General features: G+C 37.6%; 13 protein-coding genes and 2 pseudogenes across 24 annotated transcripts; 7 read left to right on the top strand and 8 right to left on the bottom strand.

Annotated features, from left to right (window-relative positions):
* The first annotated feature begins 71 nt into the window (after positions 1 to 71).
* Positions 72 to 4,528, top strand: LOC135622325 (uncharacterized). 5 transcript variants are annotated; one of them, XM_065124083.1, is made up of 3 exons: positions 72 to 1,502; positions 3,808 to 3,902; positions 4,236 to 4,528. In XM_065124083.1, the coding sequence occupies exon 1, from the start codon at positions 94 to 96 to the stop codon at positions 1,363 to 1,365; it is 1,272 nt and encodes a 423-aa protein (XP_064980155.1). In that variant the 5' UTR covers positions 72 to 93; the 3' UTR covers positions 1,366 to 1,502; positions 3,808 to 3,902; positions 4,236 to 4,528. The 5 variants fall into 5 exon arrangements, with proteins under 5 accessions (XP_064980155.1, XP_064980153.1, XP_064980156.1 ...); XM_065124081.1 differs by having other exon boundaries at positions 72 to 1,551; XM_065124084.1 differs by lacking the exon at positions 3,808 to 3,902.
* A 3,149-nt stretch (positions 4,529 to 7,677) lies between these two features.
* LOC135622324 (protein FAR1-RELATED SEQUENCE 6-like) lies at positions 7,678 to 14,210 on the bottom strand. 6 transcript variants are annotated; one of them, XM_065124075.1, is made up of 5 exons: positions 13,895 to 14,210; positions 8,622 to 11,114; positions 8,436 to 8,546; positions 8,290 to 8,353; positions 7,678 to 8,142 (listed from the first exon to the last, which is right to left on the bottom strand). In XM_065124075.1, exons 1-5 carry the CDS (start codon positions 14,009 to 14,011, stop codon positions 8,075 to 8,077), a joined length of 2,853 nt encoding a protein of 950 aa, XP_064980147.1. In that variant the 5' UTR covers positions 14,012 to 14,210; the 3' UTR covers positions 7,678 to 8,074. The 6 variants fall into 6 exon arrangements, 4 of the variants coding, with proteins under 4 accessions (XP_064980147.1, XP_064980148.1, XP_064980149.1 ...); XM_065124076.1 differs by having other exon boundaries at positions 8,436 to 8,540; XM_065124077.1 differs by having other exon boundaries at positions 7,678 to 8,150; positions 13,895 to 14,209.
* Positions 14,211 to 15,865: 1,655 nt separating this feature from the next.
* On the bottom strand, positions 15,866 to 27,521 carry LOC135586614 (coilin-like; annotated as a pseudogene).
* A 1,148-nt stretch (positions 27,522 to 28,669) lies between these two features.
* Positions 28,670 to 33,049, bottom strand: LOC135621909 (cytochrome b5-like). Its single transcript, XM_065123534.1, has 3 exons — positions 32,872 to 33,049; positions 29,217 to 29,283; positions 28,670 to 29,127 (listed from the first exon to the last, which is right to left on the bottom strand). The coding sequence occupies exons 1-3, from the start codon at positions 32,956 to 32,958 to the stop codon at positions 28,877 to 28,879; spliced, it is 405 nt and encodes a 134-aa protein (XP_064979606.1). The 5' UTR covers positions 32,959 to 33,049; the 3' UTR covers positions 28,670 to 28,876.
* A 1,085-nt stretch (positions 33,050 to 34,134) lies between these two features.
* LOC135621887 (high-affinity nitrate transporter-activating protein 2.1-like) lies at positions 34,135 to 34,997 on the top strand. Its single transcript, XM_065123509.1, has 2 exons — positions 34,135 to 34,310; positions 34,391 to 34,997. The coding sequence occupies exons 1-2, from the start codon at positions 34,187 to 34,189 to the stop codon at positions 34,861 to 34,863; spliced, it is 597 nt and encodes a 198-aa protein (XP_064979581.1). The 5' UTR covers positions 34,135 to 34,186; the 3' UTR covers positions 34,864 to 34,997.
* Positions 34,998 to 37,183: 2,186 nt separating this feature from the next.
* On the bottom strand, positions 37,184 to 38,523 carry LOC135622322 (elongation factor Tu, chloroplastic-like; annotated as a pseudogene).
* Positions 38,524 to 38,646: 123 nt separating this feature from the next.
* LOC135622323 (uncharacterized) lies at positions 38,647 to 39,434 on the top strand. Its single transcript, XM_065124074.1, has one exon. The coding sequence runs from the start codon at positions 38,676 to 38,678 to the stop codon at positions 39,276 to 39,278; it is 603 nt and encodes a 200-aa protein (XP_064980146.1). The 5' UTR covers positions 38,647 to 38,675; the 3' UTR covers positions 39,279 to 39,434.
* Positions 39,435 to 43,889: 4,455 nt separating this feature from the next.
* Positions 43,890 to 48,122, bottom strand: LOC135622321 (GDSL esterase/lipase ACHE-like). Its single transcript, XM_065124072.1, has 5 exons — positions 47,761 to 48,122; positions 45,027 to 45,236; positions 44,768 to 44,934; positions 44,397 to 44,667; positions 43,890 to 44,307 (listed from the first exon to the last, which is right to left on the bottom strand). The coding sequence occupies exons 1-5, from the start codon at positions 47,990 to 47,992 to the stop codon at positions 44,042 to 44,044; spliced, it is 1,146 nt and encodes a 381-aa protein (XP_064980144.1). The 5' UTR covers positions 47,993 to 48,122; the 3' UTR covers positions 43,890 to 44,041.
* A 5,374-nt stretch (positions 48,123 to 53,496) lies between these two features.
* Positions 53,497 to 53,976, top strand: LOC135623965 (uncharacterized). The gene has a single exon (XM_065127436.1). It carries the CDS (start codon positions 53,497 to 53,499, stop codon positions 53,974 to 53,976), a length of 480 nt encoding a protein of 159 aa, XP_064983508.1.
* A 1,406-nt stretch (positions 53,977 to 55,382) lies between these two features.
* Positions 55,383 to 61,365, top strand: LOC135622320 (SUPPRESSOR OF GAMMA RESPONSE 1-like). Its single transcript, XM_065124071.1, has 6 exons — positions 55,383 to 55,504; positions 57,637 to 57,775; positions 59,633 to 59,819; positions 59,886 to 60,340; positions 60,654 to 60,974; positions 61,047 to 61,365. Exons 1-6 carry the CDS (start codon positions 55,497 to 55,499, stop codon positions 61,098 to 61,100), a joined length of 1,164 nt encoding a protein of 387 aa, XP_064980143.1. The 5' UTR covers positions 55,383 to 55,496; the 3' UTR covers positions 61,101 to 61,365.
* Positions 61,366 to 63,924: 2,559 nt separating this feature from the next.
* On the bottom strand, positions 63,925 to 65,178 carry LOC135622225 (ethylene-responsive transcription factor ESR2-like). The gene has a single exon (XM_065123871.1). It carries the CDS (start codon positions 65,155 to 65,157, stop codon positions 64,069 to 64,071), a length of 1,089 nt encoding a protein of 362 aa, XP_064979943.1. The 5' UTR covers positions 65,158 to 65,178; the 3' UTR covers positions 63,925 to 64,068.
* A 3,846-nt stretch (positions 65,179 to 69,024) lies between these two features.
* On the bottom strand, positions 69,025 to 75,482 carry LOC103996722 (serine/threonine-protein kinase STY13). The gene is made up of 6 exons (XM_009417693.3): positions 74,820 to 75,482; positions 74,596 to 74,728; positions 74,316 to 74,511; positions 70,031 to 70,155; positions 69,785 to 69,943; positions 69,025 to 69,699 (listed from the first exon to the last, which is right to left on the bottom strand). The coding sequence occupies exons 1-6, from the start codon at positions 74,948 to 74,950 to the stop codon at positions 69,388 to 69,390; spliced, it is 1,056 nt and encodes a 351-aa protein (XP_009415968.2). The 5' UTR covers positions 74,951 to 75,482; the 3' UTR covers positions 69,025 to 69,387.
* A 12,492-nt stretch (positions 75,483 to 87,974) lies between these two features.
* LOC103996721 (protein NBR1 homolog) lies at positions 87,975 to 94,471 on the top strand. Its single transcript, XM_009417692.3, has 7 exons — positions 87,975 to 88,269; positions 91,385 to 92,658; positions 92,757 to 92,877; positions 92,956 to 93,201; positions 93,299 to 93,448; positions 93,525 to 94,103; positions 94,198 to 94,471. The coding sequence occupies exons 1-7, from the start codon at positions 88,231 to 88,233 to the stop codon at positions 94,294 to 94,296; spliced, it is 2,508 nt and encodes an 835-aa protein (XP_009415967.2). The 5' UTR covers positions 87,975 to 88,230; the 3' UTR covers positions 94,297 to 94,471.
* A 938-nt stretch (positions 94,472 to 95,409) lies between these two features.
* Positions 95,410 to 106,923, top strand: LOC135622318 (F-box/WD-40 repeat-containing protein At3g52030-like). 2 transcript variants are annotated; one of them, XM_065124070.1, is made up of 9 exons: positions 95,410 to 95,734; positions 96,981 to 97,181; positions 99,774 to 99,828; positions 100,836 to 100,934; positions 102,497 to 102,600; positions 103,601 to 103,690; positions 103,950 to 104,092; positions 105,932 to 105,956; positions 106,249 to 106,923. In XM_065124070.1, the coding sequence occupies exons 1-9, from the start codon at positions 95,541 to 95,543 to the stop codon at positions 106,616 to 106,618; spliced, it is 1,281 nt and encodes a 426-aa protein (XP_064980142.1). In that variant the 5' UTR covers positions 95,410 to 95,540; the 3' UTR covers positions 106,619 to 106,923. The 2 variants fall into 2 exon arrangements, with proteins under 2 accessions (XP_064980142.1, XP_064980141.1); XM_065124069.1 differs by having other exon boundaries at positions 95,412 to 95,734; positions 105,872 to 105,956.
* A 1,061-nt stretch (positions 106,924 to 107,984) lies between these two features.
* On the bottom strand, positions 107,985 to 117,938 carry LOC135622316 (short integuments 2, mitochondrial-like). Of its 2 annotated transcripts, XM_065124068.1 has the most exons (9): positions 117,285 to 117,614; positions 117,079 to 117,191; positions 116,478 to 116,582; positions 116,222 to 116,299; positions 114,190 to 114,331; positions 114,037 to 114,107; positions 112,541 to 112,637; positions 110,385 to 110,605; positions 107,985 to 108,690 (listed from the first exon to the last, which is right to left on the bottom strand). In XM_065124068.1, exons 2-9 carry the CDS (start codon positions 117,079 to 117,081, stop codon positions 108,442 to 108,444), a joined length of 966 nt encoding a protein of 321 aa, XP_064980140.1. In that variant the 5' UTR covers positions 117,082 to 117,191; positions 117,285 to 117,614; the 3' UTR covers positions 107,985 to 108,441. The 2 variants fall into 2 exon arrangements, with proteins under 2 accessions (XP_064980140.1, XP_064980139.1); XM_065124067.1 differs by lacking the exons at positions 117,079 to 117,191; positions 117,285 to 117,614 and adding an exon at positions 117,674 to 117,938.
* Between the last annotated feature and the right edge of the window lie 272 nt (positions 117,939 to 118,210).

Genomic DNA, 118,210 nt, shown 5'->3' with positions numbered 1-118,210 from the left:
CTTTGTAGGCCCATTTATCATGGTCCGGCCCATCAATGAATCATCTCCCTTCTTCCTCCCATGTCCTTCCTCCAACCAAGTGAGTCTCGTCGAATGATGATGCTACCTGCTTGCTTCCACAAATCCTACATGCCGACCACATCGCTCCTCTTCGCATCGCCTCCATTCCTTCTCCCCTCTCCTTCCTTCTCCAAGAGCTACACATCGAGCCGCCGCTCCTCGTTCGCGGAGGGACACCGACAACAATCACAGCCCATTTCCGCTGCCCGCTCCTCGCCGCTTCCTTCCTCGACCTCCTGCCACGGCTTGGTGTTCGACGTTGGCCCCGCCCCTTCCTGGGACAGCCACGAGGTTGGCTCCCCGGTCGTCAAGCGGTACGTCCGGGACGACGAGGAGCGGTGGCTCATGTGGTACCATGGCAGAGGCGACGAAGGCGACTCCATCGGCGTGGCGGTCTCCGGGAACGGGATCCACTGGGAGAGAGGATCTGGCCCTGTCACAACTAGCGACGACGTTGGCCAGGTCATGCGCCGCAGCTCCGACTGGTGGGCGTTCGACACGGCGAGCGTGAGCCCATCGGATGTGCTTATCATGTCCAACGACAATCTCACAGCGCCCGGCGCCGTCTACTGGCTTTACTATACTGGCTCTAGCCAGGAGAAGCTGGAGATCCCCGGTGAGGATGCAGGCGACCAATGTCGCCCTCGTTTCGTGTCGCTGCCGGGCCTAGCTATCAGCCAAGACGGCCGACACTGGGCGAGGATCGAAGGGGAGCACCACAGCGGCGCCCTCTTCGACGCCGGCTCTGCCGGCGAGTGGGACGCCCTGTTTGCAGCATCACCGAAGGTCGTGTACCATGGCCGAGGCGATCTGAGGCTGTATTACCACTCGTTCGACCAGAGGAACGGGCATCACGCTGTCGGCATCGCCAGGTCCGGGGACGGGATCCGGTGGGTGAAGCTAGGGGAGGTCCTGGGACGCGGACCCGCCGGCTCTTTCGACGAGGCCGGCGCCAGGAATGCTCACGTCGTGAGGAACCAGAGAGACGGCTCGTACCTAATGGCTTACGAAGGTGTCTCTGTGGAGGGGGCTACACGTATCGGCTTGGCGGTGTCTTCGGACGGATTGAAGAACTGGCAGCGATGGGGTGATGAGGTGATTCTTGAGCCATCCACTGATGAGGACGGATGGGATAGCAGAGGGGTCGGTGCTCCATGTCTGCTCCAAATTATGGAAGGAGGGGGAGAAGAATGGAGGCTGTACTACACAGGCATAGGGAAGGACGGGAGGGCAGGCATTGGAATGGCGGTTTCGGAAGGTTCAGAGCTGGGTAGCTTCAAGAAATGGGTGCGAATCCAACTGTAAGGCGACATGGATTCCCAGTGCATCCACCCTGATGTCTACATCTCACCTCTTCTTTCAGCTTGTATTTGCTTGATCAATCATAGAACAAAAAGGGATTCACCCAAGGGAGGACAGCATCTCAGGTCACCAAACCAAATGTGAGATGGGTTCCAATTCTTCTCATTTGACCTTCCAAGACTCATTCCAGTAAGTTCTGTAATGATAGGTTTTAATAACCTTATGCTTGCCAGCATGCCCATCACATGTAAGGTTTCAATGGTCTCTAATGAGATCACTCTTACCGCTACCGTAACAAGGTCTGGATTGTTATTCTCTTTGAGTTTTTATGATTTATGTTCTTTTTTCTTATGTACTCATAAAATAGGGGTATAATCTGCATATGTTATTATTCAGATGCAATAAATGTGCTTCCATCAATCATTTGTTCGGTTCATAAAGCATGTAGTTATGATTTTTCTTTTTGAACAGTTCATGTGCCTTGGTGTTCTTTGTTCTTATCACAAAGTGCATCATGCTGGCAATAAATGTTCTTTCAGCTGATCATTTTCTTGGTCTAGAAAGCATGTATTATATTATCATATTTCTAATCTTTGAACAAGTCTGAAATTTTGAGATTTGTTCAATTGAGTTACAAGCTAAATCAAGTTTATGGGTTTCAAATCATTATTAGCTTAATGTGAGAAATAAGATAACAGGAACATGGACTAATATTTGTCAAAACTAAACTAATACCTGATTCTACTTTCTATATATCTGCCTGGACTTTGCAATGATATGTAACCTATGTGATCAAATTTGTAAAAGTCAGGATAGCTTTTCTGAAGGTGGATGGAGAAGATTTTTAGTGCCAGTCATTGCAATGTGACATTAGAGCATCTTTATGTGTCCCTTCATCTGGATTTATGTGTTGTGAAGACCAGTGCAAGAGCTAATGGACTATTTGGCACAAAGAGAGTGATAGAAACACCGAGGATAATTAGATAGGAATCCAAGCAAGTTTAGTTCCATATTGGAATTAGGAAATATGAATGTGTACACAACCAAAGTTGATTTTGGGAATTTTCGTGGTATTTCCCTTTTTTTCGAAAGTTAGAGTACTTTTGGAGGAGGGCACTTGTCCAGATCATTCTAGTAATACAATGATTTTATATTAGAAACTAGTTGAATGTTTCCCATTATGAGAGGAATTTGTTTTCACTATTAAAGTTTTATAACAAGATAGTTATTGGGTGATCAGACACTTATATTGGCAAGAAATTTATCATGGTTCAGCCTCTGTCTAGTCCAAAAGAAAAAAGACGATAGTGATTTAGCTTTAGCGTTAAAATTGTCAAATGTGTTATATTCAAGGTTTTCAATCTTGGGTACTGGACCTGTGCTGGTCCATGGTCGAATCGATAAGGGTGCGCACTGTGTGTTGGTATTTTGCTAGGGGAGGGGGAGAAAGGAGGAGGAGGGAGGAAGAATAAAGAAGGAGGAAGAAAGGAGGAGGAAGAGGAGATGTATCATAGGCAGTGGTCGAGCAAAGAATGAAGGAGAAAAATGCTTGTGAGTCGTGAGCCGTAGGAGATGGGTTATTTAAAAGAAAAACATTTGTTTTAATGAAGAAAAAGAATAGGCTGAACCATCCAAAATAGGATGCTCCACAACCCAATAACCTATTGGATCGGTACATAGCGTCCTGTATGTAGGGTGAAACATAAATCTACATCTATGGTTATATCCCTTGGGATGATAATAGGATAGCTCATTATTTACCCTATATTGCTTGAACTGATAGGTTTGCTCTATCATGGTGTAGTGACCCTTCTCAAACTTGGGTTTACCTCCTTTTATCAGGATGCACATGAATGAGAGTTCATGACTTTTTTTGTTCCAAATAAATCTGGAATCACTAAGAACCATATGATTCATGGTGGATTGAAGGGTCATAGATGGAAGAGTCATGTGTTTCGTTGTTGATGCTGATGGAATCCCCATATCCAATTCCTGCAATGGGTTCCATGGTGCAGATAACAAGTACCTTGACATGGATAAACATATTTAAGATTCAATCAGCATTAGGGAAACTTGTAGTGCACATTCATAACTGATGTATATCTATATCAAAATGCCAGTCCTGTTTCCTTACAGAGTGGTAGTCTTAGATCTAGACTTACGATGTAAAATATCTGTAGGGAAATATGGAGGTCTTGCATGTGAAGTGATGTTCATGTAACTGCAGTTTTCTTTGTTTGTTCCTAGCTGTATTTCTTGGATCATGAAACTTCCTTCTTAATGTTTTGTTATGATCATTAAGTAAGAATAATGATTTATCTCAAGGTGCTCCTAGTGGTAACAACATCCATCCCCCGAAGTTAAAGGAGGTCTAACTCATTGAACTTAATTGCCTGTTCTATTTTTATTTGCTAAAATGGGAGTGAAAAGTTATCTTGGATGTAGGGTGTGTTATCTCTAGAGATAATGAAGAATTGCTGAAGCATCGAGCATCAGTCGACACGAAGAAAGATCCATACGAGTAGGAGATCTAGTATCTGGTGATAATTTCAGTTACATTTCTCTTTTTTGTCCTTTTGTAACAGTTCCAGCTACAAATCTAAAAACAAGATCAACAGTTTCATGTGTTTAAGAGAAAAAAGATGGAAATAGAAGGACAATTTTGTGTTAAGCTTATCAAGAACTTTGCACCACATCCAGATACAATCAAACAATGCTCCATGTACTCTGATTTTGAAGTTTCATCATATGCCTCCATCTTGCCCGCATGGTTTGAGATTTTAATAGAATAATGTGTCATAAAATTTTCTTAACAGCAGTTTAGTTCCTTGCAGACATTCTTCCAATCATCAAGGCTTTTGTTTTTGTTGCAGCCACTGCCTCCCTATTGGAACCTACTACGGATATATTCTTCAGTGAGAACCTCTTTTGTGCGATCAAAATTTGCATCTGGAACACTTGGGAAGCAAAAAGAGAAGTTCTAATCAATTGCAGCCTCCCGGAATAATCCAAAATTCTCTCACTCCAAGATGATTCTTCTGCTATAATCCAAGAATTCTGGAAGAGATCAGAGGCACCCAACTTCTTTCAAAATAGCAAGCTGTAATCGTTAGGGAGAATTATAAACTTAATTTGGATGCAAGTGCTAACACATCTCATTATTCCAGGTTCTCTCAATTTGTCAGGAAACTCTGGAGGCAACAGCATTTCATTCATAAAAGCATATGGTACGCCATCAAAGAGAGAGGAGGTTTTCTTTTAATATCCATTTTCTGAGAGTGCATTTTGCAGGCAACTTTTCTCTTCCTCTGATACGTCCTAATCAGTTTTATGTGCTAGGAAATTGATATAGATATAAATTATCACATTCATAGTATTTGTCTGTCGGAATTGCATGTTCCAAACCTCATCCAGCTACTTGCTACCTGAACTCGAGTGCTTATTTTGCTGTTGATGTTGGTTTTTGATCGATTGGTATGTAGCAATGGTAGTATTTTCCTACACATATGTGTGAGTGGTGTGATATGACATTTATTTTTCCAGTGGGATTATCGTAAACGTATGAGAGTGAACATGCAAGGCATTCATCTTAAGACATCTTAGATTCTAAGCATGAAATCAAAGAGCTTTTATGAGGGAAAGTAAGCATCATGGTGAGGAGGGGAGGAAGGATACTGTAGTGTAGCAACCATATTATTTATGGTAGGAGACGAGGGAAGGAAAAATGAAGAGTAAGGAGAATAAAGAAGAGAACGAAGAAAGAGCAAGAGGAGAAAGAAGAAAGGAGGTATTTTAGAGCCTATTGTTACAGACTTAGTTGAATTTACTTAAGTTGTGGAGTTCTCTTGTAAAAAAAAATTTTAATTTTTCTCAAAGAAACGATAAAAATTGATTAGTTTCAAAAGCAAATTGTGGATAAATCTCAATGTTTCAAACAAAAGCATACGACTTTAGCAATTCAATAAATACTTCGAAGGCAAAAAGAATAAGGCTTTGAATGTCAAAAAGATAGTTTCAAGTCCCATATTCATATCGACTGTTTAATCGGATGCTTATATATGATTTATGTATAAGCTCGGAAAAAGCTTACATATGATTTACGTATAAGCTCAAAAGTTTAAAACTAAATCACCGACACTACTTAAAGTCCTATCCAGTCTTGTGTCACTCAGAGTTCTAAGATGATTGACATTTGAGCATAAGTCTCGAAAACAACTTTGTAATCTTATAGACTTTACCAAAACTAACCAAAAAAAGAAAAACATGCAAAACAAAAAGTACAATATATCAAAATTGAAGAACGTTGATTCCGTTAAAAGGTGTTATGGACAGGTGATAGACATGGATGGTATTCTCCCTCGTTTAATCTATTGATGACATATGTTGGTATTCTTCGACAATCACATCTTCTGTGCTGCTAAGTTTGGACTACTTCATCAAGTGTTAGAGACTTCTGCACGCCCTCATGTAGAATCCTTATGAGCATAGTAATTCTTATCATGAGATCTATCACAATTTATCTTTGAAGTGTTGCATTGACTCCTTAGTATTTCAGTCAGTCAGTCGATCGAGCCGAAGTTCCATTTGATCGATCCAAAATTGTGCCTTCTCTACCTTAAGCAAGTTGGCTTGAAGATTTAGGTGTGCTTCAGCTTCTATAACCCTCCCTTTATGGCTTTGATGTCTTTCCGGTGCTGGTGATTCGGGTTGCACTTCCTTCGAGTGAAGAGAATTGCCAATGTCTGGGATTACCTTTTTGACTACTGTAGTTTGCCGTCAAGGCTACATCCTACTCTCCTCCATTGTGGTCGTATGAGGGGCTGCTCCCCCCTTCGTAGCCTTGCTAGACTCAGCATGATGTTTTGCCATGGTGAGTGCACGAATTCACCGATTGCTGCGATTGCTTGTCCACTCTCGTACCAAGTACTGTAGATTTAGTTAATTTTTTTATAAGTCGTGAGGCTATGAGGATGGGTCAATCTAAGTGTAATCTTGTATAGGTTTTAAAGAACTTGTAAAGAAAAAAATTGAATATTTTTAAAAGTTGATCGGGAGTATATCATCGATCAATTTTCATCCGACGTATGAACATCACGTGGTGTCCGAAGTGAAAGAAAATAATGGATGATACTCTCCACTTGTCTACCCATGTGATGAAGGGCTTAAGATAGACGATTATAGACTATCCACCTTATCGCCTACATGTACAAGAGACCAAGGGGGAGACTGTTGAAGGCGGTTAGAGGTTGCCTCTTCACAGTATATTACATGAAATATTCTGCTCATTTACGACTAAGTATAAAAGGTCATCTTCAATATAATGAAGAGATGGGTTATTTTTTTTTTACCACTTGCATACATACTCATATATCTTTGATTATTAACTTGGCATCGGAGGGACCACGTTGGAAAATCTCTTTCGACCTCGTTCTTAGTGTAGGTGGTACCTCGGGAGCTTAATATTTCTATCTCAGAGACATTTTGAACAATCCTATATATATATAGATCAGGACCACGTCGGGCTAACCAGAATATTAATGACTTCTTCCCTTAACATTTTTAGTGCTAGAAAGGCCTGATATTGTAGGAACGATCGCCCATCAACCCTCTCAATGAATGCTTGAGCAAAGAGGTTTTACTCCTGACGTATAGTACTTTCACCCGAGGAGGACAGCAGTCATCCTTTCCACACATGGGCACATCCACCTTGATACAAATGTCGATACGATATTGTCATATATTCAACAACCCGAGTCTCTCACCCCCAAGGATGCCCTTGAGCCATCCGCTCATTCTCGTCTAAATATTCTTAAATCTCAAATCTCACTTAGTAAATACAAATGCCAATAAGTATAATATTGGCATCGCTCTACTTTTACCTCAATTAACCTAGTAGGGTGGTGTCGAGGTTCTTTAACTTAGTGTTGTGCTGACATCGCAAGAGCGCATGAGACCCATTGAACTACTAGACGAGGAGGGGGGGAGGGGGGGAGGGATATTTGGAATTTAATCCTAATTTGATGAACTGTACCATCATTATATCCTACCTGAATCTGAGATCTAATTGGTAGAGTCAACGAAGGATTCCTTGTGAATCCAACTATGATAGATGAGCTGATATTTGAAGGAGATACTATGAGAGTCCCAATAATAATAATGAAAAGGTAAAGTGTTTTTGATCCACTCCACTAGATTTTATACAATACCAACACAGGTCTGTCAATCAAATCAAATCAAAGTATAATACAGAAAAACTCTCGATAAATGCATTGACGCACACTATCCAAAAAAAACACTTAGCACAACAGAATCAAATTACCAGGTAACCTTTTGAAGAAGAAGAATGAAACTGCCTGAGATTTTATACAATCTTATATTAGATTACAAAGAATATAATTGTGAGGCTCCTGCCGATGTAAGATCTAGGAAGGATCAATGTATACAGTTTTATCTTGGAATATTTTTAAAAAACTACTTTCATTTCTTGAATGCTGATCTCCCAGATTACAAAGGAACCACCTCACTGCTGTAATCTATATTAGATTACATACACAACAAAATTAAGTGTTCACAAAACAAAAATATCACAGCAGTTAAAACTAGCTATGCCTGGAGCACTATTCTCAGTCCACGCAGGAAGATGCATCCATTCTCCGAACCGCCACAGATTATAGAAATCCAAATACCTCTGGTTTATGATTGGTTCTTCAGATTATCCTGTGTTCTTCATATTCCTTGGATGATCCATGAATGGTTCTATGATGAGTCCAGCCTTGGCTTCTTTATTTCTAGTAATGATGCAACACATCAATATAAAATGTCGGCTTAATTGTCACATTAAGGGTACTAGTTTAAAATATTCCAAATAAGCAGGATTCAAAAAGATGGTTTTCAAAATGAATGACTGTTTAAAAAAGACTCTGTTACCTTGTTTAGTTGCAGTAGCCTGACCATAATATTGATCAAAGATGGGGCCAACTTGTGAATTTGCCTAATGTGACACAAATAAATGAAAATAATCTGATATTTTTAACATGACAAATGCCAGACATAAATCTTGATCACAAGAATACCTGAATATTAATGCTTTCTTGTGAGTCAATATCAACTACTACGTGGGATCTCAGCATATCAATTCCATCTCCTTCATCATCAGCAACTTGCTTCATTTCTGAGGCCTGAAACTAAATCAAGAAAATAATTTAAGTAATTCATGATCGTAACACGGATTTTCTGTGGTTTAACTTGGTAAATGTTACCTTATTCCCCTTCTCTTTACTTGTTTCGCATTGGCCATTAGTCCTTGTACAAGTTAATTTCTTTGCAGCTTGCTCAACTGTAGACACCTTTCTTTTTGTTGATGGACATCCCTGCCATCCAACGGTTATAGGAATAGGGCTAAATAGTTTACTCTTATCAATCACACTCCCGAAGGACTCACCCGTATCTTCACAGCCAGCAGATTTAGCACCACTTGTTAGACTGGGTTTATTGTTCCCATTTACTGCATCATTTACCTTTAACTTCTGCTGAAAATCATCAATACAATTCCACAATATTTTGCAGGCATCATCAGATGCCACAGCCAAATCTGCTGCATCATCAAATTTCTTAAGAAGATAATGATATCGCTGGCCTTCGAAATTGCTACTCCAATCATCATGACAAACTTTAACCCTTGTGTGATGCCTACTCAAATCCTTCCTCCATCTTGATAAAACATACTTGGAAGAAACAGTAATATCTGACTGGATCTTAATAAGAACAGAGACTATATGCCTACATAAGATTCCTCTAAACTCAAACAGGCAACAAGAACAATTAATTTCTTTCTCCTCTTTGTTAAAATAGACTTTGTAATCAAGTGTTCTATGATGTTGATTATTTTCTTCTCCAACAGCCAAAATCTCAGACACACTGAATTCAAGCACACCATCCATCTCTCTTACCAAGCATACTTCACAATATAGCTTCGCTATCACCTCTTGTTGAAATTCCTTAAACTTCTCAATGGTGTAAACCTGTTGAAATTGCTTTTCTATGGGGAAATGAGTTACACAAGGAATCTGCGAATTGAAAGACTGAATATCTGCTTGGTTTTCCTTCTGAACCTTACTCTTGAATATGTCATTGTACTGCTCAAGGAACTGCTTTATGGTTGACGTGGAGCTCACATTCCCATCAAAGAATGGATTCATGGTTTCACCGTGCTGTGTGGACAACATTCCAGCCCAAAATGTATCTTTCCCAAAAGCTGGAACCCAATAATTCCTTTCTTCATATAAATTAGTTAGCCATTCGTTACTTTCAAGCTCCTTAAACGCTTTAATGATGTCAGCCCAGCTGTCCTCAAATTCTTTCTTTGTTGAAGCATCATAAACAGCATGTTGTATGGCATTTGTTATGGGTTCACACATTTCGTAACTCCCCAAATTCTCTGGTACTGTCTTCAGTATATGCCACAAACACCAACTATGTCGAGTGTCAGGGAATACGATCTCAACTGCTTTCCTTATTGCTTCTGACTGAGTTGTGATGATGGCTATTGGAGCACATCCAGACATGCATGATAGCCAAGTTTTAAACAGCCAGATAAATGTCTCTACCTCCTCATCTAATAACAATCCACATCCAAACAAAATTGCCTGGCCATGATGGTTTACCCCTACAAAAGTTGACAAGGGCATGTTGTACTTATTTGTCAAGTATGATGTATCGAACATAACAACATCACCAAACTCTTCATATGCTGCCCTACACCTTGCATCTGCCCAGAATACATTTCTAATATGAGATTTGCAATCAATATCCATAACGTAGAAGAAATTTGAATTCTTAGCTTGCATCCGAACAAAGTAATCATACATTGATTCTGCATCTCCAACCTCAAGCCGCAACCTCTTTGCCTTCTCAACAGTATTTCTGCAGTTTTTTCCTAAAGTTGAGACATTCTCGGGACCTTTAGATTGGGCGATGACAGACTGAGAGCTCTTACTGATGTCAACTCCCTCAACATTATTTATTTCAAGCATAGTCTTCACATCATAATTGATTTTCCTATTGCATAAAAAGAAACATGACTTACTTGGAAACAGCACATGATTGTGTTCCAGAACAACAGAATTAACTCTGCAACTCCCACTTTCAAACACTGTAGCATTAACTCTAGCCTTGCATCCAGTTTTTTTCAAAGGGTTAGGATTAAGGATATTACGTTTAGAAGAGTATGATTTCCCTACTCGAGAGCAAGCAATAGTAACAAACTTTGATTTTCCATCAGCGGAAAATGATATTGCTCTTCTCATGATCCCAAAACCTTCCTGCTTAGCATAATTATTATAATATTCAACAAGAGCATCCAAAGAATAGAATGTCATCCCACGCACAGGGGGGTTTATTACTGCATTGTCCTCCAATAATGTCTCTTGCTCATTCTTTTTAAGAGGTACAATTGTGTCATCCTCCAATCTATTTTGTATCCCTTGCTCTTTATTATGTAAAGTTGCAGTTGCATCATTTTTGAATTGATTTTCTGCCTCTTGCTCATTCTTTTCTAGAGTCATAGTTGCACAATCTTCCAATCTATGTTCGGCCTCATGCTCATTCTTATCTATAGTCATAATTGCATTATCTTCCAATATATTTTCCGTTCCTTTCTCATTCTTGTTTTCTGCTGAACTCTCCATTTCTTGCTCATCTATTATCTCATCACTGGTATCTCCAGATGAAGAAAGGCCCTCCTCTGGCTCCATCTAGTTTACCAAGTTAAAAATATGCCATGCACATGTCAGGAACAAAGAAAATTCAACTTAAAATGAGGGAAGTGTAAGAAAAAATTACCAAAAGCAGTTGATAGATCAAAAGGTAGAGGGACCTTAGCCTTAATTGGTGGTGGTGATCAGGGCTCAAAGTCTTGAGTATCAGACCTGAACCAATCATTGGATGGACTGGTATACGTTAGGTTTGTAGTGACGTACAAGCACATGGCATGTGTCATTGTGCAAGCGACAGACAGGTCGGTGGGCAGTGGGCTGGTGGTGATGTTGTGCTCTGTGCCCTAAGTGTCTCGACGAACAATAGTGATAAAGAGAGGTTTAATATACTTCATAATATGTTAAAATGGTTTTTAACTAAAAACTAGACCAGACTTAAGACATCCAAAATAGGCTGATTCGCAGCCTGGTTATCTGTTGGACTGATATTTACTGCTCAGTTTTTTAAACCATGATAGCGATTTTGATGAAGATGATAATGGTTCAATTTCAAATACCTTCTAAAAATTGACATTATATTACAAGGCAACAATAAAAAGTATTTGCATGAAAAATGTTACAAGGACCACATTAAGCTAGCCTTAATTCTCATGGGAACAAATCATCACCATTAATACAGCATAAACTTTTCAAGAATAAAGACAATCTGTTTGAAGTAACTAAACGAATTTCTGAAGTCTATACCAATTATACAACCATTAACAGTTTCACATGTCAGTCCATGGCCAAAGATATAGACAGTCCCACAACAGAAGGATGAGGATAAAATACAAGATCTTAAACCTCATTTAAGAATAATTGACTAATTAATGAACTGAACATTATACTTCTTTGATAAGGTTGTGACTTAAGAAGGCAATACTTCTTTGCTTGAAACGTTGAGACATATAACAAACTACTCGAGTGAGTTCATACAAAACCATTTCCATAATCATCCATATTCTCTCTCTTTTTTTCTTCATAATCCCTCTTACTCAGAGTCTGTTGTCTGTATATTTCCCATCAAAAGAGCCGATCTAAGCGATTGTTCTTAATTTTTATCTCAACGACTGCTGATTGGATTCTACACTTATAGCATGTTATTTAATACAACATGCTATATAAAGTCAAAATTAACATAAAATTTGAATGCCTGCAACCTTATATTCTATAATAATGAACCATATTCAAATTTGATTCATAAAAAAACTAGTACTGTGTGCAGTCAAGATAATCCAGAAATTCATCTTATTTCTATCCTGATTAGATAACAATTCTACAGAGAGATCTCCTTCCCTACTACTCGTCCAACATCCATATAAATTAGAGAGTCTCTGTTTTCTTTTGACTCATTTATTCCAGTTGGTATTATGAAGCTAAACAGTAGGAATTGCAGGTTCAATTATCTTCCACTTCCAACATTCAAATAGGAAGAACTTCAAATATTTTTTTCTTTAAGAGTTCTTCAACTACACATATATCAATCATATGAAGGATGCAATTCTATTTCAATTTATAAAATAAAATTAAAGGGATTAATTTTGTATAATTCCAGATGTCACCCCAGGTTGAAAATCCACCTACTTAAAAAAAGGAAATTTAGAGTTTTAGCTATATCCTGGAGTAGAGAAGGATGAAATTCACTAACAAGTCAATCTTACAATGAAATATCAAACTAGGTTATGTTTATTGCATGTCCTGAATAATCAAGAGGTATGAAAGTTAATATACTCTACATAGAACAAGTTCCATTTGGGTTTTTACTTCTTAGATCAAGATACGAGCAGAATCTTATTTTTGTAGAATACAAAAATGAAGTTATACCAATGAGCATTTCCCAGGTCTCAACTTCTTAAAAAATACAAATATGAATAAAAGTATAAACAGAAACAAATGCTGAAGTCCATAAGCACCTAGCACCTCAGAGCCTTTTGGACATAGATACATTGTATGTACAAGAGCTTGTAAATCTCATTTCCAATGTCACTTGATATTCTGAACTTCTAAATTTTTTCCTCTCCATCCAAGATAGTCAATATAAAAAAATCTTCGGTAGGCCTTTGATGTGACATACAAAAACTAGGATGCAACTAATCAAATGTAGAGCATCTCTAGTTGGTCTGAACATCAACTACTCCCATAAGTGAATACACCAAAACACATCCTCCTACTGTTAATGACACATACAACTATTTCCAGATACTAGATACTACTTCTAGATATGAGATTGATGGAGATCATGTAACAACCATACTCCAATTCATCAGCATAATGACAATTCTACAATGACTAACTACAGGGATAAAACACATCTAGCAAGTAAACATACACTGATAAGCATCAATTTACTTTTTAAAAAGCCAAAATTATACTTTAAACATGCCAGTAGCCCCATCCTTCCCAACCCACCGTTTATGAGTACAACAACAAACACCTTACTTTTCAGTATGGCTTTTCTTAGGATCCATCCATAACCAAGAAATGCTGGTTGAAGTGACCTCAACACATATAACTTTGCAATGCTCAACTCATTTGTCAAGCCACAATAGAAGGCAACGAAAGGCAAAGCAAAAAAAATCCCCATCTTCCTTTATAATTCTCACAATGTCTTCACGTAATTTGATATATTTCACCACAAAAACTAGAGAGGTCACATACACAAGAAACATAATTCGAACAGTTAAACAGAGTCTCCAGCAAAAAGAAGTAGAAGAGAAGAAAGTGCAAGCAATGAGCTAATTAGGGTTATGGGAATGACGGAAAAACAAATAGGAACTCACCCACCTTATGCTCAATTCGCCGTAGCTGTGCAAAGAGGAAGCATGATGGGGAGTGGGGAAGGGAGGGGACCTCGAAAGGGATCGAAACCTTCTGATCACTCGGGAAATGCACGGCATGGAATGGGCCCTTCGACTGGGGGGGGAGCGGGGCTCCCCGTTGGGGCACCGTTCAGGAGTGCTCGGCGGGGGAGAGGACGCCGCCGCCGCGGCCGTCGTTGTCTGGAACCGTGCGAGAGGAGAACGACCGGGGAATTCGAGACGGCGGACGGAGGACGGGGAGCGATGCTATTTGCCACGGGCGGTCAACCATGTCAGGTTAGCATGGCCTTATTTAGTTTCATTTTTACGAACTGGATTACGGCAAACTTTGCACGGGCAATCTTACGGGCCGTGGGGAGAAAAATAATAAGAAAAGATATATTCCGATATTAATTATAAGATTTAAATTAAAATAATTCATGAAATCAATTATGCAAGGGTAGCATTTTGGTTATGAGTAGTTATATTTCAAAAAGTTACATTAGCATTTTTTTTAGTTACGAAAGTGAAACATGTAGGTTTATTTATTCTAACACCCTCAGTTTTATGAATAAAAATATAAAAAATAAAAAGTAAAACAATAATTTTAACATTTCAATTGATGGTGGTGAATAACGTCAGTGACGGATGCAAAGCGACGATAGAGCCTCTACTCTCTCGTTGCATCTTGTCACTTGGATGATTACTATTGTTGTGTCCTCCACCATCCCTCTCCACTTGTCCTTCACCACCAATGCAAAGAGGGATGGCACGGTGCCCAGCTTGATGAGGGCAGTGTGATCAAGCAGGTAGAGGGCTAAGTCAAAGTGGACCTTTAGTGCGTTCTTGATGGACCTAATCGACGCATTGAGGGTGACAATGTGAGGTTTCTTTGTCTCGATGATAGAGCGATATGCTTCAACAAATATGAGGCTATAAAGGATTGCAGCGACAGCGAAGAGGAGACGGAGGGTAATTGCGAGGGTGTTAAGGGTGTTTAGGGTGCACATGAATGCCTCACGGGTGAAGATGGGAGGTTAAGGAGGGCATCGACGGTGTTCTCCTAAGCCTTGGTTGCAGACGAGTGATGGTGATGGTGGTCGAGGAGACGAGTGGTAAGGAGGGGCACGATGTTGTTAGCATCGACGAGGGTGATGTGCATCTTCGGGTCCTACTTCGATAGGCGACGGATCTTCGCGATGACTTCGATATCAAACTTCGATTCCGTGACAACGGAACGTTAAAATTATCTTTTTGCCCAATGTTTTCGTGTTTCCATTCATAAAATTGATATTGTTCAGGTAAACGGGCTTATATATTTTACTTTTATAATCATAGAGACACTAATGTAACTTTTTTTAAGTATAAAAATTAGGACATTAAATATATTTAACTATAGGGATAATCTATAATTAGCCTTAGTATTTTTGTTCAATGGAAATTTTTATAGATTCACCCCTACATTTGATCTAAAAGATTTTTTTGCATATTAACCTCTAAATACTTCCCATATTATAAATATCTTAATCTGAGGATGGCTCGTTTCACATAAATAAGATGACCTCACATTGGTGGAATCCTTGTCCATTTAACATGTGTTGGAATCAAGTGCACCTCTAAATACTCCAAAATCCTTCTGTAGTTATAGAAAACCTCATGATGAGATTGCATATGACACTCTGAAATTTTTGGGAAGCATATTTGGAACCATGTAGTCCTCAAACATATATGAATTGAATGCGAGCGAAATATTTATGGGTTTCATTCAATTCACTGAGCATGTATAAGTATCTTCCTGATTAGTCTTTTGGTAGCTAAAAGATCATTGTAATAAGATAAGCTTTAACAAGCTGTTTGTATTTACTTGAATTAGTTAGAGAGGTAGGAAAGTATCCATTCATCCAAAGAACGATTCATGACATCTATAGCATATTCTCCAACGCTTTAAAGTACTTCCAGGAACAACAAAAGAGTATGATTTCACTTTATTTAAAGGAATTTGGAAATTTTGTCATCCAAGCTTCTTATAGGTTTGAGTTTTCACTGCAACCATGCTAAGAAATTTAGTTGAAAAACCAACTTTTAATGTCAAACTGAGTTCCAAGCATAATGAAGCAGAGTGACATTAACTCGATACCTAATTACTCAACAATTAATCCCAGTAAATCCAAAACTTGATTACCACCATTTCAGTCTTCATCGTGTGGCTTGAAACTGGCTCATCTTCCGCCACCATAAAAGATGATACAATGTAGAGGACGAACTGCAAGGTCAACGCCTGAGAATCACCGCTAAAACAAAGTTTTTAGTTGACATGAGCCACATATTGGTAACTACACATGGGAGGGTGTGCACTCTCACTGTAGAACTGGCAACACCAGGCAAAATCATCACACAAGGGATTCACTTGGAACTAGGATACTTGCCAGAGGCATGTTTGCCAGGAGAATTAGCATTGCTGCCATTTGTCCCTCTTAATAATGCCAGAGTAGGTCCCAGTGCACTGCCTCTCAATGCCCTGTATGACCATGAAGCAGTGGTGGAGCCCTTGATAGCCCAGCTATCAGTCTGCTGAAGTTGTGCCTTCCTCACTCAAAGCCTGATCAATTTGGTCCCACCCCATGGTTGGTCTCGATTCTGTAAAACAACATCATCCATAATCTTATTTTGATCTATCTTTTGGCATCCAATAGAAGATTAACGAAAATTCGGTCCAAAACTTGGTACAAACCTACAAGAGGTGCAGCTGAGTGTCTAGGATTAGCATCAACCAATGCTAGGTCCCAGTTGTTTGATTGTGCTTTTTCCTTTGACTTCTCATTCTGAAGGTTATCTGAGTCATGTCCCTTGAGCAGGCGAACATCAACAAGTGAGGTATACTCAATCTGCATCAACAAAAATAGTGGTTAAAAATACTGCAGAGAAGTATATTCATAATTAATTCATAATAACTAATCAAACCACATTTGGTGTGTGTAAATACAATTGGGTACCTCCAAAGAGCCATCTTCCTTGTATAATGTGGAGTCTGGTTCCTGTGCAGATTCTTCTGCATCTTTTTTCTCCTGGGAAGATATTGGGTACTCCGGAATAGGTAGTAAGACAATTTTCATAGATATGGAATCATACGACGAAACTTTTCCTACCTGCAAATAAAGAAATCAACAGTTGTGCATTTATTCATGGACAAAAAGATCATTAGGTGAACATGCAAATTGCCAGTTCATTCAATAATATCTACTTGTATAATTCACAATCATTACGGAATGGTATGTTTTTATTGGACATTGAATATAAAGAGTAAGCTTCATACTCGGAAGGAAGAGAGCTCAGGACACCATGATGAGGATAACTCAACCAATCGATATACAAGGATATCACCTTCCTGAAAAGGGAAAAAGCAAAACCAAATAGTATTTTACCTAGCCATGCAAAAAACCTTAATCCATCCTCTGCATGGTGACAAAAGAAAGCATATCAAAATTGTAATCATGCACAGTTGGCCTTTAGAATGGCAACCCTCAGATCACCAAAGAGCAATAGATGTCACAAATAGCACTTTTAGTTAAGAACACAAAAAATTGAAGAGTAAAACCATCATTATTGTCTACCCACTTCTGATATAAGAATATCAGGGAACATACCTCTGGTAGACGAGTTAAAGGAAAAAGGCTTTCAAAGTTTATATGGTCATCTATATGTTCCCCCTCTTCAGTGATCATATTTTCGTTAAAGGCTCCATTACAATAATCATCGTCACTCTTCTTGCTTAAAGTCTTCTCCCTACCCCATTTCTGACCCTTTTTCTTGCTGGTTGTTCCATTCCATTGCAGAGTTTCCTGGAGTATTGGGATACAACATAAGCAACATAAAGGCACAGGTCATCAATAAAATCTTCTGCATTATTTCCTAGAGGCGACTTGAATAATAAAGTATGCTTATAAGAAAATGAACTGCCAGATCAAAGTTTAACAAGGCAACTGTCCAAAAAAGTAACTATATGCCATTATCAGTTCTAATTCCTAAAACTTAAACAACATATACGTAATGCCCTAAAGCTTTTTCCAAAGACCACCATGTCATGTGAATAAAATTAGACAAGTATGTTTCAAGCCTGTTCAAAGATTTAGCAGCAGGAAGATTTGATTTTGGTCACCATCCACTCAAAACTCACTTAGCAACTAGTTCCTTCACCTGGCTCTAAAATGTTCCGTTAAGTTTTAGGAACAGGTCTATCACTATATACCTCAATTTAGTGACTCATCGCCTGCAAGGACTTTCTGAATACACCAGTTACACCTAACATGTGAACCAGATGCATAAGGATGTTGTGTTCTGCCAGATATACAATACATGAAGTTGAAATGCTAGATATTCCTAAAGGCATACCATTAGAGAAACTTCCTTGACCAATAGGATAGATCAAGAAAACAGCAGTAGCAGCTGCAACGGAAGCTGAATATGCAACAACAATCCAAGGATGCATACCCAGATAGAAACTAAGTTCATACTCATGATCAATGTAACAAGCTACATCAAGAGGTTAGTTAACTCAGATATTGTTGGTTATATCTCCATCATTATGCCATCACATGCAAATATTGCATATTCCCTAAACATCATTCATGTGTCAGCCATTTAATCACTTATGCATAAAAACAACAAACCAGTTAAAAATATAAAGTACCTCAATTCTTTTATCCCCAAACCAAATGGGAAAGGTGTAGTTTACTTATACATTAACTTACGAGATACTTACTCGATACTTATATAAGCTATTGTAAGGGAAAGAAGTCTGATAACCTGCTGTCAAACTAACTGCTACCGGGACATTGTTACGGGGAAGCTGAAACTACAGTGAATTAAAAAGAACTGCAAACTAGAAATTCATAAACTCAAATAAAAAGTTTAAACAAATTATAACATCAAAGGTTCTTTTAGGTAATAAACTGCAGTAATATTCAGATTGAACTTGTTATTTTGGCCTACTGTTCTATGGCTGAGTGCCCAAAAAGCCCTTGGCCCCATGTCATTTTTCCCTATAACTGCACACATTTTTTGTTTCCAGACCAAAATGACATCTCACCAACAACAAGAACCATTAATGTTCTCTCCATCAAGCATTAATGCAATCATTTTTTTCACAGCTTTGATGGCTGTTTTTTTAAATTAAATTTTCTCTCCCTCCCTCCCTCTACACCGATGCACTCCAACTCCAACGCTCTCTCTCTCTCTCTCGCTGGGTTCGTGCCAACAAATACAGGTCTCTGACTGAAACTTAAAATCTTGGCTAAAATGTCCTCTCATCCTATTAACAAAATGTTTTTAGCAAAACAAGTTTTCTTGTGTTGACATTAAAAAAATATGCTTCAGTGGTGTGATAATAGGCTCACAATTTAGAATATATGATTGGCCAAATTATTTTTTAGTGATGTGAGAATAGGCTCGCAAATTAGAACATATGGTGACCAAATAAACTCTAAGTTGGGAATCATTGCAGGTGTCATATGAACAGCCATATATAAGCAGCTGAAGGCCTGAAAGTTTCCAGCAACCCTATTTTCCAACCTACTGTTGAAGGCAGAAAAAAACCCACAACCATTAACTGATTAAAGACTTGCAAAGAGTTTTTACAACTAAACATGAATGTAAGAACACAATAATAACTCCATGGTGCAACTAACATGACAGGAACATACCACTGGTCCATTTGACTGTGTGTTGCCATGTTCTCCGTCTCCATCTGCAAACAAATGCCAATTCAAATGATGTTGAATGTGAAAGAATAAACATGAATTTCAACATAATCTATATATAAAAAAAAAAGATCTTTAAGCTCGAAGCATGTCTATCATCAATAGCTAACTTCAAAAAATGAGACACTAAGTAAACTGATTTCCGTAAGACAAACAAAAATGCAATCACAAATTAGTATAAATAGTCTTGATGTCATGCAATGTCCACAGTAACTGAAAGCATATGCAACTTAATTTACACAGCAAAAGCCAGAGAACCTTGTAACATAAACAAGGAGTCAAACATGTTCAAATGATCTCGAAGTATGATATATTGTAGTTATAAGTTATAACAAATGCTAAATCAGAAATTGGCCTACTGCATCTACATTTGCCTAACGGTTATATCTGTTAGTTGAGAAGACAAGAATCAACCTCCAAGGTCGAAGTTACCAGAACAGGTTGGGCACATATAGGTAAACTAAAATCAGCAAAGGAACTCACATGGAGAAGGAAACTCGAGTTGAGGTGTTTGGTTGACGGAGAAGAATGAGAAATATTTAATTGAAAGTGACACGGGTATATCATGTGATAGGTCAGATACAACTTAGATATGGGCGATCCTCAGTTGAGACAGATCATATGTACAATAACTACACTAACAACTTAGATGTGCATACTACAAGGACATATATGTTACTATCCATGATGCTGGATAATCAATCAAGTTGCTCACAAATAAATAATATAGGACAAGTAAATCACTGAAAAAAGAAAACCCCCTTCAGAAGAAACAATGAAGGACAAAAACACTACTTGAAAAGGTCATGACATAAGTGCAATAATCCACGTAGCATAATGAACATTTGCATGATCAGGATTAGGGTTTGTTGTACCAATGGATATCGCCTGGTACGGGCGATATGTACCAATCCGATAGTATACTAGTACACAGACCATCCTCTACTAGGCAGCACCGATTACTTGATCCCGTATTGGACGATACAAGATCTATGCCGGGCAATAATGATCGAAATCGGACCATTACCGACCTGTACCAGTCAGTAACGATCGGATTTTGACCGTTGCTGATCAAGGGCTGAGATTGCCCTATTTCAAATGGTCAATTTGACCGTTTAAGGCTTAGCAAAGGGTTTTTAAACCCTGTCCTCCCCTCTCTTTTAACTCATTTCACTCTCTCAATCTCTTGAACTCTCTCAAACTCATTTTCATTTGCATCTCTCGCCTATTCTCATATTTTTACTCTCCTAAATTCAACAAAGCTACGATTTGTGGATTGGATCAAATTTGGGAGGATTAAAAAGAAAAACACTCTAATCAAGAGGTATGCATTCTCTTTCTAGATTTTTATTAATTTATGGGATGATTAAACCTATTATATATGGTGTATGACTTAATGTCTAATATGTTATTTGATATATTTTTTATGGTACAATAATGTTAATTATGGAGTAGTTAAGGTCTTTAATATTATGATTAGTGTGTTTAATATTATTTTTTTTGAAATTAAACACTTAATAAGTCAAATCTTTATATTTCATGCATATCAAGGATTGGATCATATGTTTGTGATGGTATATAAGTTTAATTAAGTTTTAATTAAATTTTTTAATACTGTGATTAGTGGTTTAAATGATAATTTAATCAAAATTTGATTGATATTGAGTCAATTTATATTATTTTTGCTAAAATTATATTAAATTTATATTTATTTTCAACTTAAAATCCTAATATAATTTCTTTTTATTTTTCAAATATTTTTGAAGGTTTTCTTGATGATTTTGGGTGTACCATCGATACGTCCTGACATACGATCAGTATGCTTCGGTACATATTGTATCGTGCAAGGCTCAATACATTGGTACTGATCGAAATTACAATCCTTAATTAGTATAAAAACTAAAAGATAATAAATACATGAATTATGTTGACAGCCAAAAAGCCTACGGTTGTAATGATGAGTAAAATATTCTGTTTTCCACCACAATCTCATCTATGAAACATTATATAACAACAAATTACCTGGTTGACAATTTAAAATTGAAGAATCAACAGAAATATTTGTGTAAAATTGGGTAAACATACTTTTCCGAACTGAATAACGAAACTCATTACATAGTGATTGATCTAGGTACCAATGACCTAAGGTTTGAAGCATTCTAAAAGCGAAGAAACATGAGGGACCAAGATCTGAACCGTACCTATAGGCTCAAATCGGATATGACCAGGTCGAACAATGACAGGAACAATTTCTTCCTCTATTTCAATAGTCTGATCTACTATTTTATATTTAGATAATGTACCCTGCACATCATTTGCCTGCTTTTCACCCTGTTTATTCTGCACAATTCAACATAAATAACTAAGATAACCATGATAGAACATGGTATTAGTAAAATAAATTTTATCTGGTGAACTCAACCAGACCTCAAAACAATATAAGACGAGAAACATTTTATTGAACAAATACCTCACTTAGTTGCTGATTAGCCATTTCCCGCAACCATTGTCGTTTCGCCTTTTTTCGACGAGCACTTCTGCTGGGAGACTGATCAATAAATATTCAAACATAACTTATTTGGAACAAATCAACAGAACTTGTAAAGTATCTGAAAAAATAATGGAAAGCTGATGACAAACTATAACAATCATGGAAACAAAATTACTCTGAGCTATAAAATCAAAAGTTCCACTCTCGTATTCCAACCAGGAAAGTTGATGTCATATGAATAGAACACTTAATTGTACATTTTAAGTGTCAGATGTACATAACCTAATTTTTGGCACAAAGCAAATCAATTATTCATTCAGTTCACCATCCTCCAAAGTAGATTCAGATTCCAAACAGGAAGTAAACACATGAACATCACTAAATACCCTAGGGAAGTAAATCACACATCTTTAAGGTGATCTTCAGTTAGCATCAAACAAGTACATGGTAGTAGTCAAAGATACAATCAACAATCATAATGTCTCATCAGAATTGGACCTAAAGCATGAACCACATATGCCAAACAATCATCCAACTTACAGCAGGCTAAGGGTTCAAAATTTAATCCACTGATCAAAGTCATCTAAAGGCGCAGTTGAACTCTTTGTCAGCCTCAATCCTACTGACTCTTAATCAGAGTCATCATTTGTAAGAATGGACTGTACTGGCTTTTCTGAGGCGTACGGTCATACCAGACCATGTAGACAACACCAGCACTGAAGCCAGAAAGCTCATAATATGTTGAGGATATTCTATTTCCTCCATTATATAGTGCAGTCATTTACTAGCATAGGACCATCATACTGAGACTTCAACCCATCTACTTGAATTTAGCAGACAGCATTATGCACATTGTGAACAAATTCCTCCAGAGATCCAAGACAATGATGCAGCTTTAGTGGGGATCCTAGTCCTGATTTACTGTTCAGTTTTTGCTACTTGCAACACATTTATACATGATTTCCTCATTCTTTCACCTCTTTACAATTTCAAATGCTTATTGGCATGCAAAAACAAACAAAATTATCCTTGACATTAAAATTCCTACAGCACCATATCAGATATTTCCTTTTAGTCTCACAAAGCTACTGCCTAGCGGATGTCTAATGAAACTTGATAAGCACCGACTATATAATCAATATAAAAGATACTTGAAACAAGAGGTGCTTACCTTATTCATGCTATCAGTAAGCTGTTGTTGAGATGGAATTCTATGACAGTCTTCAACCTGATCATGCCTACAAAACGAAGTGCATGTTAAAGAGTTTTCCACATACTTAACAAATAAGAAAGAAAATATCTAACATAAATATATATGATTCCTTGCATGAGCTTGGATATATAGCTTAATTTTTTACTAGTAACAAGTAACCTTACTTCACAACTAAGGCTATGTACATTGACCCACCCCAAATCCGACAATGTGGGAGTATCACAGGCAAGGTCATCCTTTTCTAGCAAGTAGTAAAAGAGAAAATACCTTTTGTTATGTTTTCAATTATATTAACAACCATGCATGTAGTGTATAATGGTGTCAGGAGCTTAACACAATCCCTAAAAACAACCAAATCATGTGTTTATATAGATAGCATGGAGGGCTTTTTCAATGAGTGGCCAAGATCTCATGTAATGTAACCTAATCACTGAATGCAAGTTCCACCATTCAGATAGTAATATAAGCAAAGATGGTTAACAATCATTTGACACAAAATTGTCAAAATATGTGATTAAACGGGAACCTCTCCCCCATTACAACCCATCGAAAGATGTTAAAGGTCCACCACAAAAATGGACATCTAGTAGAAAATGCCATGAAAATAATATGAATGTGTATATGAATAAAAATTGAAGTACAAACATTTTGATAATTCCTAACTTCCAAGAACATATATCATATTCAGTTTCTTGCATTAACTTTTCAATGGAGTTCAAATAAAGAATGGGAGCTTTTGACATCCACTATTTTATATTGGACATTACAATGGCAATCATAAGCCTTCTTTGATTTTTCACTATAATGTCTCTTTTCAATGCAGGACCCTTGACAAAAAAATAGCACCCAAAATAATAACATAAAAATGGAAGAAAAATAAAAAACTGATCATAATCAAGATATAAAGGTAAACACTATGGATGAAAAAGAAAACAAATAAAGAAAATTTAACAAATCAACATATTCATTTTTCTTGTTTGTTTGTTGCACAAACATAAAAACAACTTTATACTTGCAAGTTGTTAATAAAATAATTATTTGATGCTTGTTGTATAACTCAAAATGATAATTATTGTGATATTTTATCCCAAATCCTATTACTATTTACTAATAATTATTTATAACAAGTGCCTACTTAAGGAAAATTTGACCGATAACTTTCTAGTTAGCTTTGGAGGCCCCATCTATGCATTCATGTTATAGCTTAGCCTAGAATTCAAAAGATGCCAAAACCTAAGTCAAGCCCACGACAACATTGATAGTCATACAAAAAGGAAATATGATGTTATACAAAGAAAATGTAATTATTTACAGACTTGAAAAAAGATTGAACTAGATTTACTTTTCTACAGTTTAGAAGCAAATAATACCCTGATACTTATACTCATACTCACTAGATCAATGTTCAGTTCCACTACAGTGATAAATTATCTAATATGCTGTTTAGAATTTTGTAAAGAATTTTGCCGGTTTGCTCTTACTAGAAGACCCCACTATGCTTGCAGGAAATATTCTTGATTGTGTCTGCATCATAGGGATAATATTGATGCTTGCAAAAGGAACATTCAGAAACAAATTCAATGAATGATAATACCATCTGTCCCTCTAAAATCTGAGGCCAGCTGTGGCAACATCCATCTATATACTACAGGAAAGCTTTGGCTCTGATCACTGGCAATATCCTCTACAAAGCATCTTCATCATGTTGTGCAACATCATACCAATTAAGAGATGGTCTAATGTGTCATCAGAACCAAAATTGAGTTCTCTTTCAGTATAAAGAACAATCATACTGTTAAAACAAACAATTACTTTCTCTAGGGAATGAGTAACAAAAACTTCTTATTCCCTTAAAACCTAAAGAATATAAATCACTATTCTTCAGGGCTATTCTCTTATGCTACTAATCCATTTCAAGTGTAAACAAGTAGTGTGTTCTCATCCTCTAGATCAATAATATGTAGAACCATAAATTAAAGAAATGACACAATCAGAAAGCAATTTAGCTGTACCTCTAAAACTGAAGTATAGTAAAATCTGACCAATGAAGTACCTCTCTTTTGTCGTGACATGGCAATTTCTCTTCTGAACAGCATTTTGTGAGGAAACCAATTTCTCGTGTTTTTCATTTCTGTTGGATAATATATGTGTCTTATCTAGTGTTGGACTTTTCTGCTGCTCAGAATGAACGTTTTCCTCTTGGTCAGCAGTTACAATAGTCTCTTTGGAGGTGGGGCTGGTAAGTTTTATTTTTTTCCTAATGCATCAATGAAAAGCAGGAAAATATATCCCAAGATTAGAAACAGTATGAGCAATTATCATGTCTAATATACTAAATTGATAAAGAAATGGGTGTTGAAAGTTTAAAACAGATGACCCACACATTGTAGCAAAAATTATTGTGAAGGTGAAATAGTAGAAGCAAAAAATTATTTTCTTCATAAAAAGTTTGTAATGACAAGTAGGTGCTAAGAGATATAAAACTAGTAATTCTCGAATCAGATATCTTGCTCAGCCATCTATATTAATAGTTAATTATCATACCTGTGCTCCTCTTCCAAGATTTTGCTATTCGAAAACTTTATTAAGGACATTTAATATGACACAGATGCTCGCTGATTACAAAGACATATAACCATGCATTTTATAGTGTTACCGGAAAATTGCAAGTTTCATTTCTTCAGATTGACACAAAAAAGCAAAGTATTACAAAATAAATTAAAAGAAACCAAGGTTCAGTACAATTACAGGAGAATTTTAAGGATAATGTTACAAACAAACTTTGTAAACTATGTTAACCTCATCACGCACCTAAATGAAATGCACATCCAAAATAAATTCTAAGCAGGTGAAGATCCTTGCAAAAGATAAAATAAGGAGGCACAAATTAATACTTTGAGTTTTGAGGCTTATCTGACTGCTTCCTTTTCCTTTTCAAAATTGTTTCTTCACTTGAGAGAATTTGTCTCTTTGTTGTGTTCCCTTCAACTTCACATGCATCCTCTCCCTTTTTGCTTTTGCACAACTCTAAATCTTCGTGAAAATCTTTAATGTTGAGAAGTTCATTGCCAGATGTTATAGGTTGCTTCTCCACTATCTTGGAATCTTGAATGTGATAAGCATCACCACATATCTCAAGAAGCTGCTTCGTTTTAGCAACTTTCTTTTTCACCCTGGTATAGAAAAGTCCAATGTGGCATTACAGAATTGATATTTCATGAAACAGGAACGTTTACATCATGAAAAACAACAGAAGATTCTTATAACCACAAAAAGTGTAAGATATGAACACAGACAAGACCGTGCAGGACACAGCCCAAAGCGCACAAAGTGACAGACGTGTACTTCATCACAGCTGACTACCTATGCATTCAGGTTTTGTACAACTACTTTACAACCTACAACTTCTATGATTGTAATGTAACACTAAGTGATTAAACGGAAAGCAATACATCACTACAAAGCAACAATATGCTAAATTATCTACCTGACAATATCCTTGTCCCTGAAAATGCTACTTGATTCAAACGGCGGTAGAACAAATTCATCCATCTGCAATAAAAAAAAATCCAAAAAATGTAGATAAATGTAATTTATATATATGCCAAATCCAAGAAAATCTAAAAAAAATAAAGAATAGCACCACATTGTGATCACCCATAAGGGTGGAACACATGTTGCAACCAACAACAATCACCAATATGACTGACTTCTTTGTCTACATCTTACAAAACATGTTTCGTCCGATGAAATACCTAAAAGAAGGACCAAGAATAACCAAAAGAAAAACATTGTCGAGAGTGATCGAAGTAAAGTATAAAATCCAAATGGAAACCGGTTGGACTCCTGATGATGGCTAAAACTGGACACGAGAGGGGAGCGGAACGCATACGGAGAGAAGGATGCCATGGGGGCAGGAGAGGTGGAGGGCGAAGGCGCGGACGAGGTGGGTGGCGACGTCGGAGACGGTGGAGAGCTCGGGGCGGAGGAGGAGCCAGCACCGGCAGAGGCCCTCCAATCTCTGCGTCTTGGTGAGGACGCGGTGGTCGTCGAACTCCACCCGCAACCTCACAGCGTCTTCCATTGCCGCACGGAAAGAGGAGGCAGCGACCACCGACCACGGTCCCCCTGTTAAACCCTCTTCTTTGGGGCTTCTGCTGGATTTATCGGGGTTTTTTCGCGTATAAAACCCTCACATTTATGGTTTTTCAATATGTATTCTTCGATTCGATCACTCATTAGTAATTTTTTTTTTATATAACGCCTTGTAATTCTAATTAATTTAGAATATATCCTTCTAATTAATTTAACATATACCTTTTTAACTTACAAATTTTATATTATTTTTTTTATAATAATAAAAATAAAATATCTAGTTTTATTTATCATAACATCATCGATTTTATCGATGATAGCACAAAAATAATAGGTAAAAAGATAATTTTAATATTCTAATTATATTTTTGATAGTGACAAATAACAATGCTCTTAAGGGTCATGGATAGCTATTATGGATAAGCAAAGAGAGCACAACAAAAGATGAAACAAAAAATGACATCTACATCTATATCGCTTAGTAACTATGTCGGTGTCAACGCATATATAGAGTAAAAAAAAATTACTCGACATCTGCATCAATATCGATGTTGCCCTTTCCTATATTATTGTTGGTACTGACATAGATGTAGAGCATCAATATCTATGTTGTCCTCTTCCTGCTTGGTATCGCTCTCTCTATTTGTTCACGATAACCATCAGTGACCCCTAACGATATCACTATTTACTACCATCAAAAATATAATTAAAATATTAAAATTATTTTTTTATTTATTATTTTTATGCTTCCGTCAATAAAACTGATAACATTATAGTAAATGAAACTAGATGCTTCACTTTCATAACTAGAAATTAAATTTTAATATTAATTTTATAAATCTAGAGACTAAAATGTTAAAAAAGTATAACTTAATTTTTATTTAAAAAAAAAAACTAAACAAACATAAAATTGTAAAAACAAAAGGGGGAGGGGAGGGGGAAATGGAATTTGCAGCACTCAGCTATCTAGTGGAAGAAGAACAAGTCTCATGTATAGTTTGCTAAAGCTTAGGTTTTACCTGGTTGAGATCAGGATAATGTCACAAAAACAAATAGATTTGTGTTGACCACCATATCATTCAATGCTCAGTCATCAATTTTTCATTCAGTAATCAATAAAAGGAAAAAAAAAACCTTTAGATATCCTTATTAGAGAATATGCAGATTGATGGACAATTTCTGAAAACTGAAACAATAGGAAATAAATAGAAGCAAAGGTATTAACAAGGAAAGTACAGGAGAAAGTTTCTCAAGCATTTCACTGTAATAGGTACTTCGATATAACACCAAAATAAATGACTTCCTGAATGAGCCACAAGCAAACAGTTGACCATAGCCAAACCACAGTATCATAACAAAGTAAACGGCGTTCTGACTGATTAATTTTAAATGTTATGGTAACACAATTTTTAAGCTGATTTTGTGTAGATTTTGATGGCAACAGCCAACCCCAAGATTGCCAAGGGAACCAAAAACTGGAGAAGCCTGATGATGAACTCAGATGTCTTGTCCTGGTTGTAGTGAGGTTGCTTGGGAGCAGTGTATTTGACATCCTTAAGAATTGTTGTGTCATCAATCTCCCCAACATAGTACTCATCCAACATTGCCCTTGCAGCGGTGCTATGCCCAACATCTTCAAAGTCATCAGTTGCGTCTTTCCCTAAAAAGGAAAGCATGTCAAAGAAGAAACATCTTACAAATACATTAGTGATGAAGCATGGCGATCCGGACAACTCAAAATCGATTTACCAGTTGATGACACCAACACCTCATCCCCTCCAGGGTGATCGTCCAAGAATTTGGTGACATCATAAACCTGCCAAATAAAACATCAAAAGTGAGAAAAAGCACAAACTACTGTAAGTGATGCAATTATTAAAAATTGATAGCTTAATAAAAAAAATTGATAGCTTAATTAATAAAGCGACAGCATAAATGTTTCTTGATGACAGCAAAACTAGTTTACATAAACCACCAATAATAGAGTTCCTAAAATGTTAATGCTTGATTGAACTCTATTTTAGGAGCAAGGGACGCCGATGTTAGATTCTTCAGCAACAATTTTCTCATGTGCTACGTGAGTATTTATTGGGTATAATACAACACATTTATTGGTTATGAATAGATAAAATTCCAATTCTCTATTTCCAATAGGACTTAAAAAATAGCAATCACTAGAAATTACCCAGATAGCATGTCAGCCAATTTGGTTCTTTCTCGGTCACTAAGATTAGTTCCAAGTCGCAAAGCACAATGATAGGGAGTACAAGTAATAGAGGTAGAGGATTAATTCCATGATTAGTGATACCCATCATAAAGTCATCGAACAAGGACCAAAAGAAAGGTCTGACAAACTTCCATAACCTTAAGATGACTAATGACAGTAATAAGTTAATAAGTTTAATTAACCAAAACCTTCACAGGGATAATTGAGCCACTCACTGCAACTACAACATTCATTTTTCTTGAACATTTTGCAGATATGCAACTAGAAGTGTTACGACTCGAGTCTAATGAGCCAACTGACCAATAACTCCATTTTGGTCCTTGCAACCACGGACCAAAATACTTAAGCAGGAGGTTACGTAGTACACTCATCAAGCCCTTATAAGCTAATTATACACATTCCCCACTTCCGATGTGGGATTAATGGGATGTTACATTTATCATACACATTGCCCACTTCCGATGTGGGACTAATGGGATGTTACAAGAAGTGTAATAATCCACCATCAGTTATACATCGTGTCGGGCCTGATAGATTCACAACTTCACTGATGTCTTGTTGTTAGCAGATAAACCAACTTGAGCGCAATTGCCTTCTTGGAAAGAAAAGCACCGAGACCAGAAGAATTTTGCATTCATCATATTATGTAAGAAGAAAGTGAAACGAAAGGATTATTACTATCTATCAATTAATTAATTTCTCATCACCATAACTTCTATGCATGAACAATTTTCTTAAAGATCAGCACTTGATGATATCTTAACCTAGCTTACTTATTTTTGGATAAAGCAAAGTTCCTACTACATTAGCATTTATTCTGCAGTATGTAAGGTGAACATAGAACTTCTTTCTTGAGTTATTTTATAGAACTATCCCATATCAGGCTGGAAAAAGATGTTGCCTCATTCGATACTATATCTTATTTTCACCAAAAATATAGATTTAATTTATCAGCCTCCAAGTGGGCCATCTTTGTGATCCTTCCATTCCCAAATAATTGTCTATAATAGATTTGATCTGTCTAAAAGGAAAATGAAACCAATCTAATTATATAAATTTCTATGACATAAATATAAGTTAAGCTAATCTAACATTGAGCATGTGATACTTGATCTATTTCATTAACTCTTCAATGAAAAGAGAATCTATCAGTTGCTGTGGTTCCAGCCTAGAACTATTTCCTTGAGCATGTGATACTTAATCTAACATCGAGCATGTGATATCTATCTCGTTATTTCCTTGACCTAGAACTATTTCTATGGACAAAGCAATCTGTCAAAGGCATTTCCCCTATTGTTGCTATTATTTCCAATTAACCCAAAAATATAGATTTTTTGTCAAAATCTAAATTGTCATCATAGTCATTTTTTATTCTTTATCACATAATTATCTGACAAAACATGAAGCATCTAAAAGAAAACAACACCAATGTGAATTGCATAAGCTTATATATTTTAAAGATGAGTTGAGCACATCTGACCTAGAGCATGTAGTTGTTGATCTGTTTTCGTTCTCTCTTTAATGAAAACAGCATATAAAAAATAATAACACATTGATCAACAAGCAATTTCAATTGCTCTAGTTCCATCCAATATTAAGCTAAAAATCTCAATTTAAAGTTTCTACAATAAGCTATAGAAATGGTGACTATTGCTAATCACCATTCTTAGATACAATTTTAATTATGGTTTTCTATGTTAACAACAAGGAAGAATGGTGGCTAACATGAAAACTAGAGGCTCTATGGCTATAAATTTTATCCAAAATTCTAACAATTTTTCTCATAGGACACTGAACCTAAAAGTTTATTAATATTCTAAACAGATAATAAAAGGAACAGAGGATCTGCTCATCTTAGTTTGCGAAAAGGAAGACAAAAGAAGCTATTTTTGTAGGATCCTTTAATTAATAAGAGAGGTAAAATTTTTGAAAGGTAAAACTTTTTAAGGTTATTCTAAATATATTGAGTTTCCTAAAAGATGAATGAATTGTCAACTTAAATATTATAACACCCCGGATTAATCTTACATCGGAAATGGGCGAGAATAAGATTAACTTATAAGGGTCTGATGGGTGTACTACTATCAACTTCGACTTAAACATTTCAACTAGTGGTTTTGGTTCAACAAGATTGATAGATCAATTAACACATCAAGCTCGATTCATGACAAATTATATTAGAACTAAACCAGTTTTGAGATTTGATGAAAGGCTCAGATAGAAAAGAGTTAACCGTGGATGAAGTCAAAGGACTCGTCTCTGTATGAAGCCACCATTGGACTATGACTCACATGCACAATGTTAGAACTTGATTTGAGCTATGCTAGACCTTGACGAGAACTTTAAGCCCCCGAGTATGGAAGATTATAACACTTTTGATTAATTTCACATCGAAAATAGATAAAATTAAGATTGACTTATAAGGGTCTGATCTTCTTTATTTCAGTTACTCCCACACAAGTTGTGCAGCCCGAAAGTTATACAAAAATAAGTAAAACGAAGCGAGTTGAATGAAAGGGTTGGTGTGGCCACAGCAACTACTGGCCTTTCAAAGGGCTTAGATTCGGTTGGGCCCACATTATCTGTTTGATTTCCCTTATATATTATTAAAATCTAAATTTAACAAAAAATTTAAATCACCACCCCATGCGCCTAGACAAAGATAACAAACAACAAAAAAACCATCCACGTCTTTTTTCACTTCTTGCCCCTCTTACATTTTTTCTCTTCTACTGTGGATCCAACAAAAGTGTTCCGATTCACTCTTCTATCGTGAACAAAGCATCCATTGCATTTCTATCTGATTTGTGCATGTCGTCCTTGCACAGGGACGCCCTAATCTTCTTCCAATTCTATTGGATGTCTCCAATGGAACATTTTTGTCACAGTAATCCAATACGTTCACCACTAGAAGTAGTCTACAACCGTTCAAATGGCAACCCAACTCATCCCAGCGCCCTCCAACAAGGGAAATCCGTAACCTACAACGAGCATACAAAATCCACCAGCGGATGCTTCACACGAACAATACCAACCCTCGACGTGGCCCAACGTATCAAGATTAGAAGGTAGATGGACAGAACACAAGAAAAAGAAAAATGCATCAGATCTAAAGAAGAGATGGATGAGGGGACGGACCGAAGGAGATCAACAAGGGGGAATGAAATGGATGCGAACCTTGCCGTCGATGACGAGCCAGCAGTCATGGGCAGAGTTGTGGGCGGAGACCTCGGCCAAGGTGTAGACCTTCCTATCGCTCCCCATCTCTCCCTCTCCCTCTCTCTCCTCCCCCGCCCCCACTAATCGCGATCTGAGACCAAAAGAGGAGAAGAACCAAGAAATTGAAATGGGGAGATTTGGGGGTTGGTGTTGAGGTGGCGCGCGCAATTCCCGTTTTATGTTGCGATCAAAAATGGAAGGAAAAGCCGGGCCCACCCCACACCTAAATGAAATGTGGGCCCAACTACCTTTTTTTTCCCTTGAGAAATAAAAATAATAATAAATTCTTTATTTTTTATTATATACAAATAATAATATATATATATATATATATATATATATATATATATATATATATATATATATATATATATATATATATATATATATATATATATATATATGACGCAGGCTGTTCCGTGCGTGCGTTGCACGCGCAGCGAGCAACGAGCGCGATTGCTGGCGCCGGGGTTAGCCACGTCGCGGATGCTGGCGTGCCCCGCGCAACCGGACGCGGGACGCAGGACACGCGAGACGCGTGAGGGAACGAAGGTATAACTGGCTTCAGCGCTTGTTTTGCTTCAGCGCTTCTGACACACGTGGAGAAAGCACTGGCTTACACGCCTTGCAAACGTCACTGCAATTTATGTTCCTTGTCGCCTGGCATTTAAACCAAGAAATAGTGAACTATGCAAACAAATAATATGTCAAAAAGATTGCATCGTCATGCATCTTTTGTTCATGCAAGATGTCGTAATGCCACTGAATCACCTGTTCATGATCTCAAAGACTGCAGGTTGTAGCCGCATGAAGCAAGAAAGATCAACTCTTGAGGAATATATTACAGCATATGCATTGCTGGGATCTCTTATTAGTTTACTTCTCTGTCGACTCTTTGGAGCTCTCCCAGTCCAATTATGCTGTAGATGGCAGCTGACAGTTGACTTTTGGCTTCCACCTCACCACAATTCCATCACACCTCAGGAAGAATTGCCTCTAATGGAAGCCATTAGGCCCACTTGAGGAAGTCAAACGATATCTCTTTGCCCTTTGGCCGAAGTCGAGAGCCATCAGGAGCACAGATGAAGATTCCTATGAACCTGTACGAACATCCTTTGGTTCCCCTAAAGAGCTCCCTCGTTGGGGAAGTCAACTGTGTTGCAATACTCTATTAGCTTCTCATTGTTTTGGGAGTCTATATATACAAGATTGCTGCTCCATCAATCTCCAGAGAAGGCTTCGACAGTTGAAGGAAAAGAGCAGAATCTCCTCCATGGCTACAGCTCCTCTTCTTCGTCTTGTGCTACTTGTGTCTTGTATAGGGTCTTCCATGGCTGTGCTCTTCTCCAGCCTTCCAAATACGCTCACAGTCACTGCATCTCCTGCTGCAGGCCAAGGTTTGTCTCCTTTCTCTGTCCTTTTCTCTTCATGATTTCTTTCCTTGTGTATGACATGGATGTCTGTCTACATGATTCAGTGCTGCACGCCGGCGTCGACCAGATCAAGGTGAGCTGGAAGCTGAACCAGAGCACGCCGGCGAGCGCTGACTCGGACTACAAGAAGGTCAAAGTGCTGCTGTGCTACGATCCGGTGAGCCAGGCCGACCGCGGGTGGCGCAAGACCGACGACCACCTGAAGAAGGACAAGACGTGCCAGTTCAAGGTCACCACGCAGCCCTACAGCAGCGGCGGCGGCTCCTTCGTGTACACCGTGGAGCGCAGCATCCCCACCGGGACCTACTTCGTGAGGGCGTACGCGCTCGACTCCGGCGACACCGAGGTCGCTTACGGGCAGACGACCAACGTCGCGAAGACCACCAACCTGTTCGACGTGGTGGGGATCACCGGCCGCCACGCGTCGCTCGACATTGCGGCGGGCTGCTTCTCCGCCTTTTCCATTCTTGCGCTCGTCTTCTTCTTCGTGGTGGAGAAGAGGAAGGCAAAGAAGTAATAGGAAGCCGGCGTTCCAAGGATGGAATTCCACGGTGATTTCTCCTCTTCCCTTCCCTCAAACGCTTTGTGGAGCTAAAGAGCATGTCTTGTACTACTTAAGACTTGTGATAGATTCACCCCCAAATGCTTTCACGGTGTTTGTTTTGTTATCGTCATCCAACCTATCTAATTCGAATCGCACCTTTTTTTTTTCCAAGAGATTTAATTTCACTTTAATTTTATTATATTTTCACTATACTAATTTTTAATAAATTTTTATTTTGAGATTAGTTATAGATTATTTTGTTTAATTAATTAACTTTAGTATTCCTATTCTGTTTATATTTTTAAAAATTATAAAAAATATATTAAAATCTCTATACATATTAAAATAAAATATTTAATTTTGTTTCTCTTATCATTGATTCTCTTGTTAAAAATATTATAGGATTTACTATTGAATATATATACACTTCAATTTATTACTGAGCATATGCGATATTTTCGAATCAATAACATTAAAAAAAAATGAGATTAAATGTTTCACTTTTCAAATATAAAAATCAAAATACTAAAGATAGTTAATTACATAATTAATATATAATTAACTTTTTATTTTGAATAATCTAAACAAATAGGACAAAAACAAGCATAAAAATATAAATTCCTTATAGGAGTGAAATTAATTACCAAGTATTTAAAATTAACAATGCTTTGTCATGTTATCATATATAATCGAATTTAAAAGAACACGTTTTCGTAGTTCTCTGCACATAACACAAATTTTATAGCAAACAGACAATATATAAACTACAGATGGAAACTGAAAGCAATTTGTCTTTGTTTGACTTTTTGCATAATAATCTAATGTTGCAAGCCAATAATTAGTCGAGGATAACAAGAATGCATACGACAGACTACATGCACTGAAAAAGAAACGAGCATTCTTAAATGGAACAGGAAGATGGCAATCTAATCACTAATGAATTTTTATTGCAATACCCCAAAGAAGAATCAGAAAGATTATTTGGACAAAGGATTAACACCTGCCACATACAAACCAAGTCGACTCAGATATTGTTTAACCTAACAGAAATATACTTCCAAAACCATATTCACATGCAATTTACAAAACAATAACACAGAATTTTCTTTCTTCCAAGCTATTTTGAGATAATTAAAACAAAGACTATACAAAGAGATTCTGTAAATCATAACATGACAAAGTACAAGAAGAGAATGCCAACCGCATCCAGGCGATTGATTAACGATTTGCTAGACTAAGATGCCAATTAACTCAAGGTGTCAGGTTTAAGAAAGGTCTATAGCAGCAAGATAAGCTCAGGAAATTAAGACCAGGCTACCTTTTGTAGAATGAAAATTTACTTGATCTCAGTTTACAAATAGGTCATCAGAGGAAGAACTGAAGTTAAATTAAATAGTTGCATATCAAAATTAAAAAAAGACCAATTTGATCACTGATCAAGTTTTTTCCTTGACATATTCATATTCTTACTATTGTTGGAAGCACAAGACATCAGCATAAAAGAAGATAAAGAGAAGAACTCGAAAAATAACAAAAGTAGTTTTCCCATGATCAACAAGAAGACTAACTGCAAAAATCAGTTCATACAACCATGTAATGAGAGCAATAGGATCTTTGATTATATAGAATTAAGTATTCCAAGCCAACAGTGCATCGTTGAGAAGTGAAGTGATTGCTCTGTATCATTCTGTCTACTTTATAGAATGCTCATCTTGCCGACAAAGAAGTGATGATGCATTGCTAATTAAAATACAATTCTAACAATCTATAGAGTACAAAAAGAAAGACAATGTTGTCTATTGAAAAAGCTCCTCTGAATAAGTCAACGGTTCAATAATTAGGATTCAAATTAAAATTTGCAAAAACTGAGGTAGAACAAACCTTGATCAAGCCAAGTATTGGCAAATTGAGATGGATCAGAAAGTGCAAAAGGTAAACAATACAATCTCTGATTGTAAGTTGTGATAATCATCAAACAACAAAGGAACATATGCATATAATCACTTACTATACTACCATCAGATGCAACCGGTGACCCAGATCACAACAAAAAACAAAAGAAAGTAGTCTAAAGATTAAGCTTGTCAAGAACAATAATTCAGTTCAATCTATTTATTGTACATGCCCTGGTCCAAACCTTTCAGTGAATACTGAACAAGTCTTAACTGTATCAGCCAATAACTCCATGTCTAGCTCGTCATCCTGCTATACAACAACAAGAAGCCAAAATGCCCCAAATACTTTGAAGTCAATCATCAAGCATGTTATCTACTATTCATTGATCAAAATCAGATAAAGCGACCAAAGAAGAGAACTGAATTAAACAGCCTTACTTTTACATTAATCAAAGCATGATCTTTCATGATAATAAACCTAATAAAATCACGATAACATCTACAACCTCCTATACCGTAGAGATTCATAGTCACAAATGCAATAAGAGAAAAAGGCAAAAGCAGCAAAAATGCAAAAAATGCAAAAATACGACAATGCAGAGCAGGAGTTCCTTGGATTGCCACCTAATGTGTGTTTGATGTAAAGTCTCAAAGAGTTACCATCGCCGCACCAATCAGTGAAGCAGCCCCTGCAACTGGAAGAAAGACGAAGCTCTACATTCGGTGATTACTCGATAATGAACTGGATGACTCCAGTACCGACGGTCTTGCCGCCCTCTCTGATATCGAACCGCATGCCCTGTTCACAGGCGCATGACGAGTTCCGCCCCCATCTGGACACGGTCTCCAGGTATGACCATTGTCGCCTCCTCATCATTGTCGTTCATTATGGATGAGATCCGATCGGTGGCATCGGTGGTCCTCATATAGAACTGTGGCCTATACCCGCGAAGAAGGGTGAGGACTTCGAACTCGACAAGCTGGAGGAGCACCTCATTGTCCACCTGATCCTGCTTGTTGAGTAAAACCACTGTGTCGGGTACGCCGACCTGCTTGGCAGGGAGGATCTGCTCGTTGGTCTGTAGCATGGTGCCGTCGGGGCCGGAAACAACAAGGATAACGCCGTCCATTTGTTCGGCGCCGGTGATCATTTTCGTGACATGGTCAGCGTGGCTGGGGCAGTCGACGTGGGCGTAATGGCGGTACTCCGTCTCATACTCGACGGACGCGGTGTTGATGGTGATGCCGCGGGCGCGCCCCTCGCTTCTTGAGGTCGGACGCGGCGAGGGCCATGGTGAAGACGCGGTGAGGGTGATCTTGCCGTGGTCGACGTGCTCGATGGTGCCGATGTTGACGTGCGGCTTCTTTGGCTCGAACTTCCGGTGGGGGGTCCGGACGAGGAACAGGCCGCCGAGGCGACGGCGGAGGCTCTGCTGACAGATGGCGCTGGTGTTACAGCAGAAGCTAATTGTAGAGAGCGACAAAGAAGAGGAGAGAAGGTTGGCGGTGGTGGAAGATACCGAAGTGGCTTTTGGGGTTATGGGCTTGGCATAAGAGGAGGCATGAGGATGAGGAAGACGGGAGGAGCCGTTTTGACTTCCATCGTGGTGACGATGGATGCCCGTCATGGTTGATGGGATTGATCTCGATGAACGATTAGGATTTAAAGATAGGGATGAAGGGTAGAGATGTGATCATGGGAGGAGAATTAGATCTCTACAATGGGCCTTGAACGCCATACGGGCTATTACACGTGGCTTTGGTCCACTGGGTGGAGCAACCCTGACCGCCTGGCGGTAATCTACCAGGAGGTGACTTGAACCATCTGGAACCCTAATAAACTCTCGCGGCCGTCATTTGCAGCCTTCCTCTCGAATTGTTGCCCTAATCATGGCGTCCACCCTCGACTTCCGACGCCTCGACGAAGGCCTCGGCGGCCAGAAGAACAAGCGGAAGCGTCCCGAACCCGGCGGTGGCCCTGACTCGATGGATGTTGATCCTCTCTCCGACGCCGCCACCGCCACCGCCACCGTCTCCCTCACCCCGCCCGCCAAGCGGCCCGCCCTCCCCTCGCTTGAGGATCCGGAGAAGCCCGCTTTCGGTCGCCCCACCTACGACGGCATCATCGGCGGCAGGGTCTCCGGCCGTAAGTGGAAGCAGCCCCGCGCCCAGCGAGCCTCTGCCTGCGCCGTCTCCCACCGCCGGCCTTCCCTCGACGTCCGGACCAAGGAGAAGGAGCTGAAGCGCGCGTACAAGGAGCGGATGGCGGAGCTCAAGGAGGAGATCCGGCGGAACAAGGAGGAGAAGCGGAAGCGGAGGGAGGAGAACGAGAAACGGAAGCAGGAGAACACGCTGCGGTCGGGCACCAAGCTGCAGAAGATCACCAACCCCAAGACCCTGAAGAAGATCGCCAAGTCGAAGCAGAGGAAGCAGCTTAAAGTGGTTCCTGATGAACTGTTCAACAAGAACGGTGGCGTCAAGAACAAGAATTAGGCCGGTTGGTGCCTGTCGACCCTTTTTCCAAGTTAAAGTTTTGATCTTTTTTTCCGAGTACATCTGTAATTGTTGGAAGATTTCGCCAAGAACTCGTGACTGTTGCTGGTGTCTTATTCAATCTTAAATATGGTATGGAAGTGACGTTAGGCTTTATTTTTCTGGGCATCTCTACCTTTACCTTCTGCAAAATCCAATTAGTCTCTCCTCTTATTTTCTTTGTCGTTAATTTCTAGTATTATTGCTTGTTTGTTGTAATTTTCAATGTATTGCGACTCTGAATCAACTATTGAGTTGCTGTTAAAGAGTGGAACTTGATTGAATTTGTAGTTGTTTCCGGAACATAGAACATCAATTCGCAGTTATCTTTAATTTTTTTCAGCAATATACTCTTCCTATAGTTAGAGAAGAATCAGTTGTATTTAATCTCCAACTTGTTGGTTTTTTCTTGTCATCTTTCTATGCATGCACATACACTTACACCCATACATAGATATACAGAGATACCTAGGGAAGAAGAGGAGGGGGGCTTTTGCTGTAGATTGCAACATCTACTATTTTTTACCTGTCTTCTATCATTATCTATGATAGTTCAAATGCTGATTTTAGTCAATTGCTTCTCAAGCCATGTATTGTTTTCTCTTTTCATTGGCCTTTTGATTCATTCTTTATGGTTTTGTCATATTTTCTTTGGATAACTCAGGGGTATTTGTGGAAGCATAATAACATGAAATCTTATTTTACAAATAATTGTATTCGTTATGAAACATCCAATTGAGAATGTGGGATCTCACAATACAAAATTTTGAGGATTTTGAGTTTCTTGAGTCCTTATTCTGTTAAAACCATATGGTTCATTTATTCTATTGGTTTTACCTGGAATTGTTGCATCATTTAAGTTCTATATATTTTTCTTCTGAAAAAATATTGAGCCTTTAAAAAAATTTATTCAACTTTTTCTTGTTGTGGAAAGTGGTAAGCACTGCTGCTGCAAAGAGTGTGTTTAGCTGAACTTGATGCTTTTATCTGAATTTCTTGCATTCTTTGTCAGATTTAGACAATTTAAAGTTCACCTTAATAAAAAAATTAAAATCCAGATGGCAAAAGATATATTGCTTGTTCTTTATACATCTATTTGTCCATATTAATCAGCTGAGTGAAATCTACTAATTGCTTTATCAGAAAGAACAAGTTTGGAGAAGGTTGGATGATAGAATTGTTGTTGCTACGGATTGAAATGGTCTTCCAGTTTTTGTCTTAAACTGCATTGACCTGAAATATCTGTATTAGTGGCTGGCAGTAAAGGTTATCATTTGAAATTAATAGTCATCACAACTATATGAGGTGTTGCCAATGATATGGAGTTTTTGAAATGTCTAACTTCATTGGGTAGTTTTTGAAGTAATGATTTGGAAAGCTTTTGAATTTCTAGAATAGCTTAGGGTTTATCCTGTATGATTTCTGCAGAACAAGCAATAGATTGTTCACAAACTTTTCCACTTGTTCTTACTTTCTACTCGTGTTTTTCTACTGAAATTTGATGATGTTGGAAAAGTGATGCTTAGTAGTAATCAAATTTACCTCCTAGTAGTAATCACTTTTGCAGGCACTTTAATGTTGTTATTCTCTTTTTGGTTTCTTCTTTCCTTGGGTGTCATTTACCTCAATCAACAGCTTTCTTATCAGAAGAAATCTATGGCATTAAGCATTGCAATATAGTGACAGTGCATGACTGCTGGGGTTTATAAGAGTGATGTCTCCCCCTTTGGACTTTGTGGGTAAGATGTATTTCCAAGAACCTTGACCCTTCAGTTGGTAAAGACAGGGATCTTCTTAGCATGGTCCTCATCATGGCAATGGAGTGTACATTTATCTGCAAGACTGCATAGAATTGTTCGGATTCCCTTTTTCTCATATCCTGATGCTGATATAGCCTCTTAAAAAGATCCCAGTAAGATCAACAACAATGTTATTTGTTGGGATCCATGCCATAATTTGGGATTGTTATGCCAAAGGATGCCAAAGTGTATAACAATTAATGAGCTTAACAGCCTTGGAGACAAAGGAATCACACAACTGGCATTTTCTTAAGCTTAAGCATCCAAGATATTCTAATGCGATCTCTGTTTAGAGTTCAAAATGATGGCAGATGCATGACAGTCGTTCCCATGTTTGGAGCAAGCCAACATGGGTGTATGTTATGAGTGCCTTTGCTGTTCCATTACATTACACCCAACAAATTGTTCTTTCATGTATCAAACTTCTACAGGATGCATGTTGAGGCAGGAGACAATTCTGGAGAGAGAGAGAGAGATATGGTCTGCAAGTCCACCCTCAAGTTCCGTTTCCATTGTCAATATTGAAGCATCACTTTATCTGTAGCTGCCTGGCAAAAGACAAGGCAGTACCTACAGCCATCAGGTATATAACAACAATATGAAAGCTAATCCCCACGTACTGTTCAAAGGTGGGTGAGCCTGTTCATCTGGGCTGTCACTTTATTCCTCTCAACAAAGCGATTGCGTGAGCTAATCACATATTAGCAAGGTAAGACCTTTTTAGTATTTTGATTGTTAGACTAAAAAAATTATATTAAATTTTTTATAATTAAAAAAATAAAATATTTAATTTTATTTATTCTAATATTATCGATTTTATCGAAAAAATATAACGCATGACAATACATGTCAAAATGATATGAAAATAATAGACAAAAATATAATTTCAATGCCCTAATTACTTTTTTTATTGTGGCAGACGACGATATCGTCGGGAGTCACGGGTGGTTTTTTTGTTGTTGTCCGTAAGAACAACATAGTGGTCGACAAGAACATTGGGGACTTCTGCGGTTTCTTATAGGAAGAGGAGGATAAGAAGACAGAATGATGATAAGAGGTGAGGCGAAGGGAGAGAACGAAGAGGGTGATGCAGATGTTGACACTTTGCATTTGTGTCAATATCGCTCGGCATGTCGACACAAATACAAAGCGATGCCACCTTTCCCTGCATCATTATCAGCGTCGATACATGTATAAAGCGACATCACTCTTCCTCACATCATTGTCAACATCGACGCAAATGCCGAATGGCACTTTTGTCACTCTGTATCTGCGTCGGCGCCAACGCAGTTATTGAGCAGTAGCGACACAAATGTATAGCATTTACATTTGCATCATTCTCTTCCTCTTTTCCTTTTGTCTCACCTCTCATCGTCACTCTCCCTCCTCATCCTCCTTCCCTCGTAAAAAGTCACAAAAGTCCCCAGCGTTCTCGTTGATCACTACATCATTCTCACCGACTACAACCACAACAACCACCTGTGGCCCCCAATAATGTCATCGTTCATCATCACTAAAAACATAACTAAGACGTTAAAATTATCTTTTTATCCATCGTTTTTATGTGATTTCTATACGTGTTGTCAGAGACTCTATCTCCCATCGATAAAATCGACGATATTATATGAATTAAATGGAGTTAAATTTTTCACTTTGATAATTATATAAATTTTAATATAAATTTTTAAAATCTAAAGATTAGAATATTAAAGATGTCAAACTATAAAGAATAATCTTTAATTAACTCGCATGCTATTCGAAAATGATCTTTGTGTTCAAGGCATTCATATGGTAAATGATTTTTTTTTTTAACAAAAGTATATTTAGATTTTAAACCTTCTTGATCATCTCAAAATACTTGAAACCAATATTATTATTACAGCAATCTTTATAAGTGTTCCTGGTACCTTATTTGATAGTGTTAATCTCATTAGGAACGAGAAGGCATATATCTCATTTATTTCTATGGAGAAAGAATTATGGATAGAAAGACAAGTGAGTGTGCTTATTTGCAAAGAGATTCAATGTCCCCTTTTCCTCTTGCCCTTTTGTCGATTCTCTCGGTCTTATTATCAAGGCAAAAGCTGCAATAACTTGATAATATATTATCAACTTATACAACGATAAATTATATCAATTTATGCATAAACCTAATTTCAACCGTTGAACAATCATTAAGATCATGATAAAATCATCATAATTCTCTCAATATTTTAATAATATATTATCATGATTTTAAATCATAAAAATTATGATAACATATTATTATGATTTTCTCAAATAATAAGGATCATGATCTTAACGTAATTTCCTAAATTATGAAATAATGTAGATAAATATTTTATATTTATCATTGATTGAGAAAATTATATAATCTATTATTATGAAATGATTTAGATGAGTATTTTATATTTATTATTGATTAAAATATATATAATTATCATATATATATATATATATATATTAATCTATTATGAAATGACTAGTCATTTTGTTTCAGTTGCTATCAGCTTTATCTCAGTGCACTCCCTGCATTGCTTTGCACGCACACACTGGAAGAAAGCTCTACCATCAAGAAGTCGAGCACGCATGGTGGATGTAGCCTTTTGCCTTTGCAAAAGGAGAGGTGGTGGGCTTGGAAAGCGCAGTGGCTCCTGTAAAGTTCTGCAACTTTAGTTAGCGCCCAGCCTACAACTTCAGATGGCACAGAAGATAAAAGATGATTGGCTTTACATGCAGTTGTGGTTGAATCCAATCTCATCACGCAGAGTAGTAGGGGAATTATGAGTTCCATTTCATCACAATTCATACCAGTAACACATGTATGTCATTGTCAAGTGCTGAGCACACTTGCTTGTGCTACCACAAAATCATCTGAATCACTCATGCAGCATTATTAGCAGCCTAATGGAAGAAAAGAGAGTCTCACTGGTTTTGCCTTTGACAAGCCATTCTCAGAGGGACTGGTGGGTCTGAGAATGCACCCTCCACTATTTGATCATACACCCACTTGTTTGCAGCCTCTGTGTAGTGAACTCCATCCCAGCATATCCTCTTCAGAGGATCCCGGCATGCCTTCCCGACCAGGACTTCAGTGCCGTTGACTATGACCTTCGATCCACAGCCCCAGTGGATGTTGTAGTTGTACTTGCCACCGTGCCCGCAGCAAGCCACAAGAGGATGCTCAAAGCCTGCAAATTACAGCACTCCAACATTGTTCATCAGTATCTGAAGCCATGATTAAATTCAGCATTTGTTCAGCGTCGGTTGCAAGTCTTACTATGCTTCTTTGCTTGGCTTATGAGGGAGTACTTTATGGTGTAGACATCGACATAGGTGAATACCGCCTGAGGGAGGTCCTTCCTGAGATGGGCTACAGTTTCCTTCAGTTTCGCGTTGAATAGCTGAGCCACATCATTGAAAGGAGATCCACAACCGACATGGTCCACCTCGGGTGCCCTGATAGGAAATCGGTCGAGAACATAAGGCAGACAGCCAAAGGGACCTGTGTTATGGATCCAAAAGAATCTCCCACCTTGTCCATAGACACCCTGCACCGACTCAATCCAAGAATTTTGTCATCCTCTAACATTAATGAGGCAAGTATTTCTCATATTGTTTTATCTCTCGTGGTTTTCTGCTTCATCATACCTTTATAACAACAGTGAATTTGTTGAGGATATCTGGAATGGTTGCTTTAACTTCATCAGTAGTCATGTTACTGACATAGCCTGAAGTGAGGTCATTTTGGCCGATGTCGAAGGTGTACAAAGCCTTAGAGAAGTAGTCCTCTGGAGGTAATTCATCTTTGAAGACTCCTGCAGAGAACAACCAAAGATTAATTGGCAAGTTTGTACATCATCACAAGGGGATCACTTGGTCGAGCTAAAAGTATATCTCTGGTACTTGCCTTTCTTGTAAGCTATCTGCGACCTAGATTTGAACTGTGCATACTGCCAGGACTGCACATCCAAGGAGAAGGGGCTGTACCCAGTTTGAAATAAAGTTGTATTTTGTCGTTGGATTGTTGATCCTGCTGTAGCAAAATTGGCACCATGGGAGAAATTTGTCGCCACTGAATCAAGATATGCATTGAGGAAAGGAAGTCCAAGGCCCTGAGCTGAAGATCCAAACAAAAAGTTGAACCTGGTTACTATTAGTTGAACACAATATATGGTTATCAATAATAGGATTGTTTCTGATGTAAGATAAACTCTCCTGAAAAGCCAAGTGGTTGTTGATTGTTGATGACTGACTCTCTTTCACATGTTTTTTTATGATTGCAGAGTGCAAAAATTCAATAGCAGTACTTGGTTAAGCCAGATATAGAAATTTCAAGGTGAACAACGATCAATCTGCCCTGACATATCTATCAATAAAAGGATGTCAGACAAACTTTCTCTCTAATATTCGGACTAAGTTCACGAGTCAATGCAATTGGGTGACCTTTTTGTCAAGGATTATGGATGGAAGGTGGCAACAGGACTCTATTGAAACACTAATTAAGGTTTAGGAAGTCAAATGATAAAAATCAAGCTTTGGGGAACCATTTGTCCAAAAAGTCAATAATTACTGATGTAATTAACCCCAACCATAAGCTTAATCTCTGCCTTCGATAAGGTGCAAGTTTGCTCCCTGGAAGTCTTAAATTGGAGTTTGAACAGAGGTTGAGCTTGATCTTACTCGGACCTAATACTCATAGCCAAAACCGACTTAAAGGTGAAAAATGGGCTCAGTCCACTTTTTCACAAGTAGGACTGAGAAGATTGCCCCGGTCCACTGATAACTAATGTTGACAACTAATAGTCTTTTGTGCTGACAGGGGGTACAAATGAATGTGATTTTTATAACACCTAAATATAGATATTAGAGATTTTGTTGTAGTTAAATAAATGCATATGTATATGCGCATAGGTGGAGGAAAGAAAAAGAAAATTTGAAGTCCACAATCTTATAACTTCAGATCAAATGTGAGAGCTCAAAACCAATGATCAGATCAAATACAATAAGCAAAATCCAAAATTTTTGAAAGGTTTGCAAACATGTCATTATTTTTGCATGTCCAACAACAGAGTATTAAAGCAATAATGCAAACATCATTTATTGCAGTAAACAATGATTTGGGACATTTCAAATAAAGAATATAACCAATGGCTGTCTGCAGATATTTATTGGCATGTGTAGAAAATTTCAACAAATTAACTTGGTTGCTTTAATTGGTGAAATGTTTTGCATCATCAAAAATATTTATTTTTTAACTACTTGAACCTTTTTCTTTTCTAAATATAAAGTCAGATAATGCCAGTCTTCGATTTAGTTCTCCTATATCTATGTTTGTATAGATGTAGAATTAAGCAAGGATCTTAAGATGAATCCAATTATGAAAGAATCAATCATGAAATCTTCAAATTGCGGATCAACTCAAACATGATTTTGATATTTGGATAACCTAAAGATTCTAACATATCATCAATTGGGAAATAAAACAGGTAGTTTTAAATTTTTAATGACACAATACGTTTTTATTGGATGAAATTTTTTAAAAAAACTGAATTGATATAATTATCATTTAAAAGGATTTATATGAATGTTAATAACTTTTTATCATTAACTAAAGTATTCTAATCCATAGGTTTATGAATGAATATTTTTATTGACTATTCATTTTATATTGATATGATTAACACACAAAATATATTCAATTAACATTTTATATCTGACTCCCAGTATCCAATAATGTGACTATCAATACCTAATTATTTGGTGCACACCAATCGTAAATGGTCGCAACCAAGGTTTTAAATCCCAATCCCATAATCTATCAGAATGGTATGACACCAACATACCAGGCAGCGTACCGACCCATATCAACTAAGTCGAGAAAATATTTAAAAGATAAAAGATCCATGTAGCCAACCCCAAAAGTTGGGACTTATGATTTTAACGTTGTTGTTGTAAAAGCCCAAACTACCCATCAATGTCTCTTTAGTGTGATATTACCTCCATACTTATATGATTGTTAGTAAGTCATTTCTAACACGACCATGCATCAATTTTCCCCAGTAATCAAACCGGCATTCACAAGCAGCCAACCAAAATCTGGCCCAGTGATCAAATTTGATAGATGAGATTAAGTGAACCCAGCCATAGTTGCAGCTGCAGATTGCTTACTGCAGAGCAAATGACATGACATCAATAACTCAACCAGTTACTTTGTGTCGGTTGTACATCTGTGATCCACATCAACTCTGCGCATGATAGTCAAAGACGTGTCTCAGGTCAAAGAAATGTGTCTCAAAGTCTTCCAATAGGTTTGGCCTGGCAAAGGCAACTTTTCCCTGTTGATAAGATCTTAAAATGTGTACCATTTCAGTAGCTAGCAAAAAGACTCACTTGGGTATCAGGCTGTGATGGTTAATAGCACTGATCTGGTGACTGCAATTGGCAAAGTGTAGACTCAAAAACATGTTTTTAATCTTATAGTGATATTTTAAATTCTCGATCTGTGGGAAAGGGATCCGATACTGACTGATTGGGTACAGTAATATCATTTTACTACTGACAGAAAATTAGAGACTTGATTGTTTTTGTTGCAGCATTTCGCAGTGGCAAGTGAAAAGAAGAAGAAAACTGAGACAGCTTACCGATGAAGTCGATGATGAGGCGGCCGTCGCAGTATCTGCCGGCCGGCGCCCCGAAGAAGGTCTCGCCATGTGGCGGTGGAGCGGGGCCGAAGGCCGCCGACAGCCCTCCGGTGTCGGAGTTGGAGTCCCCAAAGTTGAAGATGGCCGGGAAGGCGCAGGGCGAGGGCGAAGCTGAGGTCTTCAGCAGCAGGACAGAGGTGAGTAGGAGAAGAAGGATGCGGTGAGAGGCCATTGGCAAGATGACAAGGGGGAGGACAATGGATGAGGAAGAGGCCCAGAAGAGCAGTAAAAGAAGGAAGGGTGAGCTGCGTGCCGCTCTCCTGCGGAGGTGGCCACAGTCTAAACAGAGAGAGAGAGAGAGAAGAGTTGATTGAGTTCACGTGCGTGAGGACGGGCAGTCATTTTGTTTTACTGCTCCTTTTATTGTATTGGTTTGCCGAGAAATATTCGCAACAATATTTAGCACGTGAGAAGAGATAGCATGTGCGGAGTAATTAATATTACTTGTTTGTGTAGTATATTTTAGCACTTAACATAAATTAAATTATCATAAATAATATTTTATTTTATTTTATTTTATTAACTTCCTTATGTAGTATGGTTAGGAAAATAATTAAAATTAATTTCTATAATCATTTGAATAAGTTAAGAATTTTATCAATTAATTTATTTCCTAATTAGTGATATATATTTTAGAAAATAAATGGTTAAAATTTTATTTTTGGGTGTGAAACATATAAAATAAATACTATAATTTTATCTTTATATGAAAATAAAATAAATATAAAATTATTTCTTACTTTTCGAGAAGAGCCCATCTTCTCGTAGGGCTCCCCCTTAATTTTATCTTTACTAATTTCTCACCGACCTTTAGGAGGAATGAAAGAGAGGATCCTCCACGAGTAGTTTTTCTTCGTATTTTAAAATTTTTATTATAATTTTTATAAGTTTTATTATGTATAATAATAATTAAATTTTAAAATTTTATGATTAGTAAAAAATTATAATTAAAATATGATATTAAAAAAAATATATTAATTTAATGTTAATTCTAATTCATTTAATTATACATATTTATGTTTCAAATAATTATGTGTAAATTTTTATAATTTAATTAGATTTAAATTTGTATCATGAATTTAAATTAGTTATTTCATTAAAAAAATATATTTGAGATTAATTGTTATTTTTATAATATTTTAAATATTTTTTAAAATATTATAATATAATTTAATAAGGGATGTCAATTTATTGTCTGACTTAATTATATTGATTGGTCAAACTAGCTCATATACTAAAGTACCCCCAACCCATGTGGTCGGGCATGTCACAATCTATATAGTTATATATGATTCAGCCCATGTAATTAGACATAATTTAGTTCTTATGATCAAATATAACCCGACTCATATGACTAAGTATAATCAAGCCTATCTAGTTAACCATGATCCAACCCACATAGCCAAGTATAGTGTATCACATAAGGTTAGGTATATCATAACTTATATGACTCATCCATAACCAATAATAATCCAATTTAGTAATAAGACTCATCCGATCCTATAAAGCTAAGCTTACCCAATTATATAATCGACATTAGATATGTCATTACCTCTTTATTCTAACATATTATATATTTTAGTCCATCTATTACTTGGAATAGGCATGTGAAATGCATATAATCTATCTAAGGCTCGGGTAGGTTAACTTAGTCTGAACTACCATTATGCAGTATGGTCTAATTCTCTCTCAACTTATTGGTTTGAAATTATTTAGTTAATTGAATTAAACATATTTGATTAGTTCAAGTGATTAATAGTTATTCCATACTAACTTCATTGATTTAAGGTCATTTGACTTAAATAAAATCAATCAAATTTAAATTAGACTAATTGAATATATTCTTATGGATATGAGGTTATTGTTAATCTGGATGATCTTGGATCGATTCTTTATGATACAAGGTTACCATTGTTATATCTTGATTGATTATGTTGAGTGATTAATATTGGAATTACAAGCTATAAAAGGAGCTATGGGCTCATTAGAATATGGAGCCACAAATGAATATAGTATAGTAAAGTATACATTAAGCAATCTCTCGTAATGTTTTATCATATTACATCTTGAATACATGAATAGATCAATATAAATAAATGATCATTATTGTTTATGTAGGTGGGATAATTTTTTTTTAGGATTAGCGAACTGTTAAATATTATGGTTAAATAGTTTCCTCATCCATTATTATAAGTAACGTGTCCCTATTTAGACAGGTGAAGAATATCACTTTATCTGTTGTTAGAAGTATGGTATGGATTCTCTTAATCCATTGTTGAGAGAAATTCATCATATATTGTATACATCACCATCTATTATTGAGAGTACAATATTAGGTATGATATACGTCTTTATTATCATATTGTTATATATGTCATCGAGATGTATTGTATGTTTTTGATGCATAATTTTATTTATTGCATAAGAATTATTATTATTTTTAATATATAATTTTCTTAATAAATTGATATATTATTATTATTATTATTATTATCTTTATTATCATATTGTTATGTATGTCATTAAGATGTATTGCATATGATTGATGCATAATTTTATTTACTATATAAGGATTATCATTATTTTTAATATATAATTTTCTTAATAAATTAATATATTATTATTATTATTTTATATTAAATTATTGATATATATATATATATATTTATATTACGAGGATTAAAATTTATTTTTTATAATTTTATAAAGATTCCTGCTAATATATATGGTTGATGTTGTGTTTGTTTTTATAATAATCTACTATTTTGTAATAGATATAAAGTGTAAGCTCAGAAAATTTTTCGTAACTTATGACCTTACTAAATAATACATGATTTTTTTTAATAAGAATATTTAATATTATAAGAATAAAATTTTAAATGTAAAGAAAAAAAGGGTCTTCTGTAAATTAAATAATAATATGATGATTTAGTTTTTTTTTTAAAATGGGATATGACATTAATGGTTTAATCTATGAAGCGACCCAAATAGATCGAGACATGTTTGACACTAAAAAATTTCATAGGATAGATTCCATCAAAGTCAATAAATAAATCAAAATATAAGTTTTTAGAGATTGTTTTAGATATAGGATAGATGCCGAGATATAGCCAATAATTTAAACTACTGTGATCACCTCACTTGCCACAAGCATTCAATTCACTCAACAAAGTCTGACATTTTCATACCCATTAAAGAAGGAAGGAAGGAAGAAGGGTCGGTTTGGTTCAATGATTGTCCGACCCAATTCTTGCATCCATCATTTTCAGTAAAAATATGCATAGAATAAAAGAAGCAAACAATGATTATTAAAAAAGAATTAAATAAAAAATGTGGTGGCGCTTGAGAGATTATTCTTGACTTATTTCTTGAAATTTAATGCATGCTAAAGACACCCTCAATTAAACATGATAATATGAGATCGGAAGTATCTCATCTCTTTTTAACAAACTTCTTAATAATAATATGAGAATTATGATTAAGATTATTTAGATAAATTTTGATCATCAAATCGTTATGATGAGGTTGACTTGACTTCATTTTATTTTCCCTCAAATTTTATCATATTTAAAGCTTAAATGTGATTCACATTTCATTGATAAGTTAGAATACGATAGACACTTGAGACACCCAAGTAGGATGTCTAGAAATTTGATAAGGAACCTCTTCTCGATCTTAATGTAAGAGGTCTCCCATAAGACTTGTGCCAAAATTAATATTTATCTTATTCAAGTAATAAAAAATAAAAAAAAATTAAAATATTTGATGATTTATTCTATAGATGATGATGTGGCCTCAATAATCATAAAAAAACTAAATATATCAATGAAGAATATTTTATTTTAAATATCATATTGGTATAGTAGGTTTATTTAGCATGATGTTGAGTTTCATACATCAAATTATTTTTAAATGTGTTATTTAATTTAATTAGTAAAGATTTTGATCATAAATTTTTAAATTTAAAATATGACTTCACAACTTATTCTTTAAAAAAATTATACTAAGTTTCTACATAAGATTATTATTATTATTATTATCATAGATCTTGATTAAAAAAAAAATATAAGTTTAGATGGTTCCTTCCCATTTTTTTCTAATTGCAATGATGAGAGTTCAACGTAAATCACTAGTTTGACTCATTGTTCTTATGTTTGAGTAGTTCTTGGGGTTGCAATGTGTACTTGGCCCCTAATGCTGTGTCGGACAGCTGGCATTCTGAGCTGGCCTCCGTCCTTCGTGTCAGGCTGACTCGTCTTGTCTTCATCGAGTAAGGACGACTCCTCCCGTCGACGTACCCTCCCGTGTCACCCGGCTTTTATACCCATCGCTTTTACCTGGGTCACCCCACCCACTGGGCCGTAACGGCCCGTCAGAAACCCCCTGTATGTGGGCCCAGGACTGGTATTGAAAGGGGTAGAAGATTCCACGGTTCATTTTTCGCTTTATTATTTATTTTATTTGTTTTTTTTTCTATTTCCTAAATACGTTTTCATCGTAATTATTATCATCATGAAGGGGTTGAAATCGGCACTCGTGAAATGACGACTCATACGAGATGTGATAATACTTCTATGTTTTGGGAAGCATATGTCACACAAGTTATCATCAACCTACTTACTTGCATGATTGTGATAGAGCACATCGGATGGATGAGTTTTCCAAATCGTATTTTAGAATACTAACAAATTCGATATTTGTTATGACAAAATGAAACTATTTAGATGTCAAATCCTATAAAATTATTATATCGAGAATATATTCGATAAAATGTCTTTAATGTTTAGGTCAATCTAAACCAATGAGATGTTCGTAGAACTACGAGAATTAGAGAGGATATGAATTTGTTTGTTATGTGTACTTGAGATGCCTTTTATAGTATTATTTTTGGGCTGTTATACTTATAGGCACACATTGATATAAGGGACGATTACGCATATATTTTGATCCTAATAAAATCGTGCTATGTAGAATACGTAGGATGTGCGATAGTTGTGATGCTATTAGTAACATCTTGTGAATAAGACTATGTCAACCACATGTAGTTGAAATGTTGGTCACCGATGTGTCAACCATATAGCATTAATGTATCGATCACTATCAATTACATGATGCCAAAGTAACGATTTAATATCAAGGTGTTGACTATGTAGTGTCAAGATATTAATCACGTTGTGTCGATTTGACGATCATATAGTACTAAGATGTTGATCGCATAGCATCGAAGTATTGACTACGATACGCTAAGATATTGCCAGGTGTCCACTAAAATGTCGACCACATAGCATTTAGCGTATTGACTATATAATTGTTAAAGTTTTGACTATGTCATTAGCAATTGGATTTGCAAGAACATTTTAAGGTAGCAAAGGCAGCGATTTATTATGTCCACTTATTAATGATTGGTCCATCGAAATCTCATTCATTATAATTTTTTAATGTATTGATCAGCCCAAAAATAAGGGTTTTATGAATTTTGAAATATGACTGTCCTAAAATAGCATCTTACAATAAAAAGATACAATTAATAAGACACTTCTTGACATAATTTTTATGTTGAATTAACAAGCGATACATCTCGTTCGACCACTTGATTTGGAAATTCCATCTCCACCGTCCAAAATGAACATTACAAGTCAACCAAGCGGCAAAACCTTATCTTCCTCTCAGAGAAACATGCGCCCCTTCTTCACCGCTGCAGTAGCCATGACAAAGCCGGAGCAGCAGCAGCAACGGCGGCATGTGGACGAGCAGGAGCTGGAGCTCCTCAAGGCGGTGGCGCAAGCGTGGCACGCGCAGTCCGGCAACCCCAAGCCGACCGACGAGTTCCACGCCCGGAGAGCCAGCTCCTCCCTCCGGCAGCCCACCCGGTTCAAGCTCGAGGCGGTGGCCATGGCCGCCAGGGCCGCCGAGTCCCACTGGGACTTCGCGCACTCCCTATGGGACTCCTATGAGATCGTGACCTTGTCGAAGAAGCTGGAGGCCAACGTCGCGTTGGACGACGTCCCCCCCTGGCAGAGCCCGCCCGAGTACGGCCGGCCCGACAAGCGATCCAGAGAGAGCAAGAACAGCCTGAGGAACCTCATCCACAGGTCTTCTTCCTCCACCAAGAGACATGACCTCGACGTGCAGAAAGTTACGAGAGAAGAACGATGATAGTATGGTGTTCATATTGTGACGGCTTCTTCGTTTGTTGCTTACCATATTACTTTACATGAGAATCTCGATCCTAGGTGTAATTTACATCAAAATCCTTAATTATAAATATGAAACATCTAACTCTACTTATCATATCATCATTAGTTTTATTGATAGAAATATAAAAATAATAATAATTTTAATTTTTAAATTATGCTTTTAGTAATAATGGATGATGACATCATTGAAGCTACGAATACTATTGTAGTTGAGGAAAGGCAACGATGAGATATGAGGCAAAGAGAGAGAAAAAAAAAGGACGATATCTATATTGATGCCAATGCAAATGTAGCGCGTCATCATCATTTTTTGTATTATTGTTAATGTCGACATAGATGTAAAATTGTACTACCTTTCTCTGCATTATTATCAATTCTAACGTAGATGTAGAGTGGCGTCACTCTGCATCTACGTTGGTGCCAATGCAAATATAGAACATTATCATATACATCATCTTCTTCCTTCTCTCCATTTGTCTCACTTTTCATTGCCTCTCCCTCATCCATAATAACCACACGCGATCTCTAAATATGTTGTTATCCGTCACCATCGAAAGCGTAATTGAGATATTGAAATTATTTTTTTGCTCATTATTTTTATATTTCTGTTGGTAAAATCGGTAATACTAAATAGATATAATTGCATAAGATAATATATAATTAGCTTCGTAGCTACATCATATAATTTATAATTGTCCATATCTATAATCTGTTAAATGATCCCTGTTACGTTCTATTTCTCCCATTCGTTCTCATCCCCATAGCTCAGCTCTGTAATACTACTACTTTGATGTGCTCATCTCCGCAGAAACTTCAGAACGTATCAGTCTTCCTGACGTTTTATGATGTATCAGCTCTAATCTTACAACTCGGACAGGTGATTCAAATCTTAGTTTCTTTCATATAATTTAAGATAAAAATTAATATACACATTTTTATCCCTACAAGTAAACGATGATATACATATATATATATATATATATATATATATATATATATATATATATATATATATACATATATTAGAAGAAAACACTTATTAGAAGAAAAAGAATAAAAAGAATAGTAAGAAATACCACTTAGCTTCGGGACCAAGAATCCAAAGCGACCTTCTTTCTCAACACATCACCAACCTTCTTAACGCACAACCACTTGTATATCTTACCCTTCTCTCTACCTGAATCCTAGGTGGTTCAAAGATTGGTCGTAACGCGGGTCCCGCGTGGACCCACTTACTCAAATCCAATCGCATGGAAGGAATATCGGAGAGTACGCGATGAACGGGTAATTGTCACTGCGCGTGAACGCCCGAACCACTAGGCTCGGTGGCTCGAGCCACAGTCTCGGGGGGGTTTTTCCCGCCGGAACAGATGCTTCATGTGGTGGGCTGGAGAATGGCGACGACTGACGCCTCCTCGCTTCGTTCTCCTCGTTTCTAAGTAGCGCAGTCTCAGTCTCAGCTGATATCAAGAACTTGGGATGGCAAGGTGCGTTTGACATCATCATCTTGCAAGACTAGATTCTTCTGCTGTTGTTAGAAAGTGCATGCTTAGCTCAATTCTTGCTCATCGATGTGTAATTGCTGCGTGGCTGCTACGTTGATGATTGGGGCTTTTCGAGCCTCATCATTTTTCGTTATTAGTGGTGTTAAAAGGAGACGCTTCTGTTGATTTAAGTAGGATACGGCTTAGGGGATTCATTTATTGTGTAGGAGGCTTTGTGCATTTTGTCCATTTGGGGCACCGATTGAAGAAAGTCCGGACTTTCAATGGATTTCGTTGGTGGTTCGCTGAATGATTTTGCATTGGTGTAGTGGTTCATTGGTTGTGCCTGTTAATGTTCTTGGTTGTTCTGTTTTTTTGTCCTTTGCAACCTTGGATACCAGGTTTCGCGCATGGGAGATAGTCTATCTATAAACATAGAGGTAAGATTGTGTACATTGAGCTTCTCCTTATCCCGTATTAGCAGGAATCTCATCCGCCCTTTTCTTTACATAACAATGGAGCTGCAAGAAATTATAGCTCTAGCATTGGACCCGGTTGGGGTTTGCTTTAGCTTCCCTTTCTCGAGGTCGCTTTACCGAATTGAGGAGCTGAACATGGAAACGATGATTTGAGTGAATGGCAAATTCATATGTATGAGAAGAATGTGGCATATTGACATTCATAACTTTGATTTAGATTGCTAGAAGTGAGTGTGACAAGTCAATGAATAGAATTTATGGGTAGAGAAAAGTCATTCTAATGCTTGAAAGATCTGGGCACTGTTTCTAGTATTGCAAAATTGAAGTGTTTCAAAAGAAGAAAAAGAATCTTTTGAGGTAAGAAAGGGGAAAGAACGATTATGTGCATATGGTAAATGGATTAGGGATAAGGCATATACAGGGTCATATGGTAAACAGAACTTGATTTGATTCATCAAATGAACACCAATTACAATCAATTATGTGCCTTTTTTTTATTTTAGCATTCTTTGGGACCTAAATCCTAACTAAGCCAGCCAAAGACAAGCCTTTCTCTTAAAAAAAAAAAAAGGTAATCCATCTAAATCATATGTAAATAGACCTTTTGAACTTTTTAATGTATAGTCATGATTGCTTCATAACTTTTCTAAGGGAACCTATACTTAAGATTTGATCCTTCGACATCAAAATGATATAAAGTAAGATTCCAGAAGCATCATAAGACAACCACAGAAATAATGGCAGGAAATGGAAAGCAACACTGAACTCAGTTTTGGACTCTGATAGAGTCAACTAAGTCCTGGGAAAAACTTGTTTTGCATCACAGAGATTCCAACCAAAGAAATTCGTATAGGATCAAATCCAATAACTTCAATAAGTACAAGATTTTCAATGTGTTGCAGAATAGTAATTCCATTTCCCTATCCATTGGCCTCTGAAATATCACTCTTTATTTTCAGTTGATAGCCAAATCTAGCTATGCTTATTCTTATCACTGTCATTAGTTTAATTCTGACAAGATTAATTACGAACTAGAGGTTAGGCTTTGTGGAGAAAGACATGACTTTTGGTCTTTATCTTGGTTGAGCTAAATAATATCTTGTAGCATTAGTGTTGCATTGAACTGATAACTAAAAAGCAAACCAGCAAAATCAATTCTTAAAGAAACTATGAAGTAGAATACAATTGCCATACTTGTTGAAGAGAGGCTTACCAACAATTCCAATGTAACTTTTTAGTTTTTGTCAGGCTGAACTTCCTATTTGTCCTTTGATTCTTCTTTGGTGTCCTATTCGTAGTAGATAGGGTCTAACAGATATATAAGCCCTATGCTTATAGTTCTGTCTTCCTCAATCTCTCCATTATTGGCCCCTGCTTTTGTGAGACATAGGGGGTTAATATTGTCTATTTCAAGTAACCATCTCACTCTTAATTACATGTTGAAAGTTTGAAATGAGCAAACTATGTGTTTTTAGGTTTACATGTTGATACTAGGTGCTTTGTGGGTATACTTTATACCGAATTGTGAACTAACTTGTCTTCACTATGTTTATAATGCTTGCTTATACTCAAATTACTAAACAATTTCCTCATGTGTTAGACATATGTATATATCCACTGTAAGTATTTTTTTTAATCTTTCTTTATATTTTATAGGACATGGCTTATCACTAGTAGGGGGATTGCGAGGAAAGTAAAGAATGCCAACTGCTTTGATAACGATCAAATCAAAGATTTAGGGGTAGGAGCAAATCGAGAGTGCCCTAATTGCAAGCATCTTATTGATAATAGCGATGTGAGTTCTCATCTGTCCACCATCACCATCACCATTTCTACTCTTTGTTATATAATTCTGTTTTTGGCAATTTGGATTCATTACATTTTATTCATCTAAGGTTTTTAATCTTTTAACATATTTGATCAATTTGATTGAACTAAGTTTCTTGTTGATGTATTAGATTCTTTCTTTTGTTCCTAGTGTTATGAAATGCCTCTTTAGAAAGAGATTTTCTATTTTTTGAAATATGTTAAGCAATATATTTAAGAATATATTTTTATTGTTGAGACTTTGCAATATATTTAAGCAGGATTTGTCGTGTCATGGTATATTACTCAGTACGGATGGTACGTATCGATCCAACAGGGGATCGATATATTGGGTTTGTACCAGCCGGAATGGTCAAAATCTGATCATTATTGACAGATGGCTCATATCTGACCAGTTTCAATGGTTAGATCTATTTGAAAGGGTTTTAAAACTTTTTCCTCCCTCTCTTTCACGCCCTTTCATTCTCTCAAATTCATATATGATTGGAGCTCATCATCTTCCTAATCTTTGTATTATGGAGAATCTTACGACCAACAGTAGTACGATAATTATTGGTCATTCTTCTCCAAGCAGTTGTACGATGGTAAAAGTAGAAGTTTCGACATTCTCCAATCTCCTCACCAATACATGCCACAATTGTACTTCCCTTAGGAATCGTCTTGGATATGTATGCTTCATGACGATTAGATTACGACAATCATCACATTGATGCACCAATGACATATGATGTATTAGTATATTATATCGTGGGATCAATTTCAGGATTGAGTCCAAAAAAATATCAAATTGATATGCATATACATAGGATTGATGACCTCGATCTACCGCCCATGGGGTTCTATCATTCTTTTTAGTGGTAGAACTAGGTATATCTATTGATCGATTATTTGATTCATTTAAATTTTAAAATTTAAATTGTTTAATACATAATCTAAAAATTCAATCATTTCAGTGTAGATAATTTAATATCAATAAAAGGATAGTCTGAAATGTACCCCAAAGTTTCTCCTTCAAGCCCGAAAAAATATATCATTATTCTTTCCTAATTTAGATTTTTTTTTGTTCAATTGATACTAAATTTATATTTATTTTCAACCTAAAATCCTAATTTATTTATATTTTTTTTTTCAGAAAATTTTGAAGTTATTTTTTATCATTTTCCTATGTTGTTAGCACGTCCCAACATACTGAGACACAATACACTGGTATGAGGCAGTATATATTGTACCACCGGTAGGCCAATATATCGGTTTGGAATAGTAAGGTGAATCTTGTATTTGAGGATAAAGAAGCAAAAAAACAAATATTGATTTTTTGGTCCCTATAAAAAATTGAGTATTAATATTTTATTTATACCCAATAGTCACATTAATGGTCAATAACTATTTCTAAAGATTTACTGTCCCAAAAATTGACCCATCTAATCAACAACTATATGTAAAAAGTTTGAAAATCCATTAGTTGCTTTCCAGAACTGCTGGAGTTAGTAGTTAAGTTATTTTGGCCATTCGATTTTCTTTGTCTGCATTTCCAGAAATACTTCATGTTTCTGCGTGGGTGAAATACACTGAAATACTTTCTATGTTGCATATGCCCCGTTGTTTTTTTTATCGATTTTTGTTAATTTACTTTCAAGTGGTCTTAACATATCCCTAATTTATTGTTGATAAAAACTTCAAGAATAACTTAAAATCACTGTGTGAATATTGCCAAAACTTGCTTGTTTTACAGGATCATCAGGCATTCTTGATGTCTGTATTAAAACCCCCTACTTTTGACCTCTTTTGGGCGTTGATTTTTGAATATTTTTGTCTCTCTATGCAGGTTACCTCGGTTTGGCCTGGACTTCCTGCTGGTGTTAGGTTTGATCCATCTGATGTTGAACTATTGGAACATCTAGCAGGAAAGATTGGTCTAGAGAATTCAAAGCTGCACATGTTCATCGATGAGTTTATTCCAACGCTGGATGAGGATGAGGGAATTTGCTACACTCATCCAGAGAATCTACCTGGTAATATTTTATTCATTCAACTGTATGATTTTGAAGTTTTAGCTACTAATTTTTTTTATGCATCAGGTGCCAAGAAAGATGGAAGCAGTATTCATTTCTTCCACAGAATATCAAATGCTTACGGTACAGGCCAGCGCAAGCGACGGAAGATAAACCAGCATGCTTTCTCAGAAGAGTGTGTAAGGTGGCACAAAACAGGTAAAACCAAACGTGTTCTTGAGAATGGTTGGAAGAAAATAATGGTTCTCTATAGAAGTTCAAAACGAGGCTCCAGACCAGACAAAGCTAATTGGGTGATGCATCAGTACCATCTTGGCACCGAAGAAGATGAAAAAAAAGGTGAATTAGTGGTTTCAAAAAATTTCTACCAACACTCAACAAGTCGTCTTGATAAGATTGAAGCAGACCCTTTCAACGAGGAAAGCAACGTTTTCACTGTTAAAATTGGTCCAAGAACCCCAAACACAAATACACCACAGCCACCCCGACAGAAAAAGGGCTCTCCACTCTTGCTAGGCCAGGTAATGAAATTGTCATTTGCTCAAAGTAGACTTTACCTTTTTCTTATTTGAGAGTCTTATTATCGGATTTTGACAATCTTGACTTGGCTTTTGATCCTTGAATTTTCACCATTTAGATGAAAATGATGAACATTTTAACTTTTTTATTTACTCCAAGTGCCCTGCATATGGTGTCATAGTGCTCAGATATCTTTTGAACATCCTAAGTTCTTAAAACTCCCTTGGACATTGATGGCATTTTTAGATGCTCAATGGCAGACATGTTTTCGTGAAAATTCAATATTTCTTCTGATTATCCATATTGGGCTTTCAGGAGGAACACTGTCCCAATTCAGGGGCTCCTCTTTTGCCGTTATCTATCAGTCAGTGGACGGGCGAAGTTGAAACCCCTGCACGCTGGGCGGGCGAATCTCAAGCTGTTGATGAGCCAGACCCAATCAATTTGCAGGAGTCATTGTTGTGCCATGAGGTCCTCGATTCTTTTCCTCATTTTGAGGACTCATCATTGCTTGTAAACGGCACAAATCTCAACTGCGGCAGGAATGTGCCAGCTTCTGCGATCGACAGTACAGCTTGCGAATTCTCAGATCTCAACAACATACTAATCGATACACCACCAGACTTCCAGCTTTCTGTAAGATTCACTAGCCGTTGTTTGTATAAATCTTTAAAGAGGGTGTGTTCTCATATCTTTCCTGGATTGCAGGACTTGCAATTTGGCTCACAAGAAAGCTCAATGAGTTGGCTGGACCGATTCTAGATTCAACAGCGAGCGTCTCTCCTGATGATGCTCGAGTCGCTGCAGATTCTTGTAATCTCATGATCACCATGTTTTGAAATTGTATATAATGAAAGAGAAACACAGGACGCACACAAGACTCATAGTATCGATTTCTATCTTCACTTATCATTGTTTGTGACATTTAAGCAAAAGTGAAGTTTGGGTTTAGTCAAAAGGAAATTCCACTCTTATCAATGTTCTAGTGGTATTCAATGCGACAAAATTCGATTGTTTCTAATGATGTATAAAATTATGTGGAATTTCTTAATAACTAGCTTACATTATGGTTTGAATATTCTTGTTGTGTTATTATAAACTCTTGTTCAAACATTCTTTTTTAGATCCAGAGCCATTTAATGTTCTCTAGCATATTTTTAGATGATTCGTGGCGAATTTTTGTAAATACATCATCATTATTTAGTCATCATTTGTTCTTCCAATTCATTAATGTTTATTGTTCTATCCCTTGCAGGCAATTGGTATTCGTATCCTGTAAAACCTCAGAGTATTATCATAACAAGGTTGTTTTGGTATTATATATATTACTTAACTTGAGGTTTCTTTTGAGATGTTAATGAGGATTTAAAGGTGCATACGGAATCTCAATACTTTGTGAGCATAATTGTTTATAAACATAATTTTCTATCATTCAAGTCAAACACATTTACCTAATTATTTTGATCTATTTTAATCTGAAAATGCTTGACGAATCAATTAAACTAATAGCCATATATTTTCCCCGAACAAAATGCAGCCCAAAAAAGTTCACTAAGAGGTGGAAAAATCAATCCATCACACATGAATGATTAGAACAACAACAACAAAAATAAAAAAGTGTCAGTGAGACTGCAAGACCGGCCTGCAAAAGGAAACATGGGGTATTCGAGGGTCAAATCTCATCAATCCTTCGGATCCACACCGAGAGATCCCCGTGCTGCCGTAAAGAATCCTCCAGGGTGTATTCCACCCTCGTTCCTCCCATGCATGATTGATGGGACGTGCATCTATCTTGATGGCATTTCACTTCAGTCATTGTTGCCCTCCTCATTCGTACCATCAGCTTGTGGGTCACAGACGAAGACGCAACGAAAGCCAATAGAGAGAGAACAGCAGGTGCAGGTTGCCTTTCAACTCAAAGTCTTTTGTTCCCACGGATGCAACGCAATGCATGTGTGCAGCGTGTACTACTGCCAATAAATGGGTGCCTGTGGCGGCAGCCCGGAGCTTTTTTCTGCAAGTTTACGGTCCGCCGCCGCTCGCTCGCTCCCTCGCCTTTGCAAACTGGGAAGGCCAAGCGTGCACGTGAATCTGCAATGTGGACTGTGGAGCTGGTGACTCCTCCCTTCTCTGTTGTTTCCCTCCCTGCCTCGCTGGTTCCAGGACGCACGGTGCATGGCCATGGCTGCACTTCAAGTCAAAGTTTGACGCTGGTGGTTCTGTGTCTGAAATGACGTCTTCGGAGGCACTTGGGAGCGCAGCCGGTGTTTGAATTCTGGTGATGTGCAACACATGTTTCAGCACTCAGAACCTCTACGACTCTTTTACATCTCACGTTAGATTGGCTCCAGTATCATGATAAGCTATATGATCATGATTTAGGTAATTATATGATCACAAATACATCAGAGAGAGAGAGAGAGAGAGAGAGAGAGAGAGCAGTGGGATCATGATAAGTTGCTTCTTGTTTGGAGTTTAGGGTTAGTCTAGTTTCGTGTGAAATCATGTCAAATCATTAATTTTATTTTACGGGATCTTAGAGAGAATGTTGTTGCTTCAGTATGATCATAGATTATGTTCTTATGAATGGATGATTCAGGTATGATCATAGAACGAATCAATATGACATAAAATAATATATCTTGATGACCTAATCAAAAGTTCAGGTCACGCATGCTCCCATGATTCATCCTCTCCTCTGAATGATAGTGATTATAGTCCTGGAATTAACCTGTCTGCTTATAGGGATAATGATTATAGATTTACATCATAACACAATTAAGTGGTATTGAGATTTAATTTTGTTATTGTATCAAAGTAAAAGATCTTGTGTTTCCAATTCTTTCTTTATCCTTCAAGTTTATTTTTCTCTCTCCCAGTTTGGATCAACAAACAAAGTAGTGTGGACTATGATCTTTCTTCTTCTTCTTCTTCTTCTGTTTGCATGAGAAAACTGGGTCAGACAAACCCTGCATCGCCTTCAATAACAATGGCAAAAAAAGGTTAAAGAAAACACTATTACTGGCAAAACACATCAGGACGGACATTCTGATCTGCTAATGTCAAACTCAGATATTCCATCCCATTAATTACCAATTAACTCTTGCCGTACTTCCATCACTGCATTGTCGCCATGAAATTATGTTATCTGTGGCTGCGGAGATGACAGCTACCTGTTCTATTGAATGCAAACCCAACCAACGAAGAAGAACGAGCCACTTACGTTACCACTGCATCGTAATCAAACTAACCATTTCAGCTTTAATCCGTTTCCTATGATTAATGCAGAGACTGTGATCTCGTGGCTAACACTCAAACATAATCATGCTACTGCAACTTTCTTGGAGCAAATGATGGAGACGTTATTATCTTGGATTAACTCCGCCTGCAAAGTGATCTCTCTCTCTCTCTCTCTCTCTCTCTTCCCACGCTTTTGGGACAGCAAGAGTCGCATTGGAGCTCAATGTTGACCTAATTGAGTGAAATGAAGCTTACGGGTGATGACGAGCACATGACAAGAACCAACGTGCAGGCATACGTTGATTTGCACCACCATGCATGGCTCGGAATGTATAGTACGCGACTAATGATCGGATAGCTTCGGTTCGATCCTAAGAAACGATTACAAGTAAAGCAAGATACAGTTTGCAGGAGGAGAAGGAGATCCCTACAATCCTCTTCCTTGCAAGGCTTAGCTACTTAGCTGAAATAAATGGAGGGAAGGACAGGCTTAAGCTTTGCGTAGCTTGGCGGACAAGATCTCGAAGAAGTCCGGGTACTGAATGATGTCCTCCAGGAGTCCCTGAGGGATCATGGGGAAGTTGCCAGCTTCATCGAAGCAATCCGCAGCATCGAACGTGTTCTGCTCTTGCTTCAGAGGCACCTGGATCTCATAACCGAGATGATGATCCACTGCGTTCTCGCCATCCCGTTGGTTGCGATTATCCTTCAGTGAGCAGTTCGTGTCAGTGCCTCGCTGTCGGTAGAAGCCGTTCACGATCTCCTGGAGGAGTCCGGATTCGGGTGGCTCGGTGTGGAAGAAGTCGCAGTCTTCGTCGAATTCGGTGGGGAGTTGGGGCAGGGAAGAAGCGGCTGCGGCTGGTGATGAACCGGTGCAAATTGGGTGCTGCTGTTGCTGTAGCAGTAGGGAGGACAGGTCCGAGGAAGAAGCAGCGGGAAAGGACGCATCGATCGGGTCGTAATTGGAACCATTGCCAAAAGGACCACCGATGCCACTCGTGGTGGGATTGGTGATTGCAGCGGCAGCAGCAGAAGCGTAACAGGAGAGAGAAGAGCAGGAAGGGTAAGCGGCAGGTGGATCGTGGTGCAAAGGAGAGGAAGAGTGGTGGATGAGGTCCCGAAGGAGAAGAGGGCTGAAAGCAGAGTGCTGATGATGGGGGACGAGCGGAGACTGGTTCATGTGGGGGACGCCTGGCCACGGCCACTCCGAGGGATGCAGGAACAAGTGGTCCGCCGCGGCAGCCGGCACCGGAGGCGGCGGCACGACCGTGGTGGGGGGATAATGGAAGTTGGTGCGGGCCTTGAGCCCCCGCATCGCGCGGGCGGCGATGTCGTACGCGCAGGCGGCCTGCTCGGCGGTGTCGAAGGTGCCCAGCCATCGCCGCTCCTTCGACTGCGGGTCGCGGATCTCCGCCGCGTAACGCCCCCACGGCCGACGCCGGACGCCGCGGTACCGCGTGCCGTCCTTCCCCGGCGCAGCCGTCGCCGCAGCCGCCGCTCGCTTCCCGCCATTGTTGCTGCTGCTGCCAGCGGCAGAGCACTTCCTGTGGTGATGATGGCCGCCATTGCCGTCTTCCATCTCCGCCTCGTATCCAACCTTTCTCTCACATCAATGCATAAGCAACCCGGTGGTGTGAGGGAGAGGAAGGGTTTTGCGGGGGTATTTATAGAAGGAATGAGGGTAGCTTCAATGATCCATTCATGCAAAGCATATAATAAGGTGAGAAGGAGGGGAATTGCTAACGGCTGAAGCCTCACCAACTCTTTATCCTCCCCTATGATTTCATGCAGCTAAAGCAGTTACGGAGCTATCCTGAAACCTAATGGGAAGGGCTTCTCTCCATGATGGTGCAACTACAGAAGAAGTAACGTATTAATCATCCTCTGGTTAATGATGGTAGCAAGCAAATGATCGAACAGAAGATGGTGGTGGCATGCATGGGTTTGACTGCGTTGCCATCTGGGTTTAAAGGTTAATTCAATGAGGTCGTCCGTGCACCGTGTTTTGCATGGCGACAGAGGTGTGGTGGTGGTGTTGCCGCCCCCCTCTGCGTTTCCCGATGGCGGGAGCGCCCCTTGCACTCCATGTCAAACAAGCACAAGCCTCCAAATTCCAATTTAGTATTATCACATATGAGGGGCGGAGAGAGAGAGAGAGAGAGAGAGAGAGGGAGAAGAGACTTCCTCCCCTTCAACTCCATGCATGCACGCTTATGTAGCAGTAGCTAATCTATTCTACTTCATCCTGGAGGTAGGTTTGACCTTTTAGCTGAGGCTGCACAGATATGTCTCCCCGTGTCATTCGTTATACATCACCGTAACACCAAGGGTTCTTACCGTAGAGAGAGAGAGAGAGAGAGAAGGGACTTCCTCTTTAACTCCATGCATGCACGCTTATGTAGTAGCTATTCTATTCTGATTCACCCTGGTTGTAGGTTTCACCTTTTAGCTGAGGCTACACAGATATGTCTCCCCATGTCATGCGTTGGATATACACATCACCGTAACACTAAGACCTCTTACCATCACCGTAATGAATCGCCTCTCCGAGGCAACCTGATTACAACATCGGACCGCTCTCTCTCTCTCTCTCTCTCCGATGGGAAGGAATGCAAGCCAGCTAAGAGGTCTCACCATCGCAGTAAATAACGGTCAGCTATTTCCGAGATGAGATGTGTCTCAAATGGTGGTTGGCAAGTTGATTGATGGGCTTGGTTGTGTGTGTCTTTGGCGTGTAAACGATACTATTACCCAATAGGCTCATGCCTCCCATTAAAGAAGAGAGAGAGAGAGAGAGAGAGGGAGAGGGGGGTGTGGCTAAGGGGGGAAGAGACCTGCATGACTATGTTACAGAATGATTACACTGGCGGCGATCAGAAATTGTTCCCTGGCGGTCTCAAGTTCTTTTCACTGGCAATTTTAACTAGGAATGTGGCAGGAGAAGAAGAGATGGCAGCCAGTTGTGAGTGTCATTCCCATGAACAGACCTGGCATTGCCGCTGCATGTGTGTGCTCTTCTGTGGTTTTGCCCGGGTGGGTGCAGTTAATTTGGCTCCTCTTGTTCGAGCTGCGAGCTGCTAGGGTTTGGAAACCAAGGATTATTTCACATGGACTTGTCTCTGCTAGCTTGCCTTCTAGGATTGGCTTCTAGGGGTCGTAGCCACCCTGCAAGCATTTGCTGTGCCACATGAGAAGAAGAACAAATTTTCCTTTGATGAATAGAACGATACTATTACCCAATAGGCTCATGCTTCCCATCAAAGAAGAGAGAGAGGAGGGGGTGTGGCTAAGGTGGGGAAGCGGCCTGCATGACTATGATACAGAATGATTACACTGGCGTGGATCAGAAATTGTTCCCTGGCGGTCTCGAGTTCTTTTCACTGGCAATTTTAACTAGGAATAATGTGGCAGAAGAAGAAGAGATGGCAGCCAGTTGTGAGTGTCATTCCCATGAACAGACCTGGCATTGCTGCTGCATGTGTGTGCTCTTCTGTGGTTTTGCCCCGGTGGGTGCAGTTAATTTGGCTCCTCTTGTTCCAGCTGCGAGCTGCTAGGGTTTGGAAACCAAGGATTATTTCACATGGATTTGTCTCTGCTAGCTTGCCTTCTAGGATTGGCTTCTAGGGGCAGTAGCCACCCTGCAAGCATTTGCTGTGCCACATGAGAAAGAGAACAAATTTTCTTTTGATGAATAGAACTGTACAAACACACACTATAGTTTCTACTACAGCCTCGATGTAAGATCATATTCCTAATATACCAAAGTTATGAGTCCTTGTATATATATATATACACACACACATATGAGAGAGTGAGTGAGTGAGTGAGAGAGAGAGAGATGTAAACTCCTAAGAGTTACTTAGGAGCCTTCAGAGGTTTTGTCCTGTAAAAAGGAGTGCAGTATCCCTTTGTAAGTGCACCAAATCAGAGAAATTGCAAGACAAAAGTAGAGGGAGGACTGCAATCTCTTCAGATTCTTTGTTTATCAGTAAAGCTTTTTTCTTTTACTCATTGCTCCAAGTCTTTTGTATCTGTTGATGTTTGGGTTTCTTTCTCCTCTCCCATTTTTAGATCCTATTTCTCCACACTTGATTGCGCGTAGAAAGGTTAGCTAATGTGCAAGAGAACAGACATGTTTTCCTAAAGAAGATATAAGAGGAGCTGTCTCGATTAATTGCGTGAAGCTGGATTAGCTTGAACAATAATATACTGTCGAATAAGACATTCCTTTGTTAGCCTTAATCGTGCGACAATGGTTTAATTAGCTTCTGTTGTTGAGCAATTAGTAACTAAGCATGATTACCTCTTTGTTTGCATAAAAAGCAATGATAATTTATTTTCATCCAACACATTAATCTACTAAATAAGTCAAGTGGCCACATTGTGCTGGCTAGAATATTTCAAATCATGGTATGATGATCAAACTAATCTCATATTGCAAGAAGATTGAGAAAAATTATTAGTTTGTAGTAAAAAAATTTCATGGAGCAAACTAGTGGATTTGATTCATGTACCATATGGTGTATCTTTTGGCAGAGACCATCCTATAGTTGAAAATGATGGCTTTGTTATTCTATATATACATAGCCTACAAATGTACTTTCGATTTAATTTGGAGATAGATAGACTTTTGGCTAGTAGAAACTTTTCAGGTACTGTTTCTTTTCCTTCGTTATGTTTTTGCCCAATATAACCTAAGCTTTTGATTCCTACCATTACTCTTCTGGGCTAGAGAATGAGAAGTTGGAGGATTACTTTGCTTCTTTAGTATTGTACAGTTTAATCTCAATTCTCTGCCACTATGATCTCACATTGTATGTTTCTGATAAAGATTTTGACAGGTATAATATAAGACTTATTTTTTTAAAAAAAATTTTATTTACAAAATGATAAATGATGAAGATCTAATAAAAGATCTTACCATCAATATTGACTGATTGATATCTTCACAGATTTATCAGATAAGGTTCTCAATATTCAATATAGCATGGAATCTCTTATGTATAGAAACATATACACTAATTGGATTCTCCCTCCTATGCTTTGTTTTGGTTATTAGTGTTGCCAGCTGCTTAAAGATTTAATTAGGTAACTACAAATCTCAAAAGTGAAGTGATTATTCCTCTTATTCCTAAACTTGTTTAGGGCTCGGTATGTGGACAAAATCCAAATGAAAAATAAATAACCTAAACAAGGGGTTACCACAAATCTCTAAAGGTATAATATATACTTCAACACACTGAGTGAAATCTGTTGTTGCAGAGTTACATGTGTTGAGCCTTGAAACATTTAGAGGCTGTATGATAGAATTACTTCCTGTTGATGTGATTTATAATCTTGATAGATCCTGGCAAGAAAGCAACACCGAATAGACTTTTGGAGCCAAGCATTCTTCGAGAATACCACATCAAATACAATTATGGAGAATTTATGCGAAATCAGGTAATAAAGTCACTGGAATCACCAACCAAATATATTGATGGCAGAAGGTATCGAGGATCAGATAAATAATGTGATTTCTAAAGCACCTAAAAGATCGGATCAGATCATAGTATGTAACTCAATAGTTGTGTTCAACTTGAAGAGAAGCCTTTCTTTCCCACCCGTTCCACGGGCATTTTGACAAGCAATTTACACCATATATGAGAGGGAAACAGGTTATTTTGATCTTGTAAGCAAGGCGAAGGGCGTATCTTGTTTCTTCCCAGCACGCAGCATGCAGGAACAGGGAAACAGCAGGGTTGCGAGAGTAACCATCTGAGAAACCACCAAACAGTTTGGAGGGTTTAGTGCTCTCTTTAGAGGTTGATCAGAAGCACTGGCCGAAGCAGAAATATCGCTTGTTATCAGTGAACTTGTCAGGCTTTGTGGTATCACCCAGTTCATCTCGGGCTGCCATTAGTGAACTTGTCCCAGGTGATTCAGGTGGTAAAACCACATTCTCTGAGCTGAAGGCACGGGAACGAACCACACGTTCAGGCGGCAAAAGCATGGTAAGATAATCTAGGAGCATCTGTATTATCTGGGTGAAGTTGGGGCGTGAATTTGGGTCCTCTTTCCAACAAGAAGTTAGGATCAGAGCTAGTTCCTCGGGAAGTTTATCTGCGCTTGGCCTGGTGTTCTGAAATAGAGAAAAGTATATTTTTTTAGGAATATTTGAAAAATCGCATGAGTTAAAGCATACGATAGCACAGTGGACTGACTACCTTGAAAGCAGCTGCATAGGCTGCTTGAAGGTTAGACATGCCTTCAAACGGAAGACGATTATGAAGCAGCTCCCACAACACGATCGCAAAGCTGTATACATCCACCTTGTGATTGTAATGTTTCTTTTCCCCATGCCTTAATGTGACAGTGCTGTATAACTGTAAAGAAGAAGATGTTTTGGACTTAAATGATCATCGAGAATGTTAAACAGAAGACTACTGATGTAAACATGCACTTAGAAGCACCTCTGGAGCCATCCAACGGTATGTCCCTGTTTCAGCAGTCATCATCTCTGTTAATGTTTCTTCCCTAGCCAAACCAAGGTCAACAAGTTTCATTGTCCTCTGATCTGCGGTCAATAGCAAGTTCTCTGGGAAAGAAACAAGGATCCGATAATTATAAAGTGAAATTTCATGCACACAAACTCATTCCTCGGCTTAAAGAACCAGGCTGCATGAGTATATAGAAGTTGAGTGAATCCAAATGCCATATACAAGACAACTTTTGGCACATGCCTTTGCAGAAGGTAAGATTTCATAGAATCGAGTACAAAGACAATAGAAATGCCTTTCATAAGAAATCCAATTACTGCAACTCTTCTAATGACGTTACAAGAAAGGACTAAAATTAACTTCACGAAATCCATATTTGAGGGGCTTGGCATTATATTCCTATGGTAAAGGACCTGCATCTCACAAAAGCTACCCAAGGAAATTACAACCCTGTGGAGAATCATAGCTTCAAGACTACTATTTCATAATCCATCATATAATATCTAATAAACACCCTTATTGCAGACCATTTTTCTAGATCAGTTTAAGTGCTTGAGTCAATGTACAAGTAATAGGCATAAAAAAGATCTTGCCAAACAAGTTTGGTTCTGTTATCTAGGATGTTAACATTCACTTATATAGGCAGGAACTATAATAAGCATATATGACGATCTATGTGCTTGATTTTGTCTTCAATGTCACTCATATAAGCAGGAACCAAAAATGTTCAATATAACTCGTGTCAAAATATGTGAACAAGAAGTTATTAATAACCTTGCCCAGTCTATGTTTTGACTTTGACAGAGTAGAGATCAATCCCAAAATTCATCCAATACCCTCTCTTTTGTTTTCTTTTCATCTGTTAACAAAAGAGAGAAGCATTTCTTAACAGAAGTCTTCAGATATCTTCATTAAACTATTCTATAAAGTTATCAAGTGCATTCCATTTTTGTCATGCCCCTGTATCATCAGCTCATGTTCCCAAAATGTAAAACTCCATTTGTATTGCAAAACAAGGAATCAACAGAAGAGTATGATGTGGGAATTCAATGGTCCAGCATCATCAGCTCATGCTCCCAAAATATAAATCTCCATGTGCATTGCAAAAAATAAAATAAAATCAACAGCCCAGTATGATATAGAAAATTATGTATCATCCATCCTCTGAAAATGGAGTAAGATAAGTTTTACCTAGAAGATTTGATAAAGAACCTCTAGATAATCATTAGAAAACTGAAAACATACTGAACATAAACATAAAACAAAACATAAAAACTCCAAAAGAAAAGAGTAATTAGGGTTCCAAAATAAAGAAGAAATGACAATAAACTTCATCCTTACAAAATCCTTCAAAGAAAATCAAAAGAAAAAGAATTTCGATATTACATGTATTAGAATATACATGCAGAAATGAAATACATAATCCTACTGCAGGAAATTGTACTTCACAAGCTAAATATATGTTCACCTGGACAATCACATCTTGATTCAATAAAAAAGAATGCCATTCAAACGAACAACTAACCTTTTTCACAGAATAAATAACATGAGCTAATCTGGTCTCCTATATGGCACATACTGTTATAGTAGCTAATCGCACTGCTATTCTATTTTAATAATCCTTAATTTCAAGATCCTGACAGATTAGTGACTGATGAAACTATCTAATTAAGAAGAGCAAAGGAGTACCAAAACTTCCTCAAGATTCTAGAAGACAACATGAGAGGAGTGTGAAGTGTGAACCACAACTCATTCTCTTGCAGAGCACACTTTGAAACAAATATCTTAGTCTTAATCCTGCACACGGCATGCATGTGATCTCTGATGCATTGTGCTCTTGCTGCAGTGATCATTCAACTGTGTATCTAGGATTTGCTCATTTTCCTTGGATGAAACTTGGATTAGTATCAAAATTCAACAAACTTGCCATCGATGGAAAACTTCCAAACAATGATTTATTTTATATCTTACTTCTGGATCATTTTGAATTAATCTCTTCAGAATTTTTCCCTGCAACTATTAGCCACCAAAATTGATAAGACCAAACACACATATACCTAGCATCAATATTATTTACAGTAGGTCAATGGAGATAATTAGTCTCTTTATCCACCAATAATGAGAATATCATGGTCACCTTCCCAAATGTACCTACCATGATCGAACATACTATCTTGATGTTTGAGCATTTTTACCTTAGAACCATTTTCTTTCCAAAGACTGGAAAAGGTCAAGACAATACCATCTTCTAGATTGAAAAGTAATAAGTTATTTCACATCTGAATTTTCTTAACTATGTAAACGTTGGCATTTTCATCCGTTGAATATCTATTATTAAATTGAAAAAAATGGAAGAAAACAAAATAATGTTATACATCAATTATGATATTCAGTTTGAGAAATCAATTTTCTGAGAAAAATACAGTGAACCATATGAAGATCTTCACAGTTCATGATCTTATTAACACTGCATACATTTTCCTCAAGGAAAAATTATATATGTAATTTTTTTATTAGGAGACCGACAGCAATTCAAATGACTGGTCCAATAGAAGTTCAACAAATGCAAGTTCCTATTATGCAACTATTACTAACTCTAACTTGGAAGGTCTGGAACAATGTGGTCCAAAATAATAAAGCCAATCCTTGTGAACCATCACAATTATCTTCATACTTCCGATGTGAGCCTAATCAAGGTATCAATTTTTTCTTTTCAAAGGCTTAATGTCCTTGTGAAGTTCTAAGTTCTACCATATAACCCAGAATCATTTCTTTGGTACTTGGTATGTGAGGTCCACAACCTAACCTAGTGGTGGCTTATGTCTCTTATCCTATCCACGAATATCTCTTTCCTACTTGTACTCATTCACCAATGCATGTTCAATACTAGGTTCACCTTGATACCAATCAAGGAATGAAAATTCGGTCAAAATGGTATGGTACGTTGTGCTCGGTTCATGGACTAGGAAATTTTAGTTGAAATCAACTCGTTATAAGGCCGACCAAAATAAGCTGGTATAAGGTACATCAGGTGGTACACCTTGAAGGCCATGGATGCCTTTTACGTTTGACAGTGGAATCAGATATATATTAATAATGTTATCTCCATGTATTATTTTGCTCAAATCATAAAGTTTCGCCATCTAATCCAACATCTCAACTCTTTTTTGAGTTACACTTTGATTTCAAAAACATGGAGTTCTCTAGAGAGAGCTCTAGACTATCACTCAAAAAGAATGAAATAAATAACATATATGTCAATCATGTCTATGATTCATAGTATATCAAATGTAAAGGGAACATGGATTTAGTTTAAATGCTGCAGAGGAGTTGAGTGACAAGAAGGAATTTGATCTATGCATCAAGAAAGATCACAAAGTTACCCAAGGATTCAGCATATGCACCCACTGTCAATTTTTAGGATCTAATAATACCCATATCCATGGATTCAAACACCAAACTATGCCGAACAATATTTACTGGTTCGACCCCATACCAGTACATAGCATTATTTACCCTGTCGGATTAGCAAGGGAACATGAAACTTTTTTTATATTATTTTTCCAGCAGCTTAACTTGGTTATACCATCCCACACCAACATACTTTGCTCGTCCGACAATGGACAGGTATTAGTTATAACCTGTTTTTAAATCCTTGCCCCTTACCCATTTAAAAGGAAAAAACAAATATTCCATCATCAATTTATGATAATCCAATATCATATCATAGTGTCTACTAATAGCAAAGATATAATTATTTACCAAGTAAAAGAACTTCTGACATGCACATAGATGTTGACATGGTGGAATCAGCAAAAGAAGTATAAAAATGCACATGTTTTGATATCTCAATTTAAAGATAGTAAAGATTGAAGGTAACTATGCAATACTTCAATTCTTAAGAATAATAGTTCCGCTGTAGTACTTCTCAGTGAGATATTGAGTAGTTTATAAGCTCGAAGGAAGAACTTTGAAACACATCTTTCCAATCAGGATGCAGGAATACATGAATTTTTGGGAATAAAGTTTGTCTCTCCAGTAATTAGATAAATGTGTACTGAATGTAAATTATCATAGACCATTCTAGGTAATACTCTGAAACAACTACGACTGAGAGTTGTGATATAGAGATGACATTCTATATACAGCAAAACAATAAATCAGAGGACATATAACATGCATATCAGTAAGGTTGAAGGTATATGACTTGTAATTGTGAGAATTCTAGATATTAAAGAGATCATTCCAAGAAAATTACCAGGCTTCAGATCACGATGAATGATCCCATGAGAATGCAAGCATTCCATAGCCCGCGCTATATCCAGTGCAAAGCCAACAGCAACTCGAGGCTCCAAGCTCCGTGGCCTCAAGTTTACCAAGTATTTGCGGAGCGACCCCCCCGGCAGGAGATCGGTGACCACCACCATCACAGGCTCCTTGCAAGCTCCAATAAACTGAAATCGGCAACACCATCGCGCTAACGATCAACGGAAACGAAGAAAAATGCTAGGACTAGGGCGCCACCAGTGGAGTCGAACCTTGACGAGGTTCTTATGCTGAACACGGGCGAGCATCGCCACCTCCCTCATGAATCTGGCCTCCTTCTTCGCCACTTCCTCGGGGGTGTCCCCCTTGTGCATGACCTTGACAGCAACATTCTGATTCTTGTACCTACACACCATAACCAAATGCAAGATGCAAAGCATAAGCGAGCAAGTCAACAGTGTCTCCAAGAATCATCGATCCCGGCCAAGCGACTCACTTGCCCTCGTAGACTTTAGCGTGAGCGCCCTCCCCGATCTTCGGCCCGACGAAGAGCAACTTGGGATCGATGAGCCACTTCGGATCCAGGCGGAACTCGTCGAGGGCAAAGAATCCATCGCAATATTCCATGTCTGCGCCAAATTAACAGGATCTAGCATGTATCTCGCCTCCTACAGCGAATCATGCAGAGTGCGGGGGAAATAGAACCCCAGAGCAGAAAGGGGCTGCCTTTCTTCTCTTCCTCGCACTGTAGCTGCTAATTCCGAGTGGATCGAGGCAAAACAAGTGCAAGAGCAGAGGCCATGCCCTGCACCTCAGCTGGCTGTCTTCCCAAGGCTCCCACACCCCATATCAGATGCATCCCATGGATTTCTATCACAAGAAGAATGGAACCGCAGCAGGTGCATGTCCCCCAACCCCTCACGACATGACAAAGCCCAAATGCCACCGCCAACACCCGTCCCCCTCTTCTCTCCTCTCCTATCCCTTCTTCCAAGCAGCAACGGGACAGCGACAAACGGGCCTTGGGAAGATGGCAGGAAATTGAGAAGGAAAGGAAGAGAACAAAACAAATCTCCGCCACCCGAGATTTGTTGGAAGACAGGAGGCGGTCTCTCTCGGTCTGCGATGCAGCCGCCGCGGAGACGATAAAGAGGAATCCTACCCAGCACGATGCCATCATTCATATATTAATATCCCCCTTCATCACTCCCACATTTATGCGTTTACTTCTCCTCCTTTTTATTATTATTATTATTTATTATTATTATTATTATTATTATTATTATTATTATTATTATTATTATTATTATATATATATATATATATAGTGCAAGAGAAAGGTGGGGAGCATCCAAACACGCAATGTTTGGAGAATCGGAGGCTGTGGGCCAAAGAAGCTTAGGATATGGAGAAGTAACATCAACAGATCCACCAGCTCCCAGTCTAGTTTAATGCAGACGCCACCATGCTAAGGGAGCAGCAGAGAAAAGATTGCTTCTACTCTATGAGGTGCAGCCTGAGGATTATGTAAGGAGACAGAGTGTGTGGTGGAAGCTTGCAAGAAGAAGACACCTTGTGGGGTGTTATGTAGGCATCACAGAGGAAGAAGAAGAAGAAGAAGACTGTGCATCGCCATGAGGCGAGGGAGACAGCGCCCAGTGCGCATCATTAAACCTTCGCTTTGCTTAACTATGTTGGGTCGATAAAATAATGAGTGCACGCGTGTGGCAGTGGGAGATGTGCATGGGAAGGTGGGAGGAAACATCTCGATCGCACTCGCTGCTTAGTTTACTTCCCCTGCTTTCTCGTCGATGCATCATCGTGTAGCACAGAGAGAGAGAGAGAAGGTAGTAGCAGAATCCGCTGATGTCTGCCTGCCGACAGCTGCCCGATGGAGTAGCAGTGTGTTGCGAGGGGTTACGTCGTGAAGTTGATGGGGATGGAAAGTGGCAGTGGAGCCACACACCTCACGGGTAATGGGTAATGGGTAATGGGTAATGTGAGTCATGCGGTGGGACATTTCAGTTGACCAAGATTTTGTTATTAAGATCTGATGAGAATTAATGCATGTAATTTATTTATATTGTTTCTCTTTCCAGAGTATCGTATCGTATCGAATTTGGGTCATTTATTAGTACCAGTTCGAGCTGAACTGATTGGGTTCATCTCTTTTGATTCATTTGGGTCATCTATTAGTGCCACCAACCAATAAAAAAGGATGAGACCTGATGCTCGATAGGAAATAATAAAAAAATAATAATATTTTAAGTACGAAAGATGAGTTTTCATGAGGATAATTTATAATATGACATGAACTTAGTTGGTGGATTACGGTGATAGATCATCTTTCTTCCTAGATTGAGGCAACGTTGTGGATGTAGACATGTGGCATTACGAGATTGACGTCGATCTTTATCAGAGAGATAATGGAGGATAAAGTTCTTTGATGACATGTCAAGGTTCAAGTTGCCATGCGAGGGCATTGTAGGAGGAGCTTATGGGAATCCCATGCGGCCATGATTTCTTTGACTCGAGGCCTCATTATCCCTTCCATCTTGATTTCCTCCTCCCCTAATCGGTGAAGGCTTGTCTGTTTATGTGTGTGTGTGTGTGTGTGTGAGAGAGAGAGAGAGAGAGAGAGAGAGATATGACCGATAAGAAGTAAATAAAATTTTCTAAATTAGTCCAAGAAAGAAAAAAGGTTTATTTCTTTTTTTGCCAAGAATTTTGAATTTTTCCTTCTATAAACTCTATTTTATATGCTTCGACACGTTGAATAGAACTATTAAAAATAAAATTTTTGCAATCCTTTCTTGATTTTATTGTGACCTCTATTTTTTTAAGTGGAACTTTTATTCGCTTCATTAAAAATATATCAAAATATTAATACACTATGTATAATTTTTATATTTTTTTATTTTGGGAAAAGGTATTAAAAATATTTTTTAGTGATCAATATGTGTATGTCATGAAACACTACTCCAAACATCTGTGATGGTGTTGGTACAAAAGAATTTCTAAAACTAATTGTGGGAAGTCATGCAATGCATGAAATGGATATATTAGTGACAAAATTTAGCATAAACTCAAACCTATCAATTTTATCCAAACATAGATCCTTTCAAAATATGTAAATTTAACCAATTTATAGATATCATTATAAAGTTAACCAATTTCATGAGTGCCTTTTCAATTTGATTCATCGACGTTTCGTCCGATTTTTTGACGCATCATATTCTCTTGCGACTTATTGCCCAATCAGCCAGTTGATCTCTACAATTCTGATTTTCTTAACGTAATTTTCGCTCTTCTTGGCCCGAGGCCTTCTATCAATGTGTCAACCGATCTTTCGACTCGACGTCCAATCTTCTGATATATTCCACTCCGGCCCAACATGATTCTTCGTGCTTTAATTGTCTCTCCTTGATCGAATCTAATCATACGTCACTCAAAACGCAGATTAGATCACAAACACTATCAATTTGTTTCATCATCAAAATTCGAGATTTAACAGTATATATATATATATATATATATATATATATATATATATATATATATATATATATATATAAAATCTTTTAACTCTCTAACACCAATGTAAATAAGACTTGATATAATTTTATGTTAATTATCGGTGAGTTAGCGTAATCCCACATATTTTTTAATCTAGTCTTGGGGTCGACATCGATGGTGCTATTTTAGTATAATGATAAAAAAAAATAAATTTGAAAAGTGATGAGATCAGGATACAAAGAATATGCTCGAAAAATCAACTTTCCGTTAAAAAAAGGAAAAGAGGGATGGAGGAAATGTATCTCTCAAAATAATTTCTATATACACTAATGTTAATGTGCCATATATACCATGAATATCATGCATTTTTTTTTCACTTGGTTAAGTGATCTTTAAAAAAGATGTTAATCATCCTTTTCCAAAAATAAAAATGTGGAGTGGGAAATTTTAACGAACAATAGATTGGTTTTAATTTTCCTTTTGTTCTTTGGCACCTCTTCAAATGACTAATCACTTTGCTACTTTGTGTTTCTCGAGTATAATATAAACAATCATATATATATATATATATATATATATATATATATATATATGTATGTAAATATTTTTGGATCATATTTGATTTGATGTGACATTCCGAATGATTGAAGATCAAACCCAAACAAGAACAAGAAGATGAGCATTAACGAAACTGTTGCGATCAATCAATCAAACACGAATGGCAAAGCTGTAGAATGAGTACTACTACAACACAAACACACACACAGCTAGAGAACACCAATCTACCGCACGCCATGCATATGCTTATTCTTCTTCTTCGTTGGTCTCACTGCTTGTCCGTCCCCTTCTGCAACTTACCTTTGATCCATTGAAACCCTGTGCTCGATCCTTCCTTCACCTTCTTCAAGCCCGACGAAGCCACGTTCTTCGTCTTCTCCAGTCCTTTCTTCAACCCTCCACCGCTCTTCTTGTTCTTCTTCTCGCTCTTCTCCTTCCCCTTGGCAAGGTCGGCGTGATCGCTGGTGTCCCACTGGTCCGCCCATGACGGCCCCCCCGAAGAGACGTTTTCCTCCATGTCTTGCCTTGTCGGATGAAGATGATAGGGACGTCGAGATGGCACGAGTTTATGTAGGGGCAGCAGAAGGTGAGGTGAGATGAGAAGAACGTCGAGGTTCATGTACGTGGTGAAGGAATATTACATGACTGCTGGTGCAGTACTTCGTCCATCACCTTGTGATGTGTGTCTCACGGCATATCTTTGTTTCACCGGGAAATATTGCTTGCTTTTCTTGTGCGTAGAAGAGGGAATGGATTGGCACGGAATGTGATCTCGTGAGATTTCATTGTCGATTTGTTGTCTCAGTAAAATTGATCTGATCGATTTATTTTTCCAAATATTCGTGTCCCTTTGTCACTTCGATTGGAGGGCAAAAAGATATATATATATATATATATATTTCAAGTCTTATTTCTAATGAAAGATTACGTCGAAAATTCTTCCAACAAAAATTCATATCAAGTTAGTATACATTTGTTTGTAGGCGTCAAATGCTTTTGAAGTATTAGTTTGAATCCAAACATACCTAAGAAGGCTGCTTAACGAAGCATCGTCCATCATATTAATAAGGGAATATTCATGTGACACATGTAGCAAAATTTTGGTCATATTTGATGATTGATATTATTAAAATTGATAAGCACTTTTTAGGAGTTCTAATTATCTTTAAACTAGCTGATATAGTTCTCATTAAATTAAGACTCCTTGGTGAATTAGGATATGTTGCAATAGTTTTGGTGAGAGGGAGGAGCAAGACATTTTGGGCTCCTAAGAGCGATATCTAGGGTTTTTAGAGAGGATTGAAAGAGTTTTTTTTTTTGTGAGAGATGAACAAGGAAAGTAGTTTGATAGTTGATATTACTAAGATTGTTGTATATTTATAGTAGTCGTAGTTGTATTTAAATTAGTTGGTAGAGTCCTAATTATATTTAAATTAGTTGGTAGATCATCTATATTATTAAAGTTGATAAGTATTTTTAGGAGTATTAATTGTATTTAGATTAATTAGTAGTGTCCTAATTAAATTAAAACTCTTTAATGAATTAAGATTTGTTCCTATGGTTTTAGTTAGAGAGAGAGACAAGATACTTTCAGTGCTCTTAAGGATAATTTTTAGGTATTTTATAGAGGGTTAGAGAATTTTTCAGGTTTATATGAGAGGTGAACAAAGGAAGTCATACTTTGAGTGGGGATAAATTAAAGAGCTTTGTAATTGATCTCATATATTAAAAATTATGAATTTTTCCATAGACGTTACCAATAATTTATTAAATCATATTAATCTTATGTCAATTTTCTAGTATATTCTTATGTCAATTTTATTTTTTGATTTTTAAAATTTTTTTCTTTGTTAATTAAATGGTATTAGAGCTCAAAAGATTCGATGATTAAAAATTCAATAAGGATATTATTGGTTGTTTTTTTACTGGTTTTACTACGAAGAAATTTAATAGAAGATATAATTTTAGTAGGTAAATTAAAAAAAAAACATAGTAAAAACATTGAAAGGACGAGTAGATAAATTTAAAAAATTGACTAATGAAAATTGAAAGGATGAGAACTATTCATATTTGCATCATAGATAATATTATCAATAATATTATTGATGATGACTTTACCATAATTATTTAGTAAAAGGAGAAGGTAAGATACTTTCGGTATCCTAAGATGGTTTCTAGGGTTTCGACAAAGGGTTAAAAGAATGATCAAGATTTATATAAGAGATGAATAAGGAGAATCGTACTTGAAGGGGGATAACTAAATAATCTTTTAATTAATCTCGTATATTGAAAAATATAATTTTTTTCCATTGATATTGGTAAGGATTTATCGAAGCGCATTAATTTTGTGTTAGCTTACTAGTATGTATTTTTGATTATTAATCTCTCGTAAATTTCTCTTTGGATTTTGATTTTTTCTTTCTCTCCCTCCTCCAAACATGACATACCTAAAAAGCATCGATTGTATTCCACGTGTCAAGTTCATGATCGTATTATTTACCTCATATTAAATTTTAGCTTAAGGACATAGTCATCTCAAAGCATAATGTTCTCAATTATTATAACCTGTTCCAAGAATTTTTATCATTTATAAACCTTGATTTCTCACTTCTATTTTATTTTTTTCTTAATTTTCTCTAAACTACTTTTTTTATTTTTGGTATTTCCTTCCTCAATTACGACCAAGTAACTTTGAAAATGAAAAATTTATGCAGTTATAATATCTTTAAGCTCATACATCTATAATTGTATAAAATATTATTTGACTTTTCTCAGCTTTCTATTTGTTAAATAGTTTTTTATTATTCAAGATTCTTTTTGTGTTGTTCAATATAAATTATAGTTCTTTCTAACCTTGAGGGCATCACACTTTTTATTTTCTTTTTTCTCAGTAAATAATGAAGACAAAAAAGACACACGTTTAGTATCTAAATAATATCAATTTCATTTCAATCTTATGAATACTGTAAAAAGATAAAACCAAAGATATTATTCTTCTCTGAGTTAAAGTAAAAAAAGGGTTTCAACTCGTTAAGCTGGCAGGAACAGTAGCAGGTATGATCAATTCAAATGATTGATTGATTTATGCCAAAATTCGTAGCACACTTTGATGCAGAAGACCAAATGATATTTGGTGTTGAAGCAATATATTTGCACAACTGTTGAAGCATCACCTCTGCAATGTTGCAGTTGCCTTCACATCCGCTATCTTAATTAAAGTTCCAGTCATGCTAAGGATTCTTTTTTGTTAACCCCAAGAAAAGAAGATGTCTATTAAATCAAAACACTGGTGATGTAAAGCTTTAATGAAAACCTGTAAGATTCTTAGTGAAGAAGAGGAAGGTTAGCACATTCATGCCTCCCTCGGAGCATCGGAGAAAGGCAAACGGTGAGGAAAAAGAAACCCGTTTGCTCGGTGTCTTGACACAGACGAAAGAAGAAAAGAAAGAAGAGAAAGAACGAATGAGGGGTAGAGAATCGTAGGCGACCACAACTTCTTTTGCTCCTTTACAGCTGGCTCGCTCGCTCGCAGGAGAGCGACGCAAAGGTAACCAACGGCAGAGAAGAATCGAGGATTACTTGGAGCTTGCTTCGATGATTGATTCGTTACTTGCACAGATCGTGAAGGTAGATTCCAAGTGCGTCATTGTATTCGTTACTTGCTTGGATTAGCTTTCATCAAGCATTAATGGTTGCTTGGGATGAAAACAAAGTGATGTACGAAAAGGAACAACTATGAGGCACAAATACTTGTAGATTCCAAGTGGGTCGAGTACTACCAGTCCACTGCTCAATTGATAATCTGGAGTTCCATAGCTGCAACCCAGACATCAAAGCCATGGCGTTGGCACTAGATCTGGAGCGCGTGCTATTGCATATACTGCCGATGCCTGCGATGATGGCGCAGGGGCAACTACTAGGCATGCCAAACCACATGGAGATGATTCGAGACCGCCTCTGGAATATCAATGGCACGATCTTGGACGCTCAGCTTCGAGCGTTGAAGGAGCCGGAGTTGGAGGAGCGGGTGACCGACGTCGGTGCAGCCATTGTGGACGTCGACGATCTGCTCGGTAGGATCCTTGACTGGCATCCAAGACGAGGAGCGGCTGCAGCATCGAATCGCTCGTCACGCTCCATCTGCAGCATCCGAGTGGCCTCTCGCCAAGCCATTCTATTGGAGCTCAAGGAGATGGTGCGCAGGCTGAACTGTCTGGTGAGGAGGGGGTCTGTGTTGGGCCTCTCGAAGGAGATACTGGAGTCTGTGGATCCACGACAAGAAGAAGAGTACTCCACCGTCCTAAGAGAAGAGGTGGTGGGACGCAACGAGGATGTAGAAAAAATCATCGACATTTTGCAGCAACAACAGTCTGGCGATCGTGATGAATGGCTGCTCATAGATGGCAATAATGGGAAGACGACCCTTGCTCGGTTGATTTACCACCACCCCTGGGTGCAGGAGCAATTCCAACATCGAATCTGGGTGGATGTCCCAAACAATTTTTATTTGGATCCCATGTGGATCATGAGAGAATTCACGAGTTCAATAACCGGGGAGCCATGCGAGGACATCTGGCTATTCTTCGATGGAATCCAAGGAAGCAAATACTTGCTCGTTCTGGATGATCTCTACGCCGGGGAGGAGAAGGATAAGTGGCTCCAATCGGAGAGCTTTCTATTGCTCGTCGGCGTGTACATATGGTTGAGTATACAAGATGACGTGGTCAATAATGAAGACGTCTTCCATGTGTTAGCTTCCGAAGGCCTTCTGTCGTATTCAGACATCGTAGGGACGGAAAGGAAATATATGAAGGCCCCCGATTCTGCACTATTTTTATTTAGTGTCATAAAATATTGTTATATCTTGACGAAGGCTTATTCGGATTCAACAATCCCACCACAATGTTTCTATCTACGTATGTTGGTCGATTCCAATAAGATCATATTTCCAACGATCTTGTCAAGAGGGGTAAATAAGTTAAGAGGTTTGATATTAGAACGGAAGGAGATGGATTTTCAACACAAATATCATATCCTACATATTCCAGAAGGTATGTTAACCAATCTTATACATCTACGTATATTATGTTTACGAGCTATCAGAGTCCAACAGCTACCTGATACAGTGGGCAAATTGCTTGTCTTAAGATACCTCAATCTTTCTCAGTCCGAGATCCAAGTACTTCCTGAATCCTTGTGCAAGCTCAAGAATTTACGAGTCTTAAATCTAGCTCATTGCGAAAAGCTTCGTAAGATTCCGAGAGGAATACATAATCTTGAGAATTTACATGTTTTGAAATTAGCTTATTGTACAAAGCTTCAGATGTTACCTATTTCGGTCACCAATCTTGTAAATCTAAGAGAGTTTGATTTGGAAGGTTGTCAATGGCTTATTGAATTACCTGAGGGTTTAAGTAACATGAAAAAGCTGATAGATCTCAACGTGTATAGATGTCCATTGAATCAAATGTCACATGGAATAAATCAAATGAATAACCTTGTGAAATTTTCTGAACATATCATAGTTGGTGGTCTTGGAAATGTTTTCTCAGAGTTGCAATTGTTGATGAATCTAAAAGTATTATGGCTACAAAATCTTGAACAAGTGTCAAATTCAGAAGATGCTTCGACTCCTTTTAAAATTGTTTGATATACTTTCACAACTCATATATTTGAGGTTATATTGGAAATGGGACAATATGGATGACATGAGAACCTCCAAATTGGTTTCGCTACAAGTACTTGAAAGCCTCCAACCCAATCCAAACTTAAAAAAATTAGAGATTATTTTATATGCTGGCAAAGAATTTCCAGTATGGATAAAAAAGGGGTTTGACTATCACCACAAGTTGAAGAAGATCAAACTAATCAATCTCAAGAGATGTAAAAGGCTAGCGTCACTAGGAGGACTACTCAATCTCAAGACTATTGAGATAAGTGGTATGGATTTAATCAATACCGTGGATGAATCATTCTACGGTGAAAATGGAACATTTCCTAATTTGAAAATATTCATATTGTCCAATATGCCTGCATTACAAAAATGGCTAAAGGTGGAAAGAGAAGAATTTTTATTCCCGAAACTTGGTGAATTGACATTAATCCAATGTCCAAAATTCAAAGCTTTAGAGGTGGATCTGAAGGTCTCAAGACTGAGTATTTGGTTGAACAGTAAGATGCTGCGGACATCTGAATTCAAGGGTTGGCACAACCTCCGATTTATAAGGGACTTGGAGATAGTTGGAAGCCAAGAGATGAGGTGTTTGCCTCGGGACATGGAACGATGTGATGGACTTGAGAAGTTGAGAATTATCGGATGTGACAATTTGGACTGTTTGCCGGAGTGGCTGCAAGGATTTGAACGTCTGGATTCTTTATATATATATGGCTGCAGAGCTCTATCATCATATATATATAAATAAATCGATCAGATCAATTTTACTGAGACAACAAATCGACAATGAAATCTCACTATATCACATTCCGTGTCAATCCATTCCCTCTTCCACGCACAAGAAAAGCAAGTAATATTTCCCGGTGAAACAAAGATATGGCAGTCATGTAATATTCCTTCACCACGTACATGAACCTCAATGTTCTTCTCTTCTCACCTCACCTTCTGCTGCCCCTACATAAACTCGCGCCATCTCGGCTTCCCCATCATCTTCAACCGACAAGGCAAGACATGGAGGAAAACGTCTCTTCGGAGGGGTCGTCAAGGGCGGACCAGCGGGACACCAGCGATCACGCCGACCTTGCCATAATCCGACAAGGCAAGACACTGTAGCACTAGATGATGATGCTGATTAACAGCAGCATCACGCAACTCATCATCATCATAATCTAGTGCTACAGTATCACCATCTTCATCAACATAGGTAAGAACAAGATCAGCTTCTGGACTGAGTTTGAAGAGGTTAATAATCTTCTTTCGGAGTCCAGTCATGTTGTCATCTATCATCTCTCCATGGACGTAGGCATTAAACAGCTTAAGCGTATCACCATACTTCACCTGGAAAGTACAGACGGTTGAAATGAATAAAAGGGAAAAAAATAAGACAGACCAAAGGCAGTCGTAAGGAAGATAAGCTACAGTATTTTTTAATTTTGTTTTGCTTGCTGCCTTCTTTATGATATAATGAAAGAGCATATGTGTTTTATTCCATAGAACAAGCTGACAGAACTCAGCTTGAGACAAGGTCACGCAAGACCATGTCCATGCTAATACACTATTAAGCATTTTCAAAAAGTCCAAGTCTCTCACGAGCAAAAACAAAGGTGGAACTCATTTCTTATTTCACCAGGAAAAACGTGTCGAACCATAAACAAAGGTCGCCTAGTGCACCAACACATGGTTTATGCCTTCAAGGAGAGTCAAAATATGCAATCATATCCATGTAGGCAAAGTGAATATTTCTGGACTGGAACTCCAGTCACTTCATTTTTCATATTGATTTGGTTCGCAGTTTTACGTTATATAATCTTTTAACTCTCTAACACTCATGTTCATAAAATTTGACATAGTTTTACATTAATTATCGATGAGTTTACAGTAATTCTATATATTTTCTAATCTAGACTTCGGCCGACATCGATAGTGTTGTTTTAGTATAATGCTTGAAAAACATCTTTCAATCTAAAAAAGGAAAAGAGTGCCCGAGGAAATGTATCTCCAAAATTTTTTTTCTATATACACTAATGCTAATGAGCCATATATATATATGTTGGATGAAAGATGTTAATCGTCCTCTTCCAAAAATAAAAATGTGGAGGGAGAAATTTGAACGAATAATAGATTGGTTTTAATTTTCCTTTTGTTCTTTGGCACCTCTTCAAATTACTAATCACTTTGTTATTTTGTGTTTCTCGAGTATAATATAAACAATCATATATATATATATATATATGTAAATTTTTTTGGATCATCTTTGATTAGATGTGACATTCAGAATTATTGAAGATCAAACCCAAACAAGAACAAGAAGATGAGCATTAACGAAACTGTTGCGATCGATCAATCAATCAAACACGAATGGCAAAGCTGTAGAATGAGTACTACTACAACACAAACACACACACAGAGCTAGAGAACACCAATCTACCGCACGCCATGCATCTGCTTATTCTTCTTCTTCGTTGGTCTCACTGCTTGTCCGTCCTCTTCTGCAACTTACCTTTGATCCATTGAAACCCTGTGCTCGATCCCTCCTTCACCTTCTTCAAGCCCGACGAAGCCACGTTCTTCGTCTTCTCCAGTCCTTTCTTCAACCCTCCACCGCTCTTCTTGTTCTTCTTCTCGCTCTCCTCCTTCCCCTTGGCGAGGTCGGCGTGATCGCTGGTGTCCCGCTGGTCCGCCCTTGACGACCCCTCCGAAGAGACGTTTTCCTCCATGTCTTGCCTTGTCGGATGAAGATGATGGGGAGGCCGAGATGGCGCGAGTTTATGTAGGGGCAGCAGAAGGTGAGGTGAGATGAGAAGACGTTGACGTTCATGTACGTGGTGAAGGAATCTTACATGACTGCCATATCTTTGTTTCACCGGGAAATATTACTTGCTTTTCTTGTGCGTAGAAGAGGGAATGGATTGGCACGGAATGTGACCTTGTGAGATTTCATTATTACCTGCTGGGATAATTTTTATCATTTATAAGTTCTATGTTCTTAACCTTCATTTCTCACTTCTATTTTATTTTTCTCTCAATTTTTTGCTGAACAACTTTCTTTTTATTCCCCTCCCTAAATTTTCTTTTGGTATAATATCTTTTTTGGCATAATTTTCTCCAAACGATTTTCTTTTTATTTCCCCCCTATTGGTTCTTGATTCAAGTAGTTATCCACGTGGCTATCATATGCGTCGGATGCTTACGATACAAAGGTGTTGATTATGTGCAGTCCACGTTGGCTTGGGCTACTCGATGTGTCAGAGACGTGTCATCTACGTGCTCATCGCTCGTGCGACACTTTCACCATCCTTACCCACCCTCTTCACACGTCAACCTTTCTTTCCAAAAGGAAATCCTTCCATCCCACTACTTTTAGGAGTTGATTACGTGTCACCCCCAAATATAATGTCGGATAACGCTTGATTGAAATCACAATGCTCAATACCCAAAACATAAACATTGACCGAGTCCCCATGACAGAGAGAATAGACCTCAAATATCATATTTTACGATTAAATCAACATAAATATCGTTTTCGGAGCTGATTGGGATGTTTTGACTTTCCAACATCTTATCAAAATCTTTAATAACTCAACGGTATTTTCAAAATTTTCGTGAGGATAATTAAATTAAATTAAATTTGGATTTCTATCTAAGATTATTTGTATAATGTAGATTTAATATTAAATTTTAGATAAATTAAACTAAATTTCGGTTTTAAATTTGTATAATGTAGATTTAATATTAAAAAAGTAAAATTAAAATTCAATTATGTGGTAAAACATTTTATAGCATAAATCCCTCGATCGTTATGGTCACCTGAGTTTGGCACACGTGGCAGACTCCCCATGCTGTGTTGGTTTTCTTCTCGGCCAAGCAAACCAACTCGTTCCCATAAAGCGAGTCTGGTGGCAAATAAGCCCAAGGTATACCTGCCATCTCCCGAGCGGCTCGCGCTGCGCTCTCTGCGACAAGCTGCGAAACCCCCCTGCCCCTTTCCCTTCGCCTTCCTGCGTCGTTCGGATACTTCCTCGCCTCGATCTCTCCGTCCCCCTCTCCCTTCTTTCTAGCTCTCATCCTCTGCGAAGAGATTTTAGGGTCAGGGCCCCTTGATCGCGCCTTCGGCTCACCCGATAAGCTGGCGCACTTCTCGCTCATCGATTCGTCGCCGATGGAGCCCCGCCTTAACCAGTGGGACTTTGTGATCAAGGTCCGTATGTCTTTTCTTGTCGATCTCTTTTTCGTCTGTGGATTAGGTATGTGGCTCGTCGATTGTAGATGAACTCGATGTGTCCTACTTTGTTCTGCATGATCGGCGATCATCGTTATGGTTTCTTTGCTCAAATTTAGGCTTTTTGCGCTGTTAGATATGTTGTCAAAGGTCGCTTTCTCTCTACCCCTTCCTGTAAAGGTTGTGTCTGGTTGATTGCCGGTGATCCTTATTTTCCCTTTCTGTTCTGCGTCATCGTCGATCATCGTTAGTATTTTTTGTTTAATTCTGGGATTTTGTGCTGTTTGATTTGTTGTAAAGATCGTGTGGATGCGTAGCTATATTTCTGTAAAGTTTGGTCGGCCCTGTTGCAAGTGTTTTTGATTGAACAATCAACACGAAATTGATAGGTTGATTACACTAGTTGAACATGTTCGGTCACTCCTAGCAGTGTTTCATGCGGTTGGTTGCTTGTTACTTTTATTCTAGGGAATATGCCTTTTCCCGTAGGATGGTAGCGTCTTTTAGTTCTCTAATTCTTTTGGGTGGTACCTTTAGTCCGATGCTGGAAGTGTCAAGTGAGACTGTTTATATGGTTTCTATGTCATCCGACAGGAAGATTAAGAGATGTGGTTCCGTTAAAAACTTTAGATCTTGGATAAATGCGATGGTTTCTTTATTTACTGCAATCGGTTGATTGTTTATGAGTTCTAAATGTTTTCAAGCTGTAGCATTTTCTTCTGCAACCATATGCATGCCAATTATTTCAGGAAGAAGTTTCTTTGGTCCTTGTGTTGCTGGAACTATATCCATGTTAATTACTTAAGGACAAAAGATCTTTGTATCATTTGTCTCCTGAACCATATGCATGTCAGTTTCTTACAGAAAACAAATTATTTCTAGTAAGCTACCTAATTTCATACACTCAATGTTGTCATGAATCCTTGTCATGTGATCTTAGGGTACCTGAAGTTGATGTTTCCATTGTTAGTAGTTCTTGTGCAACTAGTTTATTTTTCGGTAGTCTTTGAAACTGTTGATTTTTTTCCCCTAAATGTGTCACCTCGGCCATCCTTCTGCTTAAGGGCATGTTTGGTTCTATAGTAGGAGTAATAAGAGTCTCTTTATATCATATATCCATATGGACTGTTTGTATGGTGCCCGAATTATAGTCCATATGAATGGCAAAATTTTGTTCCCTAACAGCAGTTGTCGCCTCTATTTTAAAAGGCCAAGTTCTTATCCATACTGGCCATTCGAAAATGGGATCACTGATCTTCCTTTACTAGTATGCGTCGAACTTCTTATTCAAGCTGGTTTCCTTCATCACTTTGCCAAATCAAGCCAGTTGCTATCCTTCTCCATCGGAAGTTTGTTATGTTCGTCTTGTGGCACAAAAGCACTACCTGATCCTATGTTTTGTTGCACAATCCACTGTTTTCTTAGTGTGATGGTAGATTGTTCAGGACTTAGTTGTCTCTCTTGCTATGCCTTTACAAACTATGCCTAAACCCTGGGAATGAGGTTCATCAATGTGGGGTGTGGTCCGAATTAATGCATACAATATTACCTCTAAGTCCCATAATCACATCTAGATATTTATTGAACATATTTTACTAAAGTCTATCTGAATATTCTTCTGAAATTAAATGCATCCTTTTCCCAATCAAAATAAACCATTTTAGAGCATTTCTTCATTTTTGCTAAATTTTGATGATTGCTTAAAAAATATAAGAAGATTGATTCTTTCAAATTTGAGTGCAAGGTTCAAGTCATGCATCGACCACTGCAAAATTTATCTTTGCAACTTGGATGCCAGCATTCAATTCACATTTTGATCCATGTGAACCTCAGATTGGCATGAGTCACATGCACTCGATCTTTCTTTTCCAGTGTAAAACTAAAGTAGCTCATGGAATATTATGTTATATTATATCTGTGGAATAATGATTCCATCAAGTAGTATTGAGAGTTAGATAAAAGAATGTAAAAGAAATCTGCATATGCAGTCTTTCAGATCAGTAGGCTGAAGATGTAGGCTATTAAGGTTCATCTTGTACAATAAGAGAATGAGCTTTATGCAGAGCTGAGCTAATGATACTAGACTTCTGTCTCTTCAGAATTTTATTTTGGAGGCATGAGGTATTATAAATGTTCTGGAGATATACAGAGTTGAGCTAATGATGATAGACTTTTGTCTCTGCAGAATTTTATTTTGGAAGCATGTGGTATTATAAATGTTATGGAGAGATCCATATTTCTGCTTGCATATCAAGATCTTTTGTTGATTGAAACAAAGACTATTTTTCGCTGTAGTTTGGTGTTTGTGAATTACGTTGCAGCAAAATAAATTCTTTTCCTCAAATGCTAAGTTCATTTTGTGTGGCATGCAGCTCTCACACTTAAATATTTAGGGTCCTATATTAAATACATGATATAAGTAGGTTCTGAGCATGAATTCAAATGAGGCAAGAATATGATTAGAAGTCACTGGCTGTCCTTTTAGAGGGTAAGGTTGCGCATATGCAATCAAGTAACTGGAGTTCCAGTCCAGAAATATTCACTTTGCCTACATGGATATGATTGCATATTTCGACTCTCCTTAAAGGCTTAAACCATGTGTTGGTGCACAAGGCCACTTTGCCTTGTGATTAGAAGGCCTGGTGTCATGGTAAGGTTGCGCATATGCAATCAAGTGACTGGAGTTCCAGTCCAGAAATATTCACTTTGCCTACATGGATATGATTGCATATTTCGACTCTCCTTAAAGGCTTAAACCATGTGTTGGTGCACAAGGCCACCTTTGTATATGGTTCAACGTGTTTTTCCTGGTCAAAAAAGAAATGAGTTCCACCTTTGTTTTTGCTCCTGAGATACTTGGACTTTTTGAAAATGCTTATTAGTGTATTAGCATGGACATGGTCTTGCGTGACCTTGTCTCAAGCTGAGTTCTGTCATCTTGTTCTATGGAATAGGAAGCCGGCAAAAAAACAAAAAGGCACTTTAGTTGATCTTCCTTACCATAATGGACTGCCTTTGGTCTGTCTCTGTCTGTCTGTTTGTCTCTGTCTTATTTTTTTCCCTTTTATTCATTTCAACCGTCTGTACTTTCCAGGTGAAGTATGGTGATACGCTAAAGCGGTTTAATGCCTACGTCCATGGAGAGATGATAGATCACAACATGACTAGACTCCGAAAGAAGATTATTAACCTCTTCAAACTCAGTCCAGAAGCCGATCTTGTTCTTAACTATGTTGATGAAGATGGTGACACTGTAGCGCTAGATGATGATGATGAGTTGCGTGATGCTGCTGTTAATCAGCATTTGAATCCTCTGAGAATCAATGTTCAGTTGAAATCTTATGCATCTGGAGGCACTGACCTGAAACAGGAGAACATGAGCCCTGCAAATGCCATGCCACGTCAAGAAGAGAATCAACCATCTGAAATTAGTTCTGTTATTGATGAAGCCTTGAAACATGTTCCTGAACCATTTCGTACTTCACTTTCCAAGATCTCTAATGATTTCCTTTCAAAGGCTTCATCTTCTGCACCAGCAATATCTCAAATTGTGGACCAGTTCTCCAAGTTTGGAATATCAAATGTTAGTCAGCCTGTCAACAGGCCAAATAGTGAGTCAGCAGGAATGCCTAGTCAGACAACAACTCCAACTCAGCCAAAGGATCTTAATATTAGTGGGCCACCAAAGGTTCCATTTACTTCTGCTTCAGTATCAACAAAATCAACTGATCTAGTTTCAGAGCTTTTGCAGAAGGAGCATGAGAGTCTCAATGGGAATCATGTTAACATGGTCAAGACTGATACCTCTGGTGATCTTAATATGAACAGTCCAGATCTTCCAACATTTGAGCTAGCACCAGGATATGCCTTGACTGATGATTTACTAGCAGCCATTTGTGCTAGCAATGAGTTCACTGATCATAACAAAGAAAATGGTGATGTTGGTGGTAAAGGAAAATCTGTCCTTTATGTGCCACCTGAGATGATTTCAGAACATAATAATGAATCATTTAATCCATCTCATGCTCCAACTAATACATATGGGTTTCCTGGCATGGTGGCTGGTGACAACAACAAACAACTTCCAACCGATGCAGCCCCTTCAAGAACACCTAATGGTTTTGGTTTTCAGGGAGTCAAACAGCATGCTAAGATATCGTCTCTTGATCTTCCTGATGGTTTTAATTTTCAGGGAGTCAAACAGCATACCAAGATAGCGGCTCTTGATCTTCCTATTCACCCTCTTGGCCATCCTTACGAAAGGGATGATGGGTCTAATGACAACATGTTCTGTACTTTCCACAGGGGAATTATATGTGATGGTTGTGGAATGCATCCAATCATTGGTCCTCGATTTAAATCTAATGTGTAAGGCATTACTTGACTTTCCTTTTTCAATGTTAGTTTTATATAGTTGTTCTAAGTCAGTCTTCTTATACTTTCATGTTTCTTCTTTGGCTTTGCAGGAAAAAAGACTATGATTTATGTGGCATTTGTTTCTCTGATATGGTTAATAAAGCTGATTATACCAGGATTGACAGGGCACATCATTCATCTCGTAAAGTGTTCAAGGGTTGTTATAATTCAGTATGGCCTAACCTTCTTTCACTTGATTTAATTTCATAATATAGGATGCCCTGACTTCTTCTGCTTTCCTAATTCTAGCATTCTCGACGTCGGCTCCTTTCACCACATTTACATGGTTTTGGTGCGAGACAATCTAGATCAAAATTAGAAAGTCGCTTTATTCAAGATGTGACTGTGTATGATGGAACTGTACTTCCTCCTTCTACTCCGTTTACAAAGATATGGCGAATGCAGAATAATGGTTCGACTCGATGGCCATATGGTACAAGACTTGTTTGGGTTGGTGGTGATAGATTTGCAAACCGGGACTCAGTTTTATTGGAGGTATTCTATAGAATTGTTTATGACCTGTCCTTAGGGAGAGCTGTACTTATCTCATCTTGTTATACCAAAAATGATGTTGCAATCTCATCTTATGCAGATTCCAGCTGATGGATTTCCTGTGAATGAGAAGGTTGATATTGCAGTTGATCTCACCTCACCAGCAATGCCAGGTAGGTACTTTTCATATTGGAGATTGGCATCACCTTCTGGACAGAAGTTTGGGCAACGAGTTTGGGTTCTTATCCAGGTCTGTCATCTGCCCCAAAAATTAATTCGCTGTACCTTTTTTCTTTTGTGTAAGAATCCCTTGTTTTCTCATACAGGTGGATATCTCTCGACCAAGCTCTGCTACTGGTGTTTTCAGTGCTGATTTGAATTTGAATCTGCCACCTGAAAGCACTAGTCGAGATGGGTTTGGAATCATAGATGTCAATGCTGAGCCTTTTGATGATGTTGCTCCTGAACCCATACTCACCAACATTTCAGATGAACTTGTTAGGCCATTCGTCAATGAAGTCCCAACAGAGGGAGTGCATCCTGCCGCCGTTGATGCCATTGCACAGCCCATGCCCATAGTGAATCCTCCCGTGGGAGTGCATCCTGCCGCCGCTGATGCCATTGCACTGCCCATGCCCATTGTGAATCCTCCCGTGTCGTATCCCATAATTGATTTATCAGTGTCAGAATATGAATCATCTTTTCTTGTGCCACCATCTAAAACAGTTGCCGAGGACAACACTGTCGAGGAGACATTGCTCGATGAGCTGGAAAGCATGGGGTTTAAGCAAATTGACTTAAACAAGGAGATTCTTAGGCTAAACAAGTATGACCTGGAGCAGTCCATCGATGATCTTTGCGGCTATGCTGAATGGGAGCCACTTCTTGAGGAGCTGCAGGACATGGTTGGGTTCTTAACTGTTTAGTACTGCAGAATTACTTTAATTGTCTTGCAATAATACGGTCCAGGATTCACTTGTCATCGTTATGTGGTTGCAGGGTTTCTCCGATAGGGTAATGAACAAAAAGCTGCTGATAAAATATGATGGTAGCATAAAGCGAGTTGTACTTGATCTCATTGCCGGGGAAAAGGCATAGTGGTATTATATCTACACATAAGAGTCTGTAAATAACTATTACGTAGGACTTCGTGATTAACTACATGATGTTGATACTTGTTTCTCCACTGGATACATATGGCCTTCTGCTCTTTAATAGCTGCAACTTATATTTCATCTGCAATAATATATGTGATTGGATCGTTGCATCGGAATATCTCTGTGTTGCATGTATTCCATTTGTCACTCGTTTCAGTGATGAACGTGGCAATGGGATATGTTTGTATTTTAACTGAAGGCTCTCATTTTGTACGAGGGGTAGGGCATATTTGTATTCATTTTTACGTTTGACACAGATCTGGATGACTTGTGATGAACTCTTCATCCTTGTTGGAATTGACTCGACCACAAGTTGACTTACCATCATAGCCAAAACAGACTTCTCAAGCCACGTACGTCGAGGACTTCCATTGGTAGCTTTTGCCCAATAAATCCATATTTATAGAAAAGGAAATCCGTCATGCATATTGCGAGATGACTAATGATTAAACAGACAGTTGACATTATCTACTACGCGTTTCGGTCATCGACTGAATTATTATTATGTATTAATATTGACCATTTTGAGGGTATTTTATTTTCATAAGAAAGTAAAAATGAGATGTTTTCTTTAATCATGTATTTATTACCTCCACTCCTTTCTAAATCACCTTTCCTGTTATTCTCTCTCCTTTTAATCATCTCTAGCTTCTTTCATTACGTCATTTCTTTTTCTTTTTTTTTGTACTCTTTCTTATTTTGTCTCTCTCATCGTTGCTATTTTTCTATTTTAACCACTGTCATTTATTTATATATATTTTTTCATAATGATTAATTTTCTGCTCGTCCTATCAAGTGACATATCGATAACTTATTTTTCTATCGTCCGACTCGATGGAGAGATTAGAGTTTCAACTTTCGATCATCAACTGTCTTTAATTCATTATATAATTAAGGGGCATTATAAAACTATTGTTTGGTATAAATTTTATGTTTTCGCTATAAAATATATTAGTATTATTTATTTTACATATAATATAAGTATAATTTATTTATAATATTATATATTGAACTAATAGCCGTTGACTGCCGTACGCGTGTCGTTCGTGGTTCTCTATCAACAGCCGATCAGGGCGGTCCGCAAGAGAGCCCAGACGGTGGCTGGGCCGGCCTCCTCCGCACTGCTTTACGGGGGCAACCTCTCGGACCCGCGCGTCGGGTGACGCGCGTCGAGCGCAGCAGCAGATGGAGGTCACCGGCAGCAGCGGCAGACACCGAGCGGTCGCCGCTGGATCAGGCGGCGGCCGCGGAAAGCGGAGGTCGGTAGACGTCGGCACCGGCGGGTCTATTCGTTCTCTCGGCACCGACCTCCTCTGCATCGTCTTTGCGCTTCTCGATCACTTCGATCTCGTCCGATGCTCTGTCGTCTGCAAGTCCTGGTTTGTTTCCCTTTCTTGTTGATTCCATCGTTGACCTTCTCAGGTACTAGGGCTGTTAAGAGAACAGATTCTTAGCTTTGGGTTATTATTTCTAAACCTGATGCCGCATCCTTCTTCATGAGTCTCGTGAAGTTGCTTTATTACGTCCATGATTTTGGTTAATTGGGATAACCGATGATGGAAGCTAAACAATTTCCATTTCTTTTTAATGAACTTTCTGCATGTTTTATACCAAGGAAACCCATTCCCGACCAGAATGCGCAAAACCTGTTCGGAAAAGTCCCTTGGATAAAAAAAAGGAAGAAATGCAAAGCAAAAAATAAAAAAAATTAATAAACACATAGTGCAGGCCAAAGCTCCTCCAACTGTAAACACACACACACAAAAAAACACTCTAACATGAATAGGAGATAATTGTCCATTGAGTGCACCAAGCCGTCCCAACTGTTCACATAGGATAAATATGTTTCAGCAAGTGTGAGGGGTTGTACAATTAGGAAAATCTCTTCTTTTTTTTTTGTGAACTCCGCATCTTCGTTAATCAATGTAAACAAGTTAAGGATAAAATTCTAATGCAATAGGCCCCAAGGGAAAATTTGTAATTCACTTGCATGTTAGAGTTTTTGTTTTGTGTGTGCGTTGTACAATTAGGAAAATCTCTTTTTTGTTTTTTGTGAACTCCGCATCTTCCTTAATCAATGTAAACAAGTTAAGGATAAAATTCTAATGCAATAGGCCCGAAGGGAAAATTTGTAATTCACTTGCATTTTACGGATTGGAAGCACATACAAATCTAAATGGATTTTTTTTTCACTTTTTTTAACTAAACAAAGTCATGTGGATTTGAAGGAATATGGATCTAGTTGATTTAGATGAGGAAGAACAGGTGAGGAAGAAGATACGCGGAATAGAGGAGGAAGAAGAGTAGGGAGATGTGGAGAAACTGTTATTACTTGCTTAATAGTTCCCATTTCTATTGATGAAAAGCAGAGTTCTTTTAATCATTATAATTTCAACTGCTACATTCAATGGTCAAACTGAATAATGATGACTCTTTCAACTAACACATGTTCACCACAAGCTTTGGGATGTAATTACACGGGAAAAGGGGAGGGAATGGTTTTTTATATCACTAAGATATAGGGATATGGAATGAAAAATTTCAACATAAATTTAGAGTCCAAATATGTTTCTAATTTTTTTTTATTTGAAGACCGATAAATGCTCATGACTTATTATGTTACAGGAACAATCTAATCTACACATCCTCATTGATGAGAGATCTATATAACAAAAGAAATCCACATCTTAAATGTGCTTCTATCAAGTCAGATATGCTAGAAACATCAATGAAGATCTATCTGGAAGAGATAGCTATGGAAGAACACAAGTTATCCTTTCTCAGAGGCTCGGTTAAAGTTGATCAATGGAGTGGTCACCAGGCAAGGTATTCTCTTTTCTTTTATCCAGTATATATATCATATAAATAGAATTTTGCTATTTGGATTATCAGTTTCCAACCTTATCTCTAACAAATGTAAAACTTCAAGTTTTATTCCTTACATCTAGGGATTTACCGATGTTTATGTTTTTGAAAAGATTATAAATTTGTTGTGGACAATGAGATACAACTTAAAATATTGAATAAATCTTTCCAGCAATGGTAAGACTGAAAAAATCCAACATCCTTAAAAATCTGCCCTTCAACATAATGAATTTGGTTTGGTATGGGATGCTTAACAATGTTGCCTACCATCAACATGGGTTTATTTTCTGATAAAACCAAGGTTTTCAATACTATTGACATGGGGGTTTTAGTTCAATGTTGGCACCGTCCAATCTGGCATAATATAGTCTGCATGCCTCTTGTGCAAACAAAGTAGGTTAAGAATTGGAGTCTCCATAGTATTTTACACTAGCATGGCACTGTAAGGGTCGTGCCGATCAAAAATTCAAACCATGATAAAACATATCTGACATTGGTGAAAGTTTTCACTAAACTCAGGCCGTGTCGCCTTTGTGGCAAAATCCTAGTCCATGCATAACTTATGCCTAGTGTCCTGTGCCAACAAGCTTGTATCTTGCTTGTAGGGTGCTAACGAAGGGGCACGATGCTATGTATCGATGAGTGATGTAGAAGGTAGACAATGTCAAGGGCCTATTGTCTTGTAAGTTCTTTAGCATTAAAAATGTTCTGTTTGGCACAATCACTTTGCCATAGTATGTTATATACCTACAAATCATATCTCAATATTGACCTTCTCTTTCTTTGAAAAATAAGAAAAAATAACACGAAGTAACACATTGGACGATGCTTTTTCCTTTTGTTCTGCCATATATGTCGTGTCTGCATTTGGCATTTTACAGATTTGTCTATTCCATGTTTAACACGCATACTAGGATTTATGCTAATTGCTTTTGTTCGGGAGAAAGATTAAAATATTGGTCCATTATCAATACCAATCATCGGTTAAACTGGTATGGTATGCATGATATGATGTCTTGGTATAAACCCATCGGTATTAGTTTCTAGCCTAATAATTTATAGTAAGCCTTGTCTTTTGTTTTTGTTGAGGACGATCAGTATTGATTGCTGGCTAGGTTATTGGAATTGGTATCAGACTGGTATTTATATTCTCAATTGGATCAATTATTAATTTCATATGTGGTCCATGAAATCATTATGGTAGGAAGGCTGTGATCATGAGGAACTCATATCTCATTTGATCTCAACTAAACTTTCTCTCATCTCCTCGAAGTCGTCAACTTTTTAGACTCGTAAATTTATGGTTGATTTGCATAGATCCAACATGAACTCTTTAATCTAAATAATTTCTTTAGTCAACCAAATAAAAAATAATTTCTTTAATCTAAATCTAAACATGAATTCATGAGTAAAACCATAAGAAAAACACAAGAATAAAGATTCATTTCACGCATTTAAAAGAACACAAAGAAAAAGAAAAGATTAGCTTTAGATTTACCTTCCTTTGGAAAAATGACGTACCAATTTTTGCAATTGAAGCTTGATTTGCTTGAAGTTGAAGTTTAATTTGAGAAAAAAGAGAGTCATAGAAAGATAATGTGGGAAAGGGGACTGATTAAATGTTTAAACAAGTCGGATGGTTCAGTTGGATGCGAGTACCATGCAGTATTTTGTTACCTAGTACACCTAGATGTATCAATCAAAATTGGGTGGTCCACCCTGTATGAACTAGGACCATGCAATTTCTCCCAGGTTCCATGTACTGGTTCACTTTTTGACTGGTTTGACCATAATCGTCATCCTTGGTTCTAAATGATTTGTTTACTTCAGTTAAGTGTTACGCACAAAAATGTTTACTGATTTACAATTGAACCAATAAATACTGATCAAGAAGATCCTCATCATTGCTTCCAAGTAATATGATTAATATAGTTAAGATTACTCCAGTATAATGTGAGGTATTTTTGTACCTGGATATGACTGGTTAGATGTCACATTTTTCATTTCGCTTCTAGTTGTCCTTTCTTTTGAAAGTAATTCTACTCACAGGATCAATTAGTTATCATAACTTTTAGACGCATATTCAATCTCTTAGTAAAAGATAAGGTTTTATATCTTAGTCTGTTACCTGTTTTAGTAACTGGTTGGACTGGTATAGTACTGGTATACTCGCCTGTTTCATCTGCTATCACCAAAAAATAGTAAAATAAATATTGACCGATACTGAACTGCATCTGTCTAGTATTTGGAACCTTGGTAAAAGCAATCTGGCAATTTATAGTTATTGTAAGCTAATACTTCTCTGTGTAGTCTTTGCTTTTACAAAATGCAAGTTTTTAGCTATGCAGACTTCCTTTAACATATACAAGTTAAATTGAAGATTATAATGTTACTTCTCATTGCAGTTCTCTTCTATCATGTTAAATTGTAATTTAGTATCACAATTTTTTTTTCATTTTTTTTTCTCTTTGCCAGTAGTGTTAGTGGTACTAGGATAACTCTGCTTCTCTATTGTATTGCATTTTTTTCATCCCAGTGATTTAAATATGTCAGGGTGAATGTATGTCGGATGAAAAGAGGCTTAATTCTTACAGGAGTTGGAGATAAGGTATTGCTTTTATCTGAAATTATGATTGTTTACATGATATTATCATATAAATAGTTTCTGTAGATAATCTTTCATTTACATGGATATGATTTTTAAAACTACCGATTCACCAATTTTTATCTATTTGCTTAGTATTTTACTTTATATACCAAATATTATTTAGAATTTTTTCTATTTTAGTTGTTACACAGATTGGGGAATATTATCAAATTAAAAGTCAGTAAATAACTAGGGATAAAAGTCATATGAAATTCTGGGACTACTGAAAGACCTTAAGTGAATTGAGATTTTAAAGTTTAAACTTCTAAATGGGCTGTAGAAGTTTGAGTTTTTAATGCTCTAGATATTCAAATAAGTGGAAAGAATCCTATCATTTTTGTACTGTTCCAAATAGCATGACTTGCTTGTGAGGTGTTAAATTGCAATGAAATGTGAGCCATCTCTGAAGAGGTAAGACTAAATGATTAGAATAAGAAAAAGAACAAGAGAATAAGAAAAACCAAGCCTGCATGTCCAACACATTATGCATGTTGCCCAGTTCGTCTCTTTTGTCTTTCTAGGAGTTGCTTATAAGAATTATCTGAAGTTTACAATTTAAGTCAGCATTTGCCATGTTGGCCTTGGCTAATGAACCCATTTGCTCATCAAATCTCCAGCTAAAGGGTAATAGTTCATATGATGAATACATTAATTTCATGTCTGATTTTTGGGATGTAGTGGAGATTTGTACTTGATTTTGTTTCAGTCATGGGTGTATTTGTTTCACATTTCCACATACTCTTAGTGTGCTTCTCTTCTAGCTTTTGTTCTAGTTGCATCAGCATTGTGCTTCTCTGTGCTGTAACATTGATTAACTTGCATCTGTAAGCTGCTTTCTGGTGTAACCCTTAGAACATTCAGGCATTTATCCGGCATCAGGCTCCCTTTTGAAGACTTAATGTGATCTTGGATTAGTATTCAGATAGTCTTTCTAAATCTTTATGGCAATGCCATGAAACTTATAATAGGTACTGCGTCTATGGTCTGCAGAAAGCTGCAACTACTTGGATGAGTATGTCAGTCCGGAAATGAATCAACTAGTTGACTATGACTTTGATGAGAACAAGGTAAACTGGTAAAGTATTGATTTATCTTTTCAATTCCATAGATTTTAATCATATATGTGATTATATACAAGATATGTTTTCCTATATCTTAGCATGCTTTTTTTTTTTCTACAAGTCTATGAAGTAATTGTTTATGCTTTAGATCATAGTGTTATGAATCATGAGTCATACTATGAAACCTTGGTAAAGAGTTATCAAAAGTAGGATACGGCTTGAAACAAGTATCTCTAAAAACCAATTTGGTTTTATGCTTTGAAGATCAGCCATAGAAGCTATTTATTTATTAAGACAATGAATGAAAAAGTATAGGGAGAAAAAGAAAGGTTTGTATATGGTTTTTATTGACTTAGATAAAGCCTATGATAAGATACCTAGAGGTTTATTATGGTGGGTTTTAGAAAAGAAAGATATATCCATTAATTATATTGATGTTATTAAAAATATGTATGATATTATAGCTATTAGTGTTAGAACTATAGGAATTATGTTTAGCGAGTTTTTTATTAGCATAGTATTACATCAAAGATCTGCATAAGTCTCTACCTTTTCATATTGATACTGAATAAACTTATTAGTCACTTACATGATAGATCTTCCTAGTGTATGTTATTTGTTGATGATATTATCTAAGTTAATGAGAGAAAATCGTATGAGCATGTGTCCAGGAGACCTCCGAATGCGAGTCAGAAGAGTGCAATAATTAATATTAGTTGTATGAGGAGAGATAGAGGAAGACCTAAATTTTTTTTAATAAAAATTATAAATAAAGATTTAATTACTTTGAGCTTAATTAAACATATGACTTTTTATATAGTACTCTTAGTGATAGTAAAAAATTCATGTAGCCGATCTCAAATAATTAGAACTTATATATATGCAGTACAAGTATAGTTCAAGGTATCATTTGATTCCCATGTGATAAGATCAGTCTATATCAATATGTGATAGCATATGGGGGAGGAGCTGAATAAGGGGAGAGGGAGGACAAAAAAGAAACATGTGATAATTATATAAGTTTAGTGCAAGAACATAGGGAGACAAAAGGAGTAGCCTGAAACCTCTTAAGGATAAACAGGATGCTGAAATAAAAAAGGGATCTGCCATGAGATTTGAAATAAATCACAAAATTCTGTGAATCCACTCTACGAATAATGTTTTGTCTTTTCTTTTCCTTGAATAAATTTGAATCCAATAAAATTGGGCAAGTTTTACCTAATGGTCCAGGGTTCAAAATCAGTGAAAAACCTGGTTCTCTAGTAGTATTGTTGTAAAGTAGTAGGGTTCTAGTTGGGGTCCATAATCATGTGTTCGTCACATGTTAATGCTTCTGAAAGGAAAATATATGATTCATGACCTTAATAAGATGAAACTGGTTTATTGTTCTTGCTAAGGTGTTGATTTGAATATGTGATTCAATCAAATCATTTTCTCTACATACAATCATGTCTTCTCTCTTGTGTCCTTATTATGACTAGGAAATAAATTTTAATGCACTTTTGATAAGGAGATCATGACAATGATTAATAAAGTTTTTTAATGGTTTCAAATTTCTATACTTTCAGATTGTAGGTTTAACTAGTGATCGAATATGCATATGGAGGCGCCATGGTCAAAGAGGTATCTTCCAATCATGCAAAGGTATCTTCACACGTGGACTATGTATGCGGTGAGCAGAAAAAAGGGTTTTCTTTTCATCATTATTATTTAAATAAATTGATTACTAAATTCACCTCAGATGGAAGCATATGCAGTAAAATTCATTTTCATAGGTTTTTGTTGGAATGTAAAATAGGTAATTTTCAGTTGATACTTAACAGATTTGTGCTGTTGAATATGGTGCACTAAGGTCTGCTAGAAACAAAATCAAAGTTGTAATTTTGATATATTCTCTATACTGGCCTCATGAAATGGTATATTGTAGACCTTGTCCTGTTGAATAAGCCGAGCACATTAGATCATGTGAATTAGTGGTGACTGAATGATGTATGTCAATGAAGGCAAAAGTCAAACTGGAGTAATTAGTCTCTGTTATTTGTTAGCCTAAGCAGTATGGACTGTACTGGTATAGGTCTGTATTAAACTGGTACTAATAGATATGCTCTGGTTCACTTTGGCTCAGGCGTACCTCCAGTATCAGATCTGCCAAGTGAAAGAGTTTATTAAGTTCATGTTTTGAGATTGTATATAGCAGCAGAAAGAATATTTTCATCTTGTATTAAGTTCTTCAGATCCAGCACCTTATCTTGTTAATGTTTGGTATTCAGTTTTTATTTGTTGTCGGAGTCATGATGATGACACCTTTGCACTGGTTTTTTTATCAACTAGGATTGTCAATTCCATGAAGCATAATGTAGCACGTGTAGCATAACTATAAAATGCCTCACGCAATGAATGTGGGAGCATGTGCTTGAACTTCCAGCAAAATTACAGTTTTCATTTGATTAATGTTTGATAAATTTATAGTAAAGCAAAAGTGTCTTCAGACGTCATATTAGCAATTATATATTGGTGCTTTGGTAGCACTAGATTTTATCCCAATCACCTTGATTTTTGGCATGTCTTATTGTCTTTGGTTATTATCATTTTTCTGAGCCATGTGAATTAATATTCTACTGATTTCTTCATATGTTTACTTGTTTTAATATTTTTGTCCATTGTTTTGGCAGTTATATCGATCCAGAGGCTGTGATTGGTTGTGAAGATGGTAGAGTTCGTGTATTTGATATGTATAGTGGAAGATGCTCTCGAATAATTAGGTACAAATGTGACCAAGCAATTTCCATGCATAGCATTATGTAATTACTAAAGAAGAATAGCAAAAGTAGGATTTTGTTAACATCAATCTATATTTTGTATTCTGCATATAGGTAAGCATGTTTCCTTTTTGAGGACTCATGTTCTAAACTTGGGGCAACTTCTATCTGTTACTTATATCTGCATGCCTGTTCATTTTTATTATTTATAAACATACGAGAAGATGCCACATGAATGTACTCTGGGTCCAACATTTTGCAGGATGCATTCTGGACCAGTCACATGCTTGACTTTGACTGATGATCAATTAGTTATTGGTGGTTCTACATTTGGAAACATAGCTATTGCAGATTTGTCATCTGGTAAAAGGATGGGTTCTGTGAAGTCTTGTTTTTCTCCTACAGGTGATTTTCCTAAACCGTGGCACTGTCATATAACAAAACTAAATAACTAGGTTGATCAAAATTGTACAATCTTTCATCTGGCCTGATGAAACAAAAAATGTGGATTTAGATCATGTATCATATATCATCTTTCTCTTATTTGCTTTATTGTCATTTGATCTAAACCACTAAATGGGCAAATGAATGAAAAATCTTGTCCATTGATGATGAGTTGTGCAGTCTTCAGTGATTTAAAAAGCGCTAGGCGCCAAAAGGCGCCAAGGTCCAAAAACGCCCGAGGCGCTAGGCGCTCGCCCGAGCGAAGCGAGGCGCTAAAATATAAAAATATAAAATATAATTAATAAATATAATTATTTAAAATTTTAAATAAAAATATAAAAATATATAATATAATTAATAAATATAATCACATTAACAGTATAAATCTGCTGACGGAGAAACGAGGAAGCAGCGGCGAGCGGCGGTAGCAGCAGCGACGGCAGCGGCAGCAGCAGCAGCGGCGAGCGGCGGCAGCGGGAAAGGGAAAGGGAGCGGAAGGCGCGAGCAGCGGGAGGCCTCGAGGGAGGCGCGAGCAGCGGGAAGGCTCGCAGGAGGCGAGAGGGCTCGCGGGAGGGCTCACGGGAGGCGTGAGCAGCGGGAGGGCTCGAGGGAGGCGCGAGCAGCGGGAAGGCTCGCAGGAGACGCGAGCAGCGAGAGGGCTCGCGGGAGGCGCGAGCAGCAGGAGGGCTCGCAGGAGGCGCGAGCAGCGAGAGGGCTCGCGGGAGGCATGAGCAGCGGGAAGGCTCGCGGGAGGCGTGAGCAGCGACAGCGGCGAGCAGCGGCAGCAGCGACAGCGAGCGACGAGATCGCGATCGGGATCGGCAGCGGCAGCAGGTTAGGGTTGGGGTTATATCGGTTTAGTTGGTTCGATTGAACCAACTAACAACCGAACCAGGACCGAACCAGACCTAAAATTCTGGTTCGGTTTACCCAGGCGCTCGCCCGAAGCGCCCAGCGCCTGGGCTCGGGCGAGCGCCTGATTGAAGCGCGCCGCCTGGGACATTAGCGAGGCGCTCGGGCCTCGCCTCGCCTCGCCCGAGCGCCTAGGCGAGCGCCCGAGCGCCTTTTGCAATCACTGGCAGTCTTGTTTCATTTGATCGATTTCAAGTGTTTGAAGTTTATTGTTTGTGGAACTATTGGAGGTATTTCTACTGTAAGGGTGTTTCTTTTCCCTTCTGCTGTTCGTGAATGAACCAGTAACTCTTTGTATTGCATTGATTTTCTCTTTTCATATGTGTGAGGTGTTAGAATGGTCAAAAGCCATGAGATATGATATCTTAGGTTCTATATCATCGCTGTTATTATTTCTGTTCTACTTTTTTTTTTGTTCTTTCCTTTGTTTTTCTTAAAAACATGAAGTTGAATATTTACTACAATATTGGCAGTATCACTACAGTACCCATACGGTAATGTAGTACTATGATATAATGTACAGAACCATAGTGCCATGTGTTAATATATTTTGGTAGCTGTGTGGAATATCCAACAGGCTTTGAGGCCCTTGTTCATACTGTTTTTAGCCCTCAAATTCATTACAGAGCTTTATTTAAAATAATATTTCATTTTCTGAATATTATGGGTGTAAATTTATAGTGATATTTTCTGATTGAAAGCATACGTTATCCTGAAAATGGCAAATAATCAGGCACACAGTTCCCATCTTGATCCCTTCAGATTCCATGTGAGGCTCTTTGTTGTTTCCATCAGATCTTTGTCTAACAATATCATTCCTTAGAGCAGGCCTGAAATGCTTCTCTTTTAACATGCATTCATACTCGGTGTTTGCTGGATCAACTTCAGGCTATGCTCATTGTTGGGACCTCAGGTTAGTAATGCAAATACTTAGCTCCATTATGTGATTTGCATAGGAGTCCCTCTTCTAATCTTTTAAATCTTATTTATGTTCCATGAATGTGAATCATGTGGCTAGTCCATTTGAAGCAAAGGCTTAAACTCATTATCCTAAAAGAAAGTCACTATCAGTTGATCTTGGACTTTTTTCTATACTTCAAACTTGGATCAGTGCAAGTTTGTAACTTGGTTTATGTATATGCATCCGAGTGACTATATTTAAGAAGCTTATTTGGAGGAACCCTGAACTTTTTTGCTTCTTTCAGGACTCTGAGACCAGTCTGGGAAACACGGGTTAGTCCCAACGTCATCTACACTGTCCACCATCTATCAAATGATACATCTATGTTAGCCGTCGGTGGAATAGATGGTGTACTCCGCATTCTGAACCAGAGCACCGGTGAAATTCTTTCAAGTTTGGTGATAGATGCTACCAATGGGGTGCCACTTTCTTCTAAGAACAGTCATGAAGTGGTTCAAAAGAAGGTGAGGAGGCTTCAGGATACCACCTGCTTGGATATCATTCCCAGATACTTGCGGCCTCCCATAACATGTCTGGCTGTGGGAATGAATAAGATCGTCACCACTCACAATGAGAAGTTCATCAGGGCGTGGAGATTTCACATGAACAATTAGCTGGCTGATTTAGATGCAGAAAGTCTTGTTCCTCTTATTTTAAGTCAGTTACATGAATTAGCCTGTGAACAGATTTATGATATTTCATTGAAGCCTCTGGGTGAAGTGTTTCATCAGATGATTCACTGTCTTATGCTGTTGTTTCAATTGGTGGTATGTACAATTGAACGGCAGTGTGAACATTGCTCTATCTTTGATGCTGAACGCCCTCAGGAGGTACATGTCGTTGAGGGTTAATTGTAGATTACCTCTTGTACTTAAATCCTATTAGCATTGTGGTCGTTATATTTAAAAATTTATATTGAGATTTTTATAGTTTTGAAAATAAAATAAATAATCTTATTTGTCCTAACGTCATCAATTGTATTAATGAAAAATATAACATGTGATATAATGCGTTGGATTGACGTGAAAATGATGAACAAAAAGATTATTTGTTTTATTTTCAGAATTATAAGGATTTTAATGTAAAATTTTCAAGTACAATAACCTCAATTTTAATAGGATCCAAATATAAGGGGTAATGTTTAATTTCACTTGCTTGCGGATTGACTCATTGGGCCACACCTAGTTGAGGTATTTTATCTTTTTTTATTTTTATCAAAATACTTCTTCAATTAGTTGTGTATTACATTGTTAGAAGGGATGTATTCATCATTTGTAGGGAGGGGTATTTAGTGTTTTCTATTTTTTTCATCAGTTCAAAACTGAAATGAAATCGTCTGTTTCGGTAATCACAGTCGAACTGTTGAAACCCAATTCAGTTCGGAATCGTCGAATCGAATCATGGCCGGAACTGTCGGTGAAGAAATACCTCGAGATAACAGTGAGGACGAGGCGATCAAGCAGAACATCTTCATTGCATTTCGTTTGTCGATACAAAAAAAATAAAAATCGAATTTGAGGTGCAAACTCAACGAATCTCGATGAAAAAAATGGTACAACCCAACCGTGGTTGTCTCATGGTCGAGGGAGAGCATTTCTGCACGAATATAACTAAAAATAAAATCTATGTAGATCTATCGGAGGATATGTAATGGCTAGAAAGAAAAAGGTGGCACCACGAGCCCCAATCTACTTCTAATATGGTCTTATTACTCCACATTTTAGTTGTCCGACATATTAGTATTTACATCCAATCTGCATCTAACATTCGACCTTGCCACAAGTACAATGCTAAGAAATTCGACTAGTGTTTCTACAAAATCTAAATCCGGATATACCTGATAAAGTAAAGCCAGAGAATTCAGGAAAGAAAAATAAGCTACTATTATAAATAATCTACTACTCTCTAATAGGTTAAGACAGCCCTTGTAATGGTGTGTTAAGATAAGTTCCGAGATAATTATGCAAAATTATCGACATTACGAATCTGTAATGATATAGCCGTCGAACATTTCTGTTGAACACAACCGTTGGGATAAATGAGCATATCCACTCGGGCTGAGTATACATCTGATCCATAGGATGATATGTCATAAGACTGCCATGTCTCACTTCCCCTTATCAGGTCTGAATGTTACAAAACATTAGTACAAATGTGGTACAAAATTTTGTAATCCTAGTTGGCATACCAGAAGTCAAAATTTCTGATTCTTCAGGAGATTCAAATATTGCTAAAAGACAAAAAAAAAAAGTGAATTATGTCATATGATGGGAATTCTCAACTCTCCCTCTTTTCTCATATTGCTTTTCTGGTTAACTGCCACTTCATTTTAGGGGTTTCCTGTTTCCTTCCTAACAGTAGGAATGTGATGGCTCACATCAAATAACATGTTATATACAGCGCATAAACTTCAATTCTGTTGTTTGCAAGGGAAGGATTATGAAGAATTTGGAAGGTTGTCGAGTATGAATGGGCCCAGTTTTCCTGTCCTAAATAAGGTTAGTAACTTCTTTGAGACCATCGTCCGAGCTTCATCACATGCTCTATGAGACGGTATCCTAAATGATTTCCGGAGTGCCGTAAGTTGAGCGTCAATCAGACTTTCTAGTTCACCCTCTTCCTCCAAATTGCCCTCGAAATCTTTGAATGTGAGATACAATGTTCGTTGGACCTCTCTCACAAGATCCTGCATCAAACCAAAGGAATTAGATCATCTCCATCAATATAAAAGACATTTCTGTATGGAATCTGGACTTTGAACACAACCATGGCAATAAATCTTGGTTCACAACTCATACCAGTCCTCAATTGGATTAGTACGAATGTATCGAACAGTATACCAACATATACTGTCCATCATCACTGAAAAAACTAATAAAAAAACCAATACCTAGTTATAACTTAGTGTATTGTTGCCGATTATAGACAAGCAGTACATATCGGTCCGGCCAGGACTTAAAAGTTAAAACCATGACCATGAATGACACTGAAGCATCACAAAGTCTTCATAACTGATTGCAAAAGATGAACATGAGATAATGATAAAAATATGGTCAAGGAACAAGGTGACTTGACAAACTAATGTGCTAAATAACATACTAATGTAAATCAAATGAACTCAGAATTTGAATTCAAATTAATTAATACCCATTTCTGCAGAAATTGATGTGACGTCAAAATTCCATTCTAAAACTCATCCGACACTTCGTCTGACATAGAAATCATATGCATGCAGCACTGTAGTTTTAGAGACCTACTGACATGACACACTGTATATCATATCGGTTTTTCCTTTTTCAGCATCCTATTTTGCTCGGACTGGTATGAGATGGGCGATACATACCGGTCTGGGCATGTACCGGTATGTGGACCACCCATATGTCGAGAGGTCCGGTCCAACCCATTAAAAGAGTCAAAAAACTTGACGTTTTCCTTCAATTAGGGCTCGTGATCCATGACAACCACAGTTTCGTGAGATTGGAATCATCGCTGCTGTCTGATGCTGCATACATCCCTCCACCATTCGTTGTCGCCGCCTACCAACCTACCGCCCATTGCGTGCTGCCGACCACAAGTATGCTTCCTCCTTTTCATCCATTGCTTCCTCTTCTTTCTTCTTCTTCTTCCTTCCCTTTCCTCCACCGCCTCCTGTTCTTCCTCTATTCTCTTTCCTCCTTCCTCCTCTTCCTCAACTGTCATCCTCTTCTCCTTCATCTTCAAATCACCGATATATACCAGTGTATCACGTGTTGGTATACTGATACCAACTGGTATATACTGGTCTGACAAGAGCAATATACCCAGCGGCCAGCACGACATTTTTTCTTCTCCCTATAATCTTACTATTAAGTCAGGAAAAAGAAGTTTAATCCCAAGAGTCCAAGGAGAATTTGAAACTAAGCATCAAATTTTCCATACCAAAACACTGACAATATGAAAACAATCTTATCAACCCAACTCTTAGAATTCGAGCAATAATGTTGAAAATGAAAATGAATTTTTTGAACCTTACTTGCTATAGTTCCTGTACCAGATAACCCAATACACCGAGACTCAGCTGTCATGTCATAGGCATGGGGACAAGCTAGGAGACTGAAAACCTTGTGCACAATCATGTCTGTTTTATCATTTTTTTGTGCTAAATATAAACTAATTAGATTGAGGATATATACATGTGTATGTTAATACATGTTTGTGTAAAGAATATCCACAAAATATGCAAAATGATAAAACTAGAATGTCTAGAACAAAAAGGTAGATGTAACTAGGAACTATTACTTGGTAATCCTAGTTTATTATATGGAAGAAATAAAATCCCTATTAGTAAGAAGTCAATATGATGCAATTCTAAAGTAGCATGGAATTAGTAAAAATTAATACCTCAATGTACAAAGCATCAGAATCAGACACATTCAATTGCCTCCTCCTCTTTGGAATTGAGTCAGCAAAAATATTCTTGTTTCTTCCATCAAACTCAGGTGCTGTCCGCATTCGTTCATTACCTAAGCGATCCCAATGTAGAGGTGTTCTCCTACTATTCAAAATTGCCAATAAATATTGAGCAATGCGTTCTTCACCAACCACTGAGTCTTTGACAGCCCCTGCACACAAAATAGATAAGCGAGACAACAGAACGACAAGAATATACAATGTAACTGTCAGATATTTGCAAGTATTATAGCAGAGTGCTCGAGCCAATAGTTACTTAATGTATTTGTCAGTGAAAAATGATCTCAAATTATAAAAGTAGTCTGCCCCAAAGTCATGGTTTTATATCATTTAGCTGTAAGCAGATCTAGTGAAAAAAGGTAGCACTTCAGAATTTTCACTGGACTTTCACCCCTATTATTGATAAAATGATAATTTTTTAAGATAATTATCTCAAAGTAATTTTGAGCAAGATTAATGTTGATAAATTCTGTTTTAGGTATATATATTACAATTTACATTGCCCAAAAAATTACAATTCAGTAGGGTCTAAAATTGGAAAATCTCAAGGTCATTTAATACATAAGATTATGAGGTACTTTTTTGTCTGAAAGAGTCTTGATTGGTAATATTATCTACTTTGTCCCATTATTTCTAAGTCCTATTTGCAGCGGAAGCCTGTCTAATTCAGGTCATCTAAACATAGGGTGACTCCTGACTACTACAAGAAATCATTTGAAGCTTACAGCCCATGTACTTCTCTCCCACCTATTCCTCATAAACTGTTCACTACAATTATTCCATTTTTATTTATCATAAGAAAATAAGCCACAATAATACTTACTCAAATCAGCCAAAAGATTTACTGGTTAATTATCTGCTGATATAAGTTTTAAAATTGGAACTAACACAATTTGGATTTTGAACCAACTGAATAACCTTCACTATTTTGGTTAACTCGGAGAGTCCAATCAAGCATAATAATGAAAGGATGTTCACGCCAAACATAGATGAGACCAAGGAATGCTATCTTGTCTTGGACCCAAGCCAGACCTGTAGGTGCAGCCAAAACTGGTGTACCAAGGGCTGGTATGCCAGTGCGTACCAACACTCTGTTGGGAAAGGGAGAGGAGGGGAGGAAGAAGGAAGAGGAAGAGAAAGAGGAAGAGGAAGGAAGAAGAGGAGGATGGCTGGCAGCTGATGGCGGCAGCGATCGGGCAAGAATTCTGTGGCGAGAAGATGGTGGTTGAGATCAAGCAAGACCTAGTGATTGGGATTTATAACATATAATATAATTTTTTAAATGGACAGAACTGGATTGCCCAACATTTTGTTTCTGGGTAATGAGCTTAATGTCCTTTAATTTATCCATATTAGTAGGAACTTTAGTGCTGAAGCTCACAAATTAGCTAGTATGGGTTGTATACGTGACAAAGCAGTTGTCTAGGGGGCTGATTCCGGAACCCATTTTTTTGTTAATGTTCCCAACTTTTGAAGTTAATAGATGAGCTAGTTTCTTTCCAAAAAAAAACAATGAGTCTTGTTTGCAATAATTAATTGATAAGTATATTTGCATCATGGGTCTGCTCCATTTAGAATTGAGCAACATAATTTTCTTTGGTTCTAGCTGATGGAAAAGACAATTATTAGTTTATGTTTTCTTAGTTATAATTGAATTTGTGACTTCTAACCTTCCTAACTTATCACCCTTTTTGATTCACATAAAATAGAGATTATTATGTAAGATATTGTTCAGATATATGAAACACAATTCCAGAAATTCTTCATTTTAGGTCAATTCTCGACTTTCTTATTCATCTGTGCTACAAGGTTTTACTATGTGCAACAGATTGAATAAAGGGTATAACGACCTTTGACTTGTAACTTATTTATTAGGTGGCTCATTTTCCTCTTTCTAAATCTTTTTGTTTACTATGTAAAATCTATTACTCCATTTTTTTTCTGCCACTCAAGAATAAACAGAATAGCATGTCATTCTAAAGCACATTACTAGCCAAACATTGTTATCCTCTATCATGGTGTGAAGACTATGTTACAAATAGTAGCAAATTGAGGGTGAAGAATTACAACCATAAAAAAAAGGGTACCTGTTAAAGCAAGCTTTAGGCCCGTCTCTATATCTGGTATGCTAGGCACAAGGACACCTGGTGTATCCAGTACATATATGCTAGGCCGATTTGCAATCTGTCCACCATTATATCAAGTTCAATTACAAGCTGTTGGAAACATAATCATATAGATTCCCAATTACCAATACAGAGTTTATCAGCAAAAGAACTTGCTATGCACTGATGAAACATTTCAACCAAACATCAGAAGTTGACTGTTACAACTTCCATATGTTTATTTCTATTATAAATTAGAACTGTGCATCCAGAAAATCCAAAACAGTAAAGCAAGATTACAATATTAAAAAGAGAATGGTGCATAAATCAAATCACAAAAGGACAATTTAGGAAATATGAAATAGATTTTGCTTACTTAGCAGATACACATTAATCTGATAATAAAGTGCTAATATAAGAAATACATGGCAGTCATTTCCCAAATCACGTATGACCACATAAGTTTATAAACAAAATCTGCAACATTGTGAATGGCAAAGCAGGAGAGCAGCATAAATAATTAAAAACTGTAATACTTGGAAACCATGGTGTGGTCCTGACATGAAGTGCCTAATGCATATAACTCAAGTCATGCTAGCAACTTTAGAAATAAAGTTTGTCAAGGTACAAAGAAATTATATTATACAAGAACACCAGTCCAGAAAATTTATCCTCTAGACTGCACCAACATGCATATGCAGACAATACGTTGTGCCATTATGCAGCCACACTCTGCTCATATGTATTGCCTTCATGTGAGGGCCCAGTGCCACTTATGTGGTTTAAAAAAAATACATGGTAAGTGCAAGTGCAACATATTCCATTAGAAGGCAGAATATAGATAAAGTGGTTGTATTAGAATCTTATCTTGTAGCAGTTCTTACTTGTTGGATAATACTTAAATTGGTTCACTATTATATAAAAGTTTACTGGTAATATTTTGCTTATTTTAACGGCACCAATAACCCTGAAACAAATGGTCACTAACTGCTTCATGATTCAATTGGTCTACATGGTAAGGAACATCTACCAAGACCCTTAACTAGTCAAGGTCACCAACCCTAGTGAACGAATCTTACAACTTGAGATTAGGTTATTTCATTTCACTTCTATTTTCATGCATACTGGAGGTCATATGGAGGTGTCCTAGGTCATCAACACTTCTAACAGCATCATGTTCAACCATATTGTGGTAGATGGGAAAAATAAAAAAACTATTGCTCCTTTCCAAGGAACTGTTCATATCAAGTGCTTTTGTGTACCAGTCTGTCAAGTAGGAAGGGTAGAAAGTCAAGACTAATCACCTTCACATTTTTACAGCGTCATCATATGATAAAAAACATGCCCTTAAAACATGCCCATAACCATACCTTAGCATGATGAATAACAAAAATTGAAACAATATGTACAAAAGAAAGTTGAGGAGACAGCATGTACTAATATTAAACATGTTAGGATAAAACTGAAAATATCAAGACCTTGTATCCTGCAATGTCCTGTGTCACACCTGGCAATGGTCCCACCGTAGCACACTTGATCTTCTCCTGCACTACAAAGAGTGCCAATAGAAACCTAAGTACCTCATTGGAAGAAAAGATAATAATATTATTAAAGGAAACTGCATATCTCACCTGGAAAACGAGAATTTGCAATCTGATGGATAGAATTGATAAGAGATGATTTGCCAACATTTGGGACACCAACAACCATAACAAGAAGTGTAGGTTCTCTAGAAATGACTTCCTTCAATTTCAACTCCACAAGTGCTAGAAGCTTTTAATCATAGAAAATTTAATTCAGCTTAAAAAGCCAATAATCATATTGAAACAATTAAGAAAGTCTTATGGAAATAATAAAACTTGGAATGAAAAGAACATTTTAATTTAGCTTATAGACATGTTGAAGATACAAAGATTCAAGCAATTAAAATATACAACAATTCTATCACCAGTTAGCTAAAGATTTTGTGGCAACACCAGTAATAAGCTCAAGTTAAAAGTTTGAAGTTGTATACCTATTACACAGCAGCCGATGCACTGGGGGCCAGTGAGCTTAGTTACTTAAAATGAAACAATAACTAGAAAAAAAAAAAAGTACAGTCACAATTGTTAGAACATGTCCATTCATCTCCAACGAGTATTGGAATTATCTTGAGTGGCTTCCACACAAGTATTATCATGTTTGACAGAAATAAAGAAATGCAATGAATAACAATTCCCAGGTCTGATGGAGTAAAACATCAAATTCATTCACCAACTTTATATATTCATGAGTTACAAAGTGTTTTAAACCAAATAAGCCATCTTGTTCATGTTTTAAACCAATGTTTTAAACATTGCATCGGTCTTGTTCATGTCTCTGATTCAGCAGCATTACCATTTACAAGCATTCGTGAATATTTAAAGAGGATAGAAGGACAAGGTTATGATGGAGCAAGTAACACACAAAGTAAATTTAATGGTCTCAATATGAAGTAACACAATTCTGCTATCTGTGTTCATTGTTTTGCACATCAACTTCAACTAGTGCTCAAGACAAAAGCAAAAATAAAAGGTCCAAAATGATAGAATGGTGCGAGCATGAAGGCTTGCGAGGAATTGTCTGCTTTGGATGAGCTCGTACGGTTTTGCCCTTTCGGGGTGAGCCCCAAAAAGCGTCTCTGAGGGTAAGGGTGATGTTAGAGGCTTATAAGTTCTTGGTTCCCCTACTTCTCAACCGATGTGGCCCACCCCCCGCCCCCGTAGGGGAGCCGAGAGTTCATCACCCTTCTTCTAGCACCATTCTGATAAATCAACATCTTGTCATCATTCGTGCGAGTACGAAGGCTCACGAGGAATTATCCGTTTTGGGTGAGCCAAAAGGGCAAAACTGTCTGAGCTCACCCAAAACGAACAATTTCTCGCAAGCCTTCATGCTCGCACCAATGACAACAAAATATTGACTTATCAAAAGGTATTTGGTCTTAAGATTAGGGATGATAGAATCAAGGTCAACAAGTCCATGACTAATGAATAAAACAACTTATGATTCTTAATAATAAGTGAAAATGAATGTATTCAATTACCTTTATAGAAAAATAAAGAACTCTCAACATTAAAAAGGAATTACATAGTTCCAATTTGTTAAACAATTTTTGCAATTATACATGCATATGCACATCATTTGAAATTTTGAAGTAGTATGGAAAAAAGTCAACTTGGCTTCCGTTAACCCCTTAAAGCATCAATTATATCCAGTTGTAACGTCACTGTTTAACTTATAGCAGGAATGGAGTGCATGCAGCTGTGCAGGAATCCAGATTTTCCTTCACCAAAATCCCAAAGTATTAAGTCAACTAGATGGGGGCACAAGACTGAGATTTGGACACTTTTCAAAGAGGATACAGTATAGAGTTGACATTATATTTAACTGCTTTTAGTAGGTTCCAGCATATAGTTGGCACTATAATTAAATGTTTTTCATCTTCAACATCATCTAAAATGTCACATGGTACTTTAGGGAAAAAAAGACAATAGAAATAATGAACATAAAAATCAGAAAAAGTGGAACCATTTAAATAAAAATATTCCCCAACTTATTTGAATAATTTGTACAATGTCAATTGAGAATTATAGTTGGAGGAACCAAATAGTATGTTTAACATATTTGATGGAGCAGACAAACCTGGCTTACAGAACTTTTGAGGTGAGCATTCATTGACAGACAGTCTTGCTTGCATGACTCAAAATGCTGTACCCATCGCTGTAAATCAGAAGAAAAGTTTATTTTACTGAACAGTACAAGATAAAAGGAAATACAACATATGAATTCAAAAGGTAATGGATTTCAAGAGAACATATAGATGGGCATTCATACTAGGAGACCTTTCTATGATGTTGTCATACAAGTGAAGATGATAAATACTTTAGAAACCACTTACATGCATTATGTTCGGATTTGCCATATCTTTCTTATTTAGGGCAATTATACGCCTCTTACAGGAAAGCAGACTCTGGAGATCCTCATTAGCGGATGATAATGGAATCTGCAGATAGGAATAGAATATGGGCTTCAGTTGACTGCTTATAATTAATTGCATATAAGAGATTATAACTATCAGAAATTAATATATGAGCCCAAGTAATAATGTGAAATGGTCAAATTTTGAATAATTTTTTAGGCAACTATAATATAACATGATTCTCAAAAAGAAAAGCATAATTTTACATAACTGAGAAAAACAAATCAAAGTAAAATAAATTTTGTCAAACGCTACCTAAATCTTTTGTCTCAAAGCAGCACACTGATGTCAAATGAGGCAGAACTAGAAGTAAATTTGAAATGCCAAAAGAAAAAAGAAGAGAAGAATGTCATGATTTTTGTGAAGACAAGAAGAAGAAGAAGCACAGCTGGAGTTGAGCATCAAAAATTAACAAGCTGACATGGTCATTAATATCTGAAATAAGATGTACGATTATAGATGATGGAAACCAAACATTAAACTACATTAGGTACACCTCATACTACAAGAATTAGCTTACCATGCTCCTCTTACAGCCTAAAATTAAGCTCCAACGACCAAACAGAAAACAGCATGTACTGAGACGTCAACAATTTTTATTACTTTGGTGGCTAGAATCAGTTAAAGCAGTTGCTGAAAAGAAAAGAAGCATAACACAACCGAGTGATATAATTATGCAGATAGAGTTTAACCAACAAAGAGTGTCAATGTAAAAATTGTCATTACCGAAAGAAGAGTGTGACCTATAGTGTGCTTGCTCAAGTGAAGGCAGCAACTGGATCAACTCACAAAAGAGCACTTGTCTGTCATTTCATTTACAAGTAGATAGCCATTTAGAAGTATCAGGTTTTCTATGATGCTTAAGAAAGAGGTGTTTAGGTTGCGACTTCAGTGCCCCTCAAAGTCTTTTCATCGAACAAATGGTAGACAACTTACCACTTGTGTTTTCATTCCCAGAACGTCCCCATTAACAAACTAAAAGACTATACAAGTTCAGGAGAACGATGGTCGAAGCAAGGAGGCGTCGCTTAGGATTGTTAGGGCAGCAAGAGGTACTAAAGTTGTTTGGGTGGCGGGGAAGGAGAGAAAAGTGGTGCAAGAGAGTGGTGTCTCACGCGGGCATCGCGTACTTCGATGACGAGGTCGGCGAGCCTGAGACGATCACGGATAGCCCGAGTGGCGGCAGCCATGTGCCCGGGGAACCAGTTGATGACACCACCACCGGGGTTGAACCCCATCTCCGCGATGCGTTTGCCCATCTGCGCCCGCCCACCCATCTTCGCCGCTACACCCCTCCTCCCCTCCCCCGCCTACACCGCCGGAGCGTGCTCGGACGGCGCCTCCTTTCTGTTCGGTCGTGTGGCTACTTGGACCGAACGCGCTACACCGCGGGACTGCCGCTGAGGAAGGGCAGCCTGGGAAGAGCTCGGGCTCAGAGGAACTGGGCCATGGTCGATAGCCCATCGTCTTAAAGACAATGAAAATTGAGGGGCGATTGATTTCCTGAAAAATACTTCTCTTTTTTTTTTCTGAAAGATACCTCAATTTTCAGTTTTCTTATTTATCATATGATTTTTTTTTTCTCTAATACATTTGAGATGTTCTTTTGTTATTATTCGAAGTTTGTTTTCTCCGCCCTATCAGATCTCCAC

The sequence above is a fragment of the Musa acuminata genome, chromosome BXJ2-9 (genome assembly GCF_036884655.1).
Source record: "Musa acuminata AAA Group cultivar baxijiao chromosome BXJ2-9, Cavendish_Baxijiao_AAA, whole genome shotgun sequence".
Lineage (NCBI taxonomy): Eukaryota > Viridiplantae > Streptophyta > Magnoliopsida > Zingiberales > Musaceae > Musa > Musa acuminata.
Note: the sequence above shows the minus strand (reverse complement) of the source record. Positions and strands in the feature narration are given on the sequence as shown.

Coding starts and splice junctions, on each gene's coding strand:
- LOC135622325 (XM_065124084.1), top strand. CDS start 94: ATGATGATGCTACCTGCTTGCTTCCACAAATCCTACATGCCGACCACA.
- LOC135622324 (XM_065124075.1), bottom strand. CDS start 14,011: ATGCCGTGCATTTCCCGAGTGATCAGAAGGTTTCGATCCCTTTCGAGG. Junction 11,115..13,894: donor GCGAATTGAGCATAAGGTGG/GTGAGTTCCTAT, acceptor TTGGTAAACTAG/ATGGAGCCAGAGGAGGGCCT. Junction 8,354..8,435: donor AAGAAAGCATTAATATTCAG/GTATTCTTGTGA, acceptor GTGTCACATTAG/GCAAATTCACAAGTTGGCCC.
- LOC135621909 (XM_065123534.1), bottom strand. CDS start 32,958: ATGGGGAGCGATAGGAAGGTCTACACCTTGGCCGAGGTCTCCGCCCAC. Junction 29,284..32,871: donor GGCTCGTCATCGACGGCAAG/GTTCGCATCCAT, acceptor TTTATTTGGCAG/GTTTATGATGTCACCAAATT. Junction 29,128..29,216: donor GGTGTTGGTGTCATCAACTG/GTAAATCGATTT, acceptor TTTCCTTTTTAG/GGAAAGACGCAACTGATGAC.
- LOC135621887 (XM_065123509.1), top strand. CDS start 34,187: ATGGCTACAGCTCCTCTTCTTCGTCTTGTGCTACTTGTGTCTTGTATA. Junction 34,311..34,390: donor ATCTCCTGCTGCAGGCCAAG/GTTTGTCTCCTT, acceptor TACATGATTCAG/TGCTGCACGCCGGCGTCGAC.
- LOC135622323 (XM_065124074.1), top strand. CDS start 38,676: ATGGCGTCCACCCTCGACTTCCGACGCCTCGACGAAGGCCTCGGCGGC.
- LOC135622321 (XM_065124072.1), bottom strand. CDS start 47,992: ATGGCCTCTCACCGCATCCTTCTTCTCCTACTCACCTCTGTCCTGCTG. Junction 45,237..47,760: donor CCTCATCATCGACTTCATCG/GTAAGCTGTCTC, acceptor TTGGATCTTCAG/CTCAGGGCCTTGGACTTCCT. Junction 44,308..44,396: donor AAGCCAAGCAAAGAAGCATA/GTAAGACTTGCA, acceptor TGTAATTTGCAG/GCTTTGAGCATCCTCTTGTG.
- LOC135623965 (XM_065127436.1), top strand. CDS start 53,497: ATGCGCCCCTTCTTCACCGCTGCAGTAGCCATGACAAAGCCGGAGCAG.
- LOC135622320 (XM_065124071.1), top strand. Junction 57,776..59,632: donor ATCTTATTGATAATAGCGAT/GTGAGTTCTCAT, acceptor CTCTCTATGCAG/GTTACCTCGGTTTGGCCTGG. Junction 60,975..61,046: donor CACCAGACTTCCAGCTTTCT/GTAAGATTCACT, acceptor CCTGGATTGCAG/GACTTGCAATTTGGCTCACA.
- LOC135622225 (XM_065123871.1), bottom strand. CDS start 65,157: ATGGAAGACGGCAATGGCGGCCATCATCACCACAGGAAGTGCTCTGCC.
- LOC103996722 (XM_009417693.3), bottom strand. CDS start 74,950: ATGGAATATTGCGATGGATTCTTTGCCCTCGACGAGTTCCGCCTGGAT. Junction 74,512..74,595: donor AGCATAAGAACCTCGTCAAG/GTTCGACTCCAC, acceptor TGCCGATTTCAG/TTTATTGGAGCTTGCAAGGA. Junction 70,156..74,315: donor TCATCGTGATCTGAAGCCTG/GTAATTTTCTTG, acceptor TTTCTTTCCCAG/AGAACTTGCTATTGACCGCA.
- LOC103996721 (XM_009417692.3), top strand. CDS start 88,231: ATGGAGCCCCGCCTTAACCAGTGGGACTTTGTGATCAAG. Junction 88,270..91,384: donor AGTGGGACTTTGTGATCAAG/GTCCGTATGTCT, acceptor TGTACTTTCCAG/GTGAAGTATGGTGATACGCT. Junction 93,202..93,298: donor GGGACTCAGTTTTATTGGAG/GTATTCTATAGA, acceptor CATCTTATGCAG/ATTCCAGCTGATGGATTTCC.
- LOC135622318 (XM_065124069.1), top strand. CDS start 95,541: ATGGAGGTCACCGGCAGCAGCGGCAGACACCGAGCGGTCGCCGCTGGA. Junction 102,601..103,600: donor ACACGTGGACTATGTATGCG/GTGAGCAGAAAA, acceptor TTGTTTTGGCAG/TTATATCGATCCAGAGGCTG. Junction 103,691..103,949: donor AGATGCTCTCGAATAATTAG/GTACAAATGTGA, acceptor AACATTTTGCAG/GATGCATTCTGGACCAGTCA.
- LOC135622316 (XM_065124067.1), bottom strand. CDS start 117,835: ATGGGTGGGCGGGCGCAGATGGGCAAACGCATCGCGGAGATGGGGTTC. Junction 116,300..116,477: donor CAAATCCGAACATAATGCAT/GTAAGTGGTTTC, acceptor TCTGATTTACAG/CGATGGGTACAGCATTTTGA. Junction 110,606..112,540: donor CCTAAAGCTTGCTTTAACAG/GTACCCTTTTTT, acceptor TTTTGTGTGCAG/GGGCTGTCAAAGACTCAGTG.